This window comes from Vigna angularis, chromosome 5 (assembly GCF_016808095.1).
Source record: "Vigna angularis cultivar LongXiaoDou No.4 chromosome 5, ASM1680809v1, whole genome shotgun sequence".
In the NCBI taxonomy this organism is placed as follows: Eukaryota; Viridiplantae; Streptophyta; class Magnoliopsida; order Fabales; family Fabaceae; genus Vigna; species Vigna angularis.
This window is the reverse complement of record NC_068974.1, coordinates 13887248-14000961: the sequence shown is the minus strand read 5'-3', so window position 1 is coordinate 14000961 and position 113714 is coordinate 13887248. Positions and strand designations below refer to the sequence as shown.

The 113714-nt window shown below is 34.6% G+C and overlaps 7 protein-coding genes, 2 long non-coding RNA genes, 1 other non-coding gene and 1 pseudogene across 13 annotated transcripts; 6 read left to right on the top strand and 5 right to left on the bottom strand.

Annotated features, from left to right (window-relative positions):
• Window positions 1-18925: 18925 nt before the first annotated feature.
• On the bottom strand, window positions 18926-24092 carry LOC128196652 (uncharacterized; annotated as a pseudogene).
• A 2240-nt stretch (window positions 24093-26332) lies between these two features.
• Window positions 26333-34002, top strand: LOC128196651 (uncharacterized). Its single transcript, XM_052878143.1, has 4 exons — window positions 26333-26841; window positions 31977-32757; window positions 33005-33662; window positions 33716-34002. The coding sequence occupies exons 1-4, from the start codon at window positions 26333-26335 to the stop codon at window positions 34000-34002; spliced, it is 2235 nt and encodes a 744-aa protein (XP_052734103.1).
• Window positions 34003-36199: 2197 nt separating this feature from the next.
• Window positions 36200-36669, top strand: LOC128196650 (EPIDERMAL PATTERNING FACTOR-like protein 1). Its single transcript, XM_052878142.1, has 2 exons — window positions 36200-36296; window positions 36410-36669. Exons 1-2 carry the CDS (start codon window positions 36200-36202, stop codon window positions 36667-36669), a joined length of 357 nt encoding a protein of 118 aa, XP_052734102.1.
• Window positions 36670-44150: 7481 nt separating this feature from the next.
• On the bottom strand, window positions 44151-50746 carry LOC128196649 (LRR receptor-like serine/threonine-protein kinase ERL1; the record flags this gene model as incomplete). The annotated part of the gene is made up of 25 exons (XM_052878141.1): window positions 44151-44529; window positions 44616-44983; window positions 45078-45416; window positions 45492-45620; window positions 45765-45838; window positions 45914-45985; window positions 46084-46155; window positions 46249-46320; window positions 46414-46485; window positions 46576-46647; window positions 46716-46787; window positions 46887-46958; window positions 47069-47140; window positions 47226-47297; window positions 47375-47452; window positions 47538-48715; window positions 48784-48856; window positions 49256-49327; window positions 49482-49550; window positions 49638-49709; window positions 49818-49889; window positions 50030-50101; window positions 50257-50328; window positions 50414-50485; window positions 50586-50746. Coding segments are annotated over 25 exons (3780 nt in total), but the record flags the coding sequence as incomplete, so codon positions are not given.
• Window positions 50747-57384: 6638 nt separating this feature from the next.
• LOC108348011 (double-stranded RNA-binding protein 4) lies at window positions 57385-60257 on the bottom strand. 4 transcript variants are annotated; one of them, XR_008248933.1, is made up of 5 exons: window positions 59865-60257; window positions 58687-58940; window positions 58551-58595; window positions 58249-58266; window positions 57385-57685 (listed from the first exon to the last, which is right to left on the bottom strand). XR_008248933.1 is itself a non-coding variant. In XM_017587508.2 (4 exons), the coding sequence occupies exons 1-4, from the start codon at window positions 59953-59955 to the stop codon at window positions 57578-57580; spliced, it is 471 nt and encodes a 156-aa protein (XP_017442997.1). In that variant the 5' UTR covers window positions 59956-60220; the 3' UTR covers window positions 57385-57577. The 4 variants fall into 4 exon arrangements, 3 of the variants coding, with proteins under 3 accessions (XP_017442997.1, XP_052733776.1, XP_017442998.1); XM_017587508.2 differs by lacking the exon at window positions 58551-58595 and having other exon boundaries at window positions 59865-60220; XM_052877816.1 differs by lacking the exon at window positions 58249-58266 and having other exon boundaries at window positions 59865-60193.
• Window positions 60258-70073: 9816 nt separating this feature from the next.
• Window positions 70074-78930, top strand: LOC128196771 (uncharacterized). Its single transcript, XR_008249145.1, has 3 exons — window positions 70074-70491; window positions 70600-70693; window positions 78289-78930. It is a non-coding gene; the product is annotated as an uncharacterized LOC128196771 (long non-coding RNA).
• LOC108348010 (zinc finger protein WIP3) lies at window positions 77347-78758 on the bottom strand. Its single transcript, XM_017587507.2, has 2 exons — window positions 78264-78758; window positions 77347-77808 (listed from the first exon to the last, which is right to left on the bottom strand). The coding sequence occupies exons 1-2, from the start codon at window positions 78756-78758 to the stop codon at window positions 77362-77364; spliced, it is 942 nt and encodes a 313-aa protein (XP_017442996.1). The 3' UTR covers window positions 77347-77361.
• A 4496-nt stretch (window positions 78931-83426) lies between the features above and the next one.
• On the top strand, window positions 83427-93306 carry LOC108323604 (LRR receptor-like serine/threonine-protein kinase ERL1; the record flags this gene model as incomplete). Its single annotated transcript, XM_052878371.1, has 24 exons — window positions 83427-83587; window positions 83688-83759; window positions 83845-83916; window positions 84072-84143; window positions 84284-84355; window positions 84464-84535; window positions 84623-84691; window positions 84846-84917; window positions 89866-89937; window positions 90010-90081; window positions 90159-90230; window positions 90316-90387; window positions 90498-90569; window positions 90669-90740; window positions 90809-90880; window positions 90971-91042; window positions 91136-91207; window positions 91301-91372; window positions 91471-91542; window positions 91618-91691; window positions 91836-91964; window positions 92040-92378; window positions 92473-92840; window positions 92927-93306. Coding segments are annotated over 24 exons (2595 nt in total), but the record flags the coding sequence as incomplete, so codon positions are not given.
• A 7480-nt stretch (window positions 93307-100786) lies between these two features.
• Window positions 100787-101252, bottom strand: LOC128196648 (EPIDERMAL PATTERNING FACTOR-like protein 1). The gene is made up of 2 exons (XM_052878140.1): window positions 101156-101252; window positions 100787-101046 (listed from the first exon to the last, which is right to left on the bottom strand). The coding sequence occupies exons 1-2, from the start codon at window positions 101250-101252 to the stop codon at window positions 100787-100789; spliced, it is 357 nt and encodes a 118-aa protein (XP_052734100.1).
• A 4265-nt stretch (window positions 101253-105517) lies between these two features.
• On the top strand, window positions 105518-105623 carry LOC128196829 (small nucleolar RNA R71). Its single transcript, XR_008249235.1, has one exon. It is a non-coding gene; the product is annotated as a small nucleolar RNA R71 (small nucleolar RNA).
• A 2954-nt stretch (window positions 105624-108577) lies between these two features.
• On the top strand, window positions 108578-112129 carry LOC128196774 (uncharacterized). Its single transcript, XR_008249146.1, has 4 exons — window positions 108578-110434; window positions 110517-110741; window positions 110835-111033; window positions 111488-112129. It is a non-coding gene; the product is annotated as an uncharacterized LOC128196774 (long non-coding RNA).
• Window positions 112130-113714: the final 1585 nt, after the last annotated feature.

Genomic DNA, 113714 nt, shown 5'->3' with positions numbered 1-113714 from the left:
TGCAGCTGTTCCAACTCCAAGCTACTGGACCGTGACACTTCTTCAATAAAATTCTGCACTTCATTTTGGAGATGCAGCTTCCAACGTGGCCCCTTCTCTTTTATTCCATACTATGTGTTGCCAAGAGAAAACCGTGGCTGTACTTGCAACATGGTGGCTGCATTATGCTCCAAATATAGGTGAATACCGTGAGCTCCTTTCACATGTGCAGCTCTCAATTTAATGGCTTCTTTCTCTCTTCATTGAAATATTACGTTCCAGCAAGCAAGAGTAAGTGTGGTGCGGCTCCCACTTTTATTCCCATGTATATTGCCGAAATAAATTGTCCATGGGGGCCGTGTGCTTTTGTTTTCTTCCAGCTCAATAGCATACTATTACCAATGCACTTGAATGAAGATTGAAATGAAAGGATAGGCATTTAAAATAATTTAAAAGAAGAACCTTGGAGTTCCTAGATGAAGGACGTGACTTTTCAACAAGTGTGGTCCCCTTCATTGGTTTTTACAAAGGAAGGTGGGCTCCCACTTTTGTTCCATGCTTGCTACATTTTGGATGTCATTACCGTGCATTTCATCTTTCATTATAATAAGGAAATAAAAGAATTGCCTTGCTTGGTGCCAAACGTCCCAAAAGCCATTATATTGCCAAAGTGAATTGTTTATTGCACCACCTTGAGAAAACCGTGGCCTCCCAATAATTCCAATTGCCTTGTGCTTTGTCTTTTGCAGAATTCTTCATTTGAAAGGAAGGAATTGCAGCCGTGAATGCTTATTAATGAATGCCCACAACCGTGACACCATGTGCTTCTATTGAAGTCTTCTTTTAAAAAATGAAATTCACATCTCTTATCATTTTAGCTTAAAATATAATTGATGTCACATTTTAACTCTCCAAATATTATCCAACAATTTTCCTACAATTGATAATGCAAATAATTAACCTAAGATAATTCAAATTGATTAAAATAAGAATTTCTGATCAAATTGAACACAATTAGCAAAAACGGAAAAATACTGAACAATTAAGCATAATTCCCTGATCAATTCTAGTATAATAAACTAAGTGAAGTGAGGAAAATATTGGTTCATCACCCATACCTATAAAGTCTCTAGATCCCTCTCATTCCTGTGTATGTTCGATTCGTCCATGTACCCCTTCCATTGGAAGCCTGCCAGGAGCCGTTCCTTGTCAATGCCCCTTGCACTTCGTGCCTTTTGCACCGGCGACCACTCCCTGCCCTTGTCAGTGCCCGGGTGTCACCTGTCCAGGGAATTTTGTTGATTTGCGTTTGTGGTGATGGATTGTATGGAAATTTGGTTTGGTTAAATATGGTATGATTTCAAGAAGTTGAATTAATGCGTTGTTAATCTCACTTTGATTTATGAATTTTGGTATGAACTTTATGATGATTTTTTTTTTATCTATGTTAGATTGATGGTGGATTTTCGTTCTAGCATGTTGATCTATATGTATGTGCAATATTTGGTAGATTTGGTTGTGAAATGGGATGAGAAACATGATGTTTTTACCTCACTTTTAATTAAATATGAAAATTGGGTGTTTTGGTTGGTTGATGAATTTTGGATGGATGAATTGATGGTTTGTGTGGAAATATTTGGAAAGATGGAAGTATATGAGCTAACCATTAAGATGTTGATGTTATAAAAGTTTATGTGCTAGAAATTGGTAGATCTAAAGGTATGTTTTTGATGAGTAGAATAACTGATGAGTTTTTGGGAAACTCACTTAAGCATGGTTGTTAACCCTCGACAAGTGTAACCGAATCGTATCAAGTAATAAAATTGGTAAGACCAAGTATCATTCTCCCAAAGGACTCATGGCCTAGACAGCTATGTGATTTATTGATTATCTAAGACTTGTAGAACCAATTCTTGTAAGTTTTAAATGCAAAATACTGAAAAGTAAATATGAATGCATGTATTGATCAATGGGCAAGAAGAAACAAAACACGTGGTTTGAAATATATGAATGAATATGTTGTTGGGGTTTATCAATTTCATCCTATCCACTCTCATGTAATCAAGAATTCATCTTTCTTCATTAATTGTTAATGCCTCTTTCTAAATTACCTTATACCCGATGTCTCGGCGAAGAAAACCTAATCATAATCCCTAGTTTACAATGTCTTGTCTCCCTAGCAATTACTCATGCATTACACAACACATAAGCTTAAAGGCAACCAACCATCATACTCCTATGTCTAGGTTTATACTACTATTGGAAGAGATTCCCCATATCTAAATTTCCCCGTACGTGTCCATATTCGACAAAATTTGTAATCATGACATCGAATGAGTTAAACAATGCATTCTTTGAGCACAAAGGAAAAACCTTAACAATTAATGAAAGAAAACATGTATCTTAAAAAGATATTGAAGAACAAATTTCAAAGGATTACATTGATTCTCCAACAACAATAAGGGTTTAACTCACCATATTCATGGTGAAACTACATGAAATACAATGAAAGAGTGAAAGATAAAACCCTAGAAAGGTGAGAAAGGAGCCTTAGCATCCAAAATCCTCCTCCAAGGGGTGAAAGAGTGTGTTTTTGCTTCATTCCAGCCAAAGATGACTGACCTAGGTCAAATAAAACCTTATATAGTATTCTAAAAATTATAGAAAAGTGAGCCTAAGCCCATAAGAATGCCGCTCAGCGGTAAGCGTGTGACTGCTATTCTGCCCCTCAGCTGCAGTTTTGCCCCTCAACGGTGATTGCGGGTCTTCAAAGTGTCGCTCAGCGGTAAATGGCGCTGAGCAGTACTTACGACTTCTTCCCTTTATGCACTTTTTCTTCCTTTTCTGAATCCAACTCCTAGCTCCTTCACTTCTTTCACTCAAATCATCTCAAAAACCTGTAAAAGTAAGCAAATCAAGCATAAAACCTATCCAACTCTCTTAATTCCAAAACTTCAATAAAAACATGATTCCAAGCTAGTTTCTAAGTCATAAAGGTTGTCTTTAAAGTCAAATTTAAGTATAAAAATAACAGTTTTTCAATTGTTATCATAACCCAAAACTTAGAACTTTGCTTGTCCTCAAGCAAACAAGATGTAACTTAGCTTTCAACCAATCAATGCAATGATTCCACACTGTCAACACCCAATTTCGTCCAGGTAAGTAAATAAAAAAAAATAAGAGAATAATAATTAATGATGGGTAAAAAGGATAAAATAATAACTATTATACCAGACACAATATTTTTGAAATATTGGTTTAATATGGTAATAATTTGAATCAATATTATGCTAATAATTATAAACAATAATTAAAATAGTATATTAATATAATTTGTTGCGTCAGTTGCTTTTAAAAAAATATGATTTTAAAAATGGACAAATTTTTTACAATAATGATAATCTATGTTTTGAATATTATTTAATTTGTTTTATGGAAACCAATGCATTTTCTTTCCCTATTTTCTTCATTGTCAATTAATTCACAATTAAGGGCAAAATTACCATAATATTACAATGTGTGTGTATAAGTACGCACCATATGATAAAAAAAAGGGGAGACCAAAAAAAAGGAGAGAAGGAGAAACATGAAGAAATAATAAAAAGAGAGAAAGAGAGTATAGAGAAAAATAGGTTCTCACCCATAAGGGTTCTATCAACGGTAATCACCAAAGAAGAAATAGGAGAGTACTGAAAGCTAAAAAGGTATGTCACCTCTATACCATTCTTTTTTCTCTTTTATTGTACTCTGAAGTTTTTACTAAAGGTGTTATTTTTCCACACACAAATAATGGTTTTTTAAAATCATAATTTTTTTTATAAGTATGCGTGGCCTATGGTCGGTTTCTTTCTTTTTCCCATCATTCTTAAATAAAAAAATACAAGATCTTTATAACCAAAAAAAGTCAATCTTGTTAAACCAAATATTTGTTGGGTTCGCTTTTCAAAAATCTAAATCAATCTATAATAATTTCAAACAAACTCACAAACCTTTTTTTAGATAAAGAACTACACGATCCCTGATTGTCCATCATAAATGGATATACGTAGGAGCAATCTTTTTTCGATAAATCCTTTCCATACCCATTCCTTATCTTGAACAAAACACATGCCTAAAAACTGAGGCAGCTTTGACATTCATGGATCCATATCTCCATACTCATTTTGATGTGTTCACATATTACACGCCAACGTGGTTATCCTAGTGTCCTTTAAATGTTTTAAAGCCTTACCACTTTCAACTTTTATGTGAATTCAAGCATGCACATATCAATGTCAAAAGAAAATGCCAAGCATTGTTTTGAATATCTGACTTCAAAATTTTTAACATCCATTGTTTTCAAATTGACTTCACAAAAATAAAATAATATTACAAAAAAAAATCAATCAAAGGTAGAACATAACTTTTTCTACTTGCACAGTATTGCATCATGAAAAAGTCATAACCATTTATATGCACAAATAACTATCATGTATATATCTTTGTCAATGAGAAGCTTTATTTGGAACTTTTTTTATGTTGGTATCAAATCTCTTTCATTCAAAAAATACAAAAAGCTTAGCATACATCTAGGTTTCCTCTTTCTAGTTAACCAAGTCTTCTATTAGGTTTTGGTCGAAACAAGGTTTTTCATTATAGGTCCATGCATTCATACATTCAACATCATGCATGCATCATCATAGGGGTTCAAAGAAAAGAGAAGAAAAAAACATAACACACCATGCATCGGCAACTCCAACGAGAATTCATGAATTCAATGGAAATCATTTCAAAAAGTACATCAGTGAAAAAGTTCAGAATTTTCAAAACAAAAAAGGGTGAATGAGGATTGATGAAAAATTTATGAACACCGAAAAATGGCACCAAAAACTTGTTTAACCCTCTGCAAGTGTGACCGAATCGTATCAAGTAATAAACTCGGTAAGACCAAGTATCGTTCTCCCAAAGGACTCACAACCTAGTTAGTTATATGATTTCTTGATTATTTAAGACTTGAGAACAAATTGTTATAAGTTTCAAATGCAAAAAACAAAAAGTAAACATGTATGCATGTGATGATCAATGGGAAAGAAGAAAAAAACACGTGAATTGAAATATGTGGATGAGTATGTTGTTGGGGCAATCAATTTCATCTTATCCATTCTCATATATGTTAGGAATTCATCATTCTTTTCATCAATGTTAATGTCACTCTCTAAATTACCTTAAACCCGATGTCTCGACGAAGAAAGCCTAATCATAATCACTAGTTTACAATGTCTTGTATCCCTAGCAATTAATCATGCATTATAGTGAACGGAAGCTTAACGACAACCAACCATCATATTCCTATGTCTAGGTTTATACTACCGTTGTGAGAGTTTCCCCGGATCTAGATTTTACCGTATATGTCCATATCAATAAAACCAATAATCATGACATCGAATGAGTTAAACAATGCATGCTTTGAGCAAAGAGGAAAAACCCTAACTAATGATGAAAGAAAGCATGTTTCATAAATATGATGTTTAAACACAAAATTCCATATCTAAGAGCTTCAAAAGATTACATTGATTCCCCAACAACAAGAAGAGTTTAGTTCACCATATTTATGATGAAACTAGATGAAATACAAAGAAAGAGTGAAAGATAGAACCCTAGAAAGTTGAGTAGGTAGCCTTAGCATCCAATATCTTCCTCCAAGGGGTGGAAAGGTGTGTGTTTGCTTCGTACTCTGCCAAAGATACAAACCCTAGGACGTCCTAAAGCTTATATACTATTTTAAAAATTTAAGAAAAGTAGGCCCAAGCCCAAAATAATGGCGCTCAACGGTAAAATACCACTCAGTGGTAAGTGCGTGTGTTGAATTCTTCCCCTTAGCTGCACTTTCACTCCTCAGCGGTGCCAACGAGTGTTAAGTAGTGCCGCTCAGCGGTAAAATGACGATGAGCGGTACTTGCGACTTCTCTTCTTTTGCACTTTTTGAAATATGTGTTGTTTAATATGTACAGATGTGCTTGCATCAACTCTTCACAACTTTTCGTCATCACATTCACACCTCATATGCTTTTACTTCTAGAACATCGATTCAACCATGATGTCCGAGGAATTCCTATCGGATTTGCTTTAGTCATATAATCATAGCAAAACTCGATACTTTCTTCAGCAATATACCTTTCAGTCATTGAACCTTCTAGACGATATTGATTTTTGACGTACCCTTTCAAAATCTTCATATAGCGCTCAATATGATACACCCATCTTAAGTATAGTAGTCCATACAACTTGATTTCTCTGACCAAATGAACAATTAAATAGACCATGATGTAAAAAAAGGATGGAGGGAAAAAAATTTCTAGCTGACACAAGATGATAATAATGTCGCCTTGAAGTTCATCTAACTTTGTAGGATCAATGACTTTACTATAAATTGACGAGAAAAATGAGCACAATCGAGTTATGGTCCGCCTAAATTTTTTGGGCAAAATTCCACGAATTGCCACTGGTAACAATTGTTCCATTAAGACGTGACAATCGTGAGACTTTAGTCCAACAAGCGTTAAGTCTTGCATTGACACTAAGATCTTGGTATTTGAAGAGTATCCTTGTGGTGCCTTGATACTCTTTAAACAAAGGCAAAAACTTATCTTCTATTGTCTGGACATTGTGTAACATACAGGGGACAAATCAGTATGTTTATCAATCTCTTTTGCTACCAACACTAGTACAATAAAACGAAATGGCACCGGTTAAATTTGTTTATAGGCACCGGTTCTATAACCGGTGCATATACAGCCGAGGTAAAAAATGGTAAGTTTTATGCCTCGGTTACGAACCGAGTAAAAATAAATAAGATTATTCCTCGGTTTTTATGTAACCGAGGCAGTATCGTGTTTTTTTTTTCAATTTTTTCAACCATCCTCGACCAACCCAGAGCTGGTAAATGGCTATCCTCAACCATCCTCAACCAATCCAGAGCCTGTTTCATCGCACAGGAAGAAGAACAACACACAACAACATTTCAGAAATTCCAACATACATCACAAAGCAATACACAACAAAGCAATACACAATACTCAATACTCGCACCTTCATTGCACAGTATACAACATTATCAACAAAAGAGAAGCTCCGGAGGCATCGGCGTGCCCCAGATCCTGACGGTATCGGAGGCATCGGCAGAGGCGACCCACTCGTCGTTGGGGGAGAAACGCATGATGATGGCCGAGGCGGAGGCGACCCACTCGCCTTTGGGGGAGAAACGCTCGATGGTGGCTGTGGCGGAGTCGATCCACTCACTGTTGGGGGAGAAACGCGCGATGGTGGCGGAGGCAGAGGCGACCCACTCGCCGTTGGGGGAGAAACGCGCGATGGTGGCCGAGGCGGAGGCGGAGGCGACCCACTCGTTGTTGCGCGCGATGGTGGCCGAGGAGACGATGGGCGACCAATTGGGATTTTCTGATTTAGGGTTCCATGGCACGATGGGCGATGGTTGGCCGAGGAGACGATGGGCGATGGTGGCCGAGGAGACGATGAGCGACCCACTCGTGCGTCTGATTCGATTGAACAACGACCAATTGGGATTCTGATTTAGGGTTCCATGGCGCGATTCTGGTGGCACCAATGACGATGACAGTGGGCGACGACAGCAACGACTACAAAGGTGAGAGCGGCAGCGACGAAGGACGAAGCGAACGACACCGACGAAGGACTCGCAACGGCAACGTTGGTGGAGGCAGCCCTTGGGGAGAACAACGGTGGTGGCGGCAAAGCGAAGGAGCAACTCGAAGAAGAAGAACCGAAGAAGCAAGGAAGAAATGAGCAGTAATGAGCAGTGGCAGCACGAAGAGAAACAAGAAAAAGCAGAACCGGAGCGTGAGAAGAAATGAACCAACTTTGAGAATTTTGAAGCCTATATGCTTCGGTTTGGAAGGAACCGAAGCCGAACATTGTTTTGTTCAGGCTTTATGCCTCGGGTCTAAGTTGACCGAGGTGTTAGCTTAGGCTTTCAGCCTCGGGTCTACAGGCAACCGAGGTAGTATCACCTTTTCGTAATTGTCAGTCCAAATTCTGAACTCTCTGTCATCTTTTAGGCACCGATTATGCTTCGGTTTTATATGCAACCGAGGTTGTATCTGGCTTTTGCACCGGTTCAGCATGCAACCGAGTTATATAAGATCGACTTTATTACAAACTTGCCACCGCCTTGTCATAGACAGCGGTTTGGTGTCAAATGAAGTACAATGTGCGAGTTTAAAAGCCAATATTGTACTAGTGCAACTCTTCTCGGATCTTCATGTCAACCAAATTCAAACAAGCATTCACTCCATCTTTTGTTTTTGCTTGAATGTTGAGTAGCGTACCAATCAATCTATCACACACATTCTTCTCTACATGCATTACATCTATGCAATGTCTAACATATAACTTTCACCAATATGGAAGATCAAACAATATTGATTTCTTCTTCCAAGGGGTCGTTATAGATGACTTCTTGGATGTTTTCCCAAATACATGATGCACTTTATTAACTTTTAACGGACTTCAAGGCTAGTAAGTGGAATTGGTGCATCATCTTTCTCTTGTTGTCCATTGAATATCTTTTTAACCTTCGATATGGATGATTAGGTTGTAAAAATCTTCGATGACACATATACATTGTCTTCCTTCCCTGTTTTAATTGCTGAGCTGTAGTGTTTTCTACACATATAGGACATGCTTTATGACCCTTCACACTGTACCCCGACAAATTACCGTAAGCTGGGAAGTCATTAATGGTGCAAAATAACATGACATTCATCATGAAAGTTTCAGAAGCAAAGGCATCAAATATTTCACTCCCACCAACCCACAACAACTTCAAGTCTTCAACTAGGAGCCTAAGATAAACATCTATGTCAACATTCACACCATCATGTACTTTCTTTTCATGCACAATCTAGGAGATAAATTGTAAATTATCAGTATAACGGGCTAACAGTTGTGATTAAAACTTAAATTACCAAATGGGTTCATTCCATCAATAGCTAAACCAAACCTAAGATTTCTACATTCTTGACCAAATTGGGGGAATTCTTGTTCAATATTTTTCCATTCTTTTGAATCAGATGGATGCCGAAGCAGTCCATCAGTGGTTCTCTCATCTGCATGAAATCTTAGGTTTTTAGCGTCTTTCGGATTCGCGAACAAACGCTTAAGTTTGGCCATGAGTAGAAGGTATCAAACTAGTTTCAAAGAAGAACCACTTTTTTCTGTGTAACCACTCTCTTCACTGTTGTTTTTAGACTTGTATCATGTTAACCCACATTTTGGAAACTTTGTCAAAACTTCATACTCATTCCTATATAATATGCAATCATTCAGACATGCATGTATCCATTTACATACTACACCCATCGGACAAAGCATTTTTTTGGCATCACAATTACGAGTAGGTAATGTATTTCCATGTGGCAGCATTTCATTCAATAGCGACAATAATTCTGTAAAACTCTTATCAGTCCATCCATTGGTCGCCTTTAAATTCATGAGTTTTAACACCGTTGACAACCGTGTGAATTTAGTTGAACCCACATATAAAGGAGTCTTTGCATCAGTGGACATCGTTTCATATACATGCGCTTGGGAAAGCTTCTACGCCAACATCGCGAATCATGTCGTCTAAGTTGTCTTCTTCTGGTTGATCTTCTATGGTGGAATCAAATACATTTTAAGTTGGAGAGACAGTTGCAAAGTATATTAATTCGTCGTGCCATATCCATGTTATATAATGTTGTACGAACCCATCATAGATAAGATGTTCCCAAATATTGGTTGCGTTCATTTTCCTCCCATTCTAACAGTTGACATAGGGACATCTAAACTTGACTTCATCATCACTTGTACTCGCATTACGTTGCGCGAACTGTATGAATTAATCCAATGTTGATCCGTACGCATATTTACTGAAATTGTTTACACAATTTCAATAATCTTGAATGATCACTTTGATCATTTTTGTATTCAAGGTCTGACCTTATCCCATTCAAGAAGATTCACTGTTTTTAGTTTATTAAACATATATATTTTAAACAATATATCTAAAATTTCACAAAAAGTTTTGAACATTTCGCATTGCTCTTCAAGTTACACGAAATGAAAGCGATTATAAATCACAATCAAATAAGCACCCGAAGATTAATACAAAACACAACTGCAAATTTTCAAGAAATTTAAGACATGTATATTAAAATTTATATGTATTAATAAACTATGAAAAAGTTATTACTCTTCTTAAACTGTTCAACGGGATAATTCAAGATTAATTACTTGTAAATTATTATTACCATGTCTTCTCTATTCATTTGTAAAAAGTACCTTTGTTCAAAAAAATTTGTATTGAATCTCAAAGGGGAAACTAAGGCTAATTCACAAACAATAATATATATTCAAGCAAACAAATAATTACATATGGAACATCATTCTAATCATCAAATGGCAATAAAACTGCTAGTCCTATAACTAATATATCAATCTCACAACAATAATTATCAAACACATATTCATATTAATCACCAAATAATAATAAAATTCATAATCATATCACCAATATATCAATCTCACAACAATAATTATCAAATTAATATTCATCTTAATCACCAAATAACAATAAAATTGATAATTCAATCACCAATATATCAATATCAAAATAATTATCAAACACAAAAAAAAAACTTGTGAAATGAACTAACTAGTAGCGAAGTGGAGAGCAATGCGCGAAAGATATGGAGGTAGCGTGGAGAGCAGTTCGTTTGGTTGGAGACTCCAAGGAAACAACGGAGTTCCTTTATGTGGCATCGGTGGAGACGTTGGGGCAACGGTGGAGGGAGCAGCAGCAGAGAGAGTAGTGATGCAGAAACGTTGTTGGAGGGAGTGAGATGCACAACCCTCGGTGTGACAAAAATGGAGGCCCCGTTGTCGTTGAAGGTAGTGGCAGAGGGAGCAGCGGTATCATTGGAGGCAATGAGATGCACAACCGTGAGCGCGACACAAATGGAGCCACTATGGTGGAATCCTTGGAGGTTGTTCAGACCTCGATAAATGTACCAAATCGTATCAAGTAATATAAAATTGTAAGCCAAGTATCGTATCCCAGAAGACTCATGACACTAAATAGACATGTAATACCTCAACAAATTACGACTTAAGAATAACTTCATTCGTTTAAAATGCAAAATACAGAAAAAGTAAATATGAATCCAATTTCATCAATTGCGGCAAAACACAAAGGTGAATGAATGATATTGATAATATGAGATGAGTATGTTGTTGGGATTTATATTTCACCGTCCTTACTCTCATGCATATATGAATTTATCTTCTTCATTCAATTGTTAGTGTCACTCTCTAAATTACTTAAAACCCGATCCCTCGGCGAAGAAATTCCAACCTTAATTATTAGACCACAATCCCTTGAATCCCTAATAATTAATTCTGCATTACGAACAAAAGTTTTAGACAACCGAACCTCCTATCCCCATCCCTGGGAAATATTGATTTTGGGAGAAATTCTCCATATCGTGGTTTCTAGGTATTTCCTAATAACAAAGAAGATCATAAAATCATGCCATGAATGGTTAAAACATAACAAGCATAAAGAAAAGGAAAAAACCCCTAACAATTAATGAAAGAAGCATATAGCAATTCAAAACAAATTCAAATACATGAGAGTTTAAAGGTTACATCTTCCCTAACAACAAATAAGATTAGTTCTCCATTGTCATGAAGAAACTAGGTGTACAATGGAATGAAAGTGAAAGAAAAATCCTAGAAACTGAAGAGGAGAGCTCTTGCATCCAATTCTGCCTCCAAAGAGTCGAAAAGTGTGATTTTGCGTCTCTACCATCCTAAGATCCAAACCCCAACATATACAGGTCCTTAAATAGATAAGAAAATAAAGTCCAAGCCCAAGATGTTGGTGCTCCACGCTGCTACTTAGGGCGCCCAGGTGAGCTTGCGAGAGAAGTGGCGCTCAGGGACCCTTGAAGGGCCCCCAAGCGTGGTGCGGCACATGAAGTCTGGCGCTCAACGCCCCTGAAAGGGCGCCCAGGCATGGCTCCATGACATATCGCGCTTGGGGCCTCAAAAAAGGGCCCCCAATCGTCCTGCGGCCTTCTATAGCCTTCTCTTTTGGTGCTTTTTTTGTCCTTCTGAGTTCCAACTGCTTGCTACTTTAACTCCTCTTCTAAATAATTCCAATATCCTACAAAATCAAGGGAAATTAGTAATAAAATCATCAAGTCTAATCTCAACTCTCTTCAATCACAAAATAAACTTGAAACAAGGAATCAATAAAGTTTCTAAGTCAAAAAGGGTTAATTTAATATCAAAATTGAATCACTAATAATGGTAACTTCAACCGTTATTAGAAGTCGACGAAGAGAGCAGTGGAGAAGCGACACAGAAACAGACAACAACGCAACAAGAAGAAGACACACGAGGAAGCAATGAACAGTGCGTTTTGTTTTAACTCTCGAAAATTTTAACCTACGAATGAGCTACTACCTCGGTTCCTCAAATAACCGACGCAGTAGGCACTCTACTGCCTCAGTTGTATAGTATATTGATGCATAAACCTTAGGAAAAACTCAAAATACATTCTGTAATGTCAATTTTGAAATTATAGCCAGTGTATATGCCTCGGTCTGTGGGCAAACCGAACCATAAAGCCCCTACGACATCGGCTAAGCGAGAACCGAGGCAATATAGGTTGCCAAAGTGGATTTTGGAACGTTCAGTTTGAGACGTTGACTAGTTGTGGCTGGACATACTGCCTCGGTTTTGAGCACAACCAAGGCAGTATGCCCTACTCTAGGATTTTTCAGAGGATATTAGTGCTTGCAGAGGGATTTTGCGGAGTTATATGCTTCAATTGACAAGATAACCAAGGTAGAATGTTATTCCCAAAAAGGTGTCAGACAAAAACTCTGATTTGAAGATGGGGCAGTTGGTTGGCGAAGGGTTTTATGCCTCAATTTCTTTTTTAACCGAGGCAATAAAGCCTTTAGGCATCGATTATTTATGAATCGAGGCATATACTTTGGCTCTTATTACGAAACTGCCACCGTGTTTTTATACGCTTCAATTTTTACGAAATCGAAGTGTATATAGCGCATTAGAAACTCTTATTTTTACTAGCGGTATATAATCATTTAAGTATATCTAGCCAATATTAGATTTTGTAGAGAATTTTAATAAAATGATTTAAGATAATATTTTGGATACTATAAATTACATTAAAATATTATATATATTTGGATGTTTACAATGTTAAAAAAACTTAATAATTTTATAAAATTTGTGATAAAATATTTTATTTTTAATATTTTTATTATAGAAAAATATTACAAAGTGTTTTGGTTGAATTGGTCCGAGTGTCGATTGTGACATCCCAAAAATACAGTCATAACTATAAATTTAGAAAAATCACATTTAATAATAATCTCAAACAGTTTTACACTAAAAGTTTAAAATTTTGAAACAAACGAACGCTCAAGGACGAACGTCCTTGAGTGCAACTTCAACAATAATGACGAGCGCTTAAAACCGCACGTCTCCACAAGAGTTACAAGTGAATAAACCGGACGTACAAGAAAGCTGACCGAACGGTTTACAGAAACAATTACCGAACGGTCGAATTTAAACTTAAACGAAAGCAAGAGGTGGTCGAACGACCACTCAGTTCAACAAAATACACTACTGGCAGGGCGGTCTCACTGCTCGGTCTTCACTTCCACATCTACCAGATTCTCTTCTTCCAGTAACTCTTCCAAACGCTCATCTCCCTCTGCTCACATCCACACGGATGATCATTGCAATGACAAGACGGACGTACAAGGACAAAGGACAACCCAAGGAAAACGAAAGGGTAAGCTTACGTAATTTAACTCATGCATCAACATACAATTTCAGGTAAACAATTCAACATACATGCATATCTCAACATACACATTCATTACATAACAACCCACTTTAACGCACACACTAAATAAAACTCAACACGACTGACTGTCCGGACTGTATGAACTCTGTGTAGCTTCGGTGTTCGTGCACCCGGGTGATGTAGTAACTGGAACTCTCATCAGCTGCCACCCGAGGTTAGTCCTATCTGTCCAAATAATCACCAGGACTAGGACCTCCTGCCATTCCCACACATGACGTACCCCCTCTACGTGAGGACGAGTACTCACGGAACATCAGGATGAACAACCGGATAAGCTTACCACATTCATACATTACAAATCTTAATAATCAAGTTCTGAGTCGTTCCTCCTCGGAACGCTCTTTCAAACGTCACAATTTTCCATTCATCTCTTCATCATTTACTATTCATCATCATTTACTATTCATCATGTACTATTCATTAATCTCATGTACTGTTCATTGGACGAACGCTATTTGGTGGGAAAAGAGAACGAGCGCTCAAAATGATACCGAGCACTATTCGGACGAACGCTCAATTCAAAACCGAGCACTATTTGGACGAACGCTCAGTTGGAGACCGAGCACTATTTGGACGAACGCTCAATTCGAAACCGAGCACTATTAGGACGAACGCTCAGTTGGAGACCGAGCACTATTTGGACGAACGCTCAATTGAAAACTGAGCACTATTAGGATGAACGCTCAGTTGGAGACCGAGCACTATTTGGACGAACGCTCAATTGAAAACTGAGCACTATTAGGACGAACGCTCAGTTGGAGACCGAGCACTATTTGGACGAACGATCAATTGAAAACTGAGCACTATTAGGACGAACGCTCAGTTGGAGACCGAGCACTATTTGGACGAACGCTCAATTGAAAACTGAGCACTATTAGGACGAACGCTCAGTTGGAGACCGAGCACTATTTGGACGAACGCTCAATTGAAAACTGAGCACTATTAGGACGAACATTCGAGTCCGAGCACTATTTGAACGAACGCTCGAGGCCGAGCACTATTTATGACGAACGCTCGGTATGAAACCGAACGACACTTTGAGCGTACGTTCAGTGTAAGACCGAACGCTATTCTGGGCGAACGTCTGGTGTAAGACCGAACGTCCAGTGACTCAGATTGATAAATCTTGAAAATAAACTAAGAGAAGTTTGGAGAAGTAGTACGAACGGGAAAAATGCACTGTTACATATATATATATATACAAGTACACAAAAAGAAAGAAGTTTATCAAACGTACAAAATTCAACAGTGCCAAACCGAACGCTCAAACAGTGAGGACGTTCGTCCTCGACCAGGATTCTACCCAGATGACAGAATCCCATTTCAATGATTTTTGCCAACAAAACCGAACGGTCAATGACTGTTCAGAACGAACGCACAACATCTCATGGAAGGTTCATTTCTCATAAAATCAAATCATCTCATTCGTTCATATCAACCCAAACTCTCTGATGAGAGGGTCACACCTCCCAAAAAATTGTGCATAAAAGAATGCAGTATAGACTAGGCAGTGACTCCTAGGTCGTCTCTCAAGGACCAAATTTGGTTCAAGTCTCAGGTCAAACACGCAGTGGGGGGGGGGGGGTTTGAAAATGTTTTTGTGAATGCAATTGAACTAAAAAAATGAAAATTAAACACAACCGAATATAAATAAATGCAACGGTTACACTAAAACATTAAATGCACAATATTGTCATCTATCCTACACATTCACCACCAAAAAGAAGAAAAGCATTTAAACATACAATATAAAATATTCCAAGGCAAAAGAAATAAAAGAAAATAAAACTTTTCTACCATTAACCATGACCCACATTCTCTCCTCAAGCCAAATGTAAATTGGAATTGCTACTACAAATGGAATCCGTGATGAAGCACCCTTCTTTTCCAATCAACATGCACCGTTGCATACTTTTTCATTCAATGAAAGACATAAAAGTCAATCCTCATTATTCCAATCCTATGATGGGCTGCACCGTGAGCTTTCTCTCCACCTACTCTATGACGTGATGTTTCTCTTCTCCCATTCCCTTGCACACCATTCCAGCCGTGACACCTAACACTTTTACTCTGCTCTTCTCCCGTGAATATGCTTGACAAGCAACCTGCTGGAATGTTTCTTCTACTGTTCATGTGTGTGTGCTTTTAAAAGAAAACAAATTCATTCTTCTCTCCAAATTAAGTGATGCTACTGCAGCCGTGACACCTCATGTTTGCTTGAGTGCTTCCAGCTCACTTTTCCCGTGCACACCATTCTTTCCCTTTCAAATCAGCTTCTCATTTCACAAATAAAAAAAAACATTCTCCTCTCAATCAGCGTTTCAACACACCAATTCCTTTTTCTTGCTGCACCCGTGACCGTGTACTTGCCTAGTCTTGGCACGTCCCACCATTCAAACTTTATCCTAATCTACTACTCATTCCATTAAAGCCAAATTAAATGCACCTTGTGCTGCACCAAATGAAATCCCTGTCCACACTTTCAAGCAATTAATTAATCTTCTTCTTCCAACATTAACCATCGTACATACCCCGTGGCAGCTACAACACTTCCCAACGTGCTGCTGGAATGTGCATCACTTCTCCCTGCCTCCAGCTCAAATCCCGAGCTTTCCCTTCTCCAAAATTAAAACATGCTTCACTCTCCATTCTCGGTCCATTCTCGGCTAACACTTCCGTGTGCTAATTAAAAGAAAGATAAAGATTGTGCTCCTTTCTCCACGCGTGGTGCTTCACGAACGTGACACCGCTGCTACTAATCTCCGTGCAGCATGTGCCAAGCTAAATCCCGTGTGCCACCAACCAAGCTCTTCATTTCTTCCGTTCAAGAACAACATTCAGCCAAAAGTAAAGTTCAAAAATCCAAAAATAAATAGCCTCCAAACCAAGGACCGAGAGAGTCAAAATGGCAAGTGGCCAACAGCGGCTGTGAACATTCTTCAAAATAAAAATTGTTTGAACCAAAGAAATAAAAAAAATGTATAATCAGCAAAATAGAAAAGTGAAGCTTTTTCTCTCATTCATGAACATTGCGTAAACCTCATTCTCCATTCCTAAGACACAAGCCTAGAGGAAATGTAACGTGCACACTGGCAAGTGGCGGCTTCCCTTTTGTCTTAAGGCCGTGTGCCCTTTTTAGGGTAGGGTCCACACATACCAAAAACCCTAGGTCCAAGTCACTAACTTCTAATTTTTGGGTCTACTCTAATTTACCAAAAATTGACCCAAAATATAAGAGTTGATACAAAAAATTCTAAACTACTGAATTACAATTTAATTAATTCAAAAATGTTTGTGTGGAAAGTCTTGAATTTATTTGGCATTCTTCCTGATGTCCCAAAATGTATTTCCGAAATTTTCCTGCACTTCAAAAATGCACTTAATCAGCTCAGAAAACCCAAATTAGCACAATTACAAATTTCCGACCAAATTAAGCAGAATTCGGAAAACGGGGAAATAACACACAATTAAACAAAATTCCCTGGTTTATTTAAGTGCAATAAACTAAATATAATTCAAGAAATAACGACTCATCAAAATAGACCACACTTAGTCTTTTGCACTCCTGGGCAAAACCAAAACGAAAACCAGGGAACTACTCAAACATCAGGGAGCCGACACAGACTCGACAGACAGACAACAAAGACTCCAAAACAGAAACACAGTTGCACAATTCTCACAAAATCTGGACGGTAAAAGGTATAGGCAGATTCCCACACAGAGTCAATGGAAGCAAATACTCAAAGAATCATCCAAACAGTTCAGTACAAGGAAAACATTCAATCAGTTCAAGAGATGAATCAAAAGCAACAAAGCCTCACAGATGCACACAATCAGTGTTTCTCTCAAGTGTTTAAGGTAAATCAATGTCACTCAATGCACTCAAGAAAGCAAATACAAATAGACTTGGCAAGCCCCTAATATCAACACTCAAGCACATACGCATGTTCAAATCAAAAGGTCTTTTCATGGTTGTAATGGGCCAAGGACAAGGCATGATATATCTGGATAAGAAGCTACAAACCATAAGGAACAGAGGAGCAATGGGGAACAAGTGTAAACACATTCAAACACACCCACAACCTCTAATTCCATCCTCTTCTTGACTCCATTATTCACAATTATTCACATTTTTTTTTTCACTATTTTTTATTTATTTATTTATTTTTATTTATTTTTTCTCTTTTTTTTTTCATCCTGTCTCTTTTCTTTTCTCTCTTTTCAAAACAAAACTGTAAAAGACAAGATACACATATATTTACCAAAACAAAACAAGAAGAGGAACCAATTAGCCAACTCATCAGAAACCCCCAAGAGACCACACTTGTTCCCAAAACACTTCCAAAGCTCCAAAATTCCCTAAGGTTAAGGTAATCATGGTTTTTCACTTAGGGCTAGTGTATGAGCATTCAAAACAAAGAAATGAGGAAAGTATAGGCTCAAAAGGGGTTATCAAAGGATTAGAACAAGGTAAGCTTATTTGGCTAGAGAGGCTCAAGAACAAAATTGCCTTCATCACTTCCAAACATGCATATCAATCAAGAATTATCAACAAGAGTCAAGCCAAGGCATATGTGCAAGCAATCAAGAGACATATCACACACAAGATGGAACATAAAGTGGCTCAAATTCTCACACAGGGCATTTGTGTCACAATCAATTCAACTCTCAAACATCATGATCATCTTCCCAAGCAAAGAAAAGCAAGGATTTCAACATCTCAGAGTATCAATGAAGTGAAGGAAAACTGACAACCTAACCACAATCCAGAATTTACGAAAAGCATGCAAAACTGTACACAAGACACAACAAACTACATAAAAACCGAAACATGAACAAAGAAACATCCTCCCCTAATAGACCACACTTAAACGACACAATGTCCTCAATGTGTCACAATCAGCAGATCAAACAATCAGAACAATCATCAGATATCGACAAAGTGCAATAAAAGTGAGGAGGGAAGGAGAAAAGAAACTCCCTGAGTCAGATAGGAGGATAGGTGGGGTGGACCAAAGACGTCTCCTCCACCACTACATCCACTAAAGAAGGGTTGCTGAGGAAGGGCTTTAGTCTATGCCCGTTCACCTTGAAGCTTTTAGCTGTAGATGGACCTTGGATTTCTACTGCACCATAAGGATAAACATTAGTCACAACAAAAGGTCCAGTCCATTTTGATCTCAACTTACCACCCATGAGGCCGAGTCTAGAGTTATACAACAAAACCTGTTGGCCAACCTCGAAGTCCTTTCTAACAATAGAACTATCATGGAACTTCTTTGTCCTTTCCTTGTAGAACTTCGAGTTTTCATATGCCTCCAATCGGATCTCTTCCAATTCATTCAGTTGCAACTTCGAGTCCAGCACCCTGCGAGCTGTTCTCTGTATCCCCAGATGACCACCAGGTGAGGAGGCATGACAAAATTGCAGGACCGAGTCAATCTCATGGTCCGGAATGCATCTCCTAGTAACCTGGTCACTGCACAACTTCCACAGATATGGGTCATCCCAAACATAATACTTAGCATCACTCTTAATTTTAGCAATCTGAGCACGTGATGCTAAGGGAGGAAAAACAGAAGCAACCAAATAATTTACAATGTGTGCAAACCAAGGAGTGGGGTGAGAGTAAGAAATCATCAACAAACACTCGTCAGGAAAGGTATCCTGTATGGGCAACACATCAGCTTCATTCTCAGCTTTTTCAATCCGGCTTAGGTGGTCTGCAACCAAATTTCGTGCTCCACTCCGGTCTTCAATTTGCAAGTCAAACTCTTGGAGCAGTAGCATCCACCTGATCAATCTAGGCTTTGACTCCGCCTTTTTCAACAGAAACTTTAGAGCTGCATGGTCAGTATACACAATAACAGGTGATCCAAGCAAATATGACCTAAACTTATCAAGGGCAAAAACAATTGCCAACAACTCTTTTTCAGTGGTGGTATAATTTGCCTGGGCAACATCCAAAGTGCGTGAAGCATAGTAGATCACTCTCGGCAGCTTGTCAATTTTCTGTGTCAAGACAGCCCCTAATGCATAATTAGACGCATCACACATGAGCTCAAATGGGGTTGTCCAATCCGGTGCCTGAATGATAGGGGCGGTAGTCAAAGCTTCCTTCAGGCAATCAAACGCCTGCTTGCATCTTTCATCAAAAGAAAAGTCAATATCTTTCTGCAGCAGTCTGGACAAGGGAAGCGCCTTCTTGCTGAAATCTTTGATGAAGCGCCTGTAGAAACCTGCATGTCCAAGAAAAGATCGCACCTCTCGCACGCAAGAGGGGTAAGGCAACTGCGAAATCACAGATATCTTAGCAGGGTCTACCTCTATTCCCTTTTCAGAAATGATATGTCCTAGAACCAAACCTTGTCCAACCATGAAGTGACATTTCTCAAAATTGAGAACAAGGTTTGTTTCTATGCATCTTTTCAAAACTTTTTCCAGACTGTCTAAACATGCATCAAAGGAGGATCCATACACAGTAAAATCATCCATAAACACCTCTATGCAATTCTCAAGAAAGTCGCTAAAAATGCTAAGCATGCACCGCTGGAAGGTACCAGGGGCGTTGCATAGACCAAAGGGCATCCTCCTATAGGCAAAAGTGCCAAAGGGACAGGTGAATGTGGTTTTTTCTTGATCCTCAGGCGCAATATTTATTTGAAAGTAACCAGAAAAACCATCAAGAAAACAATAATGAGATTTACCTGCCAGGCGCTCCAGCATCTGATCAATGAATGGCAGGGGGAAATGATCTTTCCTGGTTGCTTGGTTGAGCCTCCTATAGTCAATGCAGACTCTCCAACTGTTCTGCACTCTAGCTGGGATAAGCTCATCCCTCTCATTCTTCACCACAGTGAGGCCAGTTTTCTTGGGCACAACATGGATGGGGCTAACCCACTGACTGTCTGAAATAGGGTAGATGATCCCAGCTTGCAAAAGCTTGGTCACCTCCTTCTTGATGACGTCCATGATCACGGGGTTTTGCCTTCTTTGTGGCTGTCTCACTGGCCTTGCCCCATCTTCCAAAAGAATTCTATGCATGCATGTGGATGGGCTAATACCAGGTATGTCAGCCAAACTCCAACCAATGGCCTTCTTGTGCTTCCTCAGCACACCAAGCAACTTCTCCTCTTGAACAGAATCAAGGGAGGTGGAAATGATCACCGGTTTCTTCTCATCATCCTCCAAGTACACGTACTTGAGGTTATCTGGGAGTTGTTTCAACTCAAGAGTAGGTGCCTGCAAGTCAGATTCATTTGTACTTCCTACAAAGTGGTTAGTGCATTCTGACTCCAAAGAATTCACAGGTAAAGGCGGAACACCTATCTCATCAAGCTCCAAATCCATATCCATGACAATTACATTATCAACATCATCCATATCAAAAACATCATCAACATCATGGATATCAAAATTCTCTTCAAAATCAACATCATTCTCAAATTCAGATTCAATGCATGTATGTAGAGAAGATAGAAAAGAATGCTCTTTCTTATGCATAGAATCAAAATCATCAACAACATATTTATCAATAATGTCATCCAATGCATCGATCCTAAACAGAGAATGGTCCTCAGCTGGAAATTTCATTGCATCAAGGATATTAAAATGAACAACAATATCAGCAAATTCCATAGACAAAGTTCCAGCATACACATCAATCTTAGTTTGGGCAGTTTTTAAGAATGGCCTACCTAAGATAATGGGAGCGGATCCATGAGAGAATCCCTCCTCCATTTCCAAAACATAAAAGTCAGCAGGAAAAATCAATTCACCAACCCTAACCAAGACATCCTCTATGAAACCTGCTGGGTGGGTAACACTCCTATTGGCCAACTGAATGACCACACCCGTGGTTTGCAAAGGACCAAGAGACAAAGATGCATATATAGACAAAGGCATGACATTAACAGAAGCACCCAAATCAAGCATGGCATTTTCAAATTTATTGTTTCCAATCACACAAGGAATGCAAAATATACCTGGGTCCTTGCACTTTTCAGGGATGTGCGGGACCGACTTACCAATAAGCGCAGATACATTCCTTCCCATGCTAATCTTCTCATTTCCCTTCATCCTCCTCTTGTGTGTGCACAGCTCCTTCAAGAATTTGGCATACTTCGGTATCTGCTTGATGGCATCGAGTAGAGGTATGTTCACCTCTACCTTCCTGAAGGTCTCCAGAATTTCCTTATCCACATCTTCCATCTTTTTGCTAGGAAGTTCCCGTGAAGGGAATGGTAGAGGGATAGGTCGGTCAACCAATGGAGAAGGTGCGGCAGTGGTGGTGGTGGAAGAGGGAGAAGATCCACTTGAAGAAGAACCACCGGTTGGAGAAGAAGATTCACCCACCTCAAATGCCTTGGTCGGACCGTCATGGTCGTTCTTTCTAGGACAAGTAGCAGGCATGGGTGTAGGTGTAGAAGCGGGCTCTGAAGGCACAAAAATCTGCTTCCCTGATCTAAGGGTTATGGCACTCACATTCCTTGGGTTCTGCACAGTCTGGGATGGTAACTTATCCGAATTCTGAGACTGCGCCTGGTTTATCTGAGTAGCCATCTGACCCATCTGGTTAGTGAGACTCTGTATGGAAGCTCTAGTCTCCTGCTGAAATTGCATGTTATCTTTCTAAAACTGTAGGTTTTGCATAGTCATCTGTCTCACTAACTCTTCCAATGAAGGTTCAGACGAAGTGGAAGGGTGGGCAGCTGGTTGGGCAGGTGCCTCTTGCTCTTGTTGTTGCCTCTGGTGTTGTTGCATAGGTGGAGGCACATATCTGTTAGGTGCTCCAGCATTCTGGAAAGGTGGTGCCTGCTGTTGATGCTGTGGCGCATTGTTCCATCTCAGATTGGGGTGATTCCTCCACCCTGGGTTGTACCTGTTGCTGGATAAGTCATGATTTTGCTGTTGTTGCTGCCTATTGTTGTAGATGTTCGTAGCATAAGCCTGAGGCGCATCAGAGGCAGCAGATTGCTGCAAAGAAGGACAAGCATCTGTATAGTGGTCACTGGAAGGACAAATAGCACATAGCCGTGCAACAGATGCAGATGGAGCTGCAGATCTCTGGTTGGTAGTCAACTGTGTCACCATCTTCGTAAGAGAGTCAATCTTTCCTTCCAACTTGCTTTCAACAGCTGATAAAGACTGGGCAACAACATCATGTACGCCCCTCACCACAATGGTATCATTCCTGGTGCTAAACTGCTGGGAGTTGGAGGCCATCTTCTCAATCAATTGCCTGGCCTCAGCAGGTGTGGTGTCTCCAATAGCTCCACCACTGGCAGCATCAATCATACCACGGTCCATGTTGTTCAAACCCTCATAGAAATACTGGACAAGGAGATGCTCAGGTATCTGATGGTGGGGACAACTAGCACAAAGTGTCTTGAATCTCTCCCAATACTCATATAAGTTCTCTCCACCAAGCTGCCTAATCCCAGTTATGTCTTTTCTGATAGCTGTGGTCCGGGCTGCTGGAAAAAATTTATCTAAGAACAGCCTCTTCAGATCATCCCAGCTAGTGACGGATCTAGGCGCCAAACCATACAACCAATCCTTGGCAACATTTTCCAATGAATGAGGGAATGCCTTCAAGAAGAGGTGCTCTTCAGGAACATCATGTGGTTTTATACTAGAACAGACAATGTGGAATTCCTTCAAATGCTTATGAGGACTCTCACCTGCAAGACCGTGAAACTTGGGCAACAAATGGATCAGTCCAGTCTTGAGAACAAATGGAACGTCCTCATCAGGATATTGGATGCACAAGCTTTCGATATCGAAATCAGGTGCAGCCATCTCCCTAAAGGTCCTCCCACGAGGTGGAGGTTGTGCCATATTGTTCTCAGTGTGAAAAACAACAGAATCAGAATCAGAATCACGTGCAGATGCAACAGATGCAGTAGATGCAGTATGCACAAAGTACTCAGCAGTGGGATGCACAGTATCCAATGGAACAGACTCAAAAACAGACTCTAAAGATAAATTTCTAGAATGCCTAGCTAACCTATGAAAAGTTCTATCAATCTCAGGATCAAAGGGTGGTATAGCCCCAGGATTTCCCCTAGTCATGCACTAAGTCACAACACCCTAAAATCATGAAACGATATCACAAAAATTTTGAACACACAAAACAACCTAATCAAACAAATCACACGCACTCAAACATACAAGACAAAACACAACACACATAAACACAACAAAAACCTAAGACCGAACCATTGTTCCCCGGCAACAGCGCCATTTTGATGAGAGGGTCGCACCTCCCAAAAAATTGTGCATAAAAGAATGCAGTATAGACTAGGCAGTGACTCCTAGGTCGTCTCTCAAGGACCAAATTTGGTTCAAGTCTCAGGTCAAACACGCAGTGGGGGGGTTTGAAAATGTTTTTGTGAATGCAATTGAACTAAAAAAATGAAAATTAAACACAACCGAATATAAATAAAAGCATTAAAATGAAACTACAACAGATAAATATCCAAACACAATTCAAGCTGTAAAAATGCAACGGTTACACTAAAACATTAAATGCACAATATTGTCATCTATCCTACACATTCACCACCAAAAAGAAGAAAAGCATTTAAACATACAATATAAAATATTCCAAGGCAAAAGAAATAAAAGAAAATAAAACTTTTCTACCATTAACCATGACCCACATTCTCTCCTCAAGCCAAATGTAAATTGGAATTGCTACTACAAATGGAATCCGTGATGAAGTGATAATGCTAAATTTTACCATCTTTTAAGCATCATTTTAGTAGCAAAATCAACTCCTTTCTGACTTATAACTTGCTTAATCCTCTTCTTTTGTCTTGTTTTCTAAATAAGTGTATCTTTGGCTACTTTGATGTGCTTTCATCAATAATCCCTTATTTTGTAGCTAATAATGAGCTTGGAAGAGTCTCCAATAATGTCTAAAGCTGAACCAAGCATGAGAAGCAAGCAGATCTGCAGAAAAAGTGAAAATGATGCAGTGCTGAAAAGTAAGGCCGTGCCCCCCTGGCTGAGGGGCGCCCAAGCGCGACTGCACCAGGGCCAGTTTCTGCACAGAAAAGTGACCAGGTGCTAGTTTTGTGTGCTGGTCGCGCCCGGGCGTGAAAAAGGGGCGCCCGGGCGCGACTTTTTGCGAGAAGCTTGCGCCCGGGCGTGAGAAACGGGGCGCCCAAGCGCGACTTTTTCCGAGAGGCTCGCGCCCGGGCGCGACTGAGAGGGCGCCCGGGCGCGACTTTTGCTGATGTGTCAGATCTAGCTTATTTAACCCTAAAACGCGAAGGGGTTGGGATCTTTGGCTGCCCAAACACGATTTCTCTCAATTGGAGCTCTTGGAGGCGAGCTAGGAGCTGTGGAAACAGTCCTTCTTCAACCTTGGGTCTTCCTCCTTCTTCCATTTCCACCATTGTTGTAAGCTTGAGCTCTCCATTCATGGAGAGCTAGTTTCATTATTGTTGGGGGATTGATGTAGCCACTGAAATCTTATGTAAACCACTATGTTTTGAATGAATTTATGCCTCTTTCATTTATTGTTAGTGTTTAATTCCTTTTCTTAATGCTTGTTGTGAAATTGCTACCCATTACATGATTTTAGGGTTTGCTTGATATTGGAAAATGATGGGTAAATCTGGACTTGGATTAAACACCTAAAGGAAATAGTATCTAGTAATAGAGCTAGGACCTTTGGTTGTCTTAAGATCTCAATTCTTAATGCAGAAATAATTGTTAGGTTTTCCAAGGGATTGGAACCTAATAAGGAAGTCTAGGCTCTCTCTACCAAGGAATTGGGTTTGAGTAATTTAGTAGATTGACATTGGCATATTAATGAAGAGGAAGTGATTTTCTATACATAAGAGTGAAGTAGGTGAAATCATACCCCCAACAATACCATTCCATGTCATTTCTAATCTTTCCATTTCCTAGTGTTTGAGTATCTAAGATCACTTTTATCAATTATGTTTCATGTTTACTTTAATTGCACAAAAACACAAATTATGAAGCATTCTTTAGTCTAAGTTAGCTGGAAATTATACGATTGTTTGGTGACACGAGTCTCTTGGGAAACGATATCCGGTCTTACCGGTTTTATTACTTAGAACGATTTGGTACACTTGCCAGAAAGTTAACAAGTTTTTGGCGCCGTTGCCGGGGACTCGTGGTTAATACTATACTTTTGTGTGTTTCTAACCAACTTAGGCTTTATTCTTATATTCTTTTTACAGTGAATAATTTTTGTTTTCTTTTATTTTCGGATAACTTGGTGCTCTAGTATTGTTGTCTCTAGTGTATGCAGGGCACAATCCGTACTAGGAGCACAACATCATCTGAACCCCTCCTTTTTGACCCTGAAGTTGAGAAAAACTGCCCGTAGAAACAAAAGTAGAAGGAGAAGATATGGCCGCCAATCCAAATGGTCATGGTGATGGCCAAGCTAGACGCACCTTGGAGGACTATTCTACATTCTCAGGGCCTCTTCACTTTAACAGCATTTCTAGGCCAAGAGTTAATGCCGCCAACATGGAGATAAAGCCTGCTCTCATCCATTTGGTGCAGAACAATCAGTTCCAGGGCCTTTCTCATGAGAATCCGTACAATCATTTGGCCACCTTCATTGAGATATGTAATACTGTGAAGATTCATGATGTTCCTGATGAAGCTATAAGGCTGAGCCTGTTTCCATTCTCGTTGGTAGGAAACGCCAAGGTGTGGTTGAATTCTTTTCCTGAGAATAGCTTCACGGCATGGGAGGACGTGGTTGCCAAGTTCCTCAACAAATACTTCCCACAGTCAAAAGTTAATAAAGGGAAGCAGGAAATCTCATCTTTTCAGCAAGATGGTAGTGAAACTTTGAGCCAAGCATGGGATAGGTTCAAGGGCTTACTACGAAGGACGCCCACTCATGGGTTTGATGAGCCTACCGTCCTGAATATGTTTTTGGGAGGCCTTAAATCCCAAACCAAATTAATGTTGGATGCCTCAGCTGGAGGAAACATCAGATGGAAGACACCTGAAGAAGCACATGAGCTGATAGAGAATATGGCTTCTAATGACAATGAAGTGCAAAATGAAAGGGCTCAACTCCAACAAAAAGGTGTTTTTCAACTACAATCTCAGGACGCCTTGTTAGCTCAAAACAAAATAATGACCCAACAACTCGAAGCTCTCATGAACAAGCTCTCTCAACTCCCTAAAGAGCTCCAGAATGTTTCGCAAGTTCAACATCAAGGTTGTGAGCTATGTGGTGGAGATCATATAAATGGTCAGTGTGCCATGCAAGCCAATTTCCAAGAGGTGAATTATATGGGTAATCAAGACCGCCAAGGTAACTACAACCAAGGATGGAGACCTCACCCAAGCATGGGCCAAGGACAAGTTGGGCCATCAAACATACCACCTCAACAACAATATCAACCACATCCCTCCGTATCTGACAGGACCTCAAAGTTAGAGGACACTCTTCAGCAGTTTATGAAAGTGTCCATCTCCAACCACAAGAGCACTGAAGCTTCCATTAGAAATCTGGAGATACAAGTGGGTCAACTTGTTAAGAAGCTCGAGGAAAAACCTGAAAAGAATTTTGTGGCCAACAATGAAGTTAACCCTAAGGAGGAATGCAATGTCATTACAACAAGAAGTGGAAAAGAGGTTGGGGTTGATTACAAGAAACAACTGCCAAATAAAGAAAACAGAAGCAATGAAGATGAGATTCAAGCACACAAGGAAATAGATCAAGAGATTGTTGGGAGAGAAGAAGAAAATAAAGGAAAAGAAAAAGAGAAAAAGCAAAAAGAGAAAGAAATAGTGAAACACCTCCCTTACCCAAAAATCCCATCTACTAAAGGGAAGGAGAAACAGTTGGCTCGATTCAAGCAAATATTTGATCAACTTGAGATCACCATGCCATTGACCGAAGCACTGCAACAAATTCCTGCTTATGCGAAGTACATGAAGCAAATCCTCAGCAAGAAGAAATATTTAGATGAGGAAACAATTGAAGTACAGGGAAATTGCAGTGCCATCATGCAAAAGACTCTTCCTCCAAAATTTAAAGATCCGGGGAGTTTCACCATCCCGTGCACAATTGGAGACCATGATATAGGGAAGGCTCTCGTTGACTTGGGGGCTAGTATCAATCTGATGCCCCTATCTATGCTTAAGAAGATTGGTGGTCTTGAAGTCAAGCCTACAAAAATGATGCTGCAGCTGGCGGACAGATCCATCAAGTATCCGTATGGTGTCGTGGAAGATGTGGTGGTCAAAATAGATAAACTCCAATTCCCGGTGGATTTTGTAGTTATGGACATGGAAGAAGATGTAGATATACAACTCATACTTGGAAGACCTTTCATGAAGACAGCAAAGGTTGTCATTCATGTGGAAGAAGGAACAGTGAAATTAAAGGACCAAGATGAGGAGGTGACTTTCAACGTCTTTGGGGTTGAGCAGCAAAATCATGAAAAAGAGACTAGTCTTGAAGCTACAGATGAACTTCTATCAATTACTAGTCTAACAAAGCAAGCTGCCAAGTTGGTAAAGAGGAGCCTTAGTTGTTTATCTCCAAGAGTAAAGGGAGAAGAAGAAGAAAAGGAAGAGGAACTAGTTCACCAAAATCCTGTGATGGCAAGCGATGAGCCCAAACCTGGAAAACCAGTGAGATTCAAGAATAGGTTATGGGTCATCAAGAACATAAAGATAAATGGAGTGCTTGAGATAGAGGCTCCATATTCTAGGAGAGTCAAATTGGTGACTAGGAAATTACTGAGAGGATGTTGGTGTCATGACAAGAAGAGGCACTGCAACATCAAGAATCAAACTTGAGCTTAATGATGTCAAGCTAATGACGTTAAACAAGCGCTTTTGGGAGGCAACCCAATTTTCTTACCCTTTTTACTTGTGGTTGTGTGATTTTTGTGTTATGTGCATTAGTAGCTTATGTTTTGCATGTTTGTGTAGTTTTGCATTGTTGTGATTTTTGAGTTGTAATGTTGTTTTTGTGGTTTGTATAAGTATATTATGTTATTTGTAGCTTGTTTGGTGTGTAAGTGCATTGAATGAAGGTCTAGAACCAAAAATCACATGGTGAGTGGCCAATTTCGCAGAAATCTGCATTATGCAGAAAACTGATATGGCGCCCAAGCCCCCCCTGCTGAGGGGCGCCCGGGCGCGAGCTGCACCAGGGCCATCCTGCACCAAATTGACTGAGTGGCGCCCAAGCCCCCCCTGCACCAGGGGCGCCCGGGCGCGAGCTGCACCAGGGGCGCCCAACACCAAAAATTCTGGTTCTGCACTTTTTGTTTTTTCTTGATTTATGATGAGTTTCCCATTCTTTTGCACTCTTTCACACACTCCTTTTGATGTGTTGTTATGACTTTTTGTGTTGTTGTACCTTTGGGAAGCTTAATTTTAAGACTTCCCTCTATGTTCATGTTCTTTTGTCTTTGTTTGTTTTGGATTTCATTGGTTTATTTCTTTGCTTTATTCTGCATATTTCTTTTAGTTTGTTTTTTTGATTCTTCTCTTCAGTTGTTGATTATGGGATACTAATTTTGCTTTGAGCTTTCTTGTTACAGGATAAGATCTTCCTTAAAACTTTACAGGATTCAAAACCACCATTGGCCAACCTTTGAGCCAGGCTAGAGCAGAGCAACCATATGACTTGAAGATTTTGATGCTCGTGTAGCATGGCCTGGGGGCCAGGCCCCTAGTGATGGGGGAGGTGGAGCAGTTGCAGAGTATACTCTACTGTTGGAGGAAGATGTTTCAGATGGAAGTGGAGCTAGTGTCTTACACTGCTGGAGCTGCAAAGAGTCCATTTTAAATCGGTTTTTCAGTTTAATTTCCTGTTCTTATTTGATTTAAGCTTTTGTGTTTTTGATTTCTTTTTGACTTGCCTAGTGGATAGTTCTTGTGCAATTGGTCTGGTGATTTGAGTGAATCCTTTGTTATGCTTGAATTGAATGCTTATCTCTTGTGCTTGCTCTTTATCCATGAAAATTGTTTTGAAAATTTGATTGAGATTATGTGGTTGAGCTTGTTGAACAGAGATTGTGGTTGCTTGTATCCGTTTAGATAGATGCTTGGTTTTAATTGTGATCAATATTCTTGGCATGATGTTTATAAAATTTTGGAACCCTGTGTAAACCTGTGAGATGTTGTGCCTCAGAGTTTATTGATGAATGTTATTACTTTGGAATCACAGTTGATTTTGCCTGAGTTTCTCTATTTGAACTAGTTGCTTGCTTGTTACAAATGATCAAGGCCATCTTGTTCTTCCACCTCTTCTACATTTTGAGCCTAAAAGCCAATGTATAACCTTTGAACTTTAAAGAAAACTTTCTCATTCCCGAAACCTTAAGCCTATTGAAAAATCCTTAACCTCCTTACCTTGAGTTGAGATGAACATATATGTTAGAATGAGGAGAATGGTTTAAGTTTGGGGGAGTTCGTATTATCAAAAGGGGAGCATTGAGAAAAACAATAAGTTGAGTTAAAAAGAAAGGAGAAGAAGAAAAATCAAAAATGAATTCAATGAAAAGAGTTGGGAAATAAGTTGAGAGTGGTTTATTCAATTTTGGAGCAAAAGAGAGACTATGATACATCTTGAATCAAATTGTTTGATCTCTTGGCTCAAGGTACTTTGTTGTCCAGAAAAACCAATTTTTCTTCTTAGCCCAGCCACAATACAAGCTTCAAAAAGTCCTTGTGATGTAACTTGCTTGTTAATGTGTTTGATATTGTTGAAACAAAAGGCAAAGTTGATTTGTGTAACATTGTGATATTTGAGAGTAAGACACACATCCTTATACACCATTGTGCTTGAGTGAAACACTTTCCTTGGTGAGGATTGGTTCCATGCACTCATTGAAAACATCTTGCCATGTTTGTTGATCTATTATTTGTATCTATCTTGTGACTTTTAATTTGTGAGCACCATGATTGAAGTTTAGCTTGCTAAGACTATATTGTCTCTTGAATGTGATTTATAAGTTGAGCAAGCATGATTGATTTTGTTTATTTGATTGAAACTATGCTTGAGTTGCTAGACCATTGTGATTGAATTGTTTGCTAGGTGAAGTACTTTTGCTTGAGGACAAGCAAAGTTGTAAGTTTGGACTTTTGCTGATGTGTCAGATCTAGCTTATTTAACCCTAAAACGCGAAGTGGTTTGGATCTTTGGCGGCCCAAACACGATTTCTCTCAATTGGAGCTCTTGGAGGCGAGCTAGGAGCTGTGGAAACAGTCCTTCTTCAACCTTGGGTCTTCCTCCTTCTTCCATTTCCACCATTGTTGTAAGCTTGAGCTCTCCATTCATGGAGAGCTAGTTTCATTATTGTTGGGGGATTGATGTAGCCACTGAAATCTTATGTAAACCACTATGTTTTGAATGAATTTATGACTCTTTCATTGATTGTTAGTGTTTAATTCCTTTTCTTAATGCTTGTTGTGAAATTGCTACCTATTACATGATTTTAGGGTTTGCTTGATATTGGAAAATGTTGGGTAAATCTGGACTTGGATTAAACACCTAAAGGAAATAGTATCTAGGAATAGAGCTAGGACCTTTGGTTGTCTTAAGATCTCAATTCTTAATGCAGAAATAATTGTTATGTTTTCCAAGGGATTGGAACCTAATAAGTAAGTCTAGGCTCTCTCTACCAAGGAATTGGGTTTGAGTAATTTAGTAGATTGACATTGGCATATTAATGAAGAAGAAGTGATTTTCTATGCATAAGAGTGAAGTAGGTGAAATCATACCCCCAACAATACCATTTCATGTCATTTCTAATCTTTCCATTTCCTAGTGTTTGAGTATCTAAGATCACTTTTATCAATTATGTTTCATGTTTACTTTAATTGCACAAAAACACAAATTATGAAGAATTCTTTAGTCTAAGTTAGTTGGAAATTATACGATTGTTTGGTGACACGAGTCTCTTGGGAAACGATATCCGGTCTTACCGGTTTTATTACTTAGAACGATTTGGTACACTTGCCAAAGTTTTAACACTCAACTGAATATTTTTTGCAATGGTTTGAGGCCAGACAACAAAATGATATTAGATGCAGCGGCTGGAGGAACAATGATGTCTGTAGATGCAGAACAAGCAACAAGAATCATTGAGGCACTAGCATCTACACACCATCAAGCCCAACATAACAGACAAACAGTTCAACGGAAAGGAATTCTTGATCTCAGCACTACAGATGCAATTTTAGCTCAGAATAAAATTTTGACTCAGCAGATGGAAGCATTAACCAAACAGATGGCTAACTTACCTGAGCAATTAAAAGCAGTACAATCTCCTCCTAGTCAACAACCCATGAGATGTAACTTCTGTGGAGGTGACCATCCCAACGGTCATTGTTCATATCAAAGTAGCTCACAAGAAGGAGAAGTTCAATATGTGAGTAATCAAGGAAGATCAGGGAATTTCTCTAACAACAATAACTTTTCACAGGGGTGGAGAAACAATCAAAGTCAGAATTTTGGATGGAAACAAGATGATGGTCCTTCAAATAGACAACCTCCTTATCAGCATCAACAACAAAATCCTTCTGTGTATGAAAGAACAACCAAATTAGAGGATACTTTAGAAAAATTCATGCAAGCTTCTATGACCAATCAGAAAAATACAGAAGCTTCAATCAGGAATCTTGAAACACAGGTGGGACAGTTGGCTAAACAACTATCAGATCAACAGGCAGGTCATTTTTCAGCCACCCAAACTAATCCCAAGGAGCATTGTAAATCAATTACTACCAGGAGTGGTACAATTGTGGGAAGAGGGATAGGAGACAATCTTGTTGTGGAGGAGGAAGTTTTGGAGGAAAAAGAAAATGAAAAAGAAAAAAAATGAGTGTGAGGAAGAGGAAGAGAAAAATAAAAGTGAGTATATGAATGAAAGAAAAGAAAAAGAAGAAATAAAAAGAAATGAGGAGAAAAAGAGGGAGAAAGTTGAGAAACAGGTGCCGCAGTTGAAGAACCTACCTTACCCTCCAAATCCGTCCAAAAGAGATAAGGAAAGGCAGTTTGCAAGGTTCATGGATATTTTCAAGCGACTACAGATTAATATTCCATTTGTGGAAGCTATGGAGCAGATGCCAACTTATGCAAAATTCATGAAAGAGCTCCTGACAAAGAAAAGAAGATTTTCTGATGAGACAGTGGAGCTTGAAGCAGGCTGCAGTGCTATAATCCAAAAATCATTACCCCAAAAATCCAAGGACCCTGGAAGTTTCACCATTCCAGTCACAATTGGGACATTGGCAGTAGGTAAAGCCTTACTTGATTTGGGTGCTAGTATAAATTTGATGCCTTTGTCCATGCTAAGAAGGATAGGAGATTTGGAAGTAAGGCCTACACGGATGACATTACAATTAGTTGACAGATCCCTAAAATATCCTTATGGTGTGGCAGAGGATGTCTTAGTTAAAGTTGATAAATTCATGTTCCCAGTTGACTTTGTGGTAATGGATATTGAGGAGGATGTTGAAGTTCCTCTGATTTTGGGAAGACCTTTTATGAAGACTGCTAAGGTCATTATTGATGTTGATGATGGCAAACTAAAGGTTAGAGTGCAGGATGATGAAGTCAACTTTAATGTTTTTGAAGCAATCCAGCATCCTAATGATAAACAACAATGTTTCAAAATGGATGTGGTAGATGAAATTTGTCTAGTAGCCAGGAAGCAATTGGCAAAAGCAAGTCCATTGGAGATCTCAAGTTGGTATCAGAGCAGGTTCATCCTGCTCTGGTTTCCGTGTGTTCTTCACTAGCACTGTCACTGCTGGTCGCACCTGTCCGGTGCCGTTCGTCGTTGTCTGCGGCTGTCTCGTCACTATTTGTAGCTGTCAACTGCAATTTCAAGTTTTTCAACTTGGTTGCCATCCTTGTATCAGTCCGCTACCGTCTGTCGCCATCCGCCGTCGTCCGCCGCCACTGTTCCGTCTGGCGACCACTGAATCTGGTTCGCCTCTTCACGCGACAGCCAACCACGCTGGTGGGTTCGCCTGATTCTCCTCCACGCTCCGTCACGCGCCACCTCTTTGCGCGCTGCGAATAGGCACGTGCTGTCCACTACCTTAGGGCAGGCATTGTAGGGTGTTAATACTTTCCCTACACGTAACCAACTCTCGAACCCAGAATCTGGTTTCTCCTAAACCATGCTTTATCCTTTTATGATTTTTCCGTAGTTTTTCAGAATAAACTATGGTGACGATTCCAAATCTCCTTTTCTAAACTCGTTTCTTTTTTGGATCGTCATCCCGTCGCTATTCCAGTTGCGACACTTCTTTATTCCTTGTATTTTTCTAATTATTACTTTTCTTTTATCTATTTTCTTTCGTTATTTTTATTTTGCTTAATTACGCTTTTAATCCTTAAAATTTCTAACAATTCTGGTTTTTTATTCCAAAAAGTTGAAAAGACATTTTTTCATTTTCTCAAAACTGGAAAATAAAAATGTAATTTTAGTTTTTAAATACTAAATAAGGGACTAAAATGAATATTTCGTAATTTGAGGAAGTAACGAAAAGTTGACCGTATATTATAAATAGTTAAAGATTCTTTAAAAGAAACAAATCTCAATTGGTGGGTGAGTTTATCATTAAACCAAATTATGAGTGATAGTCACGAGCTCAACATTCAATTGATGAACCTGGAAGCATGTCATTTTAGTATATATAACATGATTTCATCTCTAACTATATTAATTTATAAAGGTGAACCTAATATTTGCAAAACAAATAAAGTTGAAGGTTTCAATATTGTATAATTTGGAGACCTCTGGCACGTATGTGGTTGATGACATTTTACATGGAGATCCTAACATATTATAAACAAATTTTGAAAATTAAATTATTAAAAAAAAATTTAAAAATATAATTATCGATAAATTTATTAATAAATTTAATAATAAAATAAATTAAATATGTTTTTAGTTCTTTAAATTTTAGTAAAAATTGTAACTATTCTTTTCAAATTTTTAAACTAATTTAATCTTTTATCTTTATAATTAGTGACCAGATATGTAAACATGATGTTGATTGGTGTGAAATCATTGGAAAACGGGTGGAATTGAAGAGGATGTTCATCAACTATAAAACTTGTGAGAGCTCAATTTACACATATAATATTAGTCTTGTGTAACTCCTGGTCCAACTTTTATCGAAGCTGAGGAGTAAAACAAGTGATATATGGTGTCTGTCAGCTTCATGGTGGGATAATGAAGGAAAAGAAGAAAACAGTCTTCGAGCTCGTGAGCTTTTCCCAAAAGAAAGAAGCAGACGAATTAAAAAACAAAATAAAAATCAAAACCAAATCAAATAAAATCTAATACAACTGAAACAAAATAAAATAAAATAAAATCATTTTGTAACAAATAAAAATACAAAAATAAATAAAACTGAAACAGAATAATAAAGTGAAACAATAAAATAAATTACGTTAATGAAAATAAAATAACAATAAAATGAAATGAAATAAAATAAACTAAAATAAAATAAAACCAAATCAAATAAAATCAATTTGAAATAAATAAAATCACATAAAATAAAATAAAATCACAAAAAATAAGATTAAATAAAACAAATTAAGTAACAAAATAAAATAGAATGACATGGAATCAAATCATATCAAAACCAACTTACATGGAACATCAACTAAAAAAATAAATAAAATAAAATAAAATAAAATAAAATAAACATGATAAAAAAAGAAAGAAAAAATCATTTATTATTATTTTAAAATTCATATATTTATCATATATATATATATATATATATTATTATTAGTTATTCTGGACAAAATTGAGAATTGACACTCTCTTTTTAAAATTTTAAACTAATTTAGTCTCTCATTTTTAGAACTGTGCAAATTTAGTATCACTTGGACTAGAGTTTGTAGTTGTAGCTACATCGTGTAAACTTGTAATATTAATGTTTTGTTAAAACACATTTGTAACATTTTCTATTGAAAAAATGTCATTAAATATTTTTAGAAATATATTTATAAATGTAATTATTATCACGTAAACATGATACTAAACATTAGAAGTTATTAAATCTTATTAATTACATAGATTTCGTGACATTTCTTTTAATGTTATTCCATTTAATGTTATTTATTTTGATTTTATAAGGTTACTTTCGATTTGTAATTAAGACTAGGACATTGAGAATTTGGTTATATAAATCCATGGTGGCAGAGTGAATGCAACACAACCTTTGAATTATTTGGACTTGTTAGTGAGGAAGGGAAACATGGATACCACAGTGAAGCAAACTCTTTGTGGCAATGTCTTGTTATTGATATTGTTTTGTACACTGATCTTCAGTAGCGGTGCTGCTTTTATCAAGGGTATGAAGTTCTTTCATATATATATATATATATATATATATATATATATATATATATAAATTGTAATTTTGACTATAAAATCATTAACCTTTATATAATTATTGTATTAGCAGACAGTGAAATTGGAGAAAATTTGGTGTCATCAACGGATAGGCCTAAGATGCTTATTGGATCAAGTCCACCAACCTGCATTTCCAGGTGTAACAACTGCACACCTTGCAAACCAATTCTTGTACCATTGCCACCTCCTGTTCCACAACAAACCCACTCTACCTTTGAGCAACCTCACACAGCCTTCCAGCGACCCGATGACTTTGGGCCTGAGACTGTGATCTGGAAATGCACTTGTGGCGGCAAGCTGTACAATCCGTAGATTTATTATGTGTATTCATGTTTGACATGGAATTTGACACCATAAAGGTTTATAATAAAAGTATAATTAACAATTATTTTGGTTAAGTTGGATTGATTTATAATCTATTAACAATCATTTTTATTAGTTTTTTAATTACTTTTTATAATTTTTTATTATAATTATTTATCACTTTTAATTAGTATGTAGATTGATAATTTGATGTCTTTTAAATACTAAATAAAGGACTAAAATGAATATTTCGTAATTTGAGTAACTAACAAAAAGTTTAGCCTAATTATCATAAATAAAAATATAATCAAACTCTTATTTTCATCATTCTTTTATCTCTGCCAGGTCTATAGAGGGAAAATTTATATTGGAACTCAATATGTTGTGTTTTAGGATTATTTTCTCACTTATTTTGGAATAGGTGGTTTTGAATGTAAAAATACATCAGAAAAAAGTTTCCTCTTAAAATAAATTAGCCGTGAAGATTCGTTAAGAGAAACAAATCAGTTGACTTACAGAAAACAAAATCTCAAATATTTTAGCTTTAAATATGTAAGAATAAAAATTCTTTCCGAAAAATATTTTATCTAAGGATGTTACAGAAAATTCGTTCCACAAGTATTATATCTATCCTGAAAAGTTTTTTTATTTTTAAATTATATTCCAGAAAACTTTTCTCCTAATATATTTCATGCGTTTCAAAAATTCGATTTCAAAAATTTTGCACCAATGATTTTATTCCAGAAATTAAGTTTTTATATTTTAAAGAGTTTCATTTTAGTTTCTATTCTTTAGAATGTGTGATAATTATATTTTTCTTTTATTTATTACTATCTAATATTCTTAAATATATATCATATGTTAATTTGTGATTTTTAAGTTTTTTTATTTACTTTTATTTTATTTTTCAGTGAGCGTCTTAATCTTAATTTGATATTTGTATTTTAAATTTTGATTCAATTCAACTTTATTTTTTTAAAATTGAATAATTTTGTTTATCTTCAAATTAATACCAAATTTAATTTTTATATAAATGTTATAATTATGCTTTTGTTAAATTTAATAATATGAGGTTTATTTAAATTCAAATTTTATATTAAAATTTATTTAAAATTTTAAATATATTTATTTTACATTTTTATAAAATTGTTTTAAAATTTAAATTTTGAATTTATAAAACTATTATTTTTAAATCAATCCTAATATTTATATAAAAATTATTGATATTTATTGTTATACAAATATTTGAAATGTAAATTTATAAATCTTTATAATTTTATATGCAATTATTTGAAGTATACATTAAAATTAAAAAAACAATATAAAGTTTGATGTAATAAAATATCAACATATACTACAAAAATTAATAATTTTTTCGGGGTTTCTTTTTCATTTCCGACGGTTTTAACCCCCGGAAAGTGGTTTACCTGCAGTTAGAGAAATCGTGGGGAAAAGCTCCGTCACTAAAAAAATTACCGACAGTTTTTGGAGAAACTACCGGTATTAGCGGGGGTTTCTCAGAATCGCCGATATTAGCGAGGGTTTCTCAGAACCGCTGGTATTAGCGGAGGTTTTTCAAAAACGCCGATATTAGCGGGGGTTTTTCAAAACCGTCGGAACTAACCGGGGTTTTTTAAAACCGCCCCTATTTGTAGGGTTTTACCTAATCGGGGTTCTAAAACCTCCGGAAATGTGTACAATTTTTTTTTTAATAAAATGTAATTATGATAAAATTAGTTTTATTGATCATACAAATGAAATAATATTAACTAAAATTGAATATTACATATAAAATAAACTATATTGTTCAATATCTTTTAATATGGTCATACAACTAATTGTTCATATATATTAAAAAAGAAATATGTTCAACTCTAACTTAAAATACTAAAAGTATGATTGAGATGTTCATTACATTACTAAAAAGAAACAATATTTAATTTTGTTCTTTATTACATTTCTCATTGTTTGGCATACTTACTTTATCATACACCTACAATATAATAACATAGAATATACAGGTCTATAACACAACAAGATAGGAGATAAATCAAAATAAAATAGATCTAGCCACTATACTCCTCACTTGAACTGGTGATACATTGCAAACAAGCCAATATCGAAGACCGAATTCATTTTCTTAACATCAATTTGGCAGCTGAGAAGCGAATAGGATGGACATCTCCATCCTCCCAGGAGAACCTTCATAGCCATTCTTTATAATCTTCATGAAATCCCCCTTTACTGAATCGATGTCCAGGCTCTGTTTTCTCACTATCAACATATTCTGTAGGGTTAGGGTCACAAAATCCTTGAGTAACCTCCAGCTGCAGCAAACAAAGCTATATGAGGAAATGACAACAAAATTCATTCTTGATTGATTCATGATTATGAGTGAGGTTTCCAAAAGTAACATTAAAATTAACAGCAACAGAGGACATTTTTACAACATAAATATTTATGCCAAGCCCATAAAAGTGACCTTAATATAGCTATGGTTTAAATGGAAAATATCATGTCTCGTAAAAGAAAAATATTTACAAATAAATAGTGAAGCATCTCCAGTGTGATTATAATGAATGGTATGGATCATAGTCACTTCTAAAGTAAAAGTGAATGTAATTATATGAGAAACCAAATTTACCATTTGAGCTACTTACATGTAGAAGAAGACCTCGAAAGGAGACTTTATCCAGCTAACCCATTCTACCAGTGCATAATGGTTAGGAGAGAGAGACAAATTTTGAGAAATCGGGAGTATCTTTCTATGTATGGAAAAGGCTCGAATACATTATCCCAGAGGAAATATAGTTTCAAAATATCCTTCAATCCAGCCACATACAGAAAACGAGACTTATTTGAATGGGAGCATCAACCTCAATTATGGTTATCCACGAAGAAAAGAGTAATTTGATACACAGTGCATTATGATTAAGTTGCTCAGGATAAAATATAAATAACATAGGTAAGAAACATGCATACCAAAAAGAGATCTAGGTTAAGCAACACAACATACACGTGCTGCATTATGTCCAAGAATAGAGTTAGTCCTGATCTAGTATGACGAGAGTCGGATTGCTTCATCTGGAACCTGGTGAATCCTCACTGTATTACAGATCTCCATGAAAGTAGCCAAGTGAGTGTATGGATGCTCGTGGGATAATCCATGAAACTGATTGTTCTGCACCAGATGAATAAGAGCTGACTTCATCTCTATGTTATCAGCATTCACCACTGGTTTTGCAATACTATTGAAGTGCAAAGGTCCTGAGAAAGTATTATAATCTGCAAGAGTACGTCTTCCTTTCCCAGAACCTTCTCTAGTATGACTGTCTTCCATTTCTTCTTTTTCTTGATCAGATGAAGAGTCCAGAATTTCTTCAGAAATAACAGAGGCTTCTCTGGATTCTCTACTTTGTCTCCTCCTTCTACTGTTGTTCCTTCGAGCAGTTCTTTCAATTTCCGGATCAAAAAGTAGATTTTCAACCTATTCTTTGCTTCTCATACAAAACACAAACTAAAAAAACACAACTTCTACAGATGATAACAATTATGCACAAGAATTCAAATACGATCACAATAAACACTTAAACAAAAGATAGCTAAAATCAACTAAACCAGATAAACAACACAAATCAATAAAAACAAAAACAAATCCCCGGCAACGGCGCCAAAAACTTATTGAGACCTCGGTAAGCGTACTAGATCGTTCAAGTAATAAACCGGTAAGTCCGGATATTGTTTTCCCAAGAGATTTGTTTCGATTCACTGATTGTTAAAATTTACTAATTTAGCGACTATCAAATGTATTTTTATAACACACTTAAGATTAGCATACAAATGTAAAATAAAGTGGTAAAAACGATCGAAATTAGGTTCACTGGGTTGAAATTCAAGTTCATCACTCAGGTAATTTTCTACTAACATAATTCCTCAAAATTTAGCATCGACATCCTAGGCGCATGTAGCCTCTGATCCCTCAGATGACAGTTCTGAATCATTCAAACTAAATTACTAATCCCTTAGCTAATTCAGTTCTCAGATTTGCCTTAAACACAATGTCACAGATGACTAAAACTTCCATCCTATGTTTAGGATTTGAAATCCTTTAGTTGTTCTATCCTAGGTTCGCGGTCTCATACATTTCCCAATTATTTAACCGTTCAATTAGCTCAGATTTTCATCGTAGGCATGAATAATAAAGATAGAGCACAAAATTCATGTGATCATGCATTAATAGAGAAATTACAAAGAGTTTCAGAACTTTACTCTCAACCCCAGTGAAATGGAGTTCTAGCTACACATATACATCTCAAAAGCGATAAATGATTGAATGGATGGTAGAAAGTGGTGGTTTTCCACCTTGGAAGCACCCATGGACGAGTTGGAAGTGAGCTGCAGAGTCCCCCCTGGTCTCCTCTTCCTCTGGTTCAGTTTCGCGACTTTTTAAAGAGAACCACCTTAAGTGAATTCTCGCTGGGCGAGTGACTACTGCTCGCTGGGCGAGTGAGCATGGCTCGCTGGGCGACACAGCATGGCTCGCTGGGTGAGGAGCTGGCTCGCTGGCAGGGGCCATTTGATCCTTCTGACTAGGCGAGTGACACACTCCAAGTCTTTAATATATATAATCAAATCCTTATTCTACTTGGATATAAACATACAAAAGCATCAAAACACATTTAAACATTCAAAACTATACTAACATCAACATTTATATACTTTTCATGACTATCAACACTTAAACTACTCAAAAGCACAACATTTTAAGTAACAAATACAAGTAAAGTTTACAATTATCAGTCGCCAAGCCGTCAGTAAACACACTTTACAGACGACTTTTTGTCAGTACCGAGGGATTTTGGCCATGGGTACATCCCTCATTTTTTGTAGTATAATTTAATTTTGATTTTTTTTTTGAATAGTTGCATGTTTGTTTGATTTTTTGATGAATATGAAGTATGGTTGTTACTGCATTTTTGGTTGTATGATTATATGAGTATAAATGATGAAGAACTAGGTTGATATAAGGTTTGATCTTAGGTCTGCAGCTTTCTGCAAAATTTTATGTTTGTCATCGAGAGTCATTATTGACCATCTGGTTTCTTTGAGAGTGTTCGGTCTTAGACTGATACTTGATTTCTTAAAGAGTGCTCGATTTATACTGACACTCGAATCTATAAAGAGCGCTTGGTCTTGTACTAGCGCTTGTTCTTGGTAAGTGCTTGGCCTTGGACCAGTGTTCATTCAATATAGTGTTCGGTTTTGTATTAGTATTTATGATAGTAATAACAATCAATATTATTGAGTTGCGTGGTCTCTTTGGAGCGCTTGTTCTTTGTAGCTACACAAAGTTCATACAGTCCGGACAGTCTTAGTCAAGTGGTCGTTCATTGCATACATTGACGTATAATTATGGTTGGAAATGTATGATTGGATGATTGCATGATTGACTTATTGATGTATATCAGATTTATGTGAAATATATGTTACTGAATTCATTAAATTACATAAGCTTACCCTATTTCCTGTCTTGTTTGTTTTGTCCTTCTTGTTGTCAATTCTTATTGCAATGATCATCTTGTGGATGTGAGCAGAAGAAGAAGAGTTGCCGGAAGAAGATCAGGAAGAAGTGGAAGCGAAAGCCGAACCTTAGAATCGTTCAGTCGTTGGTTTTATTTTTATTTTGTAGAACCGTTCGGTATAAGTATCATTTTGGAAATCGTTCAGAATAGACTGTAGGCTTTATATAGTTTAAATTCGGAAGTATTGTTGTAAGGTCGTTCAACCATAAACATACTTATTCCCTTTTTGAGAACTGAACTATAATATTGTTAACTGTGAATATTGTATGGTATGGTTTTATACTGTATTTTTGGGATGTTACACATAAATTAATTACACATTATAATTTTAACTTTTTAAATTGATATAATGTTATTTTCATGTTTTTAAATTACTAAAATATTTATAACTTATTTAAAATTTTATCTTAAAATTTATATTATTATAATTTTGTTATTATTATCAATAAAAATATGTATTTTTTATAATATTTTTTATTTAAATTTTGATTTTATTAAAATTATTTAATAAATATTTAAATGAGTGTGCAGATAAAAAAACGAGAAGATATTTTACACTTATCAAATTCATACGATCTTGGTTCAGAACTTTACCCTGAAATCATCTTAATCAATCTTATACAAAAGTTTGGTATTTTAACTAAGTATTTACACACCTACGTCTAACTAAGAAAAGTGTGTATTGAGATCAATGTATTTGCAAATCAATTCTAGCAATTTTTTCAACAAAACAATAAATGGAAATACTTGTACGTATTTAACTCTATTTAAATATTAACAAGAATAATAATTTAACTTCATGGTTTCTAATTATTAAGGAAATAAAATTTAAAGTAGAGAGAGTTTTGAAATTTCTAGTTATTTACTTTGCGCGTGGGTTTCTTTTTCTTTTCCTATCATCATCCGTGGCATAACAAAAAGTTAGTCCACAAATTTGGATTTAGCATATTCCTAATTTCCTTTAGCAATAAAATAAAAATATGTTTCTGTTATTCTAATGCAAGCATCAAAGATTTCTTAGTCCTACTTCTTGACGTGACGGATGAATAAACATTCTTAATAAGGTCAAGGTGATATGTAATGCTTATACCTTATATTGAAGGTGCCCTGACAATATACCATAAAGCTAAAAAATTTGACCTTAATACACCATAAAGTGGTAAGAGTATAGAGTAGTACTACTAGCATATACATAAATTATTATCACGCCTGTGTATTTTATAGGTGTGTCTTATTATTTAAGAGTTTAGTTTTCACATCAGTGCTATTACTGTTATGTAAGAGGAAAACGAAGAGGCAGCTAAAAAAAGGAGTGAAATTAATACAAGAGGAAGGTCCCAAAGAGATGTCATAATCAGTACTCATTACTACTAAGGTTCCTTGTATTTCTTTCTTTTTTTCTCTTAAAAGTATGTGTGTGTATGAGATGGATTTGGAGCCAGGGAGGCTTCATTTTAGTTTCATGATAAAATCAGAAAAATGGGGTTAAGAAATAGTATAGTGGCATATATAACTATGCTTTTGAATTATTTTATCAAACTTGCTTTAGATTTTCTCCAACCCCTAGTGCTCGAGGTTAATATTCATTCCAGTTTTCAGATAAAAAAGATTTTCTAGTTTCAATCAAAGTAGCTATCTTTGATTACTTCATGGTTTCTTTTATCTTAGTTTTTTTCCTGCAAATTCAGCTGCTAAACGAGCACAGAATTTGTATAATAACATTAATGAAAATAAAATCAGTGCAGAGAAATTGGTTTTCCTCCTTCCCCACATTTCGCCTAACCTAGTTACAACTTAAACTTCCAAAAGAATATCAGCCAGTTAAAAGGCACTCCGAATTGGAAACCTAAGACGTGTTGAATGATCAATTCGATGAAAAAAATGTAAATAGAAAAACATGAAAAAACTAAATGATTTGGAATTATAACTATTAAGAAAGTAAAACATGAAAAATGTAACATTATAGATAAAAATTAGATCGTCATAATAATTCAAAATTATAATGATAAGATTAAATAAAATATTCAAAATATGTATAATAAAATGTTATATCTCTTTATATACTGTGCATTGAAGGAGGAGCAAAGATGTTGCTGGGAGATGCTGGGAGTAGTGATGCCAAAACCCTGGCAACCTCACGCATAGTTGGCCTCTCAGAAGGGTTTCCTTTTGTGCAAAGAAGTGCAAGCTGAAAGGTCTTCTTAACATGGGTCAGATCCATGCAGGTAATAGACACCTCAGGATCCACAGTCTCCATTATAGTATTGTTATCTGCCTTAGATAATATCTGCAAGCCATGTATGAGTTCTTTTGCATACACAAATGTGTTTGTTAAGACAGAATCATTAGAAAAAAAATGCAGAAAGCACTTACCAAGTGATGTAAGTTGGAATCATTATCCACTGCTTTCTTTCCTGTCAGTAGCTCAAGTAGAATAATACCAAAGCTATACACGTCAGATTTTTCATTCAACCTACAACTTCTGGCATACTCAGGGTCTATATATCCTATTGTTCCAACCACAGATGTTAATTGTGTTCTTGAATTTGACATACATTTGGCAATGCCAAAATCAGAGAGACGAGCTTCAAAATTCTCGTCTATCAGGATATTGGAGGACTTAATATCCCTATGAATTATTTTTGGATTGCAGTCATGATGGAGGTAAGCAAGTCCTTCAGAAGCTCCCACAGCAATCTTCAAGCGTGCTTTCCAATCAAGTTCTACCGTTTCCAAGGGACCTGTTAGAAAAGAAAGTTAGGCCATAAGAACAATTTTAAGCTACCTTCATACACATTTACCTTAAAAATAAGGTTCAATTGTAAGTAAATATACCATGTAGAAGATCCCATAGAGAGCCATTCTCCATATAGTCATAGAAGAGAAGATTTCCATTAGGAGTTAGAGCATAACCATACAGAGTGACAAGATTCCTGTGTCTGATGCTGCCAATAGTTTCAAGTTCTGTCTCAAACTCCCTTGAGTTGTGTTGATGCTGGTTGTATAATCGTTTAATTGCAATTGGCCGGGAATTCTGCAAAACACACTTGTACACGGTACCTGAGGCACCATATCCTACAATATACTTCTCACTGAGATTCTCAGTAACTCTCATGATATCATCAATGGTGTGGCTGGCCAAGCTCATATGAAGAATTACAAGTATGGATGGCCCTGAAGAGAAGGAAGAAAAAGAGAAAAACAAATGAGAATCTCACATAACAATACTAAAGAGTATCATGAACATACCTTGTTCAGTTCCCCTTGATCCTTTAATCAATTTCATGAATTGGCTTGATATGTAGAGAGCAACAGTTACCAGCACCAATAATATGATGGTACCAACTAGACAAAGAACTGCAGCCCTTGAGAAAACCACTGAACAAAGAAGTACACAATAAGGTCCATTATTAACATTGTAGTCAGATAAATTTTACCCCTCACAAACCAATCCTATGTATAAATATAATCATCATACGTATAATTGTAACTATCAAGTCATCTCAGATGGATGTCACACACCTCTGGATTTTGGTATGTAAGGATCACATGTGGATCCTAACCGATTTCCGCATAACAATGGATTTCCAATGAAGCTGCAACATATCACATTACAAGTCATTGATAAATGAATTAAGAAACCAAGAAAATCCTATAGTTTCCCTCAATACCTGTCAGCTGAAAACTGGGAGAAGTTCTTCATTAGAGGAATGACCCCGGATAAGTTATTATATGAGACATTCCTAAGAAATAAAATAAAGCATTTAGACCAACCACTCAGACACAAATCTGAAGAAAATAATCAGAAAGGAGGCATTGGCTAGCTGCTAGGAATACACACAGGAAGTTAAGACTTAAGCAATTTGTAAGCTGGTCTGGAATCTTCCCACGCAAATCATTGTTGTTTAAAATCCTATTAGAATTACAGTGAAACGAATAGTACGTTATTTAGAATATGGGTAGTTTCAAAAAAATCAACTAGGAAATACATCATTGCTTAACATACAGAGATACAAGATTCTGCAGCTGACCAATTTCTGGAGGTATACTACCCAACAGATGGTTGAATGAGATATCGCTGGATGAAAAAACAACTTATAAAACCATAGCAACAAATAATATAATGGGACTCAAATGAATTTTAACCTTTACAAAGTATAACAAAACTCACATAATTTGTATGCTTTTAAGGTTCCCAAATTCAGCAGGCAAGGGACCCTGAAGACTATTATGGCTTAAGTTCCTAAATACAAAGTGGAAATATCACTGCTACATTAACAAGTGAAACACAAAGTATAAGGTAGATCAAATTGTTTAGCAGCATTTCTCATACAAAGTTAGAAGATGCTCAAGATAACCAACAGACCCTGGAACATGTCCTGAAAAATTATTGCTAGATAGATCTCTAAAAAAAAACAAGAATCAGCATATATAGCAATTTTGTTAGGTTATATATAGTTTCCTGGAACTTACAACGTATCGAGATTTATTATGTGGCCTAATTCAACAGGTATACTCCCTTTGAAATTGTTTGCAGAAAGGTTTCTGGCAATCCAACAAAACTTTCTCATCATATTAATAAATTGAGAAATAATCCACTAAAAAAGAATGAAAGAAGTATAAACACAGTAAGATGAAACATACAAGTAAGTCAAGCTCTGGAGGCTGCTAAAGCTCAAAGGAATGGAACCACTTAAATGATTTCCATACACATTACTGCAAAAGTAAACAAATGATTAGAAAATATTCCAAGCTAAGGTAATGAAAAAATAAAGAATGTTCAAAAGCATTCCACCAAATTTGAAATTAGAGCTTAGAATTCTTACAAATTATTCAAGGCCGTACAGGAGCTAATGTTAAGTGGAATAGATCCTTCAAGATGATTATTGGCAAGATTCCTGGATGACATTAACTGATAAAAATTAACTCACCACACCAAATTGAGAAATGCAATGTTAACAAGACAGAAAGATCTAAACTCACAATTGAAACAAGTGTTCGAGCTTCACAAGTTCATCCGGAATTTGGCCAACTAGTTTATTGTCATTCAATTGCCTGTAAAAACAAATCTTCTTTTAACTTCATGAAAAAAGCAGGACATAATGAAGACAATAAATTGGAGATCAACTCACAGGTAGTTTAGTCTTGACAAATTGCCAAGTTCTGGAGGTACTGCGATCTTGCAACGTATCTCCCAACAACATGTATAGATTTACTGCGATCTTCTCTGCTTTCATCACAATGAGGTTACCTTTCACCATTTTTAGGATTCCGCCTTCAATGTGAATTTTGCACCCAAGGTCATCCAATTGTCCAACAGACAAGAGGTTCTTCTTCAATCCCTTCACATGTCGAACTCCTTGAAGAGTGCGTATTGTACCATCATACATTTTGATTTTGACGGTACCAATCCCTCCAATTTCTAAGGCATGATCATTCCCCATGAACACAGATCCTCCTGAGACAGGTTCATAAGTGTGAAACCAATCTCGGTGTGAAGTCATATGCCATGTCGCGCCTGAGTCTACTATCCAGGCATCAGAAAGTTGTCTTCTGCCTTTAGAACTACCTTCTGCTTCACTATACAGGATTTCTCCATCTTCAGAAGTTTTTGCAACACAGCCTTGAGAGCTTGATGCTTCGAAGTTCTTTCCTCCACTCTTCTTGTGCCAACAATCTTTTTTCAGATGCCCCCTCATGCCACAATTGTAGCATTTAAAATTCTTTCTTCCTCGAGACTTTGATCTACCATGATTTTGACTCCCACTGGAGCCACGTTCCGTTGATCTTCCTCTCATCATCGTTAAAGCTTCTACTTGCTTCGAACTTTCTGTCCTGTCTTCCTTATTCTTTCGCCTGGATTCTTCTTCAAGAATAGCTCCAGCAACATCTTCAAAGGATAAACGACCAACAATGTTGTTATTTGTAATGTTGATGATGAGTTGATCATATGAATCTGGTAAACTCTGAAGTAGTAGCTCTGCACGTTCATTTTCTACTATGTTGAAATCTGACGCGGTGAGCTGAGCAAATAATGTATTCAGATTGTTGATGTGTTCCGTCACTGGCGTGAACTCACTCATTCGAAGAGTATAGAGTTTTCTTTTTAAGAAAATTCTAGTGTGAAGTGACTTGACCTCGTACAGTTTAATGAGAGTATCCCAAATCTCCTTTGCAGTCTTCTTCTCTGCTATACTAGACAGAACTGAATCTGCCATTGCTAGGTGCAAATTGGCAACCGCGTTGTCATCCATCTCTTTCCATTTTTCATCAGAAATTTCTGCACGTCTGTCTTCAATTGCATCCAGACAGTTGTCTTTTCTCAAAATTGCCCTTATCTTCAGTTTCCACAAGGAAAAATTATTTCCGTTGAACTTTTCTATCTCAAATTTTGCTGTCATGGTTTCACTCTTGAACCGGCTTATGCACTTCTCACTATGAATAGTATTGTCTACTGGTACAGTACAGGTAGACTGTGAAGTAAAGCACCAAGAAGTTCCCAGGAAAGAGAGGTGGGTCACAAATGGACACTCTTAAGTACCAAGTCTTTCCTAGCCAGAACTTTCTCAGACCGCACTTTCACACTACCAAACGTTTCCAGTAATAACTCTTTTCTGATGCGGAAGATCGGATTAAACCGCAACCACAGAGCATACTCAGAATTTTACCAATACTATTCTAATGACAATAGCAGCGGAATACAAACCGAAAGCTCTGATACCACTGTTGGGTATCAGTCATACAACACAAGCACACACAACTAAAATTAAAGATGAGAAAATTTATAACTAACACAAGACCAAGGGCAAGGTCAAGAAAAATATTTACTAGATAGAAGAGATTACAACACCCTCTCTTTAGAGCAAGGAGGATACAAGTAATTTTTGGTGCATCTTACACCTTCCCTTACACCTCTATTTATATGCAAATGAGGGAGGGAAGTCTTTGCCCACTTTAGATGTGGGACTTCTAAGACAAACTTCTAACAATATGTTGAGTATTAGTATACTTACAAATTGCCAAGGGCTTGCATTAAACCAATGACTTCCGGAATCTTACCAGTTAGTCTATTTCCTCGAAGTGACCTGGGAAGACAAGTCAAAACGATTCATGCATTATATACAATTCAAGGATACAAGATGACAAAAATAAATCTACAAGCAGGTGATAGAAGATATTGAGAACATAATCTGATATCCCAACAAAACAATAGTAACAAGTTCACTGCCGTATACTTACAAAGTAGATAGTCGAAGAAATCCGATATTATAGGGAATCTCCCCAGAAATCTGGTTATATGACAGATTCCTGAAATTGATTCAAAGAGGTTAAGTCACAATTTGGACAAACACCAACTATAATGCAGCAACTAAAAGCACCATAGAAGTAACATACAGGACGTCAAAATTTGTGCAGTTTCCAATGCTGTCAGGTATGGTGCCAGTCAAATTATTGCCTCTCACATCACTGAGAAGTCAGGTAAAACAGCAAAAAAATAACAGTTAATAAACCAAAGATTAAAAGGACGTTTAGAAGGCCAGAAAAAAGAAAAGTAGAAAGTGTTGGAATACTCACAAATACCACAAACCAGTTAATTGACAGATATCAGGCGACAGAGTTCCATTCAACATGTTTTCTCGCAACCCACTATCTCATGGTTTTATATACGAACAGTAAAAACCATGTAAGCTTTCGACCATTATTTATAAAATACAATGAATAGTATAAGATGTAACAAGAAACATGCAATAGCTGAAAATATAAAGAAAGACTAAAGAAGAACTCACAGGTACTGCAGGACTTCATTCCAATAGAATAGCCTTGGAATCTCACCAGTGAGTCTATTTCGTGTAAGATCGCTGAAAACATAACCATACAATTGTTATAACATTGTGAAAAGCTCCAGTCATGCAGTTATAGCATCGTAACATAGCGACATGTTAACTATCACAAGACTCACGTTGGGTCATACATTTGATTTCTATACGGCAAAGATGACAGAGTGGGAACTTACAGAGTCTTCAAGTTAGGAATTTGAGTTAAAGTTGAAGGGATAGGACCAGTCAACTGATTACTCTTTAAATTCCTGCATTCAAGAGCTCAACTCAGGACTTGTAGTAGAATGAAAGCTAATGTAAAACATTGAATACAAATTCTAATTTCAATCTTACAGAAACACAAGCTGCTTCAGTTTTGATATGGAGAAAGGTATATCACCATATAGCAGATTATGAGACAAATCCCTTCCAATTAAAATGAAGGAAAGAAATGTGATCAGCATTTGCATCATGGAAATTTCGAGAATGTGAAAAAACAGAAACAAGACCATAACATGGTTCATACAGATGAATAAGTGCAGTACAATTCCCAATTTCATCCGGAATTTGACCAGTGAGTTTATTCCCCTGCAGGTCTCTGTCAATGCCAGAAGTGCATGATTCAAGTTCAAAAAGGAATTGAACTTGAAGTTCAAAAAGGAAGCCAGAAACCTCGTTTCTGTACCATCATTACTGCTAATTGTCTCGTTGCACAAAGATCAATGGCCTTGTAGACAATAAAGGTGACCAATGTTTCCAGGAGCTGCCAAAAAAACAAATATATTACCATTCTGTGCGTAACTATCTGTTGCCAATATCTGAAACCTATGTTAGGCTATAAATCAGAAAGTTATTATTTGTTTAATGCTTCTCTGAATTCGATACAATTTTAAGCTGATGACAATCATTCATCCTAATTTAATAATTATTTCTAAACATGTTCTTGTCTCATATTGCTAAATATTCTTCCTGCTATCACGTGAGATTGAATTGTTATCAGAAAGAAATGATAACGGGTAAAATGGTCCCTCGCATATCACAGATACGATTCTTTAAAATTTAATTCATGCCAGTTTGTTTGGACCTTGGTAATCTTTTATTGGTGGTTATTACTACTTAAAACTACAAATTTAATATGATTCCACATTAGAGTGTATATATACCAACAGGTTTTCAAATGTTAAGAGTGCAAAAAAGATAAAAGGACAAACACATTATTCCTTACCACACCAACAATATTACTACAATCTGTACATTTTATATCAGTTAAAAAATTTTACTGCTATATATATATAAATATATATATATATATATATATATATATATATATATATATATATATATATATATATATATATATATATACCAGTGATGCACTTTATAGTTCAAAACTCTGATTATTTGAAAAATCATGTAGCACGTAATATATCAATTCTTCGTATGACTAACTTAAGTTTAATGGTATATATTTATTAAAATTTTGATACATTTTAATTCTTAAAACTTAAAAAAAAATTAATATGGTAACATAATTCAATAATATTTTTATTTCTTTAACATTATACTGAATTATATATTTTATTTTTTTAAAATAATTTAACTGATTTATTTATGAATTTAAAATAGGATAATAGGTTGATTAAGGATAAAAAAGAATGACGATATTTTATTATTGTTACAGATAGTGTAATATAAAAAGCAATAAATTATTGAAAATGATTATGTATAAATATATCAATTCTCTTACAAATAGCATATGGTCCATCGTTTTAAAGGAAAAAAATAATTCAATTTTTATTGCTAAGTTATGAAAAAAGTTGTTTAGACCTAAACACTATAACCTACTTAAATAAGCATAAGAAGATGTTTGTTGATAATGGGTCAAACTCATTTTTGCTGCTTTTTGCTGTTGTGAAATTTGTTGACCGAAATTGGTTTGAATTAAGAAGACAATTTTTGTTTCTGCGAATCTATTAAAAACGTGTTATCAGAATATTATTTAAAGAATAAAACGTGGTTTCAACATACTCACATGACTCATGGTTTATCACATTGTCATGTAATAGTTTTGAAGTTTTTTTTTCATTATTATGATGTATTGTATGCATATCTTACCAATTAATTTCCCGATAACTAATTTTTTTATAAAAAAAATGATTAAACATTATTAGAATATTTATGTTTTATATAATACACCGTCAATGGGCCATCTTTAAATATGTAAATTGGATCCATATATATACTTCAGTTTTTGTATTAAAGAGGAGGCCCAAAGATAAAAAAAGAAAAACACTACAAAAATCAAAGAAGTTTTTTGTTTTAGTCTCTCATAATTTCTTTTTAAATTTTCATAAATGTAAAACAAATTAATATTTCCATGAATAAAAAAGAATTTATGAATTGTATAATTTAAAAATATATTCCAAAATTACACAATCCTCCAGAACTTAAGAATATATTTTATATTATATACGATAATATTTAATATTATATTTCAAATTATTCATATTTACTGAATTTTGTTCACGTTTTAATATACATAAATATTCTTCTTGAAATCATTATTATCGATTTTTGAATTTCCATTGAACCTAATATATACAGATAGGTATCCAGTCATTAAATAGCAGTGTAATTAATCATTCGTCTAAAATTATAACTTATGATGGTTAGATTTCCTTTGAAAATATGTTTTCATCATGAAGAGAAAAAAAAGAAAAAAAAGAAGAAGAGACTAATGAGATATTTAGCATATCTGAAACCAGATTATTTTTAAAAAATGACAACTGAAAAAGAAAAAGAAAACTACTGCTTTTTTAACTTACAACTTAATAAAAAAAAGATAATACTAATAGAACCAAGATTACTGTAACAATTAAAACAATCGAGTGAAAAGTATTGGTTATTATAGGTAGAATTTTTTTAATTAAATTTTTTGGGAGAAATACTAAGAACATTGAATTTTTTGGGTGTCGGAGATAACAACATTGAATTTAACGCAATGGGGTCAGGCTCAAGCATGAAGACAGTGCGGTGGACACTATGTCTAGACTCTCAACTTTGAAACTTCCCTTTTAAAGAAACATAGCTTAGAGATAAAGAAGACAGTGATATATACTCATGCCTTTATTTCTTATGTTTGTGTTGTTGGAAATAGAAAAAGAGCAAAACAATTAAACAAGCAAAAGTAAAATAAAGTACATAGTTTGAAGTAGTTAACTAAACTGTTAATAAAAGAAGTTCAGATTATTTGAACTGAACTACAAATAAGTATAATTCAGTTTTTATAAAAAGTAGTTTAGTTTTTATAGTGCAAAATAGTATAGATAATCCATAGTTTAGTATAATTTAGTTAATCATGCCCAACCCTACTGATGTAAGTTTTGGTAAGTAAAAGGTTCGATTTATTCTATTATTCTTTTGTGACATCATAGTAATTATTCTAGTATTTTTTTTCTTTTTTAAAAAAATTATGTTAATTTTCACGGAAAATTTAATATATATCTTCAAATATCATTAATAATTTATTATTATATGAAAATGTATTGAAAAACAATAAAATAAAAAAATACAAAACATATATCAAACACATACAAAGTTTATATTTGATGAAACACAAACAAGTTATAAAAAAAAATCTAAATGAATACATTCAGATAAAACATTAAACCATTTATACAATTTCTTATAAATAAAAGTCAAATTAACTTATTTGTCAACAAACATAAATGGTCTCCATAAATTTAGCATAAAGAGAAGTTTTTCCATTGAATTTTTAAAGTTTATGTATATTTCTTCGTGTTTTGATCCTAAATTCGTTGAATGATAACATTAAGTTAAAGTCAATTATTGTATTTCCAAGGTATTGTTCGTTTTGGGGAATAAAGTTTTGTCACTGTTTTTTTTTTCTTAAAAGGTGTCTCAAAGAGTAGAAGGAGGAAGAATTATTTAAACAAGTTTAGGTCTTAACTCCTAAGTAATGTGAGACTATTGAACATAGTAGGAACATAAGTCCCCTAGTTGAGATTTAAGAGGATTGACTCTTATTCTCGATGATGACTCAAGGGACCGATAATTCGTTTGAAAACCTCGTTATTGGACGTCAATGTTTCAAGATGGGATAAGCAAGTCTTCACATCAGCTAATCAAACTCTGAGTGTTTCATCCTACACTTCCAAGATCTCATCCTGCACCTCCAAAAATTCCACTTTTAACCTTCTGACATCTCATCATCATTCTGCACCTCCAACTTTTTTAAAACTTTATTTCTAACTTTAATAAATATTTTTCCATTTCTTTTCTTTTTTATTAAAAACAATCTTCATTACCTTAATAATAATTTAATTTAAAATTTAAATATTATTTTAAATAATTTTGTATTTTAAAAATTATTAAAATATAATTTATATTATAATAATAGTTATATTAAAAACATAAAAATAAAATATTAATAATAATAATAATAATAAATAATAATAAAAATAATTTTGATTTAATATATTCAAATATATTAAATTATAATAAAATATTAAAATAAATTAAATAATTATTAAATTTTAAATAAAAATAAAAATTTTAAAAAGTTTATTTATATATTAAAATCTATAAAATATGTTATTGCTTTTTATTTAAAATTTAATAAATATTAAACTTAAATAAAAATTATAATATGTATTTATTATATTTATATATTTTAATAATTAATAAAATATAATTTATATTTTTAAAATAGTTTTATTAAGAAAATTGAAAAATAATAACTAAAATAAGAATAAAAATAAAATAAAAATAATACTTAAAATCATATTTAATATATTTAAATTTTAAAAAAACAGAAATTTTGAAAAATTTGTTAATCGGTCCGATAAGTTATAAATCGGATATCCATATCCGATAAAGAATGATTTTTAAAATTTTATTTTATATATAAATTTTAATAATTATTTAATTTAATTTAATATTTTAATATAATTTAGTATATTTAAATATTTGATTTAATATAATTTTATTTGTTATTTGATAAATAACTGTTTTAAAATTTTGTTTATTATTTAAATTTTAATTATTATTTAATTTAAATATAATATTTTAATATAATTTAATATATTTGAATATATTAAATATTTTATTTAATATAATTTACTTTTTTGTTATTATTTTTATTTTCAATTATTTTATTTTTTATTTTTAATATAATTATTATTATAACATAAATCATATTTTAATAATTATTAAAATATAAAATTATATTAAATAATATTTGAATTTTAAATTTAGTTATTATTAAGGTGATATAGAGTCTTTTTAATAAGAAAAAGAAGAAAATAAAAATATATTTATTAAAATTAAAAATAAAATTTTCTTTAAAGTTAAAGGTGTAGGATAATAATGATATATCAGAAGGTTAATAGTGTAATTTTTGGAGGTGCAGGATGAGATCTTGGAGGTGTAGGATGAAACACTCTCAAACTCTAAGTGACCTTCACGTCAATTGATTGATCTCTAACTAGTGGCTTCCAAATCCAAGTGATGCTTGTAAAAGTCACTCGAATGGTACATGTAGAAAGTAAGTAGATGTCCAAGCAAAAAGCATTAATTACGATTATGCATGTATTGTGCATATATATAAAAGTTATACCTTAGACTTTTATTGATAATAATTATTATGAGTTTTACCTTTTTGTTAACCTAATCAAGGTCCAACCATACCTTAATCAATAGTAATAAGTTGATTTATTAAAATCAAAAGTGTGATAATATAGATTTTAACCTATATCAAAGTAAGTCATATTGTTTAAAATTTGAGGAGTCGTGTAGTGATAAATCAACTTACCTTAAAGTAAATTTTATAACTACAAAGTCCTTTAAAGTACATTTAGTTACTCAAAGACTTAAGATATATAATGATAAATAGAATGTCAACCTACTTCAAGTAAATCATATCACTTGAAAACTTGAAAAGTTGTACGGCGATAATTAATATTCTAATTTACTTTAAAATACATTGAATAGTTCAAAGATTTGGAAAAATATATAATGATAAGTAGCATTCCAACCTATCTTAATAAAAGTCTTATCATATAAGTCTAATAAAAACCATATAATACAAAATTTATCAACTAGATATATATTTTATTATAGAAACGTAGAATTTTTTTTATCACAATTAAAATGGAAATAAATATGTAATTAAGAATAAATCTACTAAATAATATTGCATATTCTAACATGAATAATTAAATCAAATAATCATCAAATAAGAAGAGGAATGATAATACAAGACAAAAAGTTAGATATTTGAATTTTAATTTTAGCATAATAATTATTAGTTCAAGAAAACCCTTGACTATAAAAGGTACTCAATAATCAAGAAAAGATAACATACAGGGAATGATCTAAGGTATCCAAACTTTGAAAACAAAAAGTAAAAGGAAAACTGTCTGTGCTAATATTTGTTTAGTTGTCATTTAACAATTGTAACAAAGATATAAACAAAAATAAAAAATTTATTGATGGCCAATATATATATATATATATATATATATATATATTATATTAAAGACATTTGCAAAATCCACACATTTATAAGTGAAAAAAAATTTAATTTTGGTTTCCTCCCTAGTATACCCATTGAGTGACACGTGAATAAAATTACCAAATGCACTTTTCTTTTCATTTGCTTATAGCTTTTAGAAAATTTCTAAATTGTTTAATATCCTTAATGTTGGTTTTTTCAAAGTTGTATGACAAGTGAGCATATCACTGAAAGAATGAAAATGATACACCTATTTTTAAAAACTATTTTGTTGGAAGGAAAAAAAAAACAGTGTATATGATGTAAATCCTTAATTAACATTTGCGTAATTTTCTCTTAAATCATTTCCTATTTGACGTGAAAAAGAAAACATGAAAAATCCAAAAAATAACATACTGATTCTTAAAAGATTTTAGTAAGCAATATAAATCAACAAAAAATAAGAATTGACTTTAAAACCCGATTTAAAACTAGTACGATTAAAATGCAGTTAAGAATCAATTCAGAAATGATCGACTTCAGAAACCAAATTACATTGTCTAATTCAAATATTTTTTAAGCAGATCATACCATCCCTATTATACAAATTCTCATTAATGTTACCAAGTTCATAACTTTTAACAAGTATATTTATTTAAACTAAAATCCATCCAACAATGTAAACATAAAATATCAATTTTAACATGATTGAAATCTAGAATTAAAAATTATGAAGTTCCAAAATAAATATAAAAACCATTATAATATCATAAATGAAGAAATCTTGACGCAAAATTATCAAAAGCATAAATTTCAGAATACAAAATATATTTTAGACGGTCCTACGAAAATTATTAAAATTACCTTCTAGTCAAGACAGGTAAGCGGGAGAAGATTGTTAAACAGCCCCAGGAGAGTAAACCTGTGCTTTTTCAACAAAAGTTTGAAGGCAAAACAAGTACCAAAAGGGCCTAATAAAACAGAGAGGTCACATGAATAAAATTTTAACAACATCGGTGAATTTTAACACAGATCCACGGTTTTTTCTGCATCAGAACCTGGTTCAAGGAACTGAAGTGCAAGGAGGTGCTTGGTTCATAGGAAGTGCAGTCCTGCAACGTTTCACAACAGAGCAGCATTCATTTAATCATAAGACACATTCAGAGAAGGAGAAAAAAAGACAGACAAGCAGATATATATGAACATATCTATCTGGCTTTAAATCAAGTCACAAATAAAGCCCCCAAAACAATATTATATATCATCCCTCACTATATGATACAAACACAAACTTGTTTACTACCAGGACCAATGTATGATCTCAATCAGATAGTAAGATGATGAAAAAAAAAATCAACAGTTTAAAAAAACAAGATAATATTGAATGATAATATACTAAACCAAAAAAAATGAAACAATGAAAAATCTTAATTGAAACATAAATACATAATTAAGATCAATGTTATTTCACCAGCCATTTGCTTTTCATAAGTTGGCAATAAATTGCTATGACAGTAAGAACCACTTCATATGAAAATGCTTTTGCAAGATACAAATATAAGAATGATTAATTCAGGTTATACAGTTTCAATTCAAACCATTAACAAATAATATTTATCATCATGATACTTCAATTGTACCAAACTCGCATGATTATTTTATAATGCTACCTCACCTGCTGAAAACTAAGATTCTTCATCATCACAGAGATATATACCCAATAAAAGATATCACATGCAGAAGAACAAATAAATTTATTTTAGAATTCAAAATAGGCAGAAACCATCTTAACATTTATGTACACTAACTGAACATGACAGAGTATGCAAGATATCAAATGTCACAAAAACAACTTATTTTATTTGATAAACAAGAGAAACTACATTATATCTAATCATAAGGGAAAATAGCATACATTTTCACAAAATTGAACAAATCATTTTTCGTCAATTAGATGCAGAGTAAGCAAAATCAAACCTCAATTATAGCAATGTTTGGTGTCTTAACTGTTGAAAGGTATTACTGAAAAACATCACATCAGAATTACTTCACAATTTCTATATGTGTCTTGCATCTATTGAAAACACTAACAAGAAGATGTGATACATCATACCTCATTAACAAGAGAGGGTCCTTCTTCTCTGGTCTTCTCAAGGATAGCTTCTAGAGCAAGTCTAGCTACATCCTGTTCGGCAGCTTTTTTCTGGGAAAATGTAGATTTGGAAGTGTAATCAATCCCAGCCACCCGCACAGTCGACCTAAACTTTGGAATATGCTGCAGTCCCTCATTGATGGTTTGATACACAGGAAATCCATTGCCTGACCTTGATGTAAACTCTTGCAAACGATTTTTGTACATTACATGCCCTGAAAATTTTCATGACAACAATTCAAACCATTGGTGATCTCTTCATGCATTTAAGATAGGTGTATGCTAAAAGACTCTCATCGAAAGAAAAGATGTGATTGCACGACCTATACATAAGCTCATACAAAGTATAAGTATCAAATAATTTATCTAACATGTAGATAGAATATGAGTCTGTTAGCACAGACTTCTTCATAAATTACTTCTATAAAAGAAAAATAAGAGGAAAAATTTAAATTACTTTCTTCATAAACTATAAACTAACTTTAGAAATCTCTCGTATAACTTCTCTAAGTTGTTATTTCTAACTTCTACACAAACTAATGCTAACTTATAGAAAATTTTATTTCATTGCATGAGTAAAAAATCATGTACAATGTAGCGCAATTACAGTTACAACCACAACCACAGTTTAAAACCATTAAAATGCAATGTAAGGCAATTGCACATGAATGCTGTCAATTAAAGTTATAAAAGCTGTATTAAAAGAATCATTCTTACTGGTGAAACAATTTACTTTAAAACTTTTTGAACTTTTTTTTAAAAATGTTTCAAGGAAAGGTATATAAACTACATCAAGGTTTTGAAACTAACTGAAAATACAACTGCAGCCAAAGATCTCAAAAAAACAACACCAGCGGTTGAACACCTTTAGTTAAAGCAAACCTGAGTTCAAACTACAATTATTTCAGAAGAAACAATGATCTATCAGAAAAGGTGTCTCGACCATTACCATGACAGAAACCTTTTCAAAAAAATTAAAGTGGTAGATGTAACAAACTCAAAACAGTTTTAGGTCAAATTCACTTCCAGTCAAAATAATTAAAAAAAATCAAAATCAAAATTATCGAAATCTCAAATAGTCCCAAATACAGTACTAGAGTAATACTAATAACCTGGTTATGAAGAAACGAAAGACTTACCACCGGGAGTATGAGAAGGAAAGGGAACATGAGCCGTAAGTGAAGGAACGGAAGAAGAGCCGGAAGAAGCGCCGGAAGAAGACAAGGGCATGGTGGAGGAAGGAGGAGTTTATCTGTGGCTAGGATTTAATGAATGGGCACAAAAATACTGAGGGAGAGGGAAAAGAAAGGTAAAATGTTGAAAGGAAGAGTGTATTATTATAGATTCTTATTGTTGCACTCCATGAAACCCTGGTTGGATTTAGAGAATTATCTTCTCTCTTCCTCAGAAAAGGGTTATGTTATGTATATGTGTGTGTCTTTAGACTTTATGGAGGCTTTGTTTGTCTTTATGGATTTAATAGGAGGGTCTGAAAAAATTAAATTCACTCATTTATTACAAAGAAAATTCGCATAACCTCTTCAACAAATTTAGCAAGGAATTCTATAATAGTCTCAACTTTGAATTCTAATAAATGTAGTCGTCGGCAGATTGGGAAAGATTCGTTGGCTTCACGAGAGAGGGAAGAAGAAATAGTTGGTAAGTTCAAAAAGGAAAAATAAAATAGAAGAGAAGATGCTGCGATAGATGCAGGGAAGGGCTTGTGACAATAAATTATGAAAGCATATTTAAAATGAGTAGAAAAAAAAAAGTGTTTATTTACCTCTATGAAAAGCATTTCACGTCCTGCACAGTTAAAAGGCCACTGAAAAAGAAAGAAAAACTAGGTCACAGACACCAGGTAAAAGGTAAGACAATGTAAAGTTGTATCAACCTTACACGTAGAATAGTCTGGTTGAATTGGTAAGAGAAAATACAGTGTTTCTGCTTCATCCATGGACATGCATGGCCATGGAGGGAGGGTAGGACCTTCCATAACGGAGAATCAAATCACCCTCTGAGTTTGGGACTCATCTCAAAGATATTCACATATACATATGAATATATGTATCACTTTCGTCCCGTCTCACATGCATTGACCCCACCTCCCTCAGGAGACCCTCCTATGATATCGAATATATTATATCACACGTGAAATCTTCACGTTTCACTGTGCATCACTTGCTTAATTTCTCCATTGGTAATGCTGTTCAGTTTATGTGCTCCAACTAGTAACAGTAGATAGCTGTATATATCACTGTCTTCTTTATCTCTAAGTTATGTTTCTTTAAAAGGGAAGTTTCCAAGTTGAGAGTCTAGACATAGTGTCCACCGCACTGTCTTCACGCCTGAGCCTGACCCCATTGCATTAAATTCAATGTTGTTATATCTGACACCCAAAAAATTCAATGTTCTTAATATTTTTTGCAAAAAAATTTAATTAAAAAAATTCTACCTATAATAACCAATACTTTTCACTCGATTGTTTTAATTGTTATAGTAATCTTGGTTCAATTAGTATTATCTTTTTTTTATTAAGTTGTAAGTTAAAAAAGCAGTAGTTTTCTTTTTCTTTTTCAGTTGTCATTTTTTAAAAATAATCTAGTTTCAGATATGCTAAAAATCTCATTAGTCTCTTCTTTTTTTTCTCTTCATGATAAAAACATATTTTCAAAGGAAATCTAACCATCATAAGTTATAATTTTAGACGAATGATTAATTACACTGCTATTTAATGACTGGAGACCTATCTGTATATATTAGGTTCAATGGAAATTCAAAAATGATATTTCGGTCAACAAATTTCACAACAGCAAAAATGAGTTTGACCCATTATCAACAAACATTTTCTTATGCTTATTTAAGTAGGTTATAGTGTTTAGGTCTAAACAACTTTTTTCATAACTTAGCAATAAAAATTGAATTATTTTTTTCCTTTAAAACGATGAACCATATGCTATTTGTAAGAGAATTGATATATTTATACATAATCATTTTCAATAACTTATTGCTTTTTATATTACACTATCTGTAACAATAATAAAATATCGTCATTCTTTTTTATCCTTAATCAACCTATTATTCTATTTTAAATTCATAAATAAATCAGTTAAATTATTTAAAAAAAATAAAATATATAATTCGGTATAATCTTAAAGAAATAAAAATATTATTGAATTATGTTACCATATTAATTTCTTTTTAAGTTTTAAGAATTAAAATGTATCAAAATTTTAATAAATATATACCATTAAACTTAAGTTAGTTATACGAAGAATTGATATATTACATGCTACATGATTTTTCAAATAATCAGAGTTTTGAACTATAAAGTGCAATATATATATATATATAGAATAAAAAGCTTTTTAGTGCAGTAAAATTTTTTAACTGATATAAAATGTACAGATTGTAGTAATATTGTTGGTGTGGTAAGGTTATGTGTTTGTCCTTTTATCTTTTTGCACTCTTAACATTTGAAAACCTGTTGGTATATATACACTCTAATGTGGAATCATATTAAATTTGTTGTTTTAAGTAGTAATAACTACCAATAAAAGATTACCAAGGTCCAAACAAACTGGCATGAATTAAATTTTAAAGAATCGTATCTGTGATATGCGAGAGACCATTTTACCCGTTATCATTTCTTTCTGATAACAATTCAATCTCACGTGATAGCAGGAAGAAGATTTAGCAATATGAGACAAGGAATAATAACATGTTTATAAATAATTATTAAATTAGGATGAATGATTGTCATCAGCTTAAAATTGTATCGAATTCAAAGAAGCATTAAACAAATAATAACTTTCTGATTTATAGCCTAACATAGGTTTCAGATATTGGCAAGAGATAGTTACGCACAGAATGGTAATATATTTGTTTTTTTGGCAGCTCCTGGAAACATTCGTCACCTTAATGCTACAAGGCCATTGATCTTTGTCAGATAGTGCAACGAGACAATTAGCAGTAATGATGGTACAGTAATGTGTGGTGATTACTCAACTCTAGTGTGTACATGAGAAAAAAGTTTGAAGGAATGTTGATGGTATAACTTAAAGATTGTTACATTGGACATGTGTTTGGTTTCACGCTGTTGGAACTAAATTTGAATATCTAAGTTTCCAGTGTAAAATGGAGAAGTTATTTAAATTAGTTTTAGTTTGATTCAACATGTAATACATCTGAATGTGCAAGATTTAGATTGCATTCTTTCTATGCCTAATGTAAGGATGAGAACAATTATAGATTTGAGAATCTATTTAATATTTTTTTAATATACATCAAATATCTTTTTGATAATAGTAAGAGACAAATAATTTTATAGGGATTAGTCATGAGTTTTGTCCTCTCCCTCAAAATATCTATCATAATCAAGAATTTTAATTCTATAGATACTTAAAAAGGTCAACTATTTACTAAATGTTTTAGTTTAGTTTATTTTACTTCTTTAAAATAACTTTCTTGGGGGTAATCAGTTTTATGGTCTTTTATTGGTTGAATTTAATTTGCATGTATATAGGATTGGTTGAATTTAATTTTACTGCTAAAAAGATATTGTCTTTGCCATTGTAATTGGCATTGTCTATGGTCTTTTTGATAATAGTAAGATATAGGAGTGGTTGAATTTTCGACTGAATGAAGACTATCTTTGTATCATTCTTCACTCTGCTAATTGTGTTTGTCTTCACAGTTACTGCCACAAAGCCATCAAAGGGCTTAACTCGTGAGCAGGAAAAAGCCTTAGCGAAGCAATGCTTAGATTATCTAACCAAGAAAAGTGATGCCCCTTCAACTTCTTACTGCTATGGGATGAAACAAATCATATTTTCATCACCTATGAAGGAAGAAAAACGTGCTACATGTAAGTGTCTAAAGGATTCAAGCTCTCAGGTTCCTAACCTAGACAAAGACAGAGCCAATAATCTTCGCAAAGAGTGCAAAATCATGTCCAATGACTTGGATTGCCAAAAGTAAGACTTCCTTTTATGTATACAATTAATGTTAGTAGCTTTCACTCATTTGTTTTTTCCTGACATTGATTTTCCTTTCTTTTCTTTTTTTCAGACTTGATTAAGCTAGGAACTATGGATTATCCTGGGAATTTTCTATTTCTGTTGAACTTCTGTCAAACATTTTTTTTTCAGACTTGATTAAGCTAGGAAATGTGGATTATGTTGGGAATTTTTTATTTCTGTTGAACTTCTGTCAAACATTTATGTTGAAATTAATAATTAATGAATGTGCTTTTTATATATATATATATATATATATATATATATATATATATATATATTTAGTTGTTGTTTTCTAAAAAATGATATCTAGGAAATAAAACCACACTACTGCGCAAAATGATATCTAAAAAGTAAAACATTTCTATTGCCTTGGTTCAATTCTAAACCGAGGCATAAGACTCCCTTTTACTACCTCGGTTCCCTAAGAACCGAGGCCAAAAGTCTGACGAAAAAAAAGTAAAAAAAAAATATCTTTTACTGCCTCGGTTGCATTTGAACCGAGGCAAAAACATGCAACTTTTTGTCTCAGTTCAGAACCGAGGCGAAAAGTGATAGACATTTTGTCTCGCCTGTATATACCTCGGTTGTAGAACCGATGCAAATAGACAAAAATAACCGTTGTCATTTCGCTTTATTGTACTAGTGGAAACTTGTCAAGCTTGAACCTTGGTGGGGAGATACCACCAGCCATTAGGAAACTTGCAATCCATATAAATATCATATATTTTGGTTGATTTGATGACACTTTTTTCTTTTTACATTTAACTTGAATCATGCACTTCTGGCATTGACAGAGACCTGCAGGGGAATAAACTCACTGGTCAAATTCCGGATGAAATTGGGAATTGTACTGCACTTATTCATCTGTATGAACCATGTTATGGTCTTGTTTCTGTTTTTTCACATTCTCGAAATTTCCATGATGCAAATGCTAATCACATTTCTTTCCTTCATTTTAATTGGAAGGGATTTGTCTCATAATCTGCTATATGGTGATATACCTTTCTCCATATCAAAACTGAAGCAGCTTGTGTTTTTGTAAGATTGAAATTAGAATTTGTATTCAATGTTTTACATTAGCTTTCATTCTAGTCCTGAGTTGAGCTCTTGAATGCAGGAATTTAAAGAGTAATCAGTTGATTGGTCCTATTGATAACAGTTGAAAAACTGTTATTTTTATGATTAAAATTGACACTAAAAGCAACCTTTACACTTAGAAACTAGCTTGAAATCATGCTTTTCTTTATATTTTTGGAAATAAGAGAGCTGGACAGGTTTATGCTTGATTTTAGTGTTTTTGTGCAGGTTTTAAGGTGAATTTGGTGAAAGAAGTGAAGAAGGAGAGAGATGAAATCAGAAAAGACATCAAAAAGTGCAAAAGGAGAAGCCGAAGTCACCGCTCAGCGGCAGTTTACCGCTGAGCGGCACTCAGGCACTCACGGGAGATCCGCTGAGGGGCAAAATGGCCGCTAAGGGGAGAAAGCAAGACACGCACTTACCGCTGAGCGGCACTTTAATGGGCTTGGACCTAAGTTTTTGTAATTTACGAATGGTATTTAAGCTCTAGGGTTTCCTAGGGTTAGGTATCTTTGGCTGGAACGAAGCAAACACTCTCTCTTCCACCCCTTTGAAGGAGGATCTTGGATGCTGAGGCTTCCTCTTCACCTTTTTAGGGTTTATTCTTTCATTCTTTCATTGTAATTCATCTAGGTTCACCATGAATATGGTGAACTAAACTCTGTATGTTTGTTGGGGAATCAATGTAATCTTGTGAAGCTCTCATATATGGAATCTGTTTTTACATCTTTTAATTAAGACTTATGCTTTCTTTCATCATTAGTTAGGGTTTTTCCTCTTTGCTTAATGCTTGCATTGTTTAACTCATTCGATGCATGATTATTGGTTTTGTCGATACAGGCACGTACGGGGAAGTCTAGATCCGGGGAATTTCTCCCAATGTGACATCATATTTTGGTGTTCATAAATTTGTCCATCACCTATCCCTTCAACTTTAATTCAAATTCCTAACTTGAAGACTCTGTAAGTTCCCACTCTGTCATCTTTGCCGTATAGAAATCAAACGTTTGACCCAACGTGAGTCTTGTGATAGTTAACATGTCGCTATGTTACGATGCTATAACTGCATGACTGGAGCTTTTCACAATGTTATAACAATTGTATGGTTATGTTTTTAGCGATCTTACACGAAATAGACTCACTGGTGAGATTCCAAGGCTATTCTATTGGAATGAAGTCCTGCAGTACCTGTGAGTTCTTCTTTAGTCTTTCTTTATATTTTCAGCTATTACATGTTTCTTGTTACATCTTATACTATGCATTGTATTTTATAAATAATGGTCGAAAGCTTACATGGTTTTTACTGTTCGTATATAAAACCATGTGATAGTGGGTTGCGAGAAAACATGTTGAATGGAACTCTGTCGCCTGATATCTGTCAATTAACTGGTTTGTGGTATTTGTGAGTATTCCAACACTTTCTACTTTTCTTTTGAAACACTTTAGACGTCTATTAATTGGGGGAACCGACGTCTAAACCCTAAATCCAAAAATTTAAAAAGTCACCTTTTGACTCCATTTAGATGTCTAATCTCGCCACTCGGACTTCTGAAGCACTTTAGACGTTTGTTAATTAGGGGAACCGACGTCTAAATTTTGGCATTAAAACACCGTGAATGCGAGACAGCCGTTATGCGTATTGTTCATCATCTTCGTTGCATTTTCTTTACGGGTTATGATTTTCAGGTTCGTTTTCTCACTTTTGCTCCGTTTTAAATTAATTTTACTCCGATTACATCACTCTTTGATGCATTATCTTTCATTTGAACCAATTAAAATGTGTTTTCGATGGGTTTTGGTGCAGTTATTCTCGTGTCTTTAGGTGGCGTTCTATGGCAGCGATTTCTTGCGTTTTGTACTCCTTCAATTCCCTCCACAATGTTTTTAAAACCATCCAATAAAAAAATGTACAATACATTCTCTTGAACTAAAATATAAAGTTGTAAACTCGAATCACCATGAGTCACGAGCAACCTCAGAGACGTCTAACCTGTATGGATCAGACGTTTATATAGATGTCGGACCTATATAGATCGGACGTCTATATAGACATCGGACCTATATAGGTCCGATGTCTATAGAGACGTTAGACCTAAAGGGTCCGACATCTCATTAACGTCACCCATATAGACGTCGAACAGAGATCAGACGTTAAAAGCCCAAAATAATAACCGTCTAAAGTCCTTTTTGCACTAGTGGTCGTGTATCCTTTGATGATGTTGCTTGAGCTATTCTTGAAGAAGAATCCAGGCAAAAGAAAAAGAAAGGCAGGATAGAAAGTTCGAAGCAAGTACAAGCTTTAACGATGATGAGAGGAAGATCAACGAAACGTGGCTCTAGTGGGAGTCAAAATCATGGTAGATCAAAGTCTCGAGGAAGAAAGAATTTTAAATGCTACAATTGTGGCATGAGGGGGCATCTGAAAAAAGATTGTTGGCATAAGAAGAGTGGAGGGAAGAACTTCGAAGCATCAAGCTCTCAAGGCTGTGTTGCAAAAACTTCTAAATATGGAGAAATCTTGTATAGTGAATCAGAAGTTAGTTCTAAAGGCAGAAAAGGACAACTTTCTGATGCCTGGATATAGACTCAGGCGCGACATGACATATGACTTCACACCGAGATTGGTTTCACACTTATGAACCTGTCTCAGGAGGATCTGTGTTCATGGGGAATGATCATGCCTTAGAAATTGAAGGGATTGGTACCATCAAAATCAAAATGTATGATGTACAGTACGCACTCTTCAAGGAGTTCGACATGTGAAGGTATTGAAGAAGAACCTCTTGTCTATTGGACAATTGGATGACCTTGGGTGCAAAATTCACATTGAAGGCGGAATCCTAAAAATGGTGAAAGGTAACCTCATTGTGATGAAAGCAGAGAAGATCGCAGTCAATCTATACATGTTGTTGGGAGATACGTTGCAAGAAGCAGATGCATCAGTTGCAACAACAAAAGAAGAAGAAGCAACGATGATGTGGCATTACAGACTTGGTCACATGTCAGAACAAGTGTTGAAAATTCTTGTTGATCATAATCTCCTGCTTGGGCTCAAAACAGTTAACTTACCGTTTTGTGAGCACTGTGTGACTAGTAAGCAACATAGATTGAAGTTTGCTAAAGTGACTGCTAGAAGCAAGCACGTACTTGACTTAATCCATTCTGATGTCTAGGAATCACCAGAAATATCCATGGGAGGAGCAAAGTATTTTGTATCATTTATTGATGATTATTCCCGGAGATTATGGGTGTACCCAATCAAGAAGAAGTCAGATGTGTTTCCAGTATTCAAGGAATTCAAAGCACATGTGGAACTTGAAACTGGAAAAAGGATCAAATGCTTGAGGACAGATAATGGAGGAGAATATAATGATGGTGATTTTCTAACATTCTTCAAGCAAGAAGGTATTAAGAGGCAATTTACAGTTGCTCATAGTTATAGCATTGCATTTATTTTTTTTTAAGATCATGATATTATTGCTTAGATAAGATGTGTATTTTTGTGTTCTTTTTCTTATTACATCTCCTATCTAATCATTATTAATATAGCTAACAAGTTTAATTATTGTTACACAAGTAAAAAAAGGCTTTTTTAACGCGTCGGTTCTATTGAAACCGAAGCGTATAAAAGTGCGGTGGCATTTCAGTAATTATTGAGTGGTTATATGCCTCGATTATATATGAACCGATGCCTATAGATGTTACTGCCTCGAAAAGAAGGCCAACCGAGGCATATAATATGAATTTTAAATGGTTTAGACCCTGGTTTGCTGTATAACTGATGCACTTAAAGGGTTTAGGCACCAATTTTAAATATAACCGAGGTAGTACCCTTAGGTTAGAAACCAAACTCCGCCTCACGCACATCGCACTCTCGTGATTCTCACCCTCCACCTCACGATTTCTCCTCTCCTCCAAACTCTAGCATCAGGCTGCCACCACCACCAACCGTTAGGTTCGTCGCAAGCACCGTCGTTCAACCACGTTGTTGGCCACCACACGCAAACCTGCAAGCCACCACCACAGCTCCTTCGTTCTGGTCCAAACTCCATGGACGCCGCGACCACCATCTTCATCTTCTCTGCCATGAGCACATCCATGGCCGTCAACCGGAGAACGTGCAACCATTCCAAGTCGCGTGCAACCATCACCTACAAAGAGGGAAACTCAAACAGATCAAAAAATAGTAACCCCTCTTCTCCACCATCGCGCCAGCCACCGCGTTTCAATCTTCTTCCATCACCATCACCGGACCTGCAACTCTGCGACAAAAACCCTTAATCGCACCACCGTCACTAGAATCCCTAAAGCATGCCGTCGCCGTGTGCGATTAGGGTTGATGCAGGTCTGATTGTGGTTTGCAGGTGGAGGCGCGATTTTGATTTAGGGCTTCCCATTCAGTGTTCGCACATGGAGGCTCACATCCAGTCGCCATGGTCTTCCCGTTTCCAATCTCTACTTATTTTGCAAATTTTTCTGGAAGAGGCTTTGTTGGTGTTCTGCAGATTTTTCTAGACTCCTTGCATGACAAAAAAAAATGGGAAAGATCAAATTTTGAAAACTTTGAAGGTTCGATCACCAGCTGTTTGTTCAAAGGACTCAAAGAATTTCATGTCTCCAACCATTTCTGCTTCTTGCAAGATCAATGAGTCTCCCCCGAAAGAGAGTCCTAACTAAGCGGAACGATGAGGATACCATCTACCACTAAAAGAACTGATACTGATACTGTCTGAGTTCATTTAACCGAATTGAATCCTAGATACCGTTTCGAGTAAAGAGAACCGAGGCGAATACTTTTTATCCCGTCTACGTATGCCTCGGTTTGAGAACCGATGTTCATGACTGAAAATAACCGGTGCCTATTCATTAAACTATACTAGTGTTACGATCATAAAAAAATTCTATCTTTTTGATGTATCATAAACTTCCTTTAAACCTTGTAAATACATTGCTCTTCCATGAATCTTTTAAATAATCTTACTTCAAATACAATATATGTCATTGTTATTGTCAAATATATTAAACTTCTGATCTAACTTATATAACAAGTTGCATCAACTATCTTGTTATCAATTTTTTTTTCGATTGGTGTGAAGACTAACTTGTAAATTTTTTATTTTATATTTTTTTCATAATACTACTAACATATATTTTTTTTGAGTGACATGAATTGATGGATGAGAATTGGATATTTTGTTGTAGTTCGACTTAGGCTATTTTTATATACACGCTTATATACATACACTACTGGAAAAGCCCGATTTACCGAGGGTCTTTTACCGAAGGCTTTTAAGCCTTCGGTAATTAGCCATCGGTAACGTCCACGTTAATTTAAGTCCCAAATTGGGTCATTCGATCCCCAATTTCATTTCACTTGAGCTTCGTCGTGTGTGTCTGTGTCATCCCTCTCTGCAAACACTTCCCTCCCTTGCTTCACGCTCCGTGAGGTTGTCGGTTAGTGACCGGTGGTTGTCCGTCACGGTGGTGAGTGGTGCGTTGGTCGGTCTTGGTTGACGCTGCGTGGTTGTTTGGGGAGTGTTGTGGTAGGGTTCGTGGTGGGTTGGTTGGTTCGTTGACGGCTGGAGGTGTGGAGGTTGAGGGACTTTGCCGGAGGGGACGTTGTGGGCTTCCGTCGCTGTCGTGCTCGTCAAGCGGTTTCTTGGTAGAGGTAAGTTCCACACAACTTCATGCACACTGTGATGTTGATATTGGTGAAGCGTAGAGAGTGTTGCTGCCTTCATCTACTTTTCATTCACTTGTTAGTATATGATTGAAGGAACTTGGTTGACGGACTTCGTTGGAGTGGCCGTTGTGGGGCGTCGCCGTGGTGGTGTACAAAGGTTGCATCGTCAAGGGCTATCTCGGTTAAGGTAAGTTGGGCGTTTAAAAATTCATTATGAGTTTCAATGTTGTTGAATTGTTTGATGTTGTTGTGGCTTGATTGTATGATCTTTGATTGAGAAAGATTGGTTTTTAATTGGAATGAGGGGCAAGGAATTTAGTTAGCAGTGAAAAGGTTTAAATAACCTTAACCGTAATTTAGGGAAAATAAAAGCAAACGAGTATATTGAAGCTTGATCAACAGTGGCAATTGTTGTAACAGTTGCGTTTGTTTCTAATGCCTGCAAGTGTGTGCTCTAAGTACGCAAAACTTGAAACCTCCCATTCATTTGCTTTCAATCAACGTACACATAATGTTATATATTATAAATGGTTGATAATATAACAGTAGGTAGCGGTCCAAACTATAAATCCTAGTAGCAAGTCAACTCATGCATCATCCAATAGATTTTGGTGCCTTTGCCTGCACTGCCACGGTAATAGACTAATGTTTTTTTGAGTCAAATGCAGTCATTGCCTTGTCCACCTTGTGAGTACAATATTTTCCTTCTGTCCTGCACTCCCATTGCTGTCTGCTAACACACAAAAGCTTGTTCTGATTAGTATTAGTCCAATTCATTGTATCATGGTGTATGTTGTTGGTTTTGAAATTCAAAGGAGGTATTATTCACTTTATATTTTTCTTACAAAAGTATGTTAAATATTAAATTTGGTTCAAGTTTATAATATAAGAATGTACTACAAAAGCCTCAAAGCTTATAATTATATCATACATATAGATGAAAAGCCTTCCATGATATTTTAAGACACTTTTCTAGAAAGTTTTCGTCATCACCATTATTCCACAAGCTTTCCCTTCAGAATCCTCTTAAAAGGACCTAATGTGACTGTCATTCTCAGTTTTTGGCTGTAAATATTTACTAAATCAAATGCTGCAATGTGAAATCATGAAAAAGCTTCCAGAATAGGGCAAAAAAGAAAAGGATGGAGGGGTGTTAAGCATTGTCATTATACTGTAGGAGGGTTCTTTTAGTGGCACAGCCTCTGTTTGAGAATCAAGTGTTAGCTAATTAGAAGATTTGTTGGTGTTTATTTTTACGTTATTATATATATTGATAATAATCATAATAATTATGAGGAAATGTGTATGGTAGTGTGTATACTAAAGCACGGGTTTTGTTGGTAAAAGAAGGAGATGTGGTTGAGATAATAATAATTGTTAGGGGAAAAGTAATGAGTTTGATGACAGTTTGGTCCTCGTGGGTTATGAGTGGTAGAAACGTGAAGCATCATTGTTGACAGAGGGTGGTATTTTGGATGTGTCTACTTTTCTTCTCTGAGTGAATTTGTGAAACAATTCATGGGTGTGGCCCCCTTCAACTTCCCCCTTTCTAATTTTCTTTTGGACTTTGGTTGCATCAATCTATGCTATGTAATTCTGGCCTCCATCTTTCTCAAATTACTCTTTCATCCACTCCCACACTTGTGTACTGTACATAGTCATTATTTTTTTGTAATTTCTCATCTAAGTTCATATTTATGTTTTTATTAACATTTTTTTATATGTTATAAATTAAAATGTGACTGTGTTTAGTGTGTTAAAAAGGCATTCATGGATATGTTGGTAGGGTTTTTTTGAACTCATTTTAGAGTTTAAAGACAATGATAATCATGAAACAAAGTTGCTTGAACATTCATTTGTGTTTAAATCACTTTATATATGGTCTAGTATGAAACTAGAAAACTATGGACTATATGTAGTGCAGAATTAGTATTCCACCTAAGGTTTGATTGTTTTGTGTAGTTGGAACACGTTTAATATCATTAAATTGAAACCATTAGCCACATGGTTACGTCCTCTGATAAAGCATAAAAAAGGTAGCTCAAATCTAAGGATTTTCATTATGCTTAGTGTCCTGTGTGAGACCAACTACGGTAAGAATTGAAAATGAAAACATTAACTCCTTTCCACTGATCCCCACAGCTTATTCTGTCCAACCTCAAAATCCTGCCTTTTGCTTTATCAATAGTCAAATCCACTAAGAACCCATTCTTCAAGCACATGATTGAAGTTATGTAATCCTATAATGTAGCAAAAGTTGAACCAATTTATAAGTGAATGAAAGAAGTACAAAGCCTCCAAACTTTGCTATGTAAACAGAAAAAAACAAGCACCGGAAACGAAAACACATGAACTTGCTGTGTGTGTTGTGAAAAAAATATAGTGAGAGGATGAGCAGATCCCGATTAGTGATCATTAATAAGAAACTCATATTTGAGGATGAGCAATGTGAAGCAAAGAAGTGATTGACTGGCGCTGCTTGTTACTTAGGAGTCCCCCACAAACATTATCTTCTTTCCTGTGTCTCTGTCCAACAACTTCTTACCATCAAACCTGTGACCAATAACAGCATTTTGGGAGGGAAGAAAAAGAATTTATCTTAAATGGGCTGCACCAACTTAAAATTCATATAAATAGACCAATAAATGTCATTGTTTAATAGTGAATAAACCAATAATAAAATGGGCTGCACCAACCTGTCATCAATGTTTCACTGACACAGCTCCATAATATATATGTATGTAATGGGTGAAACAGTACCAAAAATTAGAAAGAAAAGGAGGAACGGAAAACAGGGATAGGTTAGTAAAAAGGGTTCCCTGTTGGGTACAGGGGATTGGGTAATATGGTATTGTACGTCACTGATCTAAGTCATGGTATCTTCGTGGGGTTGCATAGATTGTACTGTCTATTTTGTTAGAAGAAAATATGTTTTAAGCAAGCCAAATTGTCTTCTTACCCATTTTTTGTTTGTCTTTACTAAGAAAGATGAAAAGAGATGAACCCCACCTTTTTTGTTTGACTAAAATATTCACATATGCATACATCGAAAATTAAGAAGGTATGAGAAGAAGCAAACATATGTATCATTAGTAACACATAAAGATAAGATCATTCATAGAATTTAAAATAAACATACCCTTAAATTGATATTTTATTTTTTAAATAATGGCAAACAGTCAGTTAAACTAAGCCTTATAAATAGTGATGATTGAGAAGAAAAATGAAGAGAAGTAGAAGAGTTGACATTTGGAGGAAGAAGGAAAGAGAGGGAGTTGAAATGATTGATGAGTGTGGTGGGGTGTTCCCCCATCATAAAAGGCTACCATAAGATGTTAGGTGTATTGTCACCTTCTCTCTGTTTCTGTAGTGTTGCCTACTGAAGTGGGTGCTCAGTCTAGATACAAACATTGTATAAGCTTTCTATTTCCTCAGAGGTTTTCGATATTTCTTCCTTTTTTTATGCCGGTTAAGCTTCTAATTATTTATATATGTAAAATATTTTCTACATGTGTTTACTACGGTCAGATCAAATTTTACAAAACTATACTACTTTTTTTTCCATAACTTTGATAAAGTGTAAAAAAGAAAAACTATAATTTAGTTTAGGAAACTTAATTTTTTATAACAATTTCAAAACGAAAAAAATACTTAATTTTTTTAATTTAAATTATTTCTTTTTTAGTCTGGATATTGAAAATAGATGCATGGTAAATTTTAGAGCCTAAAAGTTATTTCTATACACCATCAATACTTTTAAAAAGAATTATTGTAAAAGTTAACAAATTTATTAACCAACTAAAATTTCTTTACACTGTTAATCCACAAACTATTGACATAAGTGATGAAGAAAGAATGGATTAAGGTATGTAATAGACTAATTAAGATTGAGATGATGATAACATGAAGGATTAAGTGAAAGAGAAGTAATGTGAAGGTCTTAGATAGCAGGGTGTGTGTCTTAGGTTGGTTTGACCTTACGGCTTCAACAAGAAACATTTGAAAAGGGGCTATTAACAAACCTTTTTATCATCACTCAATCACATTTATTTTGTTACTTTAAATGTGTTGTATACAACTCTAAATATATAAAACATGTTACACACATTTAGAAGTCTAAATTCAGTTGCACATTTGACATTTATTTACAATGTTTAAATTAGGTTAAACTAAAGTTACAAATGTAAATATATTTCTCTTAAAGTTACAAATCTAAATATATTTCTCTTTATCGATATATGTCAAACAAGTTTTGATGCTTACGTTGTGCTTTAAAATTAAGATGTGAATATAGTTCAAAATACCAGGATAGAAAATCAGGTTATATTTGTTTTATTCTAAAAGTAGTTCACCAACATGCAAATCCTAAAGCATGTTGTTGATGTAGCAATAGAAAATAAGCTTTTGAAAGACAGTTACCAACCTCCAAACTTCTTCTTTTTCACTCTTTATATAGTCCTCTGAGTTCATAAACGGGTACACACTCATCCCATTAAGTTAATCATGGACAAAGCAAGCACTAAATATGCTTTTAATGTTTAAATGCTTAGTTTCATTTGTTGTTTTGTTCTTTTCCTCAATAACATGTCCGAACTGTTTCACTATTGTTTTTTCCATTTTCCATAATTTTCCATGCATTTAGACCACCAGTGAATGTTCATCTATATGTTTTATGTTTTAACTATAAATTACATGTTCTATGGATTAATGCATGTTCTATTTCTTAATGGATGTTCTATGGATATTGATTAGTGATTGCATCTTTGAGATGCACATTATGCAGATCTGTATATACTTGAAAACTGTTATGCAGGTCTGTTTGTGCTTGAAACTGTTATGCACATTGAGCTTGTGACAGGTGTATATGGCATATGAAATGTTAGTAATTGATCTCTATCTACGTGTGGGGGTGGATGTTTGGTAGTCATCATGCCTCAAAAATGGACTCTTACGGTAGAATAAAATTTTATATCACTTTGAACAAAAAATAAAAAAATCTCAATATTTTATTTAATATGATTTTTGTAATATTTTTTGGTAATTTATTTTCTATTTTATTTAAATTAGTGGTGACACAGTTTAAAAAATGACCACTTCTTAATAATTTTGAACTTCTCTAAAATTGTGAATTGGTTCTTGTAAATAACCAACATATTTGTGTATGTGTTGGGTAATTGTAGGGGTGATGATTCATTGCTTTAAGGTTGGATTGTGGATATATTTATTATGTTGCATGTTTTTACGGATAGCATGCTTGATCATGGACTGGTTGTAGTACACAATATTATAGAGTTATGGACGTTCAAAGCCATTGAGTAACCTGGTGTTGGGTTAGGCTTTTCCGATAGGGATTGATGGGTTTAGTTTAGGAGATGGAGTTTTTTTTTGAGAATACAGAGAAGGTCACGGACAGGTTTGTTATGATTATTGTAAGAGAAGAGTTAATGGTGTTTTTTTTAGGTTGAAGCATGGGCGAGGGTGTTTGAGTAGCTCCTAGGGGTTTATTCATGTGGAAAAGTCTCCAAATTATCTAAATCATTGTAGGGTGGTTTGTGAAGGGATAGGACATTTGGTTAGGAGGCTTTAAGTGTGTGAAATTGGATGTAGGAGAATGGATAGACATTTGTATTAGGGGTGTGTATGAAATTTCTGGAAAGTCTTGAAAAGCGTTAGGATCGGGTTTCAGTGTGGAGGTGTGCACTCTAAAATTCATGAGTATTTTGTGATTATTTTTTCCATTGTCGTAAGTTATTTAGGATAAAGGGGAATGTTAAGGTAAAAAAGGATCGTGCATTATAGATAAGCACTTTCTAGTGTTCCTTAAATGAAGGGCAGTTAATAATTAGACTCCTAAGAAAGGTGCAAACATTGTCCAAAACCTTTATGGATTAGGACGATGTTACCTTCTGTATAATAATTGAATGTTTTCTTTTCTGAAAATGGTTGGGTTCATCACATCATCCATCTATATCATGTTTCACATACATCTTTACATTTGCATAATTATCACAAACAGAATATCTAATATACATAAATAAAAAAATTATAGTAATTTTAAACAGGGATAATGATAAGTAATAGAGTAAAACTAAATATTTAGATATTGTTATAAAAATAACATGACTCGTAATAAAACTGGTGTAAAATTGTATGAGGTTTCATTTAATTGAAAAGCTATGTTCTTGATATCATTTTCACTCTTTTAATTATTGGTCATTTTATGTCTGTGTTTATCTGTCATTTTTCGATAAATAATAGGATAAACAACTTGATCAAAATCAATTTTCAAAGTTGTACGGAGATGTCTCAATCTGGCTTCATATTTAGCATTGTTTAAGGTTGAAACTGCAGTAAAACATCATACAGAAGACTAAGAAAATTCTGCAGTGTAGCACACAGTGGTCATCCAAATATAACAGCAAATTCATAAGAAATATTTAACCAAGACTTTACATGGTATTATAAAGTCCTAGAGTGAGGGTTACCATTGAGTAATGAAGCGGATAAATTTCCTCCATATTTTACAGAAAAGTAAACATGACATAACACTTTGTCTCTATGACTGTGCGAAGAAAACTCATTTACTTCATCACTTAAAGGCACCATCTTATTAACTAACCAAAAGCATGCAAATTTACTTATAGCTCATCACCACCCTGCAAGTGCTCGGTAGCAAACCTTTCCCTGAGCCTTCATGTCTCAGCATTGTATTTGTTACTGAACACAAGGGTACTGACCAAACTCTATCTACTACAATTACCACTACTCAACGTTCTAAAACCATAACTGCATCCACCACATTTGTCTGCAGATTTTTTGTTTGGTAATGAAGAAAGCTGTAGAATGTTAATCAGATCATGCATGAGCATTGATCTCATCTTCATCAGAGCCAGTGATGCATTCCTTCTCATCCTCTAAAGCTTCAAAGGGAGGATGAGGGTTGTGTCCCTTTCCAAAGGACCTAATATGGTCCTTATTAAGTGATCTTTGGTTCTTGAAGTATGAGTCACAAGTGCAGTACCACAACTTGCCACAGGTCTTCTCATGACTTCTCCAATCACCTTTCACTGCAAATGTTTTCCCACATTTTCTGCACATAAAAGGCTTTGTGCCGTGCCTCCTTTTGTAGTGCCTTTGGAGGGTTCTGAAGTCTTTCAAAGGCTTCGCCGTTGGATTGTTGATGTTGTACTCGCAACCGTGCGCGCAGCAGTAACATGGCAACCTTAACATTGTTGTTGATTGTGTTCCTTTCAGTGCATGTGTTTCTTTCCTAAATTCTGATCCATGACTCCACATATGTAGCTGAAAATCAACAAAAATTAAGTTCAGTTGAGTTGAATTAACATTCATATTCATGCTCATTAATTGATCTTAATTAAAATTGTTTGGAAAACTGTTAATTTTTATTAGTTTCTTTTTATTTCTCTACTGAATCTTTACCGTTCAAAAGTTACATTTATATTTATATTTGTTGTCTGCTACAAAGAAATTTTCCACAGATATCAAAAAAATTGAAATGGATCAAACTTTCAACTTGTACTGTTCATACTTCATCTTTATAGAAGTTTCTTCATTTGTCTTCTTCACAAACATCTGTTAACCTTACTGAGTTAGACATCATTATGATCTTTTGTCTCTAATTAATTTCCTTTGATTAATTCACAGTTGCAGCTTTCTTCAACAATATTTTTCTACTTTTCTTGGCAAATCAAGTTTCAAAATTAAGATGTGAGAAGTTGAGAAGCAATTTAACTAACCTGCATGTTGTTATACCTAATGAAGGTTTTGCTGCATATGGAGCAAGAAAACTGCATCGGTTCAACGAGGATCTGTGCTGGAGTTGGAATCCAGAACCTTCTCTCTTGGTTAAAGGAGCAGCCATGGAAGCTTCTCTTGGAGGAGGCTTCTTCTTCCTTGACATGGAAAATCATCTTCTCATCATCATCATCAACAACCTCATGATGCCTTTTAGCACTGTCAGGCAAACCAATGTGCAAAGCCACAGAGACTTGTTCAAGCTTTTCCTCTTTCACCTCAAAACTTTGATGATGGTATTCATCTTTTGAGGCCTTTTCAGTTAAAATGGGCAAGAATTGGATGGTTTCATGAACAAAGTCATGCCAGGGGAAGGAAAAAGAAGAAGAAAAAGATGATGAAGAAGAAGTAGATATTGTGTTAGGAGAAGTACATGGTTTGAGCCACTCAATGAAAGTAGGAGCATGAAGGTATAGATTCTTATTGTTGCACTCCATCAAACCCTGGTTGGATTTAGAGAATTATCTTCTCTCTTCCTCAGAAAAGGGTTATGTTATGTATATGTGTGTCTTCAGACTTTATGGAGGCTTTGTTTGTCTTTATGGATTTAATAGGAGGGTCTGAAAATCACAAGCAAAAATTAAATTCACTCATTTATTACAAAGAAAATTCGCATAACCTCTTCAACAAATTTAGCAAGGAATTCTATAATAGTCTCAACTTTGAATTCTAATAAATGTAGTCGTCTGGCAGATTGGGAAAGATTCGTTGGCTTCACGAGAGAGGGAAGAAGAAATAGTTGGTAAGTTCAAAAAGGAAAAATAAAATAGAAGAGAAGATGGTGTGATAGATGCAGGGAAGGGCTTGTGATAAGAGGGCGGTACCGGTTTGTTTTGAGGGAGAGAGCAGTAGTGAATAAAATGGGAAATTGGAGAGTTTAAGTTCTGTGAGGGGTTACTAATATATATACAAATTTATTTAATATGCGCGTTTGTAAAAATTTATTTACAAATTAGTTCAAATTATTTTTTACACAACTAACCATTGTGTAGTTGTTTAATTTGTCACATTATTAGCTGTTTACGGTCTAATTTTGGAATCTACTATTTCTATGCCAAATAATAGCTCAAAAGACTTTGTTTTGATGATTTAAAGTTGTTCTAAAATTCTAATTTGACTTATAACCACTGTTGTGCAATTTCACAACTCAAAACCTCAATTTACAAGGTTAAATTTCACAACTCAAAACCTACGGTAAGCACATGCTGTAATGAAGTTAAACTATGCTAACATTTTATTTAGATTTTCTCTTCAAAACTAAAATTTTTCACATCACAGCATGTTCTCCTTGTCTCTCTTGATAATGGCTTGAAATACACTCAGTGAGAGATGTGAAGGTGAATATTGACGGTGATAAGCCTCCCCAAGAGAATAATATAAGAGCTAAATTGTCACACCATAAATGGAAAAGATTTTCAAACTCAAAGCCTACCCTCCATGATATTCATGACAGTGAGATTGACCAGATGATGATGAAACACGAGGTAAATTGCTCCCAATAAGCTAATGAGGTCTAGACAAGCAACTGATGAAGGACTAAGAAACTTAATCGCTGCAAGAGACCTACGCCCCAAGCTGAAGTTTAAAATGTTTGATAATTGCCTAAGTAACCTTTTCTGTGGCCAATCTTGCCCGACAAACCCAAGGCTGAAAGAACCCAAGCCTTCCCAACTCTATGATTTTAGTGACTTGGGTCTGAGTTCGTGTTCATTACAGGGATAAATTTCCAGACTGAGAACTTCAGATTGATGATTCCCATCAATATGACCCCTTTTCATCTTTTAATGAGGATGTTTATGTTCAAAGAAAAGGTTATTATAAACCACGAATCCGAATGATGGGTTAAACGAAGTTAATGGAAATATATTAACGTTGTTAATATCCTGTCAGACCATAACCAATCACAACATTCAACATTCAACATTCAATTACCTAAACCAATCACAACTTACAAACATCAAACATTAGCAGGATTGAAATTACATTGCAAATAGACATTTTCTTAAATAAAACTAACCTGGTTCGATTTGCAGAGAATGAGACGACTTATTCGTCCAAGCCCAGAGCTGCACCAAACCTTCACCTCGCTGAACGGACCAGTGAGCCTTTCCTCAGCACTGTAGCCTTCTCACGCCAACGTCGACGAACCACGAAGCTCCGCCAACAACCAAACCCTCGTCCCACCACGATTCAACTCTAATGGAGCTTCCTACCCACCACGATTCCGCAAGACATTGGTCAGATTGGGGGAAAACAAACAAATTAAAAGGAGGTTTCGTGCAAGGAATTGACAGAAAATGCGAAGGCAAACACTAACCACGTCGTCACAGAAATCACGACAAAGCACTCGTCCAACGATTTCCTAGCTAGGATTGATGTGAACATCATGTCTTCGAGCAAGTGTTTCGTGCAATGGAGAAGGGTTTAGCGTTTTTGATTTTGGAGAAGGGACAAGCTGTTAGTGGGAAATGAATTGCAGAGAGGGAATACGGTGATTTGGGGCAAAATTAATCCAAGAGATTACCGAAGGCTCTTAGGCCGTCGGTACTTTAATTCACCAACTCATTACCGAAGGCTTTAAGACCGTCGATAAATTGCCGCCGGTAATAAGCACTTTTCTTGTAGTGACTTGCTTAATTTCTCCATTGGTAATGTTGTTCAGTTTATGTGCTCCAACTAGTAACAGTAGTTAGCTGTATATATCACTATCTTCTTTATCTCTAAGCTATTTTTCTTTAAAAGGGAAGTTTCAAAGTTGAGAGTCTAGACATAGTGTCCACCGCACTGTTTTCGTGCCTGAGCCTGACCCCATTGCATTAAATTCAATGTTGTTATCTCCGACACCCAAAAAATTCAATGTTCTTAGTATTTCTCCCAAAAAATTTAATTACAAAATACTTTTCACTCGATTGTTTTAATTGTTATAGTAATCTTTGTTCTATTAGTATTATCTTTGTTTATTGAGTTGTAAGTTAAAAAAGCAGTAGTTTTCTTTTTCTTTTTCAGTTGTCATTTTTTAAAAATAATCTGGTTTCAGATATGCTAAAAATCTCATTAGTCTCTTCTTTTTTTTCTTTTTTTTTCTTCATCATAAAAACATATTTTCAAAGGAAATCTAACCATCATAAGTTATAATTTTAGACGAATGATTAATTACACTGGTATTTAATGACTGGAGACCTATCTGTATATATTAGGTTCAATGGAAATTCAAAAATCGATAATAGTGATTTCAAGAAGAATATTTATGTATATTAAAACGTGAACAAAATTCAGTAAATATGAACAATTTGAAATATAATATTAAATATTATCGTATATAATATAAAATATATTCTTAAGTTCTTGTGTAATTTTGGAATATATTTTTAAATTATACAATTCATAAATTCTTTTTTATTCATGGAAATATGAATTTTTTTTACATTTATGAAAATTTAAAAAGAAATTATGAGAGACTAAAACAAAAAACTTCTTTGATTTTTGTAGTGTTTTTCTTTTTTTATCTTTGGGCCTCCTCTTTAATGCAAAAACTGAAGTATATATATGGATCCAATTTACATATTTAAAGATGACCCTTTAAATATTTATCTTTATTGACTGTGTATTATATAAAACATAAATATTCTAATAACGTTTAATCATTTTTTTATAAAAAATTAGTTATCGGGAAATTAATTGGTAAGATATGCATACAATACATCATAATAATGAAAAAAACTTCAAAACTATTACATGACAATGTGATAAACCATGAGTCATGTGAGTATGTTGAAACCACGTTTTATTCTTTAAATAATATTCTGATAACACGTTTTTAATAGATTCGCAGAAACAAAAATTGTCTTCTTAATTCAAACCAATTTCGGTCAACAAATTTCACAACAGCAAAAAGCAGCAAAAATGAGTTTGACCCATTATCAACAAACATCTTCTTATGCTTATTTAAGTAGGTTATAGTGTTTAGGTCTAAACAACTTTTTTCATAACTTAGCAATAAAAATTGAATTATTTTTTTCCTTTAAAACGATGGACCATATGCTATTTGTAAGAGAATTGATATATTTATACATAATCATTTTCAATAATTTATTGCTTTTTATATTACACTATCTGTAACAATAATAAAATATCGTCATTCTTTTTTATCCTTAATCAACCTATTATCCTATTTTAAATTCATAAATAAATCAGTTAAATTATTTTAAAAAAATAAAATATATAATTCAGTATAATGTTAAAGAAATAAAAATATTATTGAATTATGTTACCATATTAATTTTTTTTTAAGTTTTAAGAATTAAAATGTATCAAAATTTTAATAAATATATACCATTAAACTTAAGTTAGTCATACGAAGAATTGATATATTACGTGCTACATGATTTTTCAAATAATCAGAGTTTTGAACTATAAAGTGCATCACTGGTATATATATATATATATATATATATATATATATATATATATATATATATATATATATATATATATATTTATATATATATAGCAGTAAAATTTTTTAACTGATATAAAATGTACAGATTGTAGTAATATTGTTGGTGTGGTAAGGAATAATGTGTTTGTCCTTTTATCTTTTTTGCACTCTTAACATTTGAAAACCTGTTGGTATATATACACTCTAATGTGGAATCATATTAAATTTGTAGTTTTAAGTAGTAATAACCACCAATAAAAGATTACCAAGGTCCAAACAAACTGGCATGAATTAAATTTTAAAGAATCGTATCTGTGATATGCGAGGGACCATTTTACCCGTTATCATTTCTTTCTGATAACAATTCAATCTCACGTGATAGCAGGAAGAATATTTAGCAATATGAGACAAGAACATGTTTAGAAATAATTATTAAATTAGGATGAATGATTGTCATCAGCTTAAAATTGTATCGAATTCAGAGAAGCATTAAACAAATAATAACTTTCTGATTTATAGCCTAACATAGGTTTCAGATATTGGCAACAGATAGTTACGCACAGAATGGTAATATATTTGTTTTTTTGGCAGCTCCTGGAAACATTGGTCACCTTTATTGTCTACAAGGCCATTGATCTTTGTGCAACGAGACAATTAGCAGTAATGATGGTACAGAAACGAGGTTTCTGGCTTCCTTTTTGAACTTCAAGTTCAATTCCTTTTTGAACTTGAATCATGCACTTCTGGCATTGACAGAGACCTGCAGGGGAATAAACTCACTGGTCAAATTCCGGATGAAATTGGGAATTGTACTGCACTTATTCATCTGTATGAACCATGTTATGGTCTTGTTTCTGTTTTTTCACATTCTCGAAATTTCCATGATGCAAATGCTGATCACATTTCTTTCCTTCATTTTAATTGGAAGGGATTTGTCTCATAATCTGCTATATGGTGATATACCTTTCTCCATATCAAAACTGAAGCAGCTTGTGTTTCTGTAAGATTGAAATTAGAATTTGTATTCAATGTTTTACATTAGCTTTCATTCTACTACAAGTCCTGAGTTGAGCTCTTGAATGCAGGAATTTAAAGAGTAATCAGTTGACTGGTCCTATCCCTTCAACTTTAACTCAAATTCCTAACTTGAAGACTCTGTAAGTTCCCACTCTGTCATCTTTGCCGTATAGAAATCAAATGTATGACCCAACGTGAGTCTTGTGATAGTTAACATGTCGCTATGTTACGATGCTATAACTGCATGACTGGAGCTTTTCACAATGTTATAACAATTGTATGGTTATGTTTTCAGCGATCTTACACGAAATAGACTCACTGGTGAGATTCCAAGGCTATTCTATTGGAATGAAGTCCTGCAGTACCTGTGAGTTCTTCTTTAGTCTTTCTTTATATTTTCAGCTATTGCATGTTTCTTGTTACATCTTATACTATTCATTGTATTTTATAAATAATGGTCGAAAGCTTACATGGTTTTTACTGTTCGTATATAAAACCATGAGATAGTGGGTTGCGAGAAAACATGTTGAATGGAACTCTGTCGCCTGATATCTGTCAATTAACTGGTTTGTGGTATTTGTGAGTATTCCAACACTTTCTACTTTTCTTTTTTCTGGCCTTCTAAACGTCCTTTTAATCTTTGGTTTATTAACTGTTATTTTTTTGCTGTTTTACCTGACTTCTCAGTGATGTGAGAGGCAATAATTTGACTGGCACCATACCTGACAGCATTGGAAACTGCACAAATTTTGACGTCCTGTATGTTACTTCTATGGTGCTTTTAGTTGCTGCATTATAGTTGGTGTTTGTCCAAATTGTGACTTAACCTCTTTGAATCAATTTCAGGAATCTGTCATATAACCAGATTTCTGGGGAGATTCCCTATAATATCGGATTTCTTCGACTATCTACTTTGTAAGTATACGGCAGTGAACTTGTTACTATTGTTTTGTTGGGATATCAGATTATGTTCTCAATATCTTCTATCACCTGCTTGTAGATTTATTTTTGTCATCTTGTATCCTTGAATTGTATATAATGCATGAATCGTTTTGACTTGTCTTCCCAGGTCACTTCGAGGAAATAGACTAACTGGTAAGATTCCGGAAGTCATTGGTTTAATGCAAGCCCTTGGCAATTTGTAAGTATACTAATACTCAACATATTGTTAGAAGTTTGTCTTAGAAGTCCCACATCTAAAGTGGGCAAAGACTTCCCTCCCTCATTTGCATATAAATAGAGGTGTAAGGGAAGGTGTAAGATGCACCAAAAATTACTTGTATCCTCCTTGCTCTAAAGAGAGGGTGTTGTAATCTCTTCTATCTAGTAAATATTTTTCTTGACCTTGCCCTTGGTCTTGTGTTAGTTATAAATTTTCTCATCTTTAATTTTAGTTGTGTGTGCTTGTGTTGTATGACTGATACCCAACAGTGGTATCAGAGCTTTCGGTTTGTATTCCGCTGCTATTGTCATTAGAATAGTATTGGTAAAATTCTGAGTATGCTCTGTGGTTGCGGTTTAATCCGATCTTCCGCATCAGAAAAGAGTTATTACTGGAAACGTTTGGTAGTGTGAAAGTGCGGTCTGAGAAAGTTCTGGCTAGGAAAGACTTGGTACTTAAGAGTGTCCATTTGTGACCCACCTCTCTTTCCTGGGAACTTCTTGGTGCTTTACTTCACAGTCTACCTGTACTGTACCAGTAGACAATACTATTCATAGTGAGAAGTGCATAAGCCGGTTCAAGAGTGAAACCATGACAGCAAAATTTGAGATAGAAAAGTTCAACGGAAATAATTTTTCCTTGTGGAAACTGAAGATAAGGGCAATTTTGAGAAAAGACAACTGTCTGGATGCAATTGAAGACAGACGTGCAGAAATTTCTGATGAAAAATGGAAAGAGATGGATGACAACGCGGTTGCCAATTTGCACCTAGCAATGGCAGATTCAGTTCTGTCTAGTATAGCAGAGAAGAAGACTGCAAAGGAGATTTGGGATACTCTCATTAAACTGTACGAGGTCAAGTCACTTCACACTAGAATTTTCTTAAAAAGAAAACTCTATACTCTTCGAATGAGTGAGTTCACGCCAGTGACGGAACACATCAACAATCTGAATACATTATTTGCTCAGCTCACCGCGTCAGATTTCAACATAGTAGAAAATGAACGTGCAGAGCTACTACTTCAGAGTTTACCAGATTCATATGATCAACTCATCATCAACATTACAAATAACAACATTGTTGGTCGTTTATCCTTTGAAGATGTTGCTGGAGCTATTCTTGAAGAAGAATCCAGGCGAAAGAATAAGGAAGACAGGACAGAAAGTTCGAAGCAAGTAGAAGCTTTAACGATGATGAGAGGAAGATCAACGGAACGTGGCTCCAGTGGGAGTCAAAATCATGGTAGATCAAAGTCTCGAGGAAGAAAGAATTTTAAATGCTACAATTGTGGCATGAGGGGGCATCTGAAAAAAGATTGTTGGCACAAGAAGAGTGGAGGAAAGAACTTCGAAGCATCAAGCTCTCAAGGCTGTGTTGCAAAAACTTTTGAAGATGGAGAAATCCTGTATAGTGAAGCAGAAGGTAGTTCTAAAGGCAGAAGACAACTTTCTGATGCCTGGATAGTAGACTCAGGCGCGACATGGCATATGACTTCACACCGAGATTGGTTTCACACTTATGAACCTGTCTCAGGAGGATCTGTGTTCATGGGGAATGATCATGCCTTAGAAATTGGAGGGATTGGTACCGTCAAAATCAAAATGTATGATGGTACAATACGCACTCTTCAAGGAGTTCGACATGTGAAGGGATTGAAGAAGAACCTCTTGTCTGTTGGACAATTGGATGACCTTGGGTGCAAAATTCACATTGAAGGCGGAATCCTAAAAATGGTGAAAGGTAACCTCATTGTGATGAAAGCAGAGAAGATCGCAGTAAATCTATACATGTTGTTGGGAGATACGTTGCAAGAAGCAGATGCATCAGTTGCAACAACAAAAGAAGAAGAAGCAACGATGATGTGGCATTACAGACTTGGTCACATGTCAGAACGAGGCTTGAAAATTCTTGCTGATCATAATCTCCTACCGGGGCTCAAAACAGTTAACTTACCGTTTTGTGAGCACTGTGTGACTAGTAAGCAACATAGATTGAAGTTTGCTAAAGTGACTGCTAGAAGCAAGCACATACTTGACTTAATCCATTCTGATGTCTGGGAATCACCAGAAATATCCATGGGAGGAGCAAAGTATTTTGTATCATTCATTGATGATTATTCCCGAAGATTATGGGTGTACCCAATCAAGAAGAAGTCAGATGTGTTTCCAGTATTCAAGGAATTCAAAGCACAGGTAGAACTTGAAACTGGAAAAATGATCAAATGCTTGAGGACAGATAATGGAGGAGAATATACTGATGGTGATTTTCTGGCATTCTGCAAGCAAGAAGGTATTAAGAGGCAATTTACAGTTGCTCATACACCTCAACAGAATGGTGTAGCAGAGCGGATGAATAGAACTCTTCTAGAAAGGACAAGGGCCATGTTGAAAACTGCAGGATTAGCCAAGTCCTTCTGGGCAGAAGCAGTCAAAACTGCTTGCTATTTGATAAATCGCTCGCCATCAACAGCAATTGGTGTAAAGACACCAATAGAAATGTGGAAAGGAAAACCAGCTGATTACTCTTCTCTGCATGTATTTGGTTGTCCTGTGTACGTGATGTACAACTCCCAAGAAAGAACAAAGTTGGACCCAAAATCCAGGAAATGTATATTCTTGGGTTATGCTGACAATGTTAAGGGGTATCGCTTGTGGGATCCCACTGCCCACAAGATTATTGTTAGCAGGGATGTAGTTTTTGCAGAAAAATTGCAAAGTGAGCAGAAAAATATCAGCACACCAATAGACATTACTTCAATACAGATAGAGGAAAAGTCAAAAGATAATGATTCCTCTGAAACAGAACCAGAGCACGATGAACAAGAACCAAATGAGGTCAATGATGAAGATGCTCGACGAACAACACGTTTGATGAAGAAACCATCTTGGCACTCAGACTATGTTATGGCAAACCATGATGCGTATTGTCTCTTAACTGAAGAAGGAGAACCTTCAACCTTTCAAGAAGCGTTGAGGAGTTCAGATGTTTCTCAATGGATGACAGCAATGCATGAAGAAATAGAAGCCTTACATAGGAACGAGACATGGGAACTTGTTGAACTTCCAAAAGGTCGAAAAGCAATTGGAAACAAATGGGTATACAAAATCAAACGAGATGGCAATGAACAAGTGGAGCGATATCGTGCAAGACTGGTGGTCAAAGGATATGCTCAGAAAGAAGGTCTTGATTTTAACGAGATATTCTCACCAGTTGTTAGACTTACCACTATCAGAATAGTGCTGGCAATGTGTGCTGTAGATGATTTACATCTGGAACAGTTAGATGTAAAGACTGCTTTTCTTCATGGAGAACTTGAAGAAGAAATATATATGCTCCAACCAGAAGGTTTTGAAGAACAAGGCAAAGAAAACTTGGTTTGTAGGTTGACCAAATCTCTGTACGGTTTAAAGCAGGCGCCAAGGTGTTGGTATAAGAGATTTGATTCTTTCATTATTAGCCTCAGATACAACAGATTAAGTTCAGACCATTGTACGTACTACAAGAGGTTTGAGGATAATGATTTCATCATTTTGCTGTTGTACGTGGATGATATGTTGGTGGTAGGCTCCAACAAAGTTCGAGTCCAAGAATTGAAGGCACAATTGGCTAGGGAATTTGATATGAAGGACTTGGGACCTGCAAACAAGATTTTAGGGATGCAAATTCACCGAGACAGAAAAAACAGGAAGATTTGGCTTTCACAAAAGAATTATTTTCGAAAGGTCTTGCGGCGCTTCAACATGCAAGATTGCAAGCCAACTTCTACCCCACTTCCTGTTAATTATAAATTATCCTCAAGTATGTGTCCTAGCAATGAAGCAGAGAGGATGGAAATGTCTCGAGTTCCGTATGCATCAGCAGTGGGAAGCCTAATGTATGCCATGATTTGTACAAGACCAGACATTGCACATGCAGTGGGAGCAGTTAGTAGATTTATGGCAAATCCTGGTGAAGAGCATTGGAATGCTGTTAAGAGGGTCCTTAGATACATCAAAGGAACCTCAGATGTTGCGTTATGTTTTGGAGGATCAAAATTTATTGTTAGAGGTTATGTCGACTCAGATTATGCAGGTGATCTTGATAAAAGAAAATCTACTACAGGCTATGTGTTTAAACTTGCAGGAGGGGTGGTAAGCTGGTTATCTAAACTACAAACTGTTGTAGCTCTATCCACCACAGAAGCTGAATACATGGCAGCTACTCAAGCATGCAAAGAAGCAATCTGGATTCAAAGGTTATTGGAAGAACTCGGGCACAAGCAAAACAAAATTACTGTATATTGTGACAGTCAGAGTGCTTTGCACATTGCAAGAAATCCAGCCTTTCATTCCAGGACAAAGCATATAGGGGTTCAATATCATTTTGTCCGAGAAGTAGTAGAGAAAGGAGATGTAGATTTGGAAAAGATCTGTACCAAAGATAACCTAGCAGATGTTATGACAAAGCCGGTCAATACTGACAAGTTTGTATGGAGTAGATCCTCTTATGGTCTATCAGCAACGTAGCATGAAACTGACAAGGAAGACAAAGTATTGTGAAGACATGATTGATTCAATCAAATCTTCAAGTGGGAGAATTGTTAGAAGTTTGTCTTAGAAGTCCCACATCTAAAGTGGGCAAAGACTTCCCTCCCTCATTTGCATATAAATAGAGGTGTAAGGGAAGGTGTAAGATGCACCAAAAATTACTTGTATCCTCCTTGCTCTAAAGAGAGGGTGTTGTAATCTCTTCTATCTAGTAAATATTTTTCTTGACCTTGCCCTTGGTCTTGTGTTAGTTATAAATTTTCTCATCTTTAATTTTAGTTGTGTGTGCTTGTGTTGTATGACTGATACCCAACACATATGTTGTTTGATTTTACGTTTCTGAAAATAATTTTGGTTCATTGATGAATCGTGTACAATCTGTACTATCACATTGCGGCAGGGATTTGAGTGAGAATAAGCTGATAGGACCCATTCCTCCCCTACTAGGCAATCTGTCTTTTATTAGCAAGCTGTAAGTATAATCACAGAGAGTAATAACTTCTATTAGTAATGATTTGTCTCAGCTTTTTTTTCTCTAATTTAGGTACCTTCATGGAAACATGATCACTGGACCAATACCTCCAGAACTTGGCAATTTGTCAAGACTAAACTACCTGTGAGTTGATCTCCAATTTATTGTCTTCATTATGTCCTGCTTTTTTCATGAAGTTAAAAGAAGATTTGTTTTTACAGGCAATTGAATGACAATAAACTAGTTGGCCAAATTCCGGATGAACTTGTGAAGCTCGAACACTTGTTTCAATTGTGAGTTTAGATCTTTCTGTCTTGTTAACATTGCATTTCTCAATTTGGTGTGGTGAGTTAATTTTTATCAGTTAATGTCATCCAGGAATCTTGCCAATAATCATCTTGAAGGATCTATTCCACTTAACATTAGCTCCTGTACGGCCTTGAATAATTTGTAAGAATTCTAAGCTCTAATTTCAAATTTGGTGGAATGCTTTTGAACATTCTTTATTTTTTCATTACCTTAGCTTGGAATATTTTCTAATCATTTGTTTACTTTTGCAGTAATGTGTATGGAAATCATTTAAGTGGTTCCATTCCTTTGAGCTTTAGCAGCCTCCAGAGCTTGACTTACTTGTATGTTTCATCTTACTGTGTTTATACTTCTTTCATTCTTTTTTAGTGGATTATTTCTCAATTTATTAATATGATGAGAAAGTTTTGTTGGATTGCCAGAAACCTTTCTGCAAACAATTTCAAAGGGAGTATACCTGTTGAATTAGGCCACATAATAAATCTCGATACGTTGTAAGTTCCAGGAAACTATATATAACCTAACAAAATTGCTATATATGCTGATTCTTGTTTTTTTTTAGAGATCTATCTAGCAATAATTTTTCAGGACATGTTCCAGGGTCTGTTGGTTATCTTGAGCATCTTCTAACTTTGTATGAGAAATGCTGCTAAACAATTTGATCTACCTTATACTTTGTGTTTCACTTGTTAATGTAGCAGTGATATTTCCACTTTGTATTTAGGAACTTAAGCCATAATAGTCTTCAGGGTCCCTTGCCTGCTGAATTTGGGAACCTTAAAAGCATACAAATTATGTGAGTTTTGTTATACTTTGTAAAGGTTAAAATTCATTTGAGTCCCATTATATTATTTGTTGCTATGGTTTTATAAGTTGTTTTTTCATCCAGCGATATCTCATTCAACCATCTGTTGGGTAGTATACCTCCAGAAATTGGTCAGCTGCAGAATCTTGTATCTCTGTATGTTAAGCAATGATGTATTTCCTAGTTGATTTTTTTGAAACTACCCATATTCTAAATAACGTACTATTCGTTTCACTGTAATTCTAATAGGATTTTAAACAACAATGATTTGCGTGGGAAGATTCCAGACCAGCTTACAAATTGCTTAAGTCTTAACTTCCTGTGTGTATTCCTAGCAGCTAGCCAATGCCTCCTTTCTGATTATTTTCTTCAGATTTGTGTCTGAGTGGTTGGTCTAAATGCTTTATTTTATTTCTTAGGAATGTCTCATATAATAACTTATCCGGGGTCATTCCTCTAATGAAGAACTTCTCCCAGTTTTCAGCTGACAGGTATTGAGGGAAACTATAGGATTTTCTTGGTTTCTTAATTCATTTATCAATGACTTGTAATGTGATATGTTGCAGCTTCATTGGAAATCCATTGTTATGCGGAAATCGGTTAGGATCCACATGTGATCCTTACATACCAAAATCCAGAGGTGTGTGACATCCATCTGAGATGACTTGATAGTTACAATTATACGTATGATGATTATATTTATACATAGGATTGGTTTGTGAGGGGTAAAATTTATCTGACTACAATGTTAATAATGGACCTTATTGTGTACTTCTTTGTTCAGTGGTTTTCTCAAGGGCTGCAGTTCTTTGTCTAGTTGGTACCATCATATTATTGGTGCTGGTAACTGTTGCTCTCTACATATCAAGCCAATTCATGAAATTGATTAAAGGATCAAGGGGAACTGAACAAGGTATGTTCATGATACTCTTTAGTATTGTTATGTGAGATTCTCATTTGTTTTTCTCTTTTTCTTCCTTCTCTTCAGGGCCATCCATACTTGTAATTCTTCATATGAGCTTGGCCAGCCACACCATTGATGATATCATGAGAGTTACTGAGAATCTCAGTGAGAAGTATATTGTAGGATATGGTGCCTCAGGTACCGTGTACAAGTGTGTTTTGCAGAATTCCCGGCCAATTGCAATTAAACGATTATACAACCAGCATCAACACAACTCAAGGGAGTTTGAGACAGAACTTGAAACTATTGGCAGCATCAGACACAGGAATCTTGTCACTCTGTATGGTTATGCTCTAACTCCTAATGGAAATCTTCTCTTCTATGACTATATGGAGAATGGCTCTCTATGGGATCTTCTACATGGTATATTTACTTACAATTGAACCTTATTTTTAAGGTAAATGTGTATGAAGGTAGCTTAAAATTGTTCTTATGGCCTAACTTTCTTTTCTAACAGGTCCCTTGGAAACGGTAGAACTTGATTGGAAAGCACGCTTGAAGATTGCTGTGGGAGCTTCTGAAGGACTTGCTTACCTCCATCATGACTGCAATCCAAAAATAATTCATAGGGATATTAAGTCCTCCAATATCCTGATAGACGAGAATTTTGAAGCTCGTCTCTCTGATTTTGGCATTGCCAAATGTATGTCAAATTCAAGAACACAATTAACATCTGTGGTTGGAACAATAGGATATATAGACCCTGAGTATGCCAGAAGTTGTAGGTTGAATGAAAAATCTGACGTGTATAGCTTTGGTATTATTCTACTTGAGCTACTGACAGGAAAGAAAGCAGTGGATAATGATTCCAACTTACATCACTTGGTAAGTGCTTTCTGCATTTTTTTTCTAATGATTCTGTCTTAACAAACACATTTGTGTATGCAAAAGAACTCATACATGGCTTGCAGATATTATCTAAGGCAGATAACAATACTATAATGGAGACTGTGGATCCTGAGGTGTCTATTACCTGCATGGATCTGACCCATGTTAAGAAGACCTTTCAGCTTGCACTTCTTTGCACAAAAGGAAACCCTTCTGAGAGGCCAACTATGCGTGAGGTTGCCAGGGTTTTGGCATCACTACTCCCAGCATCTCCCAGCAACATCTTTGCTCCTCCTTCAATGCACAGTATATAAAGAGATATAACATTTTATTATACATATTTTGAATATTTTATTTAATCTTATCATTATAATTTTGAATTATTATGACGATCTAATTTTTATCTATAATGTTACATTTTTCATGTTTTACTTTCTTAATAGTTATAATTCCAAATCATTTAGTTTTTTCATGTTTTTCTATTTACATTTTTTTCATCGAATTGATCATTCAACACGTCTTAGGTTTCCAATTCGGAGTGCCTTTTAACTGGCTGATATTCTTTTGGAAGTTTAAGTTGTAACTAGGTTAGGCGAAATGTGGGGAAGGAGGAAAACCAATTTCTCTGCACTGATTTTATTTTCATTAATGTTATTATACAAATTCTGTGCTCGTTTAGCAGCTGAATTTGCAGGAAAAAAACTAAGATAAAAGAAACCATGAAGTAATCAAAGATAGCTACTTTGATTGAAACTAGAAAATCTTTTTTATCTGAAAACTGGAATGAATATTAACCTCGAGCACTAGGGGTTGGAGAAAATCTAAAGCAAGTTTGATAAAATAATTCAAAAGCATAGTTATATATGCCACTATACTATTTCTTAACCCCATTTTTCTGATTTTATCATGAAACTAAAATGAAGCCTCCCTGGCTCCAAATCCATCTCATACACACACATACTTTTAAGAGAAAAAAAGAAAGAAATACAAGGAACCTTAGTAGTAATGAGTACTGATTATGACATCTCTTTGGGACCTTCCTCTTGTATTAATTTCACTCCTTTTTTTAGCTGCCTCTTCGTTTTCCTCTTACATAACAGTAATAGCACTGATGTGAAAACTAAACTCTTAAATAATAAGACACACCTATAAAATACACAGGCGTGATAATAATTTATGTATATGCTAGTAGTACTACTCTATACTCTTACCACTTTATGGTGTATTAAGGTCAAATTTTTTAGCTTTATGGTATATTGTCAGGGCACCTTCAATATAAGGTATAAGCATTACATATCACCTTGACCTTATTAAGAATGTTTATTCATCCGTCACGTCAAGAAGTAGGACTAAGAAATCTTTGATGCTTGCATTAGAATAACAGAAACATATTTTTATTTTATTGCTAAAGGAAATTAGGAATATGCTAAATCCAAATTTGTGGACTAACTTTTTGTTATGCCACGGATGATGATAGGAAAAGAAAAAGAAACCCACGCGCAAAGTAAATAACTAGAAATTTCAAAACTCTCTCTACTTTAAATTTTATTTCCTTAATAATTAGAAACCATGAAGTTAAATTATTATTCTTGTTAATATTTAAATAGAGTTAAATACGTACAAGTATTTCCATTTATTGTTTTGTTGAAAAAATTGCTAGAATTGATTTGCAAATACATTGATCTCAATACACACTTTTCTTAGTTAGACGTAGGTGTGTAAATACTTAGTTAAAATACCAAACTTTTGTATAAGATTGATTAAGATGATTTCAGGGTAAAGTTCTGAACCAAGATCGTATGAATTTGATAAGTGTAAAATATCTTCTCGTTTTTTTATCTGCACACTCATTTAAATATTTATTAAATAATTTTAATAAAATCAAAATTTAAATAAAAAATATTATAAAAAATACATATTTTTATTGATAATAATAACAAAATTATAATAATATAAATTTTAAGATAAAATTTTAAATAAGTTATAAATATTTTAGTAATTTAAAAACATGAAAATAACATTATATCAATTTAAAAAGTTAAAATTATAATGTGTAATTAATTTATGTGTAACATCCCAAAAATACAGTATAAAACCATACCATACAATATTCACAGTTAACAATATTATAGTTCAGTTCTCAAAAAGGGAATAAGTATGTTTATGGTTGAACGACCTTACAACAATACTTCCGAATTTAAACTATATAAAGCCTACAGTCTATTCTGAACGATTTCCAAAATGATACTTATACCGAACGGTTCTACAAAATAAAAATAAAACCAACGACTGAACGATTCTAAGGTTCGGCTTTCGCTTCCACTTCTTCCTGATCTTCTTCCGGCAACTCTTCTTCTTCTGCTCACATCCACAAGATGATCATTGCAATAAGAATTGACAACAAGAAGGACAAAACAAACAAGACAGGAAATAGGGTAAGCTTATGTAATTTAATGAATTCAGTAACATATATTTCACATAAATCTGATATACATCAATAAGTCAATCATGCAATCATCCAATCATACATTTCCAACCATAATTATACGTCAATGTATGCAATGAACGACCACTTGACTAAGACTGTCCGGACTGTATGAACTTTGTGTAGCTACAAAGAACAAGCGCTCCAAAGAGACCACGCAACTCAATAATATTGATTGTTATTACTATCATAAATACTAATACAAAACCGAACACTATATTGAATGAACACTGGTCCAAGGCCAAGCACTTACCAAGAACAAGCGCTAGTACAAGACCAAGCGCTCTTTATAGATTCGAGTGTCAGTATAAATCGAGCACTCTTTAAGAAATCAAGTATCAGTCTAAGACCGAACACTCTCAAAGAAACCAGATGGTCAATAATGACTCTCGATGACAAACATAAAATTTTGCAGAAAGCTGCAGACCTAAGATCAAACCTTATATCAACCTAGTTCTTCATCATTTATACTCATATAATCATACAACCAAAAATGCAGTAACAACCATACTTCATATTCATCAAAAAATCAAACAAACATGCAACTATTCAAAAAAAAAATCAAAATTAAATTATACTACAAAAAATGAGGGATGTACCCATGGCCAAAATCCCTCGGTACTGACAAAAAGTCGTCTGTAAAGTGTGTTTACTGACGGCTTGGCGACTGATAATTGTAAACTTTACTTGTATTTGTTACTTAAAATGTTGTGCTTTTGAGTAGTTTAAGTGTTGATAGTCATGAAAAGTATATAAATGTTGATGTTAGTATAGTTTTGAATGTTTAAATGTGTTTTGATGCTTTTGTATGTTTATATCCAAGTAGAATAAGGATTTGATTATATATATTAAAGACTTGGAGTGTGTCACTCGCCTAGTCAGAAGGATCAAATGGCCCCTGCCAGCGAGCCAGCTCCTCACCCAGCGAGCCATGCTGTGTCGCCCAGCGAGCCATGCTCACTCGCCCAGCGAGCAGTAGTCACTCGCCCAGCGAGAATTCACTTAAGGTGGTTCTCTTTAAAAAGTCGCGAAACTGAACCAGAGGAAGAGGAGACCAGGGGGGACTCTGCAGCTCACTTCCAACTCGTCCATGGGTGCTTCCAAGGTGGAAAACCACCACTTTCTACCATCCATTCAATCATTTATCGCTTTTGAGATGTATATGTGTAGCTAGAACTCCATTTCACTGGGGTTGAGAGTAAAGTTCTGAAACTCTTTGTAATTTCTCTATTAATGCATGATCACATGAATTTTGTGCTCTATCTTTATTATTCATGCCTACGATGAAAATCTGAGCTAATTGAACGGTTAAATAATTGGGAAATGTATGAGACCGCGAACCTAGGATAGAACAACTAAAGGATTTCAAATCCTAAACATAGGATGGAAGTTTTAGTCATCTGTGACATTGTGTTTAAGGCAAATCTGAGAACTGAATTAGCTAAGGGATTAGTAATTTAGTTTGAATGATTCAGAACTGTCATCTGAGGGATCAGAGGCTACATGCGCCTAGGATGTCGATGCTAAATTTTGAGGAATTATGTTAGTAGAAAATTACCTGAGTGATGAACTTGAATTTCAACCCAGTGAACCTAATTTCGATCGTTTTTACCACTTTATTTTACATTTGTATGCTAATCTTAAGTGTGTTATAAAAATACATTTGATAGTCGCTAAATTAGTAAATTTTAACAATCAGTGAATCGAAACAAATCTCTTGGGAAAACAATATCCGGACTTACCGGTTTATTACTTGAACGATCTAGTACGCTTACCGAGGTCTCAATAAGTTTTTGGCGCCGTTGCCGGGGATTTGTTTTTGTTTTTGTTGATTTGTGTTGTTTATCTGGTTTAGTTGATTTTAGCTATCTTTTGTTTAAGTGTTTATTGTGATCGTATTTGAATTCTTGTGCATAATTGTTATCATCTGTAGAAGTTGTGTTTTTTTAGTTTGTGTTTTGTATGAGAAGCAAAGAATAGGTTGAAAATCTACTTTTTGATCCGGAAATTGAAAGAACTGCTCGAAGGAACAACAGTAGAAGGAGGAGACAAAGTAGAGAATCCAGAGAAGCCTCTGTTATTTCTGAAGAAATTCTGGACTCTTCATCTGATCAAGAAAAAGAAGAAATGGAAGACAGTCATACTAGAGAAGGTTCTGGGAAAGGAAGACGTACTCTTGCAGATTATAATACTTTCTCAGGACCTTTGCACTTCAATAGTATTGCAAAACCAGTGGTGAATGCTGATAACATAGAGATGAAGTCAGCTCTTATTCATCTGGTGCAGAACAATCAGTTTCATGGATTATCCCACGAGCATCCATACACTCACTTGGCTACTTTCATGGAGATCTGTAATACAGTGAGGATTCACCAGGTTCCAGATGAAGCAATCCGACTCTCGTCATACTAGATCAGGACTAACTCTATTCTTGGACATAATGCAGCACGTGTATGTTGTGTTGCTTAACCTAGATCTCTTTTTGGTATGCATGTTTCTTACCTATGTTATTTATATTTTATCCTGAGCAACTTAATCATAATGCACTGTGTATCAAATTACTCTTTTCTTCGTGGATAACCATAATTGAGGTTGATGCTCCCATTCAAATAAGTCTCGTTTTCTGTATGTGGCTGGATTGAAGGATATTTTGAAACTATATTTCCTCTGGGATAATGTATTCGAGCCTTTTCCATACATAGAAAGATACTCCCGATTTCTCAAAATTTGTCTCTCTCTCCTAACCATTATGCACTGGTAGAATGGGTTAGCTGGATAAAGTCTCCTTTCGAGGTCTTCTTCTACATGTAAGTAGCTCAAATGGTAAATTTGGTTTCTCATATAATTACATTCACTTTTACTTTAGAAGTGACTATGATCCATACCATTCATTATAATCACACTGGAGATGCTTCACTATTTATTTGTAAATATTTTTCTTTTACGAGACATGATATTTTCCATTTAAACCATAGCTATATTAAGGTCACTTTTATGGGCTTGGCATAAATATTTATGTTGTAAAAATGTCCTCTGTTGCTGTTAATTTTAATGTTACTTTTGGAAACCTCACTCATAATCATGAATCAATCAAGAATGAATTTTGTTGTCATTTCCTCATATAGCTTTGTTTGCTGCAGCTGGAGGTTACTCAAGGATTTTGTGACCCTAACCCTACAGAATATGTTGATAGTGAGAAAACAGAGCCTGGACATCGATTCAGTAAAGGGGGATTTCATGAAGATTATAAAGAATGGCTATGAAGGTTCTCCTGGGAGGATGGAGATGTCCATCCTATTCGCTTCTCAGCTGCCAAATTGATGTTAAGAAAATGAATTCGGTCTTCGATATTGGCTTGTTTGCAATGTATCACCAGTTCAAGTGAGGAGTATAGTGGCTAGATCTATTTTATTTTGATTTATCTCCTATCTTGTTGTGTTATAGACCTGTATATTCTATGTTATTATATTGTAGGTGTATGATAAAGTAAGTATGCCAAACAATGAGAAATGTAATAAAGAACAAAATTAAATATTGTTTCTTTTTAGTAATGTAATGAACATCTCAATCATACTTTTAGTATTTTAAGTTAGAGTTGAACATATTTCTTTTTTAATATATATGAACAATTAGTTGTATGACCATATTAAAAGATATTGAACAATATAGTTTATTTTATATGTAATATTCAATTTTAGTTAATATTATTTCATTTGTATGATCAATAAAACTAATTTTATCATAATTACATTTTATTAAAAAAAAAATTGTACACATTTCCGGAGGTTTTAGAACCCCGATTAGGTAAAACCCTACAAATAGGGGCGGTTTTAAAAAACCCCGGTTAGTTCCGACGGTTTTGAAAAACCCCCGCTAATATCGGCGTTTTTGAAAAACCTCCGCTAATACCAGCGGTTCTGAGAAACCCTCGCTAATATCGGCGATTCTGAGAAACCCCCGCTAATACCGGTAGTTTCTCCAAAAACTGTCGGTAATTTTTTTAGTGACGGAGCTTTTCCCCACGATTTCTCTAACTGCAGGTAAACCACTTTCCGGGGGTTAAAACCGTCGGAAATGAAAAAGAAACCCCGAAAAAATTATTAATTTTTGTAGTATATGTTGATATTTTATTACATCAAACTTTATATTGTTTTTTTAATTTTAATGTATACTTCAAATAATTGCATATAAAATTATAAAGATTTATAAATTTACATTTCAAATATTTGTATAACAATAAATATCAATAATTTTTATATAAATATTAGGATTGATTTAAAAATAATAGTTTTATAAATTCAAAATTTAAATTTTAAAACAATTTTATAAAAATGTAAAATAAATATATTTAAAATTTTAAATAAATTTTAATATAAAATTTGAATTTAAATAAACCTCATATTATTAAATTTAACAAAAGCATAATTATAACATTTATATAAAAATTAAATTTGGTATTAATTTGAAGATAAACAAAATTATTCAATTTTAAAAAAATAAAGTTGAATTGAATCAAAATTTAAAATACAAATATCAAATTAAGATTAAGACGCTCACTGAAAAATAAAATAAAAGTAAATAAAAAAACTTAAAAATCACAAATTAACATATGATATATATTTAAGAATATTAGATAGTAATAAATAAAAGAAAAATATAATTATCACACATTCTAAAGAATAGAAACTAAAATGAAACTCTTTAAAATATAAAAACTTAATTTCTGGAATAAAATCATTGGTGCAAAATTTTTGAAATCGAATTTTTGAAACGCATGAAATATATTAGGAGAAAAGTTTTCTGGAATATAATTTAAAAATAAAAAAACTTTTCAGGATAGATATAATACTTGTGGAACGAATTTTCTGTAACATCCTTAGATAAAATATTTTTCGGAAAGAATTTTTATTCTTACATATTTAAAGCTAAAATATTTGAGATTTTGTTTTCTGTAAGTCAACTGATTTGTTTCTCTTAACGAATCTTCACGGCTAATTTATTTTAAGAGGAAACTTTTTTCTGATGTATTTTTACATTCAAAACCACCTATTCCAAAATAAGTGAGAAAATAATCCTAAAACACAACATATTGAGTTCCAATATAAATTTTCCCTCTATAGACCTGGCAGAGATAAAAGAATGATGAAAATAAGAGTTTGATTATATTTTTATTTATGATAATTAGGCTAAACTTTTTGTTAGTTACTCAAATTACGAAATATTCATTTTAGTCCTTTATTTAGTATTTAAAAGACATCAAATTATCAATCTACATACTAATTAAAAGTGATAAATAATTATAATAAAAAATTATAAAAAGTAATTAAAAAACTAATAAAAATGATTGTTAATAGATTATAAATCAATCCAACTTAACCAAAATAATTGTTAATTATACTTTTATTATAAACCTTTATGGTGTCAAATTCCATGTCAAACATGAATACACATAATAAATCTACGGATTGTACAGCTTGCCGCCACAAGTGCATTTCCAGATCACAGTCTCAGGCCCAAAGTCATCGGGTCGCTGGAAGGCTGTGTGAGGTTGCTCAAAGGTAGAGTGGGTTTGTTGTGGAACAGGAGGTGGCAATGGTACAAGAATTGGTTTGCAAGGTGTGCAGTTGTTACACCTGGAAATGCAGGTTGGTGGACTTGATCCAATAAGCATCTTAGGCCTATCCGTTGATGACACCAAATTTTCTCCAATTTCACTGTCTGCTAATACAATAATTATATAAAGGTTAATGATTTTATAGTCAAAATTACAATTTATATATATATATATATATATATATATATATATATATATGAAAGAACTTCATACCCTTGATAAAAGCAGCACCGCTACTGAAGATCAGTGTACAAAACAATATCAATAACAAGACATTGCCACAAAGAGTTTGCTTCACTGTGGTATCCATGTTTCCCTTCCTCACTAACAAGTCCAAATAATTCAAAGGTTGTGTTGCATTCACTCTGCCACCATGGATTTATATAACCAAATTCTCAATGTCCTAGTCTTAATTACAAATCGAAAGTAACCTTATAAAATCAAAATAAATAACATTAAATGGAATAACATTAAAAGAAATGTCACGAAATCTATGTAATTAATAAGATTTAATAACTTCTAATGTTTAGTATCATGTTTACGTGATAATAATTACATTTATAAATATATTTCTAAAAATATTTAATGACATTTTTTCAATAGAAAATGTTACAAATGTGTTTTAACAAAACATTAATATTACAAGTTTACACGATGTAGCTACAACTACAAACTCTAGTCCAAGTGATACTAAATTTGCACAGTTCTAAAAATGAGAGACTAAATTAGTTTAAAATTTTAAAAAGAGAGTGTCAATTCTCAATTTTGTCCAGAATAACTAATAATAATATATATATATATATATATATGATAAATATATGAATTTTAAAATAATAATAAATGATTTTTTCTTTCTTTTTTTATCATGTTTATTTTATTTTATTTTATTTTATTTTATTTATTTTTTTAGTTGATGTTCCATGTAAGTTGGTTTTGATATGATTTGATTCCATGTCATTCTATTTTATTTTGTTACTTAATTTGTTTTATTTAATCTTATTTTTTGTGATTTTATTTTATTTTATGTGATTTTATTTATTTCAAATTGATTTTATTTGATTTGGTTTTATTTTATTTTAGTTTATTTTATTTCATTTCATTTTATTGTTATTTTATTTTCATTAACGTAATTTATTTTATTGTTTCACTTTATTATTCTGTTTCAGTTTTATTTATTTTTGTATTTTTATTTGTTACAAAATGATTTTATTTTATTTTATTTTGTTTCAGTTGTATTAGATTTTATTTGATTTGGTTTTGATTTTTATTTTGTTTTTTAATTCGTCTGCTTCTTTCTTTTGGGAAAAGCTCACGAGCTCGAAGACTGTTTTCTTCTTTTCCTTCATTATCCCACCATGAAGCTGACAGACACCATATATCACTTGTTTTACTCCTCAGCTTCGATAAAAGTTGGACCAGGAGTTACACAAGACTAATATTATATGTGTAAATTGAGCTCTCACAAGTTTTATAGTTGATGAACATCCTCTTCAATTCCACCCGTTTTCCAATGATTTCACACCAATCAACATCATGTTTACATATCTGGTCACTAATTATAAAGATAAAAGATTAAATTAGTTTAAAAATTTGAAAAGAATAGTTACAATTTTTACTAAAATTTAAAGAACTAAAAACATATTTAATTTATTTTATTATTAAATTTATTAATAAATTTATCGATAATTATATTTTTAAATTTTTTTTTAATAATTTAATTTTCAAAATTTGTTTATAATATGTTAGGATCTCCATGTAAAATGTCATCAACCACATACGTGCCAGAGGTCTCCAAATTATACAATATTGAAACCTTCAACTTTATTTGTTTTGCAAATATTAGGTTCACCTTTATAAATTAATATAGTTAGAGATGAAATCATGTTATATATACTAAAATGACATGCTTCCAGGTTCATCAATTGAATGTTGAGCTCGTGACTATCACTCATAATTTGGTTTAATGATAAACTCACCCACCAATTGAGATTTGTTTCTTTTAAAGAATCTTTAACTATTTATAATATACGGTCAACTTTTCGTTACTTCCTCAAATTACGAAATATTCATTTTAGTCCCTTATTTAGTATTTAAAAACTAAAATTACATTTTTATTTTCCAGTTTTGAGAAAATGAAAAAATGTCTTTTCAACTTTTTGGAATAAAAAACCAGAATTGTTAGAAATTTTAAGGATTAAAAGCGTAATTAAGCAAAATAAAAATAACGAAAGAAAATAGATAAAAGAAAAGTAATAATTAGAAAAATACAAGGAATAAAGAAGTGTCACAACTGGAATAGCGACGGGATGACGATCCAAAAAAGAAACGAGTTTAGAAAAGGAGATTTGGAATCGTCACCATAGTTTATTCTGAAAAACTACGGAAAAATCATAAAAGGATAAGGCATGGTTTAGGAGAAACCAGATTCTGGGTTCGAGAGTTGGTTACGTGTAGGGAAAGTATTAACACCCTACAATGCCTGCCCTAAGGTAGTGGACAGCACGTGCCTATTCGCAGCGCGCAAAGAGGTGGCGCGTGACGGAGCGTGGAGGAGAATCAGGCGAACCCACCAGCGTGGTTGGCTGTCGCGTGAAGAGGCGAACCAGATTCAGTGGTCGCCAGACGGAACAGTGGCGGCGGACGACGGCGGATGGCGACAGACGGTAGCGGACTGATACAAGGATGGCAGCCAAGTTGAAAAACTTGAAATTGCAGTTGACAGCTACAAATAGTGACGAGACAGCCGCAGACAACGACGAACGGCACCGGACAGGTGCGACCAGCAGTGACAGTGCTAGTGAAGAACACACGGAAACCAGAGCAGGATGAACCTGCTCTGATACCAACTTGAGATCTCCAATGGACTTGCTTTTGCCAATTGCTTCCTGGCTACTAGACAAATTTCATCTACCACATCCATTTTGAAACATTGTTGTTTATCATTAGGATGCTGGATTGCTTCAAAAACATTAAAGTTGACTTCATCATCCTGCACTCTAACCTTTAGTTTGCCATCATCAACATCAATAATGACCTTAGCAGTCTTCATAAAAGGTCTTCCCAAAATCAGAGGAACTTCAACATCCTCCTCAATATCCATTACCACAAAGTCAACTGGGAACATGAATTTATCAACTTTAACTAAGACATCCTCTGCCACACCATAAGGATATTTTAGGGATCTGTCAACTAATTGTAATGTCATCCGTGTAGGCCTTACTTCCAAATCTCCTATCCTTCTTAGCATGGACAAAGGCATCAAATTTATACTAGCACCCAAATCAAGTAAGGCTTTACCTACTGCCAATGTCCCAATTGTGACTGGAATGGTGAAACTTCCAGGGTCCTTGGATTTTTGGGGTAATGATTTTTGGATTATAGCACTGCAGCCTGCTTCAAGCTCCACTGTCTCATCAGAAAATCTTCTTTTCTTTGTCAGGAGCTCTTTCATGAATTTTGCATAAGTTGGCATCTGCTCCATAGCTTCCACAAATGGAATATTAATCTGTAGTCGCTTGAAAATATCCATGAACCTTGCAAACTGCCTTTCCTTATCTCTTTTGGACGGATTTGGAGGGTAAGGTAGGTTCTTCAACTGCGGCACCTGTTTCTCAACTTTCTCCCTCTTTTTCTCCTCATTTCTTTTTATTTCTTCTTTTTCTTTTCTTTCATTCATATACTCACTTTTATTTTTCTCTTCCTCTTCCTCACACTCATTTTTTTTCTTTTTCATTTTCTTTTTCCTCCAAAACTTCCTCCTCCACAACAAGATTGTCTCCTATCCCTCTTCCCACAATTGTACCACTCCTGGTAGTAATTGATTTACAATGCTCCTTGGGATTAGTTTGGGTGGCTGAAAAATGACCTACCTGTTGATCTGATAGTTGTTTAGCCAACTGTCCCACCTGTGTTTCAAGATTCCTGATTGAAGCTTCTGTATTTTTCTGATTGGTCATAGAAGCTTGCATGAATTTTTCTAAAGTATCCTCTAATTTGGTTGTTCTTTCATACACAGAAGGATTTTGTTGTTGATGCTGATAAGGAGGTTGTCTATTTGAAGGACCATCATCTTGTTTCCATCCAAAATTCTGACTTTGATTGTTTCTCCACCCCTGTGAAAAGTTATTGTTGTTAGAGAAATTCCCTGATCTTCCTTGATTACTCACATATTGAACTTCTCCTTCTTGTGGGCTACTTTGATATGAACAATGACCGTTGGGATGGTCACCTCCACAGAAGTTACATCTCATGGGTTGTTGACTAGGAGGAGATTGTACTGCTTTTAATTGCTCAGGTAAGTTAGCCATCTGTTTGGTTAATGCTTCCATCTGCTGAGTCAAAATTTTATTCTGAGCTAAAATTGCATCTGTAGTGCTGAGATCAAGAATTCCTTTCCGTTGAACTGTTTGTCTGTTATGTTGGGCTTGATGGTGTGTAGATGCTAGTGCCTCAATGATTCTTGTTGCTTGTTCTGCATCTACAGACATCATTGTTCCTCCAGCCGCTGCATCTAATATCATTTTGTTGTCTGGCCTCAGACCATTGCAAAAAATATTCAGTTGAGCAATATCTTCAAAACCATGATTGGGGCATCTCCTCAACAAAGAATTAAATCGTTCCCAAGCTTCACAGAATGGTTCATCTTGTCCTTGCCTAAAAGTAGAAATCTCATCTTTTGCCTTAATGTAACGAGAAGGTGGAAAAAATCTGTTCCATAATTTATCTTCTACATCACTCCACTTGTTCAGACTCTGGTTGGGATGTGATTTAAGCCATTCCTTTGCTCTACCTGTCAAAGAAAAAGGAAACAAACGCATATATACATGGTCAAGATCTCCTTCTTCAAATCCCATAGTTCCTACCAGTTCATAGAATGTAGAGAGATGAATGTATGGATCTTCATTATCCATTCCAGTGAATTGATGAGAACTGATTAGGCTAAGGAAAGCTGGCTTCATCTCCACCAAAGTTTTGGTGGTGGGCGGTATTACTATGCTAGAAAAATATCTTGGCCCTTGTTGCATAGCATAGTCTCCAAGTGTTCTTCTAGGTGGATTTGGTCCTCCTTCCGCCATGTTTTCTGGTTCCTGATGTGTGATGGAAGTATTGGAAGATTTTTCCTTTGTTTTTCCTTGCTTCTTCTTGTTTTTGCCTCTACTTCTTCGAGCGGTTTTTTCTATCTCTTGGTCAAATGCTAATTGATCTTTAGAAACCTGACCTCTTAAGAACATAAATTAAAATAGCTCAAGCAAGGATTAGTACAAATGAGAAAATAAAATAAACTATCTAATTAAGAAGAAAAAGAAAATATATTCACAAAGCTGGATGAGATAATTTTTTTTAAAATTCAAAAGAAATCGTTCCCCGGCAACGACGCCAAAAATACTTGTTAAACTTTTGGCAAGCGTACCAATAGTCAACTGTAGTATAATGATTTTTAAGTAAGAGTGTCGAACCCACGAGGAACAGTTTCGATTAAACAGATAAATTTTTATCTCAAACACTATATATACAAGGATGTTCAATTTGATTCACGATTGATGTTGATAAATAAAACTACCTTGCGTGAAAGTAAAATAATAACAACAAATAACTTAACGAAGATTAATATGAGAAGTTGGGATTGAATTCATCTATCTCACTCGTCTGCAATCTGGATGAATACAACATATAGCAACTGAAATTACCAATATTGATGCAACACACAAAAGTCATTTATATCGATTCCTCGCATATAAAATTCATAAGATCAATTCCTTGAATATTGATTCCTCACATATCCAACAAACTGTCCAGCATTATATTCAAGTGTTATAAGCAATTGATAAACTGAAATCTATCCCTAGCATCACAGAATATCAAGTATTCTTGCTCAAATCAGGGTTTTAGAAATACTTTCCAGTCAAGTCTAAAATCCACATTCATGAAACTATTGATCAAGTAGAATCAAGCATTAAGAGCAGAACAAAAATACCAATGTTGAATAAAAATAGAAATGCTATGTATAAATATCACCAGATTACATCCGAGTTCGAATCGATTACATTCAATCCCAAGAGAAGAGATCAGCCACTCATAGTAGCCATTAGCATTCTAAGAGATGAAGAAGAAGATCCTACAACTAAAGTGGAAGAAAAACTCTTTGGGTCCTTCTTTCTCTGTAGCTCTCCGTTCTTCTTTTTTCTTTCAGCTTCGAAAGTATATAAACTGCCTGAATTCTCGCTTAAGCTAAATTATTCTCGCTTAAGCGAGAAGAATCTTCTTGGAGAAGATAATCATTCTCGCTTAAGTGAGAATGACTTTTAAGGTAATGGCTTCCTGGACAAATCTAGCTTAAGCGAAATCATTCTAGCTTGGGCGAAATGTTGCAGAATTTGCTCTTCTCTCTTAGTTTACCTGAAATGTATACAAACTAGGGATCAAATGAAACATGGGATTACATTTCATCTTTCTTAGATTGGGGAAAATTGATACAAATGTACTCAATTCAAAACATAAGTGCTCAAATTCTATATGAAAATTAACTACTTTTTTGCACTTATCAACCTGCAACTCTGCGACAAAAACCCTTAATCGCGCCACCGTCACCAGAATCCCTAAAGCATGTCGCCGCCGTGTGCGATTAGGGTTGATGCAGGTCTGATTGTGGTTGCAGGTGGAGGCGCGATTTTGATTTAGGGCTTCCCATTCAGTGTTCGCACATGGAGGCTCACATCCCGTCGCCATGGTCTTCCCATTTCCAATCTCTACTTATTTTTCAAATTTTTCTGGAAGAGGCTTTGTTGGTGTTCTGCAGATTTTTCTAGACTCCTTGGATGACAAAAAAAAATGGGAAAGATCAAATTTTGAAAACTTTGAAGGATCGATCACCAGCTGTTTGTTCAAAGGACTCAAAGAATTTCATGTCTCCAACCATTTCTGCTTCTTGCAAGATCAATGAGTCTCCCCCGAAAGAGAGTCCTAACTAAGCGGAACGATGAGGATACCATCTACCACTAAAAGAACTGATACTGATACTGTCTGAGTTCATTTAACCGAATTGAATCCTAGATACCGTTTCGAGTAAAGAGAACCGAGGCGAATACTTTTTATCCCGTCTACGTATGCCTCGGTTTGAGAACCGATGTTTGACTGAAAATAACCGGTGCCTATTCATTAAACTGTACTAGTGTTACGATCATAAAAAAATTCTATCTTTGATGTATCATAAACTTCCTTTAAACCTTGTAAATACATTGCTCTTCCATGAATCTTTTAAATAATCTTACTTCAAATACAATATATGTCATTGTTATTGTCAAATATATTAAACTTCTGATCTAACTTATATAACAAGTTGCATCAACTATCTTGTTATCAATTTTTTTTTTCGATTGGTGTGAAGACTAACTTGTAAATTTTTTATTTTATATTTTTTTCATAATACTACTAACATATATTTTTTTTCAGTGACATGAATTGATGGATGAGAATTGGATATTTTGTTGTAGTTCGACTTAGGCTATTTTTATATACACGCTTATATACATATAACTCTATATAAATTCTTTTTAGGTAGTATAATAGAATTTTTGGTTACAAGTTGATAAAAGTATTAAATTGATTGTTGAGCTTGTGACAGGTGTATATGGCATATGAAATGTTAGTAATTGATCTCTATCTACGTGTGGGGGTGGATGTTTGGTAGTCATCATGCCTCAAAAATGGACTCTTACGGTAGAATAAAATTTTATATCACTTTGAACAAAAAATAAAAAAATCTCAATATTTTATTTAATATGATTTTTGTAATATTTTTTGGTAATTTATTTTCTATTTTATTTAAATTAGTGGTGACACAGTTTAAAAAATGACCACTTCTTAATAATTTTGAACTTCTCTAAAATTGTGAATTGGTTCTTGTAAATAACCAACATATTTGTGTATGTGTTGGGTAATTGTAGGGGTGATGATTCATTGCTTTAAGGTTGGATTGTGGATATATTTATTATGTTGCATGTTTTTACGGATAGCATGCTTGATCATGGACTGGTTGTAGTACACAATATTATAGAGTTATGGACGTTCAAAGCCATTGAGTAACCTGGTGTTGGGTTAGGCTTTTCCGATAGGGATTGATGGGTTTAGTTTAGGAGATGGAGTTTTTTTTTGAGAATACAGAGAAGGTCACGGACAGGTTTGTTATGATTATTGTAAGAGAAGAGTTAATGGTGTTTTTTTTAGGTTGAAGCATGGGCGAGGGTGTTTGAGTAGCTCCTAGGGGTTTATTCATGTGGAAAAGTCTCCAAATTATCTAAATCATTGTAGGGTGGTTTGTGAAGGGATAGGACATTTGGTTAGGAGGCTTTAAGTGTGTGAAATTGGATGTAGGAGAATGGATAGACATTTGTATTAGGGGTGTGTATGAAATTTCTGGAAAGTCTTGAAAAGCGTTAGGATCGGGTTTCAGTGTGGAGGTGTGCACTCTAAAATTCATGAGTATTTTGTGATTATTTTTTCCATTGTCGTAAGTTATTTAGGATAAAGGGGAATGTTAAGGTAAAAAAGGATCGTGCATTATAGATAAGCACTTTCTAGTGTTCCTTAAATGAAGGGCAGTTAATAATTAGACTCCTAAGAAAGGTGCAAACATTGTCCAAAACCTTTATGGATTAGGACGATGTTACCTTCTGTATAATAATTGAATGTTTTCTTTTCTGAAAATGGTTGGGTTCATCACATCATCCATCTATATCATGTTTCACATACATCTTTACATTTGCATAATTATCACAAACAGAATATCTAATATACATAAATAAAAAAATTATAGTAATTTTAAACAGGGATAATGATAAGTAATAGAGTAAAACTAAATATTTAGATATTGTTATAAAAATAACATGACTCGTAATAAAACTGGTGTAAAATTGTATGAGGTTTCATTTAATTGAAAAGCTATGTTCTTGATATCATTTTCACTCTTTTAATTATTGGTCATTTTATGTCTGTGTTTATCTGTCATTTTTCGATAAATAATAGGATAAACAACTTGATCAAAATCAATTTTCAAAGTTGTACGGAGATGTCTCAATCTGGCTTCATATTTAGCATTGTTTAAGGTTGAAACTGCAGTAAAACATCATACAGAAGACTAAGAAAATTCTGCAGTGTAGCACACAGTGGTCATCCAAATATAACAGCAAATTCATAAGAAATATTTAACCAAGACTTTACATGGTATTATAAAGTCCTAGAGTGAGGGTTACCATTGAGTAATGAAGCGGATAAATTTCCTCCATATTTTACAGAAAAGTAAACATGACATAACACTTTGTCTCTATGACTGTGCGAAGAAAACTCATTTACTTCATCACTTAAAGGCACCATCTTATTAACTAACCAAAAGCATGCAAATTTACTTATAGCTCATCACCACCCTGCAAGTGCTCGGTAGCAAACCTTTCCCTGAGCCTTCATGTCTCAGCATTGTATTTGTTACTGAACACAAGGGTACTGACCAAACTCTATCTACTACAATTACCACTACTCAACGTTCTAAAACCATAACTGCATCCACCACATTTGTCTGCAGATTTTTTGTTTGGTAATGAAGAAAGCTGTAGAATGTTAATCAGATCATGCATGAGCATTGATCTCATCTTCATCAGAGCCAGTGATGCATTCCTTCTCATCCTCTAAAGCTTCAAAGGGAGGATGAGGGTTGTGTCCCTTTCCAAAGGACCTAATATGGTCCTTATTAAGTGATCTTTGGTTCTTGAAGTATGAGTCACAAGTGCAGTACCACAACTTGCCACAGGTCTTCTCATGACTTCTCCAATCACCTTTCACTGCAAATGTTTTCCCACATTTTCTGCACATAAAAGGCTTTGTGCCGTGCCTCCTTTTGTAGTGCCTTTGGAGGGTTCTGAAGTCTTTCAAAGGCTTCGCCGTTGGATTGTTGATGTTGTACTCGCAACCGTGCGCGCAGCAGTAACATGGCAACCTTAACATTGTTGTTGATTGTGTTCCTTTCAGTGCATGTGTTTCTTTCCTAAATTCTGATCCATGACTCCACATATGTAGCTGAAAATCAACAAAAATTAAGTTCAGTTGAGTTGAATTAACATTCATATTCATGCTCATTAATTGATCTTAATTAAAATTGTTTGGAAAACTGTTAATTTTTATTAGTTTCTTTTTATTTCTCTACTGAATCTTTACCGTTCAAAAGTTACATTTATATTTATATTTGTTGTCTGCTACAAAGAAATTTTCCACAGATATCAAAAAAATTGAAATGGATCAAACTTTCAACTTGTACTGTTCATACTTCATCTTTATAGAAGTTTCTTCATTTGTCTTCTTCACAAACATCTGTTAACCTTACTGAGTTAGACATCATTATGATCTTTTGTCTCTAATTAATTTCCTTTGATTAATTCACAGTTGCAGCTTTCTTCAACAATATTTTTCTACTTTTCTTGGCAAATCAAGTTTCAAAATTAAGATGTGAGAAGTTGAGAAGCAATTTAACTAACCTGCATGTTGTTATACCTAATGAAGGTTTTGCTGCATATGGAGCAAGAAAACTGCATCGGTTCAACGAGGATCTGTGCTGGAGTTGGAATCCAGAACCTTCTCTCTTGGTTAAAGGAGCAGCCATGGAAGCTTCTCTTGGAGGAGGCTTCTTCTTCCTTGACATGGAAAATCATCTTCTCATCATCATCATCAACAACCTCATGATGCCTTTTAGCACTGTCAGGCAAACCAATGTGCAAAGCCACAGAGACTTGTTCAAGCTTTTCCTCTTTCACCTCAAAACTTTGATGATGGTATTCATCTTTTGAGGCCTTTTCAGTTAAAATGGGCAAGAATTGGATGGTTTCATGAACAAAGTCATGCCAGGGGAAGGAAAAAGAAGAAGAAAAAGATGATGAAGAAGAAGTAGATATTGTGTTAGGAGAAGTACATGGTTTGAGCCACTCAATGAAAGTAGGAGCATGAAGGTATAGATTCTTATTGTTGCACTCCATCAAACCCTGGTTGGATTTAGAGAATTATCTTCTCTCTTCCTCAGAAAAGGGTTATGTTATGTATATGTGTGTCTTCAGACTTTATGGAGGCTTTGTTTGTCTTTATGGATTTAATAGGAGGGTCTGAAAATCACAAGCAAAAATTAAATTCACTCATTTATTACAAAGAAAATTCGCATAACCTCTTCAACAAATTTAGCAAGGAATTCTATAATAGTCTCAACTTTGAATTCTAATAAATGTAGTCGTCTGGCAGATTGGGAAAGATTCGTTGGCTTCACGAGAGAGGGAAGAAGAAATAGTTGGTAAGTTCAAAAAGGAAAAATAAAATAGAAGAGAAGATGGTGTGATAGATGCAGGGAAGGGCTTGTGATAAGAGGGCGGTACCGGTTTGTTTTGAGGGAGAGAGCAGTAGTGAATAAAATGGGAAATTGGAGAGTTTAAGTTCTGTGAGGGGTTACTAATATATATACAAATTTATTTAATATGCGCGTTTGTAAAAATTTATTTACAAATTAGTTCAAATTATTTTTTACACAACTAACCATTGTGTCAAGGCATTTTATACACAAAACAGCTATATGATATGTCATAAAGTGGAGCTTAATATATATATTTTACATGAAACTAGTATCAATTTATGATAGCAGTGACAGTGTAAAGCTACCACAATATGTTTCTATGTAATTTTTAATTCTTTAATCTATACTATTAATGTATTTTGAATATTTTATTTAATCTTATCATTATAATTTTGAATTATTATGACGATCTAATTTTTATCTATAATGTTACATTTTTCATGTTTTACTTTCTTAATAGTTATAATTCCAAATCATTTAGTTTTTTCATGTTTTTCTATTTACATTTTTTTCATCGAATTGATCATTCAACACGTCTTAGGTTTCCAATTCGGAGTGCCTTTTAACTGGCTGATATTCTTTTGGAAGTTTAAGTTGTAACTAGGTTAGGCGAAATGTGGGGAAGGAGGAAAACCAATTTCTCTGCACTGATTTTATTTTCATTAATGTTATTATACAAATTCTGTGCTCGTTTAGCAGCTGAATTTGCAGGAAAAAAACTAAGATAAAAGAAACCATGAAGTAATCAAAGATAGCTACTTTGATTGAAACTAGAAAATCTTTTTTATCTGAAAACTGGAATGAATATTAACCTCGAGCACTAGGGGTTGGAGAAAATCTAAAGCAAGTTTGATAAAATAATTCAAAAGCATAGTTATATATGCCACTATACTATTTCTTAACCCCATTTTTCTGATTTTATCATGAAACTAAAATGAAGCCTCCCTGGCTCCAAATCCATCTCATACACACACATACTTTTAAGAGAAAAAAAGAAAGAAATACAAGGAACCTTAGTAGTAATGAGTACTGATTATGACATCTCTTTGGGACCTTCCTCTTGTATTAATTTCACTCCTTTTTTTAGCTGCCTCTTCGTTTTCCTCTTACATAACAGTAATAGCACTGATGTGAAAACTAAACTCTTAAATAATAAGACACACCTATAAAATACACAGGCGTGATAATAATTTATGTATATGCTAGTAGTACTACTCTATACTCTTACCACTTTATGGTGTATTAAGGTCAAATTTTTTAGCTTTATGGTATATTGTCAGGGCACCTTCAATATAAGGTATAAGCATTACATATCACCTTGACCTTATTAAGAATGTTTATTCATCCGTCACGTCAAGAAGTAGGACTAAGAAATCTTTGATGCTTGCATTAGAA

What these genes read in the sequence shown, in the direction of transcription:
- LOC108348010 (XM_017587507.2), bottom strand. Translation starts at nt 78,758, where the DNA reads ATGGAGTGCAACAATAAGAATCTATACCTTCATGCTCCTACTTTCATT. An exon ending in TTAGGTATAACAACATGCAG is followed by an intron (nt 77,809 to 78,263) that starts GTTAGTTAAATT and finishes GTTGATTTTCAG; the next exon opens with CTACATATGTGGAGTCATGG.
- LOC128196650 (XM_052878142.1), top strand. Translation starts at nt 36,200, where the DNA reads ATGGATACCACAGTGAAGCAAACTCTTTGTGGCAATGTCTTGTTATTG. An exon ending in CGGTGCTGCTTTTATCAAGG is followed by an intron (nt 36,297 to 36,409) that starts GTATGAAGTTCT and finishes TTGTATTAGCAG; the next exon opens with ACAGTGAAATTGGAGAAAAT.
- LOC128196648 (XM_052878140.1), bottom strand. Translation starts at nt 101,252, where the DNA reads ATGGATACCACAGTGAAGCAAACTCTTTGTGGCAATGTCTTGTTATTG. An exon ending in CGGTGCTGCTTTTATCAAGG is followed by an intron (nt 101,047 to 101,155) that starts GTATGAAGTTCT and finishes TTGTATTAGCAG; the next exon opens with ACAGTGAAATTGGAGAAAAT.
- LOC108348011 (XM_017587508.2), bottom strand. Translation starts at nt 59,955, where the DNA reads ATGCCCTTGTCTTCTTCCGGCGCTTCTTCCGGCTCTTCTTCCGTTCCT. An exon ending in TCCTTCTCATACTCCCGGTG is followed by an intron (nt 58,941 to 59,864) that starts GTAAGTCTTTCG and finishes GAAAATTTTCAG; the next exon opens with GGCATGTAATGTACAAAAAT.
- LOC128196651 (XM_052878143.1), top strand. Translation starts at nt 26,333, where the DNA reads ATGGCCGCCAATCCAAATGGTCATGGTGATGGCCAAGCTAGACGCACC. An exon ending in CGAAGGACGCCCACTCATGG is followed by an intron (nt 26,842 to 31,976) that starts GTTTGATGAGCC and finishes CAATGGTTTGAG; the next exon opens with GCCAGACAACAAAATGATAT. An exon ending in AAGTCCATTGGAGATCTCAA is followed by an intron (nt 33,663 to 33,715) that starts GTTGGTATCAGA and finishes GTTCTTCACTAG; the next exon opens with CACTGTCACTGCTGGTCGCA.